At 38.3% G+C, this 144,179-nt stretch overlaps 1 protein-coding gene across 1 annotated transcript; it reads left to right on the forward strand.

Annotated features, from left to right (window-relative positions):
* The first annotated feature begins 27,866 nt into the window (after window positions 1-27,866).
* Window positions 27,867-97,715, forward strand: pcdh1a (protocadherin 1a). The gene is made up of 4 exons (XM_026328801.1): window positions 27,867-28,661; window positions 29,589-31,775; window positions 79,981-80,200; window positions 97,345-97,715. Exons 1-4 carry the CDS (start codon window positions 27,867-27,869, stop codon window positions 97,713-97,715), a joined length of 3,573 nt encoding a protein of 1,190 aa, XP_026184586.1.
* The last annotated feature ends 46,464 nt before the right edge of the window (window positions 97,716-144,179 follow it).

A 144,179-nucleotide genomic window follows, 5' to 3' on the forward strand; every position in this document is an offset into this window, starting at 1 on the left:
AACAGTAAACAGTCAATTGTTCCATAATATGGCCAGAAGATAAAAGAAGTTGTGCTACAGCCTGGTTGGACTGTGACACAGTCTTAATGTGGTGAGAAACATCAGATTGACACTATTAGAGAAAAACAGTTTTTGTGAAAAAGCATGAAGTTGACACTCCAGTGTCATGTAGTAAAAGCAGAAAAATGAAACAACCACAACACCGCACTGTGTTAGGAACAGTCGATAAATTGTAGGTTGAAAATCCAAACCAGAATGTATTTAAATGTCAAACACAAAAGAAAATATTGAAACAAGTTGAAAGATTAATTGAAGGACATGGATTTTTAACTGAAAATTCATATAATTAGTAAGAAAAAAAAAAGAAATAACAAAATAACCACTGAAAAAATCAACTGCATGTTTTCTACTTCTGTTCACAGACACTGAAAAGAAAATACAAACATTATCTAGCTGAAAGAAACATTGTTCAATACTGTCTCCTATAAATCGAGGGATGGAGAATGACCAACAGAGGCACAAATTGTACATGTCTGTTTACTAGATCTGTTCCAACCACAAAACGTTTTTTTTTTTTTTTTTGTTGTGATTGCAACATGTGCTTCACCATTATTGCACTTCACTGTTATTATCATTATCAAAAGTGCCTGTAAAATCCAGGACCTTTTACTACAAACACTATAGTTGGAAATGTGTTTACTGTCCAGCTTATTTTTCCAAAGTAGGGTTCAATTTGAGACCAAAGCACCGCTTAGAGTGTGTTTGTGTATATGCAGTATTTTGTTATATTGATAAAAATAACTCTTTTCTGACTCCTATATTTATTTTCATGTTTTCGCTCTTTTTTCACTTAGTGTAGCAGGACCTATTCACTGTTCCCTGTGTCCTTGTCTTTGTGTAGTCACACTGCTGGCCTGTGGAGGGTATGTGGACAGCCATGTAGGCGTGGAGTCACATCAGCTGGTTCTTTTCATCTGACAGTGAGGACCTTGACTGGGAGGGGATAATCCACGCTTTATCCACCCGAGAAGATTCCACTCTGTTCAACCAGTAGGAGTCAGAAGTGCAGTAAAAAGGATATGACCCCCTCGCCCCTTCCCTCCTGCACACACTGCCATTTGTGTTTGATGGAGCGCGTGGCCATGCCAGAAGTAATCCTGCTGGAGACTGAACCAGGGTGTCCGCAGCAATAGGTGAGTAAGAATGTTTTTAGTTGCTTGTTTTTAGCATGACTCCAGGCATAGCAGTATTTGCTCGATCAGTTCACTGCAGTGGCTAAAACTGCAAAAAAAAAACAAACTACTGGATGGATTGCCTTGAAATTTTGTACAGACATTTGTGGATCTAAATCAATGAAACCTACATAATCTGCTTTTGATCTAGTGCCACATGAGGTTCACATTTATGGTCTTATATGAAATGTCTCAACAACTCTTTGGAAGGATCCTCACTTCCCACAGTGCACAATATTTATAAGCACATACTGTATACTCTGTATGTATCCTACATGTGTAGGATACATACCTTATCCTACATGTGTAGGATACATACCTTATCCTACATGTGTAGGATACATACCTTATCCTACACATGTAGGATACATACCTTATCCTACACATGTGGCTAGAGGTCATGGCATAACGTTAACATGCGAATATAGGAAACTAATATGGCGAACATGCACATCACACCTGTTAACCATCCTCAGCATTGCCACAGTGAACATGTTGGCATTCTGATGTCTGCATGTAGCCGAAAGCACCGCTGTGCTAAGTGTGCCATGTACAGCCTCACAGATCCGCTAGCATGGCTGTAGGGTGATTGTTATTGCTCATGTTACATATTCATGAGCACAAAAACTTCATAGAGATATTTTTTTTGTAGTTTAAAAAAGATGGAATAGGTGCACGGTGTGTGTTTCTTGAATACATGTTAAAATGGTTGTTTCTTTTCAGAATAATTAAAACAATGACCACCATGATGAGTTAGTATCATATGAGGTTTACGTTTAACAGAGTCCTTGTGAAAAGCTTAACACGATACCTTTGACTTCCAACTAGAGCAAGTTCATCAGAAAAAATGAACTTTACAGATCAAAGATCAACTTTACACAACAGGCCACGTTTGTTTACATTTAAAGACCCTGATCTAAGCTTCAGTGATATGGGACCAAAAACACATTTCTGATTTCCTGGAAGAATATAAACCCAGCAAGGCTCTTCTTTAGGAAGCAGTCAGTTGGTTGAGCTGCTTTTAGCTGCTATGCCTTAGATAGATGGAACCAGCTTCCCAATTATCTCAAATATTCCTCAGCTTAAGTCACTTTAAAATATAAACTATAGTAGAACTGCTTTTCTCTACCTTGGATTCGTTGGTTTCTTGACTCTGTTTTTGTTTCCACTTTTGCTTTCAGGGTAACTCTGTCACTCTGTTTTTGGTCTACTGTTCTCTAAGTCTAATTATATTTTAATTTTATGGATTTTGTTTTGTTGTACTAATTTTTATCTAAATTAATTTGTCTTAATTGATTTTGTTCTGCTTTTTATATCTTATTGTTTTTAATATCTGTGTTTGTGCAATATAAATAAAACTGCCTTTCATATCTTGAAGGTAACTGAGCATAAAAGAAAGCATTTTCTGCTGATGAACTTGGAATATTTGTTCAGAGAAGACACTCACAGAATTGTAAGCTTGTATTCATTGTGCAAGAAAAAAGCTGGATGTTACACAAAATAATTATGGGAGACCTTTGGGAAAACCTTTAAACTTTTTTTTGACTAAATCATTGCTGTAAACACAAGCAAAAGAATAAGGATCTATTTAATAAGTGATCAAGTGATGTAGTGGTCTAAAATATTTAAGGTTATAAGAAACAGAAAAGTAGTGTAAAAAAGCAAGCAAGCATGTTGCTTTTTGCCTTATTTTGTTACTCTGACCTATGATACTTGCATGCAGTCTCTCGCTCTCTCTCTCTCTCTCTCTCTCTCTCCGTCTCGCTCTTTCACTGCTTCAACCTGACCATAGTGACTCCATGTGTGTGTGCACCTGCACCGTTGTATTGTATTTACACCTGCTTTTCTCTGACGTAAAAGGCCATTTCTTTTGCCGCAGTAGTCACTCTGTGTCAGTGAATCAGATGCAGGAGGTATTTGTACAAATTTCTATTCCCTCCTACAATGTTTTGTGCTTTTTTACCAAAATGGCTTAAAGTACATATTGCATAAGGCCAAACATGCAGTTTTTTTTTGTGTTTTCACCTTTCACCTCACTGGCCCTTGAAAAAAATCAAAAGACACAATTTAAAAACAGGCAAAAAAATAAATAAATAAAGTTTATTAAATGTTCCCACTGGTCTCGATTTAAACTGCTTGTGGGTGGTTCCATTCCAGGATATTACTAGCAACAATTATTAACCTTTAACTTCTGCGTGTAGAGCTGTAATTACAATAAGTTTACCATTTTAAGTTGGATAAAAATATTTCAGCACTACTTTACTATAAAATGTCATTTTTGGCCTCTTTTATGTATGTACATACAAGCTTAATGCTTCTAATTGCAGCAGACTAACCATAATAGCTGTGGAAAGAAATCTTTTAGGATATTAGTGAAGACAGTCACTTTAAAGATGTTTGTTTGCAATGACAATACGTGGCCATCTTGCAATTGATGCTTTAAACTGATCGAAGCATAAAATGGGCAGGTGTGATTCGCTAATGCTGTCAGTTGTGATCGAGGGATGCTGTGGCTTTTGTTGAACAGGCTTTTAGTGTATGTGAGTCTCTTCAAGAAAGGTTCTCATTTTATCAGTCCTTATGAGACTGGTCCTGTTAGGCAAACCTTGCTGCTCTTTCATGCCTCGCTCATATCACCATGGCAACACACCAGCCCCTGCAGGCGTCTGCCAAATTGACAGTGTAAAACAGAGCACACACATCCACCCATTCATCCAACCCCCTCTCTTTCTTCAGCAGAGAGACGTTGGTTTTATAGCTAATTAGTTTATGTATACCTATCATACTAATCATTTATCAGCTGCTATGAAATGTCATATGTTAGCTATAAAATCAATGATTGCTTTGTTCTTTTTTCAAGGGTTAATTTGTTGGAATTCAAGAGAATTAAATTGCAAGAGGTGTTATGACAAAAAGCCTTACAGGTTGAGATAGAATCAGGCGTAGGAGCAGGATCACAGTGTAGGAGGATTTAATAGACCCTTACCTGCAGGGTATACAGGCATTTTCAACAATTGAGCTGTGATGTTAGTAAGCTGCTAGAAAGCTGGAGATGACACACAATGTGACAGTTCACCACAGTCTCTCCAGCCATGTACTTTCAGTACACAACATGCATCAATAGATAAGCTTTTTAGCATGATAAATCTATAGTGTTTGACATTTTGCATTTAGATGAAAGAGCAGAAACCTATGTGGTGATAATTGACATGACTAACATACAAAATTGAATGGAAAAAATACAAAGTACATATCTGAATATGGAGTTTTAGATGGGATTCAGTGAGAACCAAATGAACAACGTGAGTTTGTTTGAAGATATTTTTTTCCAGGGCTGTAGTGTGAACCGATAGCCTGCAGTCTTCAGGTTCTTTTCCCAAAGGAAGGAGAGATTGTAGCAGATGCTCTGAGGCTGTGTGTCAGTCTTGACTTGTTTTCAGTGCAGCAAACATAAATGATTACAATTAAAAAAAAACAAAACAAAAACACTAGCTGTCTTTATTTGAAAAGAAAAGGTTTGGAGCATAACAAAACATGCATAGTTCAAAGCTGTTTTCTCATTTATTGATCTAATATCTATTCCACTGCACACTGAAACTGCTAAATGAATGTAAATAAATGTGTAATCTGAATTTAAATTTGGACTATTAAATGAACTCCCAAATCATTGTAAAGTATCTGATTAAAATAATACTGGCAAAAATAAAAAAGCATGCACAACTAGTCTTCATAAATGTGTTTATGCACATTTATGAAGCAATTCTTAGTAACAACTTCAGGTTTTTAATTTATCAGAAATCAGTGAGTTAACTTTGGTGCATAATATGCCCCAGTAGATAATAACAGATAGATCTGCACACAAAAATAGTTATGCCATATGCTGTATATTATGTAAATATGAACAGAGATGGTCATGAGTGATTGGTGAGGGGCCTGCTAAGTTAAAGATGGAAATGATCTATGCTCATTAACAGTCCCTAGTGCAGCCTAATTAGCATGTAATAGGCCACCAAATCCAGCACAGGAGGCTTGTTATTTAAGGATAAAGCTCATCTCTCATTTGAATGCATTTTTCATAAGCTGCTCTAATTAAGTTTCATTAGCATTATTAATTAAACATGAAAAGCTTCTCATTTCCTTTGTATCATGGCATCTACTTCAGAACAGCTTAGAGTGACAGTTCTCATGGCAAAGGCAATTTCCATCATGGCGTCTCATGCCTTAGAAGATGATGGCCAATTCTTGAACACTTGAGCAGAACAGAGACCTGTTCACAACATGATTTGCTGAATCAATAAAGTTTTTTAAAATGTAATATCCAATATAACTAACTGCATGAACCCCTTGCTCAGTGTGACCCTGTGGAACAGACATTTGCTTTAAAACATCCTGGTACAAAGTGTCACAATAGGTGGTTGAGGGCTCCAGGAGTGGATTACAAAAGCCTGCTGCTTGCTGAACTGCTTATCTGTATACCTTAGGTTCACCCAGCATAGCTCTAAAAGTCACAATTAGTCATTCTTACTCAAAAGCTGAAGTATCATCATCCTTTCCCTTTTAAAGAAAAGCCTCTTGAAACCATCTTAATTCGGTTCCTCTGTCGCCCGCAAATCATGTAGAGCTACAATTTTAGAGGCCATCTGGTATATTGGCAAAAGATGGCCTTGCTTTCAGTGTACACACTTTTTTCTTTGCCACAATAAATAAGACTCATTTCCACATGTAATTTATATGCCAACCAGTATTTTCAATTTTGCTACCGATTTGTCAAAATCACAATAACAAAATATCCAGTATATCTGTGGAAAACCTGTCGTGGCTTATAAACAGAATTCTGATACTACAAACTGTTATGATATTGCATTGCTCCGTTGATTTTTCAAATTAAAATCAAAATGACTATGATATGTGTATACATTAGTATCTGCACGTCGTGTGTGCTCATTACTGTTCCTCTGGTGTCATCATCAGTACAGCATAACATATATTACAAACCTCTGTTTTACTGTTGGTAAAGTCAATATCATTGGGCAGTTTCCATTTTGAGATCAAGTCATCAGTAGCACATTTTTCACTTCCTGATTCATTTTTCAACAAATTCAAAAGGAGGCAAATTTTGGATCCTTCTATCAACAAAGGCTTGTCTGTGCAATACAAATGTATTTGGGATCAGTTTTGCCATAAGAGGAACTGAACTATTGCTTTTCCTGATCTTTATCAAGATTGCTCAGTATATACAAGTCCTCAGTGCACCTGTATGCAAATTTAAAATACTCACAATAGTTCCAATGTCCAGCTAATCTGCAGGTCAATTTTTGGTCTTTAATTTTGTAACTTTGAAAACACATGAACTATACTGCTCAAAAAGTTGGCCCTCGAACAAATTTTTCAAGTTGAAAATCTTCACTAATGTACACTGAATAAATGTGTTCAGCATAAAATGGCATTGTCCTACCCAGGGGCCCACTGCACCAGTGTGAGGTCAGAGAGTCGCTCTGAGGATTTCATCCTGGTACCTCACAGCTGTCAGGATACTGTTGATGACATGGAGGTCTGTACAACCCTCCAAGGATATGCCTCCCCAGACCATCACTGACCCACCATCAAACCAGTTATGCTCAGTGATGTTCCCACCAGTTCCCAAACTGTTTCACACCTGTCACGTGCTCAGTGTGAACCTGCTCTCATCTGTAAAGAGAGTGGGGCACTAATGACAGACCTGCCAATTCAGGTGTTCCCTGGCGAATATCAATCGGCCTGCATGGTGCTGGTAGTTGAGCACAGGTCATATTAGAGGACATTAAGCCCTCACACCACACTCATGGACTTTGTTTTTGACAGTTTTGCCAGAATCATGCATACCAGTAGCCTGCCTGAGGTCATTTTTGTAGGACTCTCAGTGCTCCTTCTGTTCCTCTGAGCTAATACCAGTCCTGCTGCTGTGTTGTCCTTCTGCGGCCCTGTCCAGCTGTCCTAGTGTAGCAGCTGGTCTCCTAGGAGACACAGCAAACCTTAATGTAACTTCATGTATGGATGGCCACTTTGTAGTTACTGGACTTACCTGTGTTACCTGATTAGGTGGCTGGTACTGCCTCCTGCTGTGTTCCCCTAATTTTTTCAGAAGTTCCTTATAGCTTTATAAAGAATAATGTGGGTAACATATTAGCAAGCAGCTCAGTCGTGTGTCTGGCAGCCTAATAAACGTAAGTCCGTTAGTCACTCTTCTTCTAGCTCTGGATGGGTCTTCACCAACTCCTCCGAAATCCACCTGCTCCTAGCTCACTTTTCACTTTGTCTGCTATCGGGTGCTGCAAAGGTAGTGTACAGTGGGTTTGTCAGAGCTTCTTCATTGAAATCGGCTGGAAAATTGCTACCCGCTGGGATCAACATTGACGAGATCCATGAGACTGAACCCAAAAGTTCATTTGAGGGCGAGGAAACCAAAGCAATGATCTTCAGCGGGTTATAAATCTCTCTCAATCTGAGAGGAATTGAGGGAATGAGAATAATTCTTTTGTTTTGTCACTGACAGTGACCACTTTAACATTAAATGTAGTTGAACACTAACATTGACATTCACATTACACTAGCTTTATACCACAGCAAAAAAAAAAAAGGCCCTTGAAATCTTCTTGTGAGGACAGGCATGCATCACAGGATTTTATAGTTTGTTGTCATGCTGAAAGCAATGCAGGCTGCATAGCAGAAAAAAAAGACTACTGATTTAGTGTTGTGTTCACAACAGTGTCAGACAAAGATGTAGGCACATTGTCCAAAGAGCCTTTTGCACAGCGTTTGCACTTAAGAAAATTGGTAAGACATAAAGGAAATGCATAAAAGTGACATCAAAACCAAAAAGGGTCTGCATTGAATTTGTGGAGGCAAATAATGGACAAGCAAGAAAATAGCAAATTACAAGGAAAAATGAGCAAGGTGCTTGGAAACTTCTCTAAAGTACCATGAGATGCCTAGTTGCATACAAATTAATAGATTGACGTACTAGTACTTGAATGTGAATGTTTCTGTTACATTTGATTTCTTATGCTGTGCTTAATGCCTTTTATGAGAAATGCATAGAAACAGTTTGAAACAAACAAAAATGTACTGCACACATCAAAAAAGTTAAATGAGAGTACTGAACTAAAAGCTTTAAGCATAATTACCTTACTTCATTTATTCTGACCGTAGGAGTCATTCTTTTTGGTGAAATCTTTGGCTCATCAGTATAAACATACAAACGCCTAAATAATTGTCTCTTACAAATACTGTCATACTCCTCTCCTTATGTCTGCTAATATGGAGCTGTCATATTTTATTCTGAAATATCTTCTCAAGTGCTCCTCTGGGTACGATCCTAATTACACAAATATTAACACAAATATATGATTTAATGTTTGAGTTGCATTCAGAAATTCATTAAAAGGCCTAAATATTTTTTCATTAAATGTAAGTTGACAGGAACAATTAATGATTTGTGAAAACAAGTTCATCATTCACTTTCCACTGCAATATCAGAATTATGAGTGTTAGGTACAGCTCCCATAAATAATAGCTCATGATTATGTCATAAAGCTATTTTCTTCATTTTGGAGGACTTATATACTTTCTGTATACTAGAAATCATTAAAAGTCTCATTTCAAAATGGTCTGTGGCAGTTAACATATTCATTCATCTTTTATTGATATTATGCATCTCAGAATTAAGAAGTTACACAGAAATCTAAACAAGTGCATCACACACTTTACTCAAACACCAGAGTGAGTTAGATTTTATTGTGTTTTACTCTGTGTCACCTTTTCAAAGTAATGCACTTCTCTTCAGGTTCTGCTGAGTATTGCAGATCACACACATGTGCCCATACCACCTCTGTTTTACAGTAGCTTCTCTGGGCAGTCGTGGAGAGAGACTTGGACTTGTAACCCGAAAGTTATGGGTTCAAGTCTCAGGTCCGGCAGGAATTGTCGGCGGGGTGGAGTGAGTGGAGTGTCCACCTTCAATACCACGACTGAGGCACCAGCAAGGCGAGGCACCGGACCCCCAACTGCTCCCCAGGCGCCGCAGCAATGGCTGCCCACTGCTCCGGGTGTGTGTTCACTGCTGCGTGTGTGCACTTTGGGATGGGTTAAATGCAGAGCACAAATTCCGAGTCTGGAGTATGGGACACCATACTTGGCCACAAAAGTCACTTTCACTGGGCTGGATGTCCATGGTTTCTCTGTTGGAGTTAGTGATTTTAGGTTGAAGTGATTCCTTTAATACATGAGTGACTATATAACATGAAAACGCCAGGACCATCTGGCCATTCTGCGTTGTCTAGACTAAAGACCAAATGCAATTTCAGGCCCTCAGGCTTTGAGAACATCCTGTTCGAACTGGTGCAGTCAGTGCGCTTCATGGTTTTTTCATTAGTTGTCTATGAACAGAGAAAAGTTTTATAAAATCATCGCTATTTATTGTCTGTAATCATGGCATCCTAGTTTGGCGTTTTATTTAAAATAGGTTGTATTTATTTAAGAAATAAGAGCATATGCCCAGTTCTGTATAAAATCAACAACTTACTGCTCTCTCTAATCATTCCATATGCCAAATTATAAGAGTGTACTTTGAGACAAAAGCCTCAAAGAAAGAAGCATATTATCAAAATTTATTCAAAAAGGAAATATTTAACAAACCAAAGATGAAACTCATTAATTGACAAAATCTTTTAATTAAGATCAACAGGCTCTTTAGAAAAGGGTATGTGCCAGTTCAATGTCAGTTCAATGAACATTTACAAAAAAAACACATTTTCAACCAGAAATCATTTATTAAAATGTTCAGATTAGAACTATGACTCATAGCTGTTGTGTACTTTTTTTCATTTTTCACAAGAGAATAAATTGTACATACTTGTAGGAACAGTGTCTAAGCTTCAGGCTTCTGGGAGGACAATTCCCGTGGCAGCAGCTGACTGACATCTGAGAGCTTATGTTGCTGAGAGACACGCTGTCAACCTCTGTGATCCGCCACTGACTCGAGCACATCGTAGCCGTGTATAGCTTACAAACACTGATGCGTAACACTTTTTCAACCCTTCAGCATAGCATTGGTGTCATATTATTTAAAATGTAATGCTGCTTTACAACACTTAGCTGTGAATTATGTCACGGCATAGATTATCACAGGGAGGGCTCACATCACATTAAGCACCAGCTAGCCATGTTAGTGCCTCAACTGATTATCATTCTGAACCAACAATTCATGCACTTTGGAGAACACAGTGCCCAGTATCCCTGCAGACACATTAATAGAACTTTATGTGTGTGTCTTTTTGTTGCTATTACAGTTTTGATCAAATAGGTATACAGGTCAAAACACCAAGTATACATCCTGCTATTTTAATAAATGTTCACTTACAACCCATTTTTGATACATTCATGGTTCACAGTCCTAATGAGTGCTATAAACACACTTGCATAATCAGTTATTTAAACCTCAACTCTTTAGTAGGCTACATCACAAGGGGACAGGGGAACTCAGTTTTAACTGTGTCCAAGCTTAAATCAGCAAAAATTGGACTTTGCACTAGTGAGCTGCATATCATAATATGAATAATAGAAAATTAACCACATACTTTTCTGTAAAAATAACGCTTTGTCCAGTCTAAAAAGACGCTGTACAGTACTGACCTAGAGATTTTTCCAAAGAATGCTTGGACAAGGATCAGTGCTTCAGATTTTGAACACATTTAAAGCAGTGAAGCAGCAGTGTGTGATATGAACCCACTCTAGGGTATTTTTTATTGATAATGGTGCAATTTCTGCTTCACTGCCAGTTGCACTTCAGTTGAACTAGACTAATCTAAGCCTATAAAATCTCAAATCTAACAAATTAACTGACAAAATAACTTTGCTTGTTTACAGTGTAACTACAGACATCATGATAATGCCCCAAGTCAAGTTTTAGGCTTTGGACTCCAATCTTTTCGACTGAAATCTTTAAGAACTGCGGTTCAAGATTCCTCTTGTCAGTCAAATGTAAATATAAGTTATAAATTAACATGTGTTCCTGCTTAAGTATTCTACTTTAAATCAATAGTTTATATAATTTATTATTTTATTTCATATCATGTTGTCAAGTATTCCTTAAGGAAATGAAATACCCAAGTATGTAAAATGAAAGAAATCCCAATGGTAAGTCTAATTAAAATTTGAAGGCCAGATGTTTTGCCTTCTCTCTTTTCCCTAAAGTATTCTATTGGCAGCCTCCAGCCTCTGTATTTTTCAAGAAGCTATTTGGATGCACAATAAAGCACGAAAAAATTCTTTCATTTCTAGCCAGTGGATATTCTTATATAGCTGTCATTTCATCAGTGTTTTTCATTCAAAATGCCCTCTAACGCCACAGGGAGATATGCTGTTACAGGCCTCTTTTTGCGTTATTACCAACACGGTCAACATGAATACTGGATTTTATTTGGATATCTGTCAGATTGGTTCCTATTAAGAAGCGGAAAACAATAATTCCCTTTAATGATATGTCTATTACTGACACCAGGTAGCACTCCAAGGCTTTTGTTTTTGAGCTGTGGAATTTAGTCCTCAAAGCTGAACATAAAAATTGTTCCTTCTTTAGACTCTGAACATTAACTCAAATAATGACATCAGAATGAATTTCCAGGTTTTTACTGGCCAGACTCAAACTGTATAACCCTCTCTTCTACCACAGGGTTGTCTTACCTCCCTGATGCAATCATGTTTCCTAAATATTACATTCATATTCAAGTGAACCGTTTTCTCAAATAACATCGTGGTGGCAACATGATCGCTGGCTGGATTATGTTCAGACACAAAGGGATTGTTTTTTGGACAAATTAAACGCTACATTTACTAACAGCGGCATCTCTGGGAGGTGGGTGGGGTGTATTGTGATTGTACAAAATCTAAATTCACTGTTACCTTTTTCTATATTAAACCTGACCAAAATGTTGTCACTCAGTTGGGAAACATTTTACCAATACATTCAGTATCAACCATAGACTATATATATATGTAGATGGAAGACAGAACAACACCAAAGAAGTGAAGCCAGTGCAATTCATATGACCTAGTGCCAAAGTTACTGTTACTTCTGTAATTGGGTGGTTGTGCTCTTAAAGGTAAATATTTTCAAGGTTCACAGTGGTTATCGACAGGTAAAAAAAAAGACCTAATTAAGTAATAAAGAAACATTCAATTTTATTCTCCACCTGAAATAACATAAAGGTGATGTGATAGGTCAACATTCCTTTCCGGTTTCTCAAAACCTGAAAAAAAAATATATATATATATTGTGTCGCCTTTACCTGGCACTATGTTTGAATGCAGTTGCGTGGGTGAGCTTCTGCAGTGATAGGATAATTTATTCTTCAGCCAATATCTACAGTTAGCTAAGGTGATTAGTGGATGTAGCATTTGTTAAACCATTTAACTATTGAATAGGTCAACTCCTTTCATTGGTTGGTGGGCGAGTGAGGGCTAAAGACTGGCGTTCCTAAGGAAACATTTCATCTATTACTCTTTTATGTATGCAGCAGGGTTTGTGTGACAGGCTGACTCACGCACAGGCACTGCCATTTTGTTATTATGCATCCAAATGGGAAAACATTTTTTTTTTTGTTATTATCTGATATGTATTATTGTGTTCATTAAGTCAACTTTAATAATTTGAAAATGATAAAAAAAAGTGATTTCCTGCTACCCTTGACTAAATTTCTTTAGAGGCCTGAATCAGATTTTGAACATTATTAAAGTTATGGAAATCACATCCCATTTTTACCAACATCTAATAATGAAAATAACAATGCATTTAATACAGGGGCATTTCATCTGTCCAACAAAGTGTTTCTCCTTGTAACCCATATATTTTATATGGAATAATAAAGTGTACCACATGGAACTTTTAGCCATGATAAGATTCCCAGTGTTATATTGGATTAGGTGCCAGGACAAAAATCATGATATTCATAAAAATTTATTAAAAATGCAAAGCTTTGCATCTAAAAATGCAAGGGCAAAAGCCTTGAAGGACAGGTTATAGTATGGAAAGGACTGCATTTAGTTTGCACATAATAGCTGTTCTTGAGCTATAACTAATGTAATACTGTGTATTTGATATGACAAAATTAAATATGGCTTTGTAGAAAATAGTGAGCAAGTCTTATGATTAACACTGTAGCTCAGCTTCTGCAAAACAAACATTGATAAATCCTGTCTCATGCCACCTGGTCTTTGCCATAATGCACAGGACAAATATTAATCCAGATGATATATACTTTTTTTTTTTTTATTCAGTCACTCTTTTAGGCTCTGCAGATGTTACCTAATGAGAATTCAGCAAAGTGGATTATACTGATACCTAAACTAAAGCTCAGAGCTGAGAGCTTAGAGAATGCTGTTATTTTCCTGCTGTTACACCAAGTATGGGATAAAAATGTTGAAACCTTCTGACTGCCATTAGAGAGTCTGTAATTAGGTGAATGGTTTGGCGCGATACACATTAGATAAAAAAAAAATATAGAAGTTTAGAAAATAAGATAAAATAACTGAAGCAACAATTCAATTAGTCGAGTTTCAGACTGCATAACTGGAAAAATGCCACCATTTGTGAAGCCATTTAAATCTATAGCATTTACTTATGGCTTTACACATAATTTAATCTTTTTAAAAAGCAAGACCAAAATGCTAAGTAGTTTAATTTGCTCTCCTTCTCAGTCTCTTTCTCATTCATTATTTTTTCAGGATGGAGTGCTGTACAGCAAATGACTTCAGGAGTGTTTAAAGCCCTCTGTTTCACTATCGCAAATGTTATTGTTGCAGCTATTGCATGCCTGACTGTCAGGATCATGTAGATATAATACTAAACCAGAGGCAAACATAAACAATGAGCAAGAAAAGCTAATGCAAACTACAGTAGCCCCTGGCATGGTTAAACACACTCCAGTCCTCCAACCCCTATGAGCTAAATACTGACATCCAGCACTGCTCCACAGAACCTTGAAAAAATGCAGCGAATACGATAAGGATGCGTGAGTATAAGCCGCAGAGACATGTTTATATGACTCACCCTTAAGAGTGCAGTATACTCATCACATACCGTTATGTGTTAGGTTATTAATTTTAAAAATATATTTATTGTAGATTCTTGTTTGATGTTCAGATGAAAATACTGCATTCAGATATTGCATTTTCTGCAAGAGGGAAGAGCGGTGTGGGTTATCCTACATCTTCATACTGTCTGCTTGATAGAAAGCCCATTATGTTAAGTAACCAAACCACATGGGGCTAAACTTATGTTCAAATACTTGTTTTGATTTAAGTTCACTATATTATTCCAGTGAATAAGGGCTAGAAGTAGTGGTTGTACAGAGACATTTATATGAATTTATACTTGTATATGGGAAGCTGTAAGGAAGGTGAGGGTCAGACCTAGAGTAAGAAAGAGTAAATGTGCCGTTATACAGCAAGTATGGCCTTAACTTATGACCATAATCACCTTCGTCTTCCTACGCATGACGACTTTTGGTCATCTTCTCAATCTGTGTTTATCCACACAGATGGCCGGCCACCACTCTGTCTAATAGCCAAGCTCCACATCTGCTTCCTTTATGATATTGTTTGGAAAACAAACTGAACTGACAGCTACTAGTGGAAACTTTTAGTGGGTAAATTGCCCAGCCTTTATGGCTGCCAATCAGAAAGTATACACATACACCCACCAAGCTCAATCATGACAGGCATGAGCTGTTCATGTGGTACTGACAGTTTTGTAAACACACCTCTTTTAAATCTCATCAGATGCGAGCGGGCCATTAGGAAATCAGTCATCTATTAACACATTTCAATTGTTAGATCGTGTCAGCTTGGAGAGTCTGACAGCTTTTTTTTTTTTCGCTTTTTTTTTCTTTTCTCTATGTCATATTGACATGAAAAAGATTTAAATTACCGGGTCGTGCTGTGGAGAGAGTTTTTTGACATTATATACAAAATTAAACTAGAAACACAAAATAAAATGCAACCACATGAGTGTAAAAGTCGGTGTTTGGAGTCTAGCACCTGCTGTCTTTAAAATAACATGTCATATGTATTGTATGTTTATAGTGGCATTCTAGAAAGATCCAGCAGCATATTTGTTAAGAAGGTGTAGAAAGATACTTGCACCAAGTTCACCAAGTGGACTTTAAAGGAGTGTAATGAATTAATGATACTACAATAAAAATCTTGCTATGACATCATAAAAAGCATTTGCTCAGCTGAGAAAAACAACACTTTGGATCAGACCATGCACACTTGCATTATAAACACCAATTATACAATGGAATACATACAGTAAATAAGCAGAAATTACTCATATGGAGATTTTGAAATTAAATAGGGTACAAGAAAGAGTTGATTTTTATGATCCAACTGTTACTTAAGGTAAAATCTCAACAAATGCTAATAAATGCTCATCTCAATTAAAGCTATAGGAATTAAAACTTAGATGGATGAATAAATGTGCACACATCTGAATTCACCATTTCTCTAAAGCAGTGGTTCTAAACCATTTTTGTCAGATTAATTGACAAACTCCATAATCAACCACAATACGAACTGATTTCAAACCTGATGTTATTCAGTTGTAGAAGTGAATGTTATTTTCAGCCTCATTTAAACTGCTAGTGCCAAATTTCGACATAGCTTTAGGTATGTACGCACTGCTTCTAGTTAATTGTTAATCTCACTGCTGCTTACTAACTAGTTTTGACACATTTGCAACATTTGGTGTTCAGATATTAAAGCTGACTTTATATTATGAAATTTTTTATTATAACAAAAATTTTTTTATTGTATTTTTTACATTTTTTATGCTCTAACCACTTGGACTGTGGAAAAATTAGAAACTGAGCAACTAGAGAAGTACCACATGGGGTGCACCTCTCATTAGGAATCACAGCTTGACAGTCTAAAATTAATAAACTACTTGTACTGTGCTTTGATATATAAATTCTGCTACTTTTGGTCAAAAGTTTTTTGGGTTTTTTTTTTTAGGGGGGGGTGAAATTACTACTGTTCATGGATACACCTGTTGAGTTTGCTGTACTCCCCCACTGCCATTTTTGGAAATACTGTACTTGAACTCCCTATTTGCTTTCTGTGACTAGATCTCAGTGTCTCAGTTAAGAGGCACTCTATAATCTTGACATAATAAATCAAGGCTCAACTTTGGTGGTGAAAACTATATATAAATCAGATTTATATCAGAATATTGGCATTTCTTCCTAAACTGACAACTGCATTTGGGGATTTGACTTTGTCCTTAATAGTTAATAATAAAATTTCCTTTTTGTGTCACTGCTTCTTCTGTCCATTGGTTGGTACCTGCTCCTGCTGCACACGTAGATGTTCTGCAAATCTGAATGCAGAATATTCTTAAACTCAGTCTTGTGCCCGAGAAAAGCCAGGGGATGTGAGGGATGTGAAGAATCTTTTTATACATGGCTGCGGATGAACTATCCTAGATTGTGTTTTTACTGTTTTGCCAATGATTAAATCCACACCAAATCAAATATTGCAGAAAACTGCTGCTGCACTGATGTCTTTCGGCTAAAAGTTCCATGCCTGTCCACACCCCACGGTGTCACAGTGGGTGTTGTCAATTAGGTGTCAAAGGCAAAAGAGCTGCTGTGACATCGCTGACTGGGATGTGACCAGAGGTACAATATCCTTGAACATTTTACCTTCAGAGCACCGATCTGTTGCCCATTCTCATCCAGTGAGGTTTCACTCTTCAAACTGTAGACTTGTCAGTTGACAAGTCTACCTTTTAACATTTTTTTGTGACATTTTTCTCTTTAGATGTATTTACCATATGTGTTATATGTGTATGTGTGTACGCTTCCATCGATGTGTTGTAGTGTGTTACTATTTACCTTCTGTTTATGTGTGTTTATTGGGGTGAGGAAGGTGCTCCAGGTGTGATATTTGATAAGAGAATAGATGGAAATGCATACAGATCACATTCGCTCAGTGTTGCTGTGTGCCGCAACAGCAAACAAACCATGAGCAGAGAATTATAACATTTAGTCTGCATGCAGAGTATTCCGACATTGGTTGACGTAAATGGAGGCAGGTCTCAAAAACCATTCTTGGAAAAAAAAAAAAAAAAAAAAAAAAGCTGTCCAGATACAGTAATTGATGCTTGTTGAATGTGTTTATGCGATCAGACAGATTAGAAAAAAAATAACAGACAGAGCCAAGGTATGAGGCTGTAATGTTCAGGGCACTGGCCAAAGAAAATGTGCTGGCCAGCTACCTCACAGCAGGCAGACTCTTTTGGGGATTTTGCAAGAGTTTGAGGGCATTCTCTGTCTTTGTACTGATGCACCGATTACCCTTGCCTTGTCCTTGTTTTGCCTCTTTCATATTCAAATACGACCACCAGGAAAAGGTGAATGGGAATCAAACAGACCAGTGCTCTTTAAACTGACTTATAAAGACATCAAATAAAGGAGTATTTTAGCCTACGCTCAATGCCTGAGAAGGAATAATGCAACTGTTGAACTCTGGTTGCAGTCAGTCTGCTGTTTAGTTTAAGAAATACATGAAGTCCAAAACACACAATCCATCGAGTTAATTTAAATGTAATTATCTTAAAACAGTCTTAAATTCTTATTTTCACCAGCTTGAGAGAAAACACTCATTTAAACACCAAAAGATAATCAAACGACAAGAAACATGCATTTAAATTGTTTGCAATCAGAAAATGAAGCCTTGAAATATTTAAAATGAGACGTCATTTGAGTCGATTGATTGGTCACTGACCATTGCAACACTCACCTGCTGACAATTCCCTAATTGTATCATTTTGCCTTTTATTGATATACAACCATCCATCCATCCATTATCTATACCTGTTTATTCCTATTTGGGGTCACAGGGATCAGCTGGAGCCTATCCCAGCTCTCTTTGGGTGAAAGGCAGGGGTACACCCTGGACAGGTCACCAGTCCATCACAGATTAATATACATATAAATCTTAATTTCTGTTCCTCGAATATGTTTTTCCCTCTCTCTTTCTACCAGCTCTCCTCTCAGATGACTTATGGGCTACCTGTGATAATAGTTAAATGTTAGTATGGCTGGTGAAGTGCAGCATAGCAGTAACAGTGCGTGGGCGGGAGCTGTAATATGATTGGCTCAGGGACACTGTAAGCCTGAGTGGCAGCCCTTAATGGGAGCCCTGGAGAGGTAACCAACAGCTGTGTGTTTGCAGCTAATGAGAGATGGGGGAGGAGTAAAGGATCACAGACTGGAAATACTCTGATAAACTCTTGCTTCAGAATGGTTGGGGGAAGATAGGAAGTCAAGTTTTCTCCAGAGGACATTGCTTAAGGCTTTCCTTTGTGACAAAACCCGTGTTTGACTCATTGCTCCTGGTCCATTGCTTATGCTTAAGCGGTTATGATCACAGGCATCAGTATTTAGAAAAGAAAAGAAGAGAGGAACTGTGGTGAAGGATGGATTTTGCTCCCTGCTGAGCCATGCTGATTTATAGCCCAGAGCAAAAGCATTGTTTTTTTTTTTTTAATTACACTGCTGCAGTTTTAATAAATGATAGTCAGACATAACTACTTCAGTCCAATGCACACCAGTAGCATTTCCTTTCTTCTGTGTAATTGATAATCATTGACTTTACTGGCAAGAAAGCAACATTATAAGGTCTAATACTCCAACATCATGTAACGTTAACATTCAGGTTCAGTCATTTCCTCAGCATATGTACAGGACTGTAGCCCATCACAACCCTCCCTTATTATATCCGCCTGAGGGTGGCGCCAAAGGAATGAATAGTGGCCAAGCAGCTTCCATTTTAGGCCACTCATTTTGCTACATGGACTGCATATCAACAAGTAAAGTCAGTGCAGCCTACCTGTTACATCAGAATGTTGACACGCTGTACCAACAGGGCATTTTTAAAACCTGTCAGTGGACGCACCGATCGTTTTGCAGGAAGATTAAAGCAGGCACAGTGAATGGCGAGCTCATTTAAGAAGGTGCGTCCCCCTCTGTTTGGTGGTGACCCAGTTTGGTGAGATCTTCTTAGACTGTAGGAATCGCAGAGTTTTCTGGGATTCAGCCCAGCCATAATGTGATGTTGAGTGTGAAGTTACTGTGTGCTGCGGTGGATGGGAGCCCCACCTCCTCCCACGCTCTGATGAGTGGAGAGAGAAAGAGAGAGGGTGAGAGAGGAGCAACTGCACTATCTCACCACTTGCTCTCTGGAAATGCCTCAGATGGGCTTCTTGTTTAGGACCGCTTAGCTAATCCGTTTTACGTTGCACAAAAAAAAAAAAAATTAATAATAAATACTTGCTGTCGTTAGACATCCAGTGCGTCCTTACGGTGCGCTTTAGGCTACTTGGTATCTAGGGGAGCACTGGACAAACTTGGACTAAAGGGATGCGCCAACGAGTGCATATCTTGGCAGGGATCAGTTATTGAGGATTGAAAATGGCACACAGTGGGCTTTCCCTGTGGAGTGAGACTCTTCATTTTCCAGCTGTAGCATAAAACAATCTAACACAGACCGCTGATAATTTAAAATATTCCTACGGACAGAAAGCCACGTCTGTTCTGAGAAAAAAAAAACTGCCGGACGAGGGACACAGGATCCTGAATTTCTGAAACGGAAAGTTATAAATGATATGCGTGGATTTGGTGGCTGCTGAAGTTATTGTGCCGGAGGTTTGAGGGTGCCTGTGGGAACACCGGCGGACATATCAGCTGCGGACGAATTGGCTACGCGACAAGCGCTTATAGAGAAGTCTCTGGCTCAGGTACCGAAATGAATGGAGAATTAACTAAGGAAGTTGCATTGATTATTGATCATTATTGGCGATTTGTGTGTTGCGATGTGAACCAAGTTTCTTTTAAAGATATTTCTGACTTTGAAGTGATGTTTGATAGCGCAGGCCGTTGTCCAAATGACAACAAGTTGTCCGCGGTGCACTTTGGAACAGACCAGCCCATAGAGCAGGCTGCTCGGTGATACAGGTTGATAGGACGATGTGATCCAAAGACGGCATTCGAGATGTGTCGGGCCACAGTAATGATGCGCTGCATGATTGATAAGACGCCGCGTTGCAATTAAAACACAGCGGAGCAGACTTGAGATCTAGCCTGTGTGTAGTAACGGCATCAAGTCATTAAGTCTGCATATCATTGCACTTGACTTACAATACCACTGCATGCACTTCAGTCTGATCAGTACAGGCGATCCGCTAATTGCGTTTTATTAAAACCATTAGGATCCTGTGAAGCAGAAAATGATCCATTTGTATCATCCCTGTCTGGACATTGCTTTTATTCTAGATGCAAACATCACACTGATTGACTTGATATGAAGATCATTATTTAGAGCTCATGAGTAATTTCTGCGCATTCAGTTCTGACATATAGATTGCAATGTTATTAAATAATCAGCAGCTTCCTATGGAGACATCCGTGCATATAACTGGAGGAAGAAAAAAACAACAAAAAAAAACAATCTTTGATCAGCGCATCCTCACGGGTAATCTCCTCTGCTCCACAGTGGCAGTCCTGGGTGTTGTTTTTGGCCCCTCCACCGACCACCAGGCACATTTTAATAGTCTGCTCTACATAGTGATGTGGGAAGTTTCCACACATACTAGCGGCTACAAGTCAAAACAGACCAGATCAAAACAGGCCTGTAACCCAGTTTTACCCATCTGACAAACTGTCTCCAACACATAAACCAGATGAATGTGATGATCTCAGTCTGTCGATTATGAAGCAGTAGCTTGTGAATGGAGTTTGGTCAAATACTTCTTTTGTTCTGCCAGTAATTCCTGTGATCAAGTCTTACCTGTCTGTGTCTGTCTGTAAATTGGTGCATAAGTGGGAAAACGCAGCTAAATTTCTGCTATATATAAACAAGTAACCTAACACATTTCCTCTGGTATATAATGACATGCAATGTGTCATGTAGTGGAGTTGCTGAAGGAAGGCTAACTGCTTGCCATTTGGTAAACATATCACATGTAGAAAGGGTGCAAATGCGTTTGGTGACTGCTCAGACAGCTACTTGAGAGAGAGAGAACAGTAAAATAACCCTGTACGGAAACCTTACTAAACTCTGCTTTCACTCGCACTCACAGGCCGACAAGAAATAAAGCGTAACACTGGTCAGTATGTGCCCCCTTTATACTTGGGCAATGTCCGAAAGCAGCCTCTGTGATCTTAGTGTATATAATGTGTTTTTGTGCGATAGGAGGGACCCTTCATCTGTGTTTTTTGTGGATGAATAGCTAAATCGAATGCACATGCCCCTAGAAAGTGTTTCTAACCAAAGGGCAGTGCTTCCTCATTACCAGTGGCCAGGGTTTACAGTCACTAGAAGTGTCTAGAGTATCATTTTGCAGTAAATTCTATTGGTAGATCAGCTGTAAGGCGACCCACAGCTGTGATAGTACCCATCATAAATCATGCTGGTGGGATGGTAATGGATTTTACCTGTTATACTAGCTAAAGGCGCAGAGTCAGCCAATATATCAAATCACATCAGTCGGGAAAATCATTAAATCATCTGTTATCTTTCCACACTGCTAGAGTGTGGAAATATACTCTGTAGCAGTGAGGGAAGATAAGCAAAGCAGGGAAGAGCACATCCTCCAGTAGAAATTCCTGATGTTCATTTGCAGCAGGTAACAGGTGAAAATTCAGATTCTGCGTAGGGACAAGAGAACTGGTGGTCTGTTGATTTATAACCTTCTTTTGTGTTACTGCACATCAAGCATTTAGCACAAAGTAATCTTATTTATCTTATTCCCCTAGACAAATTATTTATTTCATTACACAACCCTAACCCTTTGACATATTAGTAATTTTACAATTATGCCTCAGTTAATTCTGGGCTTGAGTCATTTCTGCTGGACCTGTAGAGCAGCCAACTTAAGGAAATGTCACCTAGTCAGTCACTGAGTTGACTCAGTAGATAGTCTGTCTCTATGGTAACCAGGACAGGAGCACATGCTCTGCAATACAATCATATTGCTCATTTTTTAAAATACCTTATGTATTAGGACAGCGCTGACATGTATGCGGCCATGGCACAGTTTTTCTCTGTGCCAGCAACTGGTATTTTGAGCAGTACTTTTTAATGTGATCTCCTTTATTCCCTGTAAGATGATACCACAAATAATGCCCCTTTACAAATACATGGAAGAATGGCCATGCCACATACAGGAAATAGGTGATAGATGGCAATGATGGATTGTTGATGTTTTTCACTTTATTCCTGATGTGTAACTGAACTATATGATGCTTTTTTTTTTCTTATATTTTCATATATTTTTCAAATATATCTCCTATTCAGTCCTTTTAGCTCTGCATTTTTCACCCTAATTTATTTTAAAAAATTGTTAACTTTATACAACCAATATTATTTAACTTTTTAAATAATTACACAGCTATTAAGATTTTAGTAATATAAGAGCTTTGTGCCCAAGAAATTGCTGTTGCTTTGTTGCAACACTTCCGGTATAGTGCACCAATTAACCTTATGTTTTTCTTGTCTCCCGTCTATAAAATGTCAACATTCTTGGACAGTTTGACAACTGCCTGTGGAGGAAAAATATTTATTTATTTTTGTTAAAAAACACACACAGTTTTAGCAGTTGGTGTGAATAAACAGGCTCTCTGTAGGGGCCAAGGTGATAGAGACTTGGTACCCTTGGCATCATTAAGGCAGGGAATTATGTGTCTCTTCAGAGTGAGACCAACTGTGCACAGTTGACACAAAAAGAGATGTTGATTGTAAACATGTAGAAGTTGAAGTGTTCTCTTGAACAGTGGGGTCATTCGGGTGGTACACTGTGTTGAGGGCTCCAGGTGAGACTCAATCAGACCTTGCAGTTTGACTGATGTTTAGCTGTCAATGGAGTCTTTCACCTTCTCCTCTGTGAGGAGCAGAGCAGCAGCACTGGTGTTGGCACTGAGCCTTCAGGGAGAAATGCAGGGATAGAGGATTGTAGGCAGTTGCTGGGAGAAATTTGGGGGTTCACTGTCATTCAAAATGGCAGCGGTGGAAATGAGTACATTAGTGAAGTAAGGGAGAGATCAGCAGAGATAGAAAGAGAGCCACAGTGTGAGACCTCCCTATATCCTGCATCTATTGTGAAAGTGAGGTCTTTTGTCTGTCCCTTTTGAAGTTGTTTCAACTGTTCCACTATTCTGATTGTGAATACAATAGCTTTGTTTTTCCTCTTTTCCATATTTGTTTTCTAACAAATCCCTCTTTTCTTTAATTATTAAAAGACCATATTATCATATAAACAAACATGTCCCCATACTTTGGTACTTTTAAAGTGCTTTGTGTATTTGTAGTGAAAAATGGTGTTGACAACTGACAGAACTAACATCTTTCATTTCCATTTTTTTTACCGTTACATAGAATATATACATGTAGTCAGAGCTCAACTTAAGCCTCAGACAACTCAAGACAACAGACTCCCAGGTGACAGAGTGGCCAGGAGTGAGAAGCACTTTCCCTCCTCCCCTCGAACCACTTGTATCTGAGGAGGTCATTGGCAGGTGAAGGGTTATGCTTCAGTGAGCTTCTCCTGCAGCTTGTGAGTCTGTGGAGTGATGGCCATGCTGAGCATGAGTCAAGAAACACTGACTCTCTGGTTCAGTCTTGTAGTTAGATTTTACACCCCTGATGGTCATAATAAGTTGGGTTTTGTCCAAGCAGGGCTCTTGCCACGTAGAAAACCTACTCTACGATGTTTCTCAGGGTCTTCAACTCCATTGGCCAACAATTTTGCGGTCCCTGTTGCCAAAACATCTTCACAGGAGATGCATCAAATAGGTGGCCGATCAGGCAGTTTGAGACTGTGTCTGAAGGTCCACCTCCATACTGTGGTACAGGCTGCGTTCATGTTTTTGTCTGTATGTTGGAACCATCTGGACCATTACATGGTCACAGCATGAGCCTATATGTGCTAAATACTGCTTCACTGAGAGTTAACGTTGTCTCCTTGGTTGGATAGTGGATGCTTAGATTTTATTTGGAAAGATATTTCTTCAGAATATTTGTTGCTCCAGAGCACCTCCGCAAGTGTCTGGCTCAGCCTGTTTGTTGGTTTGTCTTTTAGAGCAGGATGTTTTTGCAGCATACAGTGCTTAAGGGAATTACAGCATGAGCCCTTTAGGCTCTGTAGAGCCCTAATAGCTCTGCATAAAGGAAGTGCAGTGTATACTGCTCTCATACAACTTGTAGTACAGTAGAGGCCACCCAAACATTAGCAAGATCTAGATTTTCCTATGGTGGAGCTACTATATCACAAAGTAGCTCTGAGCCCTTCTTGTTTTAATGGTAAAATCAGTGCACAAATGAACAAATGTTCAACAGCGATTCTCACAGTGAATTATCACAATGCTCCCACAGTGCTTGAATGTTGAGAGGATGAGTTTTAATAGTCAAAAGGATTTCACTTACTCAACTTCCTGAAGATTCTAGTGTTTCACTACCTGATCTAGTTGTAATATCTGCCCTATTTGTTGGCATGCTTATTACAGAATTCAGTCCTTACAGAAAAAACCTTAATCCTGAAAACTATTTGATTTTGGACTAGTTGACCGGGACTCTAGTTTGACACTTTTGAACACACTGAAAATCTAACCTCTTGTTCTTCTGTCTGATTTTATGCTGAGTTGTGTATCACGAGCTGCCTGAATCAGCTTGTAGTCTTGTGGGTCTACCACACCATCTGTGATGGCAGATTGCAACCAAGTTTTTTAGAGAAAAAGGGCTGAGATGCAGGAAATATCACTAACAGTTGAGTTCAGCAGTTGTAATTTTTCCATTTTGCTGCCCAGGTGGTGAACTTTGTTGAGACATGCAGCAAGAAATCTCACATCCTACAATAGTGTAAAAAGTTTCCCTTTGCCGCCAGCTTAGAGTGCTTCAAAAAAATGGATCCTAAATTTTGATAAAATATTTGTGAGACAGCTGAGAACTGTGAGATAAAAACTTGAGGTCATGATGTGAATATTTAGCTGATAAGAAATTCTCACCGAGAGATGGCAGAACCTGTACTTCATGAACAACATGAATTTTAATGTAAATGTAAACAAAGAAAAAAAAAAAAACACCAATTCACTATGGCTACCAGGCACAGTGCCATCTGGAAGACAGGCATGAGGCCAACTGGAAGACATTAAGTCATGAGTGTCATCAACCATAACAATCATGTCACTATCAAAGCATGACTATTCATTCTGGAAGTGGCCCTAATGGCAGGGGGACATTTACAGCTTAACAAAACATTATGAATTTAATGATGGTTTCTATTATGAAATGGTCATTTTGTAAAAACAATTTTGCAAACTTGAACAGACAACATTGAAGAGATGAGGAGAATGATCAGATTGTTCAGATCACAATGCAGTAAATTGCTTTTGTCACTTTGAGCGAGTCCACATTTAAATTTATTCATTTAAAATACCATCTTACAAGCTCATGTGCTAAATGTAAGTGGGGACATTGATATTAAACATTTACAATCAGATGTACAGTTTCATTCAATTGCTGCTTTACGTGCATCATAAATGATGATGTTTAAATGTTAACTGTCTAGTTACAGATATATAAGAAATGAGTTTTGGGGTGGATCTCATTTTTGCTTTGGCCTCCTTTTTTATTTACTCTACATATGTACATATAGAAAGGGCACTCACTAGTCCCACTACATTGACAAAAGACTCCCCCTGCAAACGTAAAAAGGGCCACATCGATAACCGAGCAATTAGTGCGTCAATAACGTGCACATTCAATTTTAATGTATTCAAAATGAATTGGATTTTTCATTGGATTTCTGTATATTTGTGTTTTGCTGTCTAGCTTAATACACATTTGTTCTGCTCCTCTCTGGAACATTGTTTCATGTGAGGAGATGCAGAATGTACTCATTTGAGCACAGAATAACACTGTTCATATTCATGTACTGTATATTTCCATCTCTTTCACACCCACACAAAGTAAGGCTGCGCTGATCCCACTTGTTTTTCTCCAATTCCTAAACTCAGGATATTGGCCAATATTAGATTCACCACTGGTGCTCATTTGTATTTTTCAATTTAAATTTCTGTGGAAGTGACTGGAGCCACTGTTGTATGTGCAATGTAACATGCTGTTTGCACATTACAGTATGTTTCTTTAGCACCACACTTTAAATAACATAGTACACAAATATTCTTTAAAGGTTGGTGAAAATGCATATGATTCAGAAAATTGTATAAAACTACACTCCGGTAACGATGTGGAATAAAATAGCATATGGTCAGCATATTGGACTGGTGCATCACTAAAACAAACATTACATTGCAGTAGACGCTGTATGCCACAGGCTGCACTCAAAGCACACATAGGAATGAACACTACATGATTACTGACTAGACACTCACAAAACTGGTGAAATGTCGCCACTACTAAGTTTCCCAGAGCACAGGACCTTGATACTTACCCTCAATGTTTGCTCTCATTTCAATTACCAATAGAGCACAACACATGCGGACACACACATAGGAAATAATTTCAGTTTAAAATCATTGCATCATGAAATAAAAAAATTCTATAGCTGCAGGGACTACAGTTCAATGAAGACACTGAAATAATGGGTCACAATTAGACTTGAAAGGTTCAAAATAAAACATAATGATCACACTGTTTGAGCTAGCTAGTAGAATTGGGGTGTGGATGGGAAATTCTGCATCATGCATTGTGGAAAGCTGCATGCAGTAATAATAGCCAAATTACAAAATCTGCTAAAGGAGAAATTGCTTCTATGACCCTAAGTATGCAAGCCTTGTTAAATGCCTCTCTGGCAATGAAATACATGAAACAGTTTAGCTCTGTCAATAGGCAACATCTTGGCAGGTTCAAAAGGATTTATTTCTGAGGGTATGTTTATACCATAGGTTATTTTTGAACTACATTGCTTCACCACTCAATGTCTAGTAGTGTAATACTTAAATAATGAGTCTCTTAGGCTATGCTGAATCTCTACGATTTTGTATTTCATTTTTATTTGATTACACAGCTGAAACAATTCACACCGGCCCTCAAGTTTGTTTTGTGTCTAAGCTCACAAGATATAATTTCTTGTTTCTACTTTAATTTCTAAATGAAATTTATAAAGCTGAGACATTCATTGAAGTAGTTGAAGCTCTGGGACAGAAAAGAAACCATGCTGGGATATAGTTATGATTGGATTTAGAAAATGCCTCTTTTGCCTTTGTTGTTATTGTTGTCTAATTATTATACTATGCTTACAAGCCTACCGTTGGTCTTTGTGCATCTTGTTGACAAAATAACAGAACAAAGAACAGAAATAATTTTTTCCTGGTAACTAAATCACTGTGGTTTTTGTGACTTTATGCGGCTTCTGTGATTTTCCTTACAAATAAAAAGGGAAATTATTAAAATAATTAGATAAATAAAGTAATTCTTTCCTATAGACCTTGTTAAAGCTACCAAGCATCTCATAGCTACATCTTGATGCGTTACTGACACAGATTCATTTTGTCTTTTACAGGCAGCTCTTCTGATGACCTAATGGAACTGAATTCACAAGTAGTGCTGTTTTGGATCCTGGTGCTGCACTGTGGCTCTGCTCAAGGCAGTATCCTGTACCGGGTCCAGGAGGAGCAGCCTCCCAACACTCTCATTGGTAGCCTGGCAGCAGACCAGGGACTGCCAGACTCGGGTCACCTCTACAAATTGGAGGTGGGTGCCCCTTACCTTCGTGTTGATGGGAAAACAGGAGACATTTTCACAACAGAGATTCCCATAGACAGGGAGACCCTGAGGGACTGCCGATCCCTGGCTAAGGGTAAAACCTGCTACCTGGAATTTGAAGTATCGGTGACAGATCTGATACAAAATCAGAGCCCACGACTCATTGAAGGACGCATTGAGGTACAGGACATTAATGACAACACCCCGCAGTTTCCCTCGTCTGTGCTCACCATCTCTGTTCCTGAGAACACAATCATGGGGACACTTTTCTCCATACCTCAAGCTATGGACAGGGACTCAGACAGGAATGGTGTGGCTGACTATGCCTTGACTGCAGGGCCAGATGCAGCAACCCTGTTTGGTTTACAAGTGGCAGATGATAGGGGAGGGAAGCTCCCACAGCTCATTGTGCTTGGCAATCTTGATCGTGAATTAAAGGATTCCTATGACCTGACCATCAAGGCAGTGGATGGAGGAAATCCTCAGCGCTACAACAGTGCTTTGCTGAGAGTGGTTGTCACCGATGCTAATGATAACGCACCGAAGTTTGAGAAGTCCATGTATGAGGCAGAAGTGCTGGAAAATAGTCCAGTGGGCCACTCTGTATTGCAGGTAAGACTATAAAGCAATTTTTCTATTAAAAAATTAAATAAACTTATTAAACTGCATTCTGGAAAACATTTCAGTTGCCACCAAAATGGTTCATGCAGCTTGATGTATTGTTTTGAAATCCATGTTAAGCAGCTAAAAAGCACAGGGATTCTCAACCAACTTATCAAGATACAAAAAAAAAAAAAACTTGTATCATATAGTGTTTTTTGATGAGATACAGTTATGTGTAAAACCAAATCAAAAAGGGATATTTACTTTGTTGTAGTAGTTTAAAATATTTAAAGCAGTGTTAAAATTCTAAATGTTAAAAATTTAACTTGCAAAGCAGATTTCTTGGGGAAACCAAGGCCACACTTAATTCTTGTTGAATCACATATCTTCTTAAATGCAAATTTTATTCACTCATATTGCTCTAATGTTCATTTTTAAGTAATAGACAAGTAGAAGTACTAGAGACTAGAAGTATTAGAGCATTAGCACATTATGTTTGTACAGGTAATTAAGCTGCTTATTGCTTTTGTTGTGCTATTATACTTGCAGAAATAGAGTTAGAGCTACACAATGTCAGAGTGTAGGAGTGTGATGCTCTCTGTAGGATTTTCTCTGCATACCACTGTGAAATTGCCCTGACTGTCATGAAAGAAAGAGCAGATTTTTTACCATATGTTTTCATGGTATCATTTTCTCCAGCCCATTTTTATAATAAAGGAAAGGAGGGAAAGCAGTGAAGGAGGGCAATAATAAAAAAAAAAAAAAAAAACATGCTGTGGTTTTATGTGATTAGACCTCTATTGATTTTTTTTTTAAATTCATTTATTAATTAACTAATGATTAGTAGAGAAAATCCTACATTGGGTAACTTTAAATCTGCCCTCAAAATATTGTACCTAATTCACACCTTTAACCATGTAATTCCTTCTGTTGTAGGTCAAAGCAAATGACTCTGACATGGGCCCTAATGGAGAAATTGAGTACACTCTTCACCAAGCAGCCGACCCAGTCCCTAAACTCTTACGAATCGATCGGTCCACTGGTATTATCTATGTCAAAGGACTACTGGACAGGGAGGAAATCAGCAGTCTGTCTTTCTATGTGGTGGCGAGGGATAAGGGTCCTCAACCTAAGAGCTCTAAGACATTTGTAACTATTGAGGTGACTGACCAAAATGACAATGCCCCAGCTGTGGAAATTCGTGGGATTGGTCTTGTGACACACAGTGAAGGAATCGCTAACATTTCAGAGGACATGCCAGTGGGAACAGCCGTTGCTTTGGTGCAAGTCTCGGACAAGGATGAGGGAGAGAATGCTGTGGTCACTTGTGTGGTTGCAGGAGATGTGCCCTTCCAGCTCCGCCCTACCAGTGACTCATCTAGTGACAACAAGAGGAAGTATTTCCTACAGACCACTACTCCTCTTGACTATGAGAGGGTGAGGGATTACAGAGTAGAAATTGTGGCAGTGGATTCTGGAAATCCAGCACTATCAAGTACAAACTCTTTGAAGGTGCAGGTGACTGATGTGAATGATAACTCTCCAATATTCTCCCCAGCCTTGTTTGAGGTTGATTTTGCTGAAGAAAACCAACCTGGGGAAAAAGTTCTGGATGTTACAGCTTCTGATGCTGACAGTGGTACTAATGCAGAACTCCTCTATAATATTGTGGCAGACTCATCCATTAAAGGTCTGTTTGAGATTGACCCAAACACGGGTGAAGTAAGAGCCAGAAGCCCACTTGATCGTGAGCACAAAGAACGATATGAGTTCCGGGTCACCGCAGCAGATAAAGGGTCACCTGTTCATAAAGGAACGGCAACAGTTGTAATAAAAGTCCTTGACCGCAATGATAATGATCCGAAATTCATGCTTAGTGGCTACAGCTTTTCAGTTTTGGAAAACATGCCTCCCCTCAGTCCAGTTGGTATGGTGACAGTCCTGGATGTGGACAAAGGTGAGAATGCTCGTGTTCACCTCTCTGTAGAGCCTGATGGAGGGAAGTTTGTTGTTCAAAATGGAACAGGCACCATTCTCTCAAGCATCTCTTTTGATAGGGAGAAAGAAAGTAGCTACACTTTCCGTCTGAAAGCAGTGGATGGAGGAGAACCACCCAGATCTTCATATGTGGGTGTTACCATCAATGTATTGGATGAAAATGACAATGACCCTGTGGTCACCAAGCCTGCCAATTCTTCCTTCAGGCGTTTATCACCTTTAGCTTCCCCAGATAGCCATGTGGAATTAGTGGAAGCTGAAGACCTGGACAGTGGGCCTAACGCAGAGCTGGTCTTCAGTATAGCTGGCGGAAACCCTTATCAGTTATTTCGCATTTCCCCTTCCAGTGGGGAGATCACCTTAGCAAAGGAGATTACCCGAAAACATGGTGGACTACATCGCCTAGTGGTACGAGTGAGTGACAGAGGGAAGCCTGCACGTCATGCCACTGCCCTGGTCCACATCTATGTCAATGAAACCATTTCAAATGTCAGCTTAGTAGAAGCCCTAGTTGGACACAGTCTTTACACTCCATTGGACAGGGACATTGCCGGTGATCCTGACAACGGTTTTGCTGCACAGCGTAGTAACATTTTGTTTGGAAGCCTCGCCGGTGTGGCAGGTGTTGTAATGTTGATCTTGGTGGTGGTATTTATTCGACACCGCATTCAGAGAGAAACTAAGAGTGGGTATCAGGCTGGTAAAAAGGAAACAAAGGACTTATATGCACCCAAACAGGCACCAAAAAATGCTAAAGGCAAACGAGGAAGAAAAGGCAAACCTCAGAAGTCCCCAAAACCACTTGGGGAAGAGGAGGAGGTCAGCCTTCAAAAAAGTCTCAAGTTCAACCTTGATGGAGTCAATGATAGCCCCAGGATACACCTGCCCTTAACATATTCACCAGGAAGCCCTGATATAGGCAGGCACTACCGCTCCAACTCCCCCTTACCCTCCATCCAGCTGCAAGCCCAATCCCCCTCAGCCTCACAGAAGCATCAGGCCGTCCAGGACCTGCCCGCTGCCAACACCTTTGTGGGAACAGGAGGAGATGACAACTCTACCGGCTCAGACCAGTACTCAGATTACAGCTACAAGACCAGCCAGCCAAAGTACAACAATAAACAGGTAAAATCATGCCTTATAAAATAATGTAACTACTGCCTAGGAGTAGATGGTTGTGTCACATAGTCTTAGAGAATTATTCTACTGTGTGCAACACTTAAAAAAATCTTATTTAATGACGACCTCTCATGTACCATATGATATTGTTGTCAGCTACAGTAATACTGTATGTCATGATATACTTCAAAGAAAATAACACAATACCAATTAAATTTGCATTTTCATATTTTTTAGGCTGTAGTTGTAGATAATATATTGTCATCAATTACTTATCGTAATATTAACTACAGTGTCATGCTGACTTCTATTCTATTAGTTTCACCTCCTCGTAACTGGATTCACAGATAAAGTTGCTGCAGCAATGATTAACTTGAGGTATGTGTTCAAGTGTTGCACTCCTAGCAAACATAGATAGTCCTTTATTCTTTATTTCATCAGACTGGCAGTTGAGCTAAGCAAGAAAGGTCCATTTCTGAGTGACTTACTTCTGCTCTTCTGTCTGACCTCTAGTGCTCTGATCTCTGCAGGTCACTTGCTCTTATCTCCCTGGTCCTTATGCTCTTATCTCCTCTTATCTGTACAACATTTGGCAAGGTTCAAATTGCCATGGAAACAGAAATATTAATAGACCCAAGGGATTACAAGCAAAAAATTGTAGAATCTAGGGATAGAAAGCTAGTGTGTCTCTAGGTTTCTGTGTCATCTGCAAGTGTGTGAATGTGTGTCTTGGACAAGGCAAGTGTAGATGTGTATTTGTGTGTGTGCACAGGGGGGATAAGGCAGACTACCATAATCCTTAAATGGTGTAACAATCTGTATAGTGCAGCAAAATGTCCAGATGTCCTGATTCCTTCAGTTTATTAGAAGAGTTATACACCTGCTACTGAAATGGGTTTCTCTTTTTCAAGTAATTACTGTACTGAATTCTGATTCGACATGAAAAAAAGCACCCAGTGTCAGCAGGAGGTACAAACAGTATTATATAACTGCAACAACCCCCAACACGGCATTCCCTCTCTAACAAACGCAGTGCATCTGTGATCAGAACTTGACATGACTGATACTGTTGAACTTTGCTGTTATCATTTGTGAATCGCACAGATAACTAGCTCAACAATGCCATTTTCACATTGTTGCAGTGGCAATCGAAACATGGCCAACATTTTGTGCTGAAAATATTTGACATTGATGTCTGTAATTTATTTCCTCCAAGACAAGTTGACATGGGCTTCCATATATTGCATCGCATGTGTCATACATACAAAACAGTTTGACATTCTCCAAGGCTTTACAGATAAAGTTTGCCACATAAAAACAAGCAAAAATAGAAGTGGAAAATATGCCACAGAGTTCTGAACATGTGTAGGTGACACATTTTCTGTGGAGCTATCTTCAGAGCTAGTCTCACAGTTGACTGGTTGGTAGTTTCAGCAGATGCTAGCTGACAGCTTAGGTGATCACAAGCCTTTGTGGGTGGAGTCAGTTTAGAGAACAGTCGCCACTGTCTCCTTGATGGACAACATAAGGGACCAAAATGACTACAAGCCACAGGGTGTGTCTGGGTATTTGTCTGTAGTGCCAATCTCTGTGTTTGTGTGTAGATTGGCTACTTAGTAAAAGTGTGTTAATTGTAACTGTGGCACAGATGTACACTCTCAGCGCTTGACAGTGTTTGTGGTTTCTCAATATGATAACATAAATGTGGATGAGATATAAGTGATTGACGGGCTATGTAAAAACATGGACAGATGTTGAAACTCATGTGACATACCTCAACAGATGTTGTCTCATGTATGGCATCCCCTTTCACATCAGGAAGAACAGATTGACCAAAATATATAATTAAAGTAACTGCCAAGTGATGTGACAGATGTAGAGTGGTGCCCTTGCTTTAATTAACTGTGCTACTCTCAACAATAGCATTTCATCGTGGTGTCTGGTTTTGTATTAAAGTTTTGTTATTATGTCTGAAAGTTACATTAATACAAAACCAGACACCATGATGAAATGCTATTGTTGAGAGTAGCAGTTTTGTTATTATGTCTGAAAGTTACACTGTAAATGGATTATGACCACGTAAAATGCAATAAGCATTTATTTTAGCAAAATATTCGCCACTACTTTTTATTTTAAATAGATTTCAACAGTTGTGCCATCGACACAATTTAGTGTTGTAACTATTTGCAGTATTATCATTCCTTCCTTCGACTCTCTCAGGCATTAATCATAGTAGTAAAGGCAGGAATAGGGTGGCAGTTTACTGCTAATGGGTGAACCCTCAGTCAGTGTTTAACAAACTAAAGCATTTCAATTTGGAAATCGTAAAATACATGTGTGCGACTGTGTTCTTGCATGTGTACTTAAACTGCTTTTGTGTGTGTGATCTCCAGGTTGAGTTTTAGCCATCGATAGTGAGGGCATTTTAAAAACATAATGATATTTTGTTCTGAGTCCACTTCTTTGAAGGACTTCTTTATTGGGGTTAAGTTTAGTTAAACATGTTCACATGAAAGCTCAGGTTAAGACTAGGGACTAGGGAATGGGTCATGTCACTTTAACCATGTATATAGATATTCACAACAAATGCACATAGAATAATAATAGAGACGTATTAGATTAGACTGTATTGTGTGGGTGTTTCACTACTATTGTCATATCTGTTATCTGCTATATTGTAACAGATTAAATCACTATTACTATATCTACCTAACTCTAGATTTATTTTTCTGATTTGAATTGATTTGTACATTAGATTAATATTGTATGCTCATGAATGGCTTGTTGAGGGTGCCAGAACCCCAGCAGATGTTTAAGATGTCCTAATTAGATCAGAGCATTAAGCATGTGCCAGCTATATGTGCAAAGCCATATTTGTTTTGCTTCATGCTGCAGGAGATAGTGCTGCTATTGGTTCAAACACATTTTCATTTTCCCAAGAGTCTGTAGAGACTTTTTCAGTCCTCTAATTGCTTTAGATTAACCCATTTTGGCACAGAATTCCTGAAATGCAGTTTTTGGGATATACTACATTCCAAGGGATATACGGCTTCTAAATATAGCTGAAGGTAATTGGGGAAAAAAACATCCGTTGCCTCACAGAAGATTAAAAACAAAATTCCAGGAATCGACTTAGACATTTGAAACCCTTAACCACAGTTGAAACCAATGGTTGTTCATCTTTATGTGTCTAGAACCAATGATATTCAGAACCATGGACAGCGCTTTTTGATGCAAACTGTTCCAAAGCTTCTGTGCAGATGCAGAGTCAAGTGGAGAGAAAACCGAGAGCGCCGTGTGAGGCTGATATAGATGGACTGCTGTCCTCTGTGGTCCTCTGTCAGCACCCATTAGTATTATACCACACATTGATTAAAAGTTTGAAATGCTAAATTAAAAAGGAGCCATATTTCACTGGAAAGTTTTAAAAGCACATAAACACCTGGAAAATCAAAGAACGCCCAAGCCATTTTCTCTGCTATTTCTGATAAGACACAAGCTTAACAAGTGCAAATGTACCATCAAACAACTCAAAATATTTCCTGTCTAGAATTTAAACAAACTAGATGAGCTCTCTCTCTGTGTGAGGGTGCTATAGCGTCCCTGTGCTGAATACAGGACCTTACATCTGCTTTCATATGGTTTGCACTTGTGTGGGTAACATTGTAATTAAAGAAGGGACACTGGGAATTTTCCTCAGGGCCTTGGCACGTTAAACCATTCTCAGGTGTACTTTATGTCACAACTTTTACGAGTAGTCATGTCCATACCAAAAAGTATGGAATAAAAATTGGTGTGGCAATATCATGTACTGGTACAATGCAAGATGTACATGTCATTTACAGTGTAGACCATAAATTTTGTATATGTTTGAACTGTATGCTATGAGTGATTTGTTAAATTAAATTCATACAGTACATTGAGTTAAATTAAATTTACATTCCTAGATATTATTGTCAATATGTTACTTCACAGTTGTATCTACAAATGACATGGTACGGTTTCTTAAACAAACAGCTGGAGATATATACTATATACTGTACAACTGTCTTTGTAGTTTTTAAGCCCCCCCTCAACAACAACCCCCCCCCCCCCCCCCCCCCCCCCAATTTCACATTTGAATGTGTGATATTGCATGATGGTTGCTAGAGAGACCAGTGACTCATATTAGCCATTACAGCTGATAATTAGCCCTGTTGGGTCCAAGAGCTGGCACCTTTTTTCACACTTCACTTAATGAGAATCCTACATCTGAACACAACACAGTGTGAGAGGTACGGAACACTGACAATCCTGTGTTCATGATTCCTTGAAAAGCTGTAAATTCATTCCTTACAGACAAGCGCGCTTTAAAAATGTATCCAGAATGTTGTCACCTTGTGGCCCATTTGTTCATCTTCTTTCCTGTCTGCAGTAACCTCAAGCCAATTCAATGGATTCTTCAAGCAGGAAAGGGGTAGACTGAGCCAGTGTGAGCCTTAATTAACCTGCTTCTTTGTTAAGCAGGGCCCACACTTTGTGAACTTTAGGCATCCCTTAGAGCTAGGATTAGCCCAATTTAGCCCAATGCTGCTGTTTGAACTCAGCAGAGGTGTATTACAGACAAGGCCGGAGGCAAAGTCTGCACTTGTTCTACAAGACTGTGACATATTATTCTCTCTTACTAGTACTCAAGACCAGTGAAACCTAGAAATCACTGAAAATATATCATCTGCATTTTAGTGAATAGTTGGTGAATGCAGTGAGTGCAGCTGACTTATTTTCCCTATCTTTTCCTATCTCAGGTTCCAATCTTCCTTCCAGTATTTCTCAAACAGGCACAACACAGAAATACACACATGCACACAGACACCCACACACAAATGGCTCTTTGCACACCACATATTTGCCCTGGCTGATTACCCAGAAAAAGAAGGCTGGAAGGAAAGTGAGGTAAAAAGCATTGTAGATGCTGGAATAATTCAGCCAGCCTTTACTGCATGTTTTTTTTTTTTTTTTTTTTTTTTTTTTTTTTTACTGTTTTATAGCATAAACGCATGATTCAATGTATTGCCCCTGCACTGTACTGATAATACTGTATATACTTTTTAGTGACCAATACTGCTGGAGTTTGACTTGTTAACAAAACCACTGGTTTACCAAACCTATTTAATAAAAGTGACCTTAGTTCATAATATGGTATACCTTTTAATAATTGAAACAGAGTACCTGTGAGAAATGCTGATAGTACAATTATTCTCAGTTTCTAAAAGTATTTTAGAACCACTGTAGCAGGTTACATTCAGGAAATCTAAAAGTATGCATTTAGTAAATAAAATGTTGATACTGTAATACGAATTAAGTTACAGTATCCTAATTACTTTTGAAACTTCTACCTGAAAACAAGAAAATTATATATTTTTTTCAGATATGGTGACATTACTGACATGGAAACAAACACTAAAGGCTGTTTTTGGAGCAGAAGCTGGTAATCTATGTACAGTACTTTGATCCAGCCTTGATGGGGCCCAGGCATGGTTGGATCAAACATACTCATAAAGACGACAGGAGCAGATTCTCAAGAGGATGCTTTCATAGGTCTTAGTAAATTTAATTGGAAATCTTGCTCTATTTGAGAAACACATAATATGAGGGTGCAAAATAATGTCCACAGTGGACTTGTTTGTTGTGGCAGGCACTATAACAGACATTGAACAAGAAGAACTACTGGAATACTAAACCAGAAAAATAATGTGCCCTAGCAGGGTGAAAAATCCAACAAATACTGGAACTAATTGCTGATGAGGAGTAGCGTGGTAGACAGTCGATAAGGTCTGGTGATCTACACTGGAGAAAAACGGTGGGCAGAGGATGATTGACAGACACAGGAAAATTGCTGAAAACACAGACTACAGAGAGACGGAGTGGGGGTCTAAATGTTTCTGTCTAAAGTTGAAGAGGAAGGAGAGGGAGATGATGCAGAAGGCAATGTGACTCTTGCTAGACGTAATACCATGGCTGTGTATGAATAGCTGAGCTGTGATTGCAGGCAGCATTCGAATAAAAAAATGCAAGTGATTCATCAGTGACAGCACTGGACTACATTGGACAAATACAAAAACATATTTGTGCATGTAGGGCTTATAGGTCATATACTCAAGTTTCCTTTTTTACATTTTACAAGGAATGGATGAATGTCTGGAATTGATGCTAAAATGTTTCCAATAGATTGCCAGTATCCAGTACAACAATATACATCCACAAGTTGCCTGTAAGAAAGCAGAATGCCTTGTATTACAATGTGGAGTAACACAGGCTTTCTGCATTATTAGTGTTTGATCTTCTCCCAGCCAGACCTCCTTTCTTTTCCTTTAGAAAATGAAACCAAAGACTCCTTATCCTTTTCATTATTTTCTGCTGAAGCATTGCCTTTAAATACTGTGTGCTTCTAATTTCATTTTGTTTAGGATGACTGAACACGAAGACAGAACTGGCAACTTCCCCTTGGGACAGTAATTAAATTAAAGCATAATAAAACATGCTTCTCACATCCTGAAATGATGTGAGCTAATCTGCACACATCAAGTTCTAGAAAATGTAGAAATGATTGTACAATATATCGTTGAGAATCTTAGAGATACCTTCTGGTGTTGTGTTTCATGGGATCAAATTGGTACTAAATTTGGGCATTATTGGCAGGCATTCATTCCTAGCCACTAGCAATCAGACATAAAGTGAATATTTACTCTAAAAAAAAAATGCAGTCAATTGATCACACCTATGATTAGGGCTATTGGTGATATATCTTACTTCTCCTGCACTTTTCAAATCATGCCACACAGTTCTGTTATTTATTATATACTTGTTTAAACTCCTTTTGTTTATGTAAGCTGAAAAATCCCTCTCCTATTGCCCAGTTGGTAAGCCATGCTCAGCAAGATACAGTAATCTACAGTATGACAACATTTATATAGGATGTCAAGGAAATTTTATTCGGTTCATTTTCTAACTCAGATTCTTCAGTTGTTCAAGTGTTTGTGTCTGACCTGCCTGTTGGAACTGCTGCCATAGCTCCAGCAGCAAACCATGTGTAACTGCATTACAGACAGGCAGGCATCTTTATAGACATTTGGCTCATTGGCAGTAATAGCTAGCCAACAACACCAGAAGCAGCATTAGAAACAAATCCCATTCAAAATCTGGATGTATTGATTTTTTGCAGACACATCAGTACCAATTGGAAAAGAAACTGCCCTTTAAAATATATGGAGAAAAATAGCAAGCTTGTTTTTTGGGATGCTTTAGGCATGGGAAAGTCTAGGTGTGTATGACTTCAAATAAGCCTCTTCAGTTCTGCACAAAGTACATGTCAGTGAATGACCAAATTCTAACTAAAAATAAACTAAAACAGCCAGGACAAGATGTGCCACCTTGCATATTATTTGAGTACTGGTCTAGTGGGATAACACTTAAAATACATAAACCCCACTTCTTCATATCTTCTTTGGCATGTCTGCTCATTGCTATTAAAAGCTGTGTTAGGCAGGTGGAGAAGGAGGCCAAAAATATTCATATAACATCCTTAGTCATCCTTTGAAGTATCTTGCCAGGGTAGAGAGGGTGTGTGTTACCTTGACTTACAGTAGACAGAGATAGATGTCAGCTGTGTGATCTGGCTGTGCACAATATAAAAGATGGCACAGCTCAATAATCAAGGCTTATGTGGAAATGCTGGCTGCACACACTGCCTGCTATACTCAGCACATTTACAGTTTCCTGGCACCCTCCCTGTACCCTTCTGATGCTGTTATGTTTCATGTTCACTTAAAGACTGGAGTGCCTAAATATCAGGATACATCTAAATTATTCACAGGCCAGTCAACTGTCAAAACTTGAAGGGACACAGTTTCTTTAAGTCCTTGTGATTTAACAAGTCAAATCCTATTTGATTCATGTGTTGCTCATTAGCAGGTGGATTTCTGGCTTTATACCAGCAGACTGATGGAGGTGCTGGAATTATTGGCGAGTTCCAGGTAGTTGGGGAGAGAAGATTAAAAATTGACTTAACGGAAAATGCGAAACCATGGATCATGATGGACAAGTTGGACACACCTATTTTTATATATTCAGCAGCTTTATGTGCATACCTGGCAGCAGGCTGCTTAACATGGGGCTCAAGTGAAAACTGCAAATTGGGTTTGTATTGCAAAATGTAACCAATTCATACATAAGATACTAATTACTGAGTTTTACTAATTTACTGAGTATTTCTCTCCCATGAATTGTTTAATGTTGACCTAATGTACTGTACCTCACTCCATGTTACACAGCATCACTTAATCTGTTTGACTCTCTGTGTATGAGAACATGTAATGGGCTAATTGACACATAGTAACATAGTAGTAAATAGCAGAATAGCAGAGTAGTAGTAGTTTCCACTACTCTAAGTAACAGGGAAAGTATTATTTAAAATTCCCCCAATAAGAAACCCGTAATCTAGAGGGATGATCAACATGATGAGGATAACAAAGGCAGTAGACTTTCAATTAGTTTGTCCTAATGAGAGTACTCTTTGAATTATAGGGATTGATTTTATTTGCACCTCACTCTTGGACTGAATGATCATAATTAGCCAACTGAGCTTGTTTGGCAGATCTAGACAATGAAGACAGGAATAGTACGAATTTTTTTCAGTATGTAAAGTTTAATTAAAACATTTGTCTCCTCCTATGTGGAAAACCCGTTTCAAGCAGTAACCTGAAAATTGTAACTTTAACATAACAACATATTGCAGAGGCAGGGGTCTTTTTTTAAGCCAGACATTACAAAACTTGGAAAGTGTACCAACAATGTGTGATACTACTGGCATTATGCTGTTGCTTTTGCTGCATAAAAATACTAACATAGTGTGAAACTTGTTACTTCCAGTTTGCCTGTTGTTTCAGACAGATTTTATTAGTGTTTTACGCCAGGACCGGTGCAACATGGCTCATGATTAACATTTCAGCAGCAGGCTGTAGAGCGTGTTTCCAACCCAAGATTTTTAACAATTAATGGCACTTTGAACACACCATAAATACTGTTTCATGCATCGTGCCAGGTTTAATGCATTAATTTTGCTTTAAATATTTTTAATAACTGTGTCTTGATTTAAGAACAGAAGGACAAAAGTCAATGACAAAAGTCTTCCTGATGAATGGCAAATGTGACTGAACCTTCTGTGGAGTTGGCCCTGACTGCCAGCCATCAGACCTCTTGATGTGATCAAAATGCCCAGCAATGCTGACTTGCTCTTTGATGTAGAGGGAAAATAATTAAAGTGTTGCTAGTGATCTATATACGTATTAAAAAGTGATGGTCTCTTTTTATTGATCAAGTCTGATGAAATGTCTGATGAAAAGCCATGCTCTCCTTTTTCCTGCAGCTCATGCTGTATGTATGCCTTCTGCCAGTGGCCTATGGTCAGATTCCATCTTCTATGTAAAAAATAAAGTAAAATGAGTAAGTCCTTTAGGTAAAGCTGTGTGGAAGCTCAGTTCCCTGATGGCATTGCCTTTAGCTGAGATATTATATCACCGCACATCCCAGCCTCCTTACCTTCTGCCAGGCAGATTAGTGCTTTTATCAATAAGCAGCTTAGCACCAAAGTGTCCCTCAATAATATGCCATGGAATATTTTTTTTTCTCCCACTGCTTTAACTCTTAGGCTTCTCTTTTTGTGTCTTTTCATCTTACACATTCTCATAACCTCAATTTCCCTGTTTTCAGCCCCTAAAATTCTCCACTTTCTTTAATGCTCAGTATTAACCTCTGACTTAGAGAAGCAGTGATACATTATGTATTCTCTTCAGGTCACATTAGGAACCTAGACAGGGCCCAGGAGGGCCAGAGAGCAGCAGCCCCATCAGACATACTACCCCATTAGAAGGCTGCAGCTCACCATAAAACCCATTAAGGTCCATTAGGGAAGTTCTCTGGTCCACAGACACCTTTAAGAACATCAGCCACAAAGGTGCACAATTTCAGATGGTGTAAAACATATTTGATCGCTCATTGCATTGCAATGTTTTCCTTACTTATTTACTCAGATCCATGTATTAGATGTTGTTACACAAAAAGCAATTGTTAATTTGTCAAACATTTTTGCTAACAATACACGGTTGTCTCATGGTTTCAAAGAATTTATTTAGGGCAGTCATTTATGGCAGTAAGTCATAATCATCCATGAATTCAGGAATGTTTGGTGACAGCTGTTTTAACTATACAGTTATCCCATTACTTTTCTATATAGCAGGCCAGGACACAATGCATTATCACAATAAATGTAAATTAGCATGAGCATTATTGAGTTTAAAACAGATCCCAACTGAGATTTCACTCAGTATTTTGTAACTGCCTGAGCACGCTCTTCAGCAAGTGGCAGCTCATTCACCCTCCTTCGACTGGAACAATTGCATACAGCTGTGAGGCTTCAGCATAGTGCCTCTCATGTGATTAGAGTACTGCTTATTATATTTGATGAGTCTGACCCAAATCTTGCAGAGGCAAATGCATTTTTCATAGCAAGTTAGAAATTCTAAATCCTAGATCAAGTCAAAGGTGAATCACTGACTTGGCTATAAATTGCTATTTCTGTGGGAAAGTCTACCATTTGGTCTTTGGAAAGATTTTCATGACATTTAATAAACACCATGAAAACACCCACAAATGTTTTTACCAATTGTGACAGCAATGTGATGTGTTACATCCACATACTTCAGCTAAACCCAAAGTTTGCCACACATGGTTCTGGAACACACCTAATGAATGGTGCCTAATTAGCTTTTAGGGAAACATTTCTCTTTGTGACAAACTGTTGTGGGATTATGATTAATTTTATGTTCCACACTTTTTTTTATGATAGCAGGAAGTGAGGGAGTTTTATTTCTACAGCCTAACACACAAACATATTTTTTTTTTTTTAGTTTAAAAAGCGCTGATGTTAAATGAAAATTAAAAAGAAAAAAAATCATATAAAAAAATCAAATTATTTTTAAAAAGATATTTTCTATTTTATATAAACTGTCCCAGAGGATTACATGGCACAAATGTCAATTCATAACGAACTAATATTAACAATCATATATTTGATATATTTCAAAATCCAAATACTTACTGGTATTTATATGAACATAATTACAGTGTTAGAAAAATTGAGATGAACTTCAGAAGAAAGGAAACCACTTGAAACAAATTGCCTGAAGTGTTCCATGGTACAAATTTCCCGTCAGAAATTAGGAATCTATGCTGTTTTCATTCCTCTGGTACTTTGCATTATAATATCATCCTCCCCTTTTTACACCCATAATGTCTCTTAGCATGTCATTTGCAGACAAATTGTAACTCATCAACCTTGTATTCAATATAATTTTATGTAAAATAAATCATGTACATTCAAATTACTATGAATCTGCAATATTGCACTTACAGCATTTGGTCATCTTTGTAACATAATAGATAGTTGGTCCTGGGAGATAACTCTTGAGTTAGTGATCAGACAGTCAACAAGGATGTGTTAGGTCTTGGCAATTGAAGTATGAAGTAGAAACTGTTCTTTAAAAAGGATGATGACAGGTTTTAATTAATTTCAACACATAATAAAAAAATGAGTACTGGTCCTTTGGAGTTATCAATAAGATGTTGAAATGCATTGTAGGGAGAGGAAGCCAAATGAATGGGTCTACAGTAATGTGACTATTCCATTTACATTTCTGATTAGAGACCTTGCTGATTAAATGCTTTTTAACTAAAGGGTGACAAGACAGAGGAAGAAAAGAAACTTGTCCAAGAGAAATAATCTCATTCATTTTGAGGCGCTCAACATTTTAAGTGATTCGGTACATCAGAGTGGTTACGTCCAAATTTCTCACAAAGGTTTTACTGTAATAGTGGAACAGCAAAGATTTTCATTAACCTTTGTTACATCGCAAGACAATTATGTCAAATTTTCATTTACCTGCAGATTGTTTTGACACATCTAACACTTATGACAGCTATTAAGCAATTAAGCCTTGTTCATTTTACATTTAGATACAAGTCCAGTCTTCTTGACTAAATTGTTTTTTCTGTTTAACTTGTAAAGGCTGCCAGATCAGCTCCTGTGAACGTTTTACACCATCTCACTTCTATAAACCTTAAAGGAATACTTAGATATTTTAGGATGTTTTTTATTAGCTGTTTTCTCAAGACTTAGATGACAAGAAAAGTGTCACATCTGTTTGTTCTTGATAGAGGAGGCTCTGTGATGTGTTACTGTAGCTTAACACAATGATTAGAAGCAGGGGAGACAGTTCACATGGCTATATTAAAGCCCATCTTGTTTACTCATTGTTTATATGTGTCTAACCTGGAGAAATAGCGATAGTAGTAGGAGGTATTACCTCTGGAACACAATGGAACTATGTCTAGACAACAAGAGCTGGGTTTACAAATAACACCTCTTATGTCTTGTCATCAAATGTGTAGCTGTCACATTTGATGACAAATGTGAACCAAACCATTGTGTGAGTATTTAAAGCATAGTAAACTTTAGGTGACTAGCTTAAGTCTACTTGGATGTATCGAAACAGTCTCCAGGATAATGAAATTTTGACATAATTGTCTTACTATGTAACAAAGGTTAATTACAATCTTGGCTGTTCCAGAGAAAGTTGGATGTAACCACTCTGATGAACTGTATCACCTAAAATGTTGAGTACATCAAAAAGTCTCCCATGCTAGGATGAGCTGAGAAATTAGAAAATGAAATTTACCTTCAACCTAATGGGCCTGCATCCTCAGAGCCTGGCTGTATGTATTGCAATTAAACATGGGAGGATGTACCTGTCTGTTCCCTTTGAGTGTATTTTGCCTCTACTGCCTGGGGTCAATAGTCTTGGCTCAACCAGTGGCTGCAGACCTCTTTGTCACCCACACGACACAACATGATAGTATCCTGCCGGCTTGTAGGCCTCGTCTGCCTGGGCTGCCTGTTCTTCTCAGTGTTGGCAGTTCAGGCTCCTTTGTATGGAACTATTCACCCCTGTGGGATTTTCTTGGCATAACAACTGAACACCTGCACTGTTTCCCCTCTGGCGACTCCAAGGTGTGTTGCATCAGTATTTCAGCCGGTTTTGCCCCTTCAGTCTTTTACCTGCAGTCACCTATCTAGTCTACTAACCTTAAAGTCCCCAAAACAGGCCACATATACAACACTCCACTGTAAAGCTCAATAATATGAGCTTATGAATTGATTGTGAAATGAATGCACTATAATGTGCCGTTAAAATAAGAAAACTAGTGTCCATGGTAGTTACACACTTTTTTATTAATGACAGAACAGTGCAGTTCATAGATACAAAATTGACCATAGAGCCACTCTACACAGGGTGCTCAAGTTAGAGTAAAATAACTGAGTGACTACTAAGGATGTTATAAAGATTAGCCTGTGAAGGGAGTGATTTCAGACACTTATCAAGACCAATCACAACATTGTCTCAATATTAATCACACACAGGATAAAATCATATCCTGGAATCGAGCTCTTGTTTAGTAAGCAGATGTCTAAAATGTTTCATATTGTTTTAAATGCTAATTTCACAGTAATTTCAACAATCATTTGGTCTAATCAGAAATGTTAAAATATACATGTGGTTTGAGTAGAAAATTAAAGATAAAGAGAGATGAATGAATCATCCATCATAGATATTAATGTACTGTTTTGGATGAATGATGAAGGAGAAATCAAAGTAACAAATACATGAAATGGGCTGATGATATGCAGCATGGAAAGAAAAGAATGAATAGATTAGCTATTGTAAGGCAGAGAGGGCGGGCAGGAAACTGCCCCGGTAAAATAAACGAAAGACTCTAAAGTAAAGATATAGTATCCTTATGGAAACAGAAATTGAACTGCTTGTCAGATAACTGCATGAGCAGCAGAAACATCTCACAGCTCAGTGCAGTAATTACAGACTTACCTACACACTACAGACAATTCAGGTTAATTACACCTGGTGAAGGATGTGTAGACACATTACCCACCAGGGACTGAACATGCAATATGATTGCCAACTACTCCACATTTCCTCAGCCAAAGAAAGTTGTTTTTTTTTTCTTTCTTGTTTTTTTTTTTTTTTTTTTTTACATCCAATTGAGTGATTTTTAGTGAGCAGGTACCACCACAGTGCTCATTACGTGGCCCAGGTTGGAATAGACACTCAGCCAATAAAAGTTTGTCGTCGAATTCTGCCTGTGATGCATCCAGGATTGCTATATCAGCAAGCTGCCTCCTCTTCATTGCAGGAGGCACATAAAGAGTACAAACAACGTCCACGGTCAAACTGAGCTATAAGCAGCTGTTGTGCTATTTGTATAATACTCAGTTTAAGACAAAACATTGACCCTCTATAGAATGTGAGCGCAGTAAAAGATGTTTGTTACATGGATATGCCTCATTACTTATAAATTTAGATGCTGAAAGAAATGCTAATATGATGCAGACATGCCTTTGTGATGATTTCACTCCAGGCTATAGGTTGCTGTTGTTACTGGGACCTACATTATATAAGCTCAGTGAGCATGTCCACACAAGCAGACAAAATTGTGCGTGTACAGAGTGTACTGTAGCATGGGCTACATCCTTTTCTCTAGTGGTAGCAAAGAGGGCAGGTGCTGGCAGAGGTTGGAGGATAGATGTTGATGGGTGGTTGGCTTAAGAACAGGGAGGATCAGGGGCTGGGTTGTGGGCCAGATCTCGTCCTTGCAGTTATGAAGGAGAAACAAACTGATCTGACAGTGACAAATGAACCATCTCCTCTTCCCCAACTGCCAGTTTCATGCCTCTCAAACTCCTTTCTCACCCTTAGTGTCTTTGCTTTCCTCCAACCATTTTCTTAATGAGCACCCTCAACCCAATCTTCTTCTTTCTCCCTGCAAAACTCTTTTTCAGCTTCAGTCTCCCCATCCTGCTTTTTTTTTTTTGTTCTCCCTTGTGATACTCTTTCATTTCTCTGCCTCCCACTATTACCTTCTCCTATTCTCCTTTTAGCTCTGTTTCTGATATCACTTATTTAGTTCATCTGTTGGCTTATTTAGTCCATTTAACCACTTACCATTCCTGTGAAATTAGACTAAAAATGCCTTTTCGAGTCATACCCAAAGTAAATGAATAGTTTTGGTCTCTTTTCAAAGGTCACGCTGTAAAGTTTATTCCCCCGCAGTCAGGATCATTTTAAGTGCTACTGGCATTTAGTAATAGAAGTTTGAACACACTAACATAGAAGGTCTTTTTTCCCAACCGTTTTGGAAAACAGACACCTGCAGATGACCAGGATTTATTACTTTACACTGTATGGGTCCATAGCTTGAAGCCCTAAATAGTCAGAGTTCAAATTTGAAAGCAATACCACAAAAAATGCATATTTTAAAAAAAGTCAGATTTCAGCCACCATTTTGATATAAGGATATAGCTAATGTTTATACAAGCTCTCAAGTTGGCGGTTAACTCTTGCATCAACTCATTCTACCATACAATAATTACTTCCCTGCTTCTGTTTCATGTCACCAATACAACTAACATGGCATTTAAATACTAGAAATTGCCGTGCATGTATCAAAATTTGATTGCTTTTGAGTGGAACTGTCATAGCTGGGTACCATTAAGCAGGAGACACTGAAGTAGCACAAAGGATGAAGGCATAGCTCAGCAGTGATTATTGTTGAAGTTTAATGACTGTCTTGCTCCTGTAATAGACCTTCTGGGGTGCTGAAATGAGATGCCAAGCAGAGAAGACAATTAATTGCTTGGCTTCTTTTTGTCCCCGCCTTCATCCCCCTGTGTATTGGACTGAAACCTGATAAGATAAAGGCTCAGGGCCACCCTAATGCCTTAAGAGACTCGTCCGATTATCTTACATTTATTGCACTGAGTTAAGTTACCTTCCTTTTGTAATTGACAGATGCACTTTTTATTGATAACAAGTAGAAAAATGTAAAAATGAAATGAAATATATCGGATAGTGTATTCATACTATTATGTGAAGATGTCATTTATACAACCCTTATTTTCACAATACTTATATTGAGTTACAGTACCACTTGCTGTTTTTTTAGATAGACTTGGGAAAAGACAGATATTGAATGTATTGTATATAGCAGGATATTGTGAGTTTGCAAAATCCCATAACAATACAGTTAGAATATGTTTTGCTGCTCAAAAATTTGCTTTGAATAGGAAGTAGCACACAGATTGGTACCAGGATACTGTCTCTCTTTGTGCAAGCTTCAGAAATTTAATAATATGTAACTAATCAAGCAAGAAGCATAGCACCCCTTTTGGGCCAAACTGTGTACATCTAAAATGGTTCAAACACAGTGTTGAAATCCAGCATTTCCCTAAGTTCTGTAAAAATTCAGTCAGTGATATCTGAGATATTGTGTGTGACATTTGAAGGAGTGACTGAGTGCTGTAGCGCTCCCTGTGAGCTCATCAGTATAATTTTAAAACCCAGCAGTGACATGCATAATTACCTCAAGTTTTGTCAAAAGCCGATCAGTATCAAATCATCAGGTCTCCTATACTATAAGAGACACACACTCATAATAAGAAATTTCACCTAAAGCCAAGCTCATATCACAGTTGGCTCATAGCTATGACAGCAGTCAGTCTAACTTTAAGCTGCAGCTCAGCTCACCACTAATTCTAGTCATATATCTGTCCTTGTGTTTCTGCTAAGACACGTTTTCATTACGATTATTCCTATGCAAAAGCCACAGCAATTTTACACCATAGATTTTTTTTTTTTTTTTTTTTTGAAATGCCACAACCATATATACAGTTAAATGGTGGAGTAAACATATTCTATGAAAAAAGCCACAGCACACACTCTTATTTATGAGCATTAAAAATGCATTGGTGTTCTAAATCATTATAATGCAAATTCTGAGTCTGTTAAGCAGCAGTGCACTGCACACATTAGATGAGTGCAAATCCATCAAGCACGGCTAAAAAAATACTGTGTACAAAATGTAATTGGAGTAACAAATAGTAGGCTATATTATTCAACATATGGTCAATACCACACGGCTTGGAGTCAGAGTTAAAAAAAAAAAAAAAGAAAACAGCAAAATGTGCATGTTTGCCATAACATTTCCTTTGGGCAGGCACAATGTGCAGTGCCATTAACAGAACAGCTCGCCACGGGTAATGGAAAGTGTGGTGAATAATACAACCTCAAATAAATACTGTCAATCAGTTAGAGGTAAAGATTAATAGCAAACATTGCAGCGCTTAATGCTTTCCCACAATTTCAATATTTTGTTTACATATTTATTGAATATTTTGCATATTTTACTCAAGAATATCCGGCAAACAGCATCGATTTAAAAATCTGATATCTGTCTCTTCCTGCTTTCTGGTAAGTGTCAGTACAAACAGAGCACTTAGAATGAAGACTACAGCATTGCAGTGTGGAATTTCAGCTCTCAAAATAATGACTCACAGAGGCTGCGGCCGCTCATACGGGCAAGGATTGTTTCTGGTTTGCAGTCACATGAAATGTCATCTGGAATTTGACAAGATATGAAGAAGCAATCCCCTTTGAGAGCTCCACTGAACCGCACATTTTCTTATATTGTTCTCGTGTTATAATCAAGCCCTTACGGGTGACCCATGTCATTGTGTGATAAAACTAATTATTTGCCACAAGAATTATTGTGGGCTCTGCTGTCTGGAGGTCAGAATAACTGGCAGCCTTCTTATACTATTAAACTGATTGTACTGTGTTACCGGCCAAGACTTCGCACACTGTTGTAACAGAGTTGATATCACATAGCCGAACAGATGTCGTGCTTGTCTTTTAGTAACTCTACATAGTTATGGTAAGATATTAACAATCATTTTATTGTGTATTTTTGTAATTCTCCTTTGATGTGATTATTAATACACTGCCAAGAAGGAATTAACAAGATTATTTTTAAGATGTTCACAGAAAGGCAATTGACTAAACTGTTATTTTAATCCATGAAAAAAAAAACAAAAAAAAAAAAACATGAATTAAAAGCTTAAAAAAAAAACTCTAGTTTCCCTTTTATATTCATTTTAGCTGCAGTGTTTCAGAGAGTCTGTCAACCCTGTTTCAAGAGAAAAAAAGATCAGTAGCCTTCGCTTGTCCACTTGTATTTCTGACTTTATTATCCCCTTTGGTACTGCAGGTTAGCTACAGTACTTTGATCTAATTAGAGTTAGCTAGCAACCAGAATGGTTAAACATTCATTTTTTCCCCCCTTTGAAGTCTTGCTCACACTTGTACTTTACATTTGAGTATGAAAAAAGTGCCATAATCACAGGACCCTGATCAGATCGTGGCATTAATTGGTTACTGCTCTAATAAACATATCTGCATACTTTTTAATTCACAGACTGAAGATCAGTAGTTGTCAGTGTGCAAACTCAAGCCTTTCTGTGTGTCTTTTATGTAATTTATAATTCATGCATTCATGGCTCTGTGTTAGAAAACCCTGTACTTATACAGCAGTGGATTTGTAATGAAACAGGCTTGCCAAGGCTCAAGTGCTTGGTTCCAGCTGCTGAGAGGTTCGGTGGCACAGCTGGAGTAGGTTTGCATGTAAGACTTCTTTTGCTCAGCACATTGATATTTTTTATGGCTGTACAGTTTGAGCTTCAGGGCATCCTACAGTAGGCCAATAGCCCAGCTTCCACTTCTGTTCAAATATGCATCCACTGCAGCTGCATTCACTGTTGCATAGTGAGAGACACATTTGTGAATATATGCACAGAAGTATGCATCTCATATAGTCACAATGAGATTCTCCTCACATATTAAGACCACTATTGTGTGTCTGTGTGTGCCTGTCAAACAGCGAACAGAGTAAGCGTGCCTTTAATGTTTCTTTAACTTCAGAACTCAAGCAGGGTCACAAGGTTTTCTACATTCCCAAACTTCATGTTAAAGGAAGACTCAGCAGGAGAAATGAATTCTACCACAGAACAGGTTTCTACACAGCAGTTTTCTGCTTCTTTCTTAATGTGCTGCAGAAAAGATTTCTTTAAACCTGTGTCATTCACAAAGTAAAGTGAACTGAAATACCTACCACATTTCAGCTAATGTTTAAAAGCTCGTATTGAGAAAAAATAGCTACAATAACTACATTTTGGGAAATATCTACGTATTACCTTAACATTGTGACAGTAGCTTTGGCACGTTGCGTTCAGATGTATTACAGTGTTACAATACACTGCATTTGATTTTGTTGACTGACAGACCTTTTAGAACAGGCATTTTCTGCGATGTCTAACACAATGTCTGCCAACATAAAGACTGCATGTTAGCATTAAAAAGTTTAATTTTCTTTCCTATTTATTGCAGTACACTCATGGGATTGTCTCACCCTGAACTTGGCCTCCAGACAGTCTTTACTTTTCATTTTGCATAAGCTTACAGGGAATATGTGCTGCTACATAGCAACAAGGTTTCGTACCATTAATGTAGCCCCAAAGCGAAGCAAATACTGAGGATGTATCTAGTGAGATGAAAATAGAAACATTATTGATGCATTTTTCTTACTTAAATACACATAATCCCCTTTTTAGGGGGTCACATCAGCATGCAGAAGCTCATGTAGTAATATGGACCTTTCACATGGCAATGGAATTTGCCCTATAAGTCTCTATTTCCACAAGCAGGAGCTGTGCCACTACGCTGTACATCAATTGAGATTATAAAAAAATAAGTCAAAACATATTTGGTTAGCAGGAAGGTTCCAGGTTTGAATCCCATTTTAAACTGTGTGGCTTGTGTGGCGTTTGCATGTTCTCCCTGTGCCTGCCAGGAGTTTCTCCAGTTACTCCAGTTTCCCCCCACAGGCCAAAGACATGCAGATTGGGGTCAGGCTAATTGGTTACTCTAAATTGCCCGTAGGTGTGAATGTGAGCACAAATGTTTGTCTGTCTCTCTGTATCAGCCCTGCTTTAGACTGATAATCTGTCCAGGGTGTACCCCAACTTTCGCTAAATGTCAGCTGGGATTGGCTCCAGCTCCCCCATGACACAGAATATAAAGAATGGGTGGATGGATGAAAAACATGTCTACGTGGATCACAATTCAAATCACCAAACTCCATTATTATGATACATTTTTGTATTTTAACTCCTTAATTTGAGAGTTAGATCGGTCCAAAGGAGACCTATGGTGCTAACTTTGTGAGTCATTTTACAGGAAATATAGTGTAGCCAGTATTTTCTGATTTAAGGTATGCAATCCGCTTGAGTACACATATAAATTTAGATAAGAATAAATACATTTTCATACAAGACATCATATTGTCTCCTTTGTCCCCTTTAAAAGTGCCTCTGAAATAATGACATATTGACATTGACATTTCTGGACATACCAAGTGCTTGCAGTCATGGTTTTCATTTATAATGATTCACTCGTATGTGGCATCGCAGCTCAGGTGGTAGAGCAACAACTTGCATGGCAGCTCCAGTACCACTGCATGAATATTTGCATGTGACTGCTTGAATGTAATGTAGAGCAAAGCAGTGTAGGCCAGTTAAAGGTGCTACATATATAAATGAATTCCTTATACAGCTACAATATGTTTGGTGTTTAATTTAATTTAATTCATTATTTATAGTATTTGTACATTATTGATAACAGCAAGGAAAACGAACAGTTAATGCAGTTAGAATAACAGCCATTCTTTGTGTTGTTCATGCCTGCTGCAGGTCAGCTTGTGCAGTTAATAATAATGATCCACTGGAACTTGACACAAATTTTGAGAGAGAGATAATCCTCCCATGGTAAAGATGTAACCCTATACCTTTGAAAATTAGCAGAGATTGAACAACAAGGCATGACATGAGTATTTTTAGAAGCATTAAAAAAAAACAAAAATAACCATGCACTACATTAATACAAGATAGTTACAGGAGAAAGCACAAGCAAGAACTGCCATAGTTTGTTGGAGCCAGAAATCCTTACCTACAGTGAAATATGAAGTGAGCGATCTCCTTTTGAGCTAGTGGTGAATAAAATAAATAAAACAAATCCATGTTTACTTGATTTTTACAGGTGATATGCTCAATATCACAAATACACACCACAGTATATTGGTTATCTGACAGAAGCGCCTCATATCCTGATATCCTCAGTTGTGTGCTTCCTTTGACCATTTCCATCTTGTTAATTGAGGAGCAGGCAGTGGATTGCATGGATAAGCTCAAATACAGTATATCAGAAACCTGAACATTTCACAGCCTGTTTGTGAAAGTCCCAACCCAGAAATATGGTAGAAAGAGCCTATGCATTTCATAGTGTTTCTGTGCGTATTTGATAAGCATACGTCTTACATCAATGTGCTGCAAGTGTGCGATAAGCCTTACGTTTGACTGTAGCCCTCTGTAAGGCCTGTGCCTTTGATTTTACATTATTCACCGTATATTGTTATCCTAACACTATGTAAATGTATTTAAGCTTATAGATTATTGTTAGTCATTTTGTTTGTACTGAATGGGGGCTTTGATGCGCTTTTAACCCTTTAGAGAAGTGAATATGTGCTGCCTGTGGTATATTAACTGACCGTGATTATGAATGTGAGGTTGTTCTGTTGAAGCAGGGATAAACTGCACCTGTACACACACTGTGAGACACCAGCAATGCCTTAGTAATGAGCCATCTTTAATTGAAAATATGTTTTCTCATTTGAGCTGTGCTCGTAGCTCAGCATTGTGAACTGTAAATTTTATTCTGTCCAGGGAAGAGCAAGTATTAACTTTCCTTTTATCAGTTTTGCTGTATTTATGTCTAGTAAAGCCAAAATGTCAAATTGCTGCACAGGTGTACAAGATGTCTGGTTGTGATAATTTTATCTATTGTGATGTCATTTGGTTTATGGTTTGATAAAGATCTATCTGATAAAGTCTAGAGCTCAGTATGTTTTTAATTCTATCAGAGTATGTATTTGATTATAGCCATTTGAAGTTTGCTTGATTCTGTGAATTTGTGCATGTATCTCTCCAGCTGGGAGCTTGTTTGTGTATTTCAGCTTGTCTGCCTCACTGTCGGAAATAGTCATTGACTCAGAAACAATTACCCTCATGACTTGAATATAATTCAATTAATTTCCTTCATTTCACAAGTAATAATGCATAGCAGATTTCATTTTCTTCATTCCTATGAAAGGCATAAGGTTTTCATAAGAAAAAACCATTACTGTTGGCTTCTATTTCTCTGCTTTCTTGGAACCACAGTTTCTTTAAATGTCTAATCTTCTTCGCTCTTTTGGGATGATTTATGAATTTGTAGTGAGACTTTACTTTGTTTTTCAAATGTCCAGTGGACAGCAGAATGACAAAGTAAGCAGACTCTGAATATTTGTGTGTGCGTTCATCCTTTTCTTGCATCTTCCTCTGTGTTTTTCTCCTGCCTGTCACAGCCCTGATGATTGAATAGGTTGGGATAGAGAAAGCATCTCACACATTTAGTTTAAATTTGACATGTATTCTATAATATGCCGCAACCCAATGGTAGACAGCTTGACACCTCTAATCTACATCTTGATGACATTTGCAACGATGTCAAGAATCTCATAGAATCTCTCATCCAATGGAATATTTTCAAAGTGTCTATAAAAACGATGTGATTCAGGGCTTTGTGACAGTATTTGATGAAATGCAGAAATTTCATTGGCACAGTGCGCCTTGAAATCAGCTTCTTCTTATGAAAAGGTCCTTTGGTACATTATTTTCTCCAGGATAAGATAAGATGTTAGATGATGTCAAAGTAATGCCCTCCAGTTTTTGCAGTTTTCCTTACTGCAACGAATCCAGCAAAGGAATCTGGTCTTAATTGTTCCCCTACCTTGAGCATTTCAGGACTGATTTCAGTACGTCCTTGGGCTTGGCTTTTTCTCTGATAATTAAGGGTTCCTGTAATGTTTTTGGCTGTTAGGTCAGAGCTTATACCTGTAGCTTCAGGAGATGAAGGAATCTCACAGAAACATATGGATCAAGAAGGAATTACCTGAAAGATGATCTCTCTCTTTTATTTTGGCTGTAGGGCAGTATGTGGCAGCAACGCATTAAACGTGTCTGACATTTTGAAGCATGCATGTCTAAGTCTGGGCTTACGTGACGCTCATTTCAGAGAGGCAATATGCTGCTGCAACCATATTTCCCACTGTTTATATATGATGATCGCTATATGTAAAACGAGTAAAATATAATACTAATGAGGTAGCACAGTTCCTTGAGCATTCGAGACAAAGATTAGCTTCTCACGTCTCTGGTAAACATTTGGAGCCAGAGTGTCAGTGTACACAACATGTAAACTATAAATTTTAAGTGTAGATCTCTGTTAGATAGAGATTTGTGTTTATCATTTTATATATTGATCTGCAGAGTAAAGGTACATGAATGAGTGGGTTGTGGAGAAGGTGATAAAATCTCTTGAAGGAGATCAACGGTAGCTGCTGCTCACCTGGGGGACTGGGTGCAGACTAAGACCAGGGAGAAGTACAGTATGTTTGATTTATGTATTGGAGGCCATGTGAATGTTCCTGTGTCCTTTTGAAATGAAGGGATATGAGGAATATGAGGAAAGTGATCAGATGCTCTTAGAGAGCACATGCAATTTGTCAACTAGATTTGGCATTAAGACAATTAGAGCCAATGATGATTCCTTCTTTAAGAGAAAATTACTGTGTTAGCAATTTAGTGACCCACTGCAAAATCAGCAGTTTACCACTCTAACGTACTGTATATTGCAAAGCCCTGCAACTTTGACCATTCCCACATTTTTCACACAGAAATCCCCCTTTCGACTGTTGCCAACAACTTTTAAACTGCAATACTTGTAGGTACATGATAGAGATGGCAAATGTAACTTTGTAACCCAGGGTGTCTAACTGAAATAAATATGTGGCTTTCTCTTGCCCTCCGAAGATACAAATCTGACAAAGCAGAACACTCTGCAAAGTGTCAAAAGGAGAAATCACTACACACAACCTTATCAGCTCTGTGTATGCATAATTTAAAGGGGAGATGTTCAGTAATTGGCAAGGTTTAAATATCTTGAGCTATGGTAATTGAATAGTCTCCCCACTAATGGAAATGTGTCAGACATGCTCTTACACCAAGCAGACCGCAGACAGTGAGTGACGGAGCACCAGGGGCAGGAAAGTGAGACATGGAAAGAGGAAGAAGAAAAGAAATTCTGTCTTATTATTTGTTTCACAGCAGAAAAGAAGATGTCATGATGAAAAAGATTGGCTGGGTCATGTTGTCTTGCTGCCATCAACCTGCTTGGAAATATTTCATCTCTTCCTTCTAATATTTAGCTTATGATTAGCTCCAGGGTGATCCAAGCCCTGTTGGTTTGGTTCTTGTCATAACCCTTTTGGCTATTTAGTTAGGTCTGACTCCAGACTGAGGCACGTCATTATACCTTCCAGTGGGACTTAAAATGAAAAATAAATTTTAGTCATACTTGGCTAGTCTAAAATTCATTTTAGCAAAACTACAGTATCTGTATCTGAGACTGTTTTTGGAAAGCACAGCACAGTGTTATAACAGGAAAGCAAAGTCAAATGCTTCGACTTGACCCCAGTTAGACTGATTCCCTCTGGCTCCTTATTGCAGCTATATATAATATCATATTCATGAATGTGTTTAGGGCTAGAGACTTGCATATCTGTTAGAATCCCTGCAAAAATAATCATTTTGTCATATAATAACATATATGGCATTCTAGTGACAATGTGACACAGCCATTTTCTGCTACATCACAGCCACTAATCATTCGTCACAATAGTCATTTCTCATGAAAGAAATAAACGTTTGAAAGTGACGTTGCATTTTTGCACTTTCTTGTTCTCTTGGTCTGTGAGAATTATTGTCATTTTATGCATTTATTGAATTAAGTCCAGACACAGCTGTTTTTCCTCTGTTTTCACAGTGAAAATTAAAGCTGTCCTGTCAATCTTTCCGCAATGACAAAACTATCACCAGGTCAAGTGGTACATAATGATCCCTAAGAAGTATTTCTGCTATATGGGAAACCATAGCGTGACATACCATGAATATATTTAATAGTACATCAAGCCAGGATTAGAATGTAATGGATCTGTATAGCATCTCTTTGTCACAGATCAGAAATACACTGTGGCACAAAATGCATTTTTGTAGATTTGCTCAAAGGTTCTCTCCAGCCATTTTGTACAACCCTTAGTAATTGCTAAGTTCAATGCTTCTTATTCTTTATAAATCAAATTAACACATTGATCAGGTGGAAAGCTGTCTGATAAGAACACTGAGTTTGCCTCCAGAAAATAGCATCATCAGTCTTTGCAGCATTTGCTTCTTTTCCATAGTTAATATATATAAATTTGGGGCTCTTAAGAGATCTTGTGTGCCTATAGGGCTTATTGTTTGAATCCAGCGTAGCATGTTGTCTAATAGGTACCTGTATGCACACCTGTAGCAAAATTCAGGCCAACGTAATCATGTTTGTACCACTGTGTATGATTTGCCTTACAAATAGATGAAGTGGCACTACACAGACCCACTGTATTTTCAAAATAGGTCAAAATTCCCATTATTTGGAAGATATACTATAGGAGCAATTGTCATTCTGATTCTGAATATCCTAAGCTGACTACTGTGAGCCAGTAATAAAGGAATTCTAGACAGAGGTCTTTGTGGAACAATTTGTCTGTGGAGAGGTGAAATGCAAAATGTCAGCAATCTCTCCTGTCAGACAGCAGGAGTTGCTTCACAATCAATGTCGTGAGCACGGTTCAAACTATTTCTGTTGTGATTGACTGGCATGTCAGCAGCTAAGCAACCATCAACAGCTGCTGTAAGAACCCCATATGGGGTTATAGCTGTTTGTTTTATGGTTTGATTTTAGTGGGTCAGGATGCAGAAGGAACATTACTTAGAAAGGAATATTTAACAATCTGCCAAAAACTGAATATCTAGGGACACTTACTGTTGAAACCAGGACATATTCGTCTATTTCAAAGTTTCCCCTGGACGCCTAGTGTGTCACTGAAACTAGAGACATGGGCTACATTTCAAGTTAACTGTCTACCTTTTCCAACTGTTGACAGGATGTGGCATGGTTTTTGTCATTTAAGCCAATCAAACAAATGGGCATTCCCGACTTAATGACAGTGCATTTTGGTGAGAAAGATAATGCCCAGATCCTGCTTTAGCCAGGACATAATTGAGCTTAGCTGCATTAGCACTGCCAGATATACTGTTTCATTCTCTCTTTGAACCCATGATTTCATCACTCCTTTGGATAATAGGCCCGCTGTGCAAATAATGAAACCCAAACTAGAATTTGACTAGTGAAGTCTAAATCATGACCACCACCAACAACATAATATACAGTATACAGTACTACAGTCTATCAGAGGATTGCTCTATCGTGGTATTTAGAGCATTTGTCAGACAGTGGACAAATAATTGTGCTTCACACTATTAAACTAAGAAATGGGAAAGTCATTGTAGATAGAGAGCAAAAGAGAGATGGATTTGATGGGGGTTGGGAATAACAGTCTGACACGAAAGAAATTAATCCTCAATATCCACTGCTCCCAATGCACCTCCACAATTGCAGGCTCAGGCTGTCTAGTCCATTCATGAATCACTGGGCCTAGGAGACACGCAGGAGAAAACCACCAGCTCTCATAAATAAAGCAGGAACCTACTACTGTAGTGCCAATGAGTCATCCAGGCTTGTTCTCGTTCAGTATTTGGAAAAGGGGAGAAGTATGACAAACCACTTCCAACACTGGTAAAGTCCTGCCACCACTGTATTTACTCTAAAAACTAACCTCCCTGCTTCCATCAGCCCAGGAGCCACCATTACAATGTGAAAGCATGCTTTACTTATGAAAGAAATGCTATGAAGATTAGATAAAGAACACACATTTAATTTCCTCGTATTGATTCAAGGTGGTCATCTGGATTTTGGACTCATCGATCTGAGGTAGATAATACAAGGTGCTTATCGCGCAAGGAAGATTTTTTATTTGAACATACATACTAGATTTCTGCCCAACTCACCAGAGACGCTTCACATCAAAATGTCACTAAAATGCCACCAGGGAAATAGAGCTATTTTTTTCTCATATGCCTCTAATGTCTGAAGAAAGAGAAAACATAGCTGAATTCCTGGAGTGGTTGTTCATTATCTCCATCAAGTGACACCGTTTCAACCCAGATGTGATCTGATGATCCACAGCGTTTGCGTTTTAATGCTGGTAAATCAGTTCAGATGTAAAATAAAATAAATGTAGCTTTATTTTTAGTGTTAATAAAAATTTCTATCACTACAATATGCATCTTTTGCAGCATGATTTGAAAACTCATTTCAAGTGTTAACACAAATCTAATGCAAGCCAAATATCTTGGTCCTACAGTGTATTAATTAATACTAGTATCATGCATTTAATTTTTAGCATTAAGTTGATGTGGAAGTTCACTGTTATAATTTCATTTTATTTTAAGCACCTACCATAGCAATCAAGAATCTAAAAAGATTATGTATATCAGCATGAACTTGTAATTCCCATGTTGTCATAGTATTAACTATGACAACAGCATTGACTTTGCAATGCTAAACTAATTGTATCTGTAAATGTTCTTATGGTTGCTCCATGTGCTCAGTGATATGGTGATACCTCTCAGGGTTTCTGGCTCAGTTACTCGGGGAATTTTCTCTGTTCATGAGATCAATATGCGGAGCTCAAAAAGCCCCACACAGGGACCATTTTAAAGCTAAGTTGAAACTGCTTTGAAAGCGTGATCAGGAAGCTTTCCTGAATTTATTAGTTTTTTTTTTTTTTAACTTTAATTTTCATTTCTATTTATCATTTGTTTTTTACACGCAGATATGTGTTTTCTATTGTACTGTAGAATGGCAAACTATAGTTTTTAAAAGTTACATTGTGTGACATTACTCTGTCAGTGAATTTTATGTTGTCTGTCACATAATCAGATGTCAGCTCATGTACTGTATGATGTTTTCCCAACCTAATTAAATTATTTAACTCCCCCCTGACTAGCTAATGTGGATCTCTGAAATGAACTTTTAGGAGCTGCATCCCCACATACATTACACTGCATGAAAAGATATTCAAAGTATGTCATGCATTCAAGCCAGATAATTTTATTTTTAAAGGTGCTTAAAGTTATCACATGCATTTTGTTTCTGCTGTTTTTTGTTAAATTCAGATCAATTCTTATGTGTGATGAACGGGTATGCAGTTAGGAGTCACAGAGTGTTTCTTTCCCTAAGATTTTGGGGATAATAAAATATTTCCAATCAGTGCAACTTCAAGGCTGATAAAACACAAACTCAACCTTAAAAAATAATACTTCCATAACCATTAATTAGATTTATTCCATCTTTAAGGGTGTTTTCTATCCAAGAAAACCGAAAGCAACTCTGAGAAATCCCTCTGTAGGGATTATCCTTTTTTCCAGGTATTATTAAACACATTATTTTTCTGTGGAAAGAAAGAAATTGGTATCTTGTCTGTAATATTAACTAAAAGGCCATTTATGAGAAATATAGACTAATTAAAGGTCACGGGTTTCATATTATTTTAAGAATGTTTTGGGCACATACTGTACTTATGTGTTTTGGCATTAACTATATGCCTATATAGATGGGAAACTCCCGTAATCTTGTGAAGTTACTTTCTTTTCAAGTGGCACTGAAAATGTCTAGCAGATGGTGATCAGTATTGACATTTAAGGTTGTTGTTGAATGTTAGGGTAGAACAATATGGCATGCTGACTTTTAGGAAGCCCATTGATCTCCTTGGCACACAACATATTTCACATCGAGCTCTGCATTCTGGCTTTTCAAAACACAACTCCGAGAGCTAAAATCAAGACCACAATTTTCATTTACTGGATCAACTGAAAGGTCAAATAACTGAACCAGATTCTGGACAATTCCAGAGTCATAGTTGATTTGCCCTCAGCTGTTCGCTAGGTCTCATCAACTGGTGCTATTATTTAGAGTTACTGAAGTGCAGCCCCTGTGTCTGAGTGACAAAGGCTGGTTTGTGACTCTGTAGTGCCATGAGCCTTTCAATGTGCTGATGGACAGGGTCAAATACCATGATCTGTATTTATCAGCAGGATGCTGCTCCTGTGCTGTAAATGTGATTTTAAAACCTCTTTATCCTCTTTTTGAGGATTTGCAGTATAGCAGATCACATGTGAGTCTCCCTGCACTTAAGCCACACTAGCAGGAGCCCAGTACACTATGCATAACGCACACAACCTCTTTTCATTTTGTTTTTGTATTTATCGAGGAGCTATACTCACTGGATTCCATTCAAAATCATGAAGCAATCTGCTAAGTGCTTTAACGTTACTACTTTAAGCCAATGAAAGTATTGTGGAAAAATATCAGTGCCTCATCTGTCTTTGCTGCCTAAGAAGCTCATTCCTAAATCACATGTTCACTCAAAAATAAGATTACATAACCATAGATACCACACCAGTGTACAGATAACAGCATGGTGTAGTTTGTATTGGAATAAGGTAAATATTGGGCTTTAAATTGCTTATCTTTTTGAGGGAGGTTTAAACCACTATAGTGTTTGTGATAACACAGTGAAGTGATAACAGATGGAGACTGGGGGGAACGGCATGTTTATTCATTTGATGTTGAAAGCATCACAACTGATGGTTTGTCAATAGTATTGGGGAAGATATACTAAGACTAATACTTCCTTTGTGGTTGAGCTTCATTACAGGAAAGTTAGAGAATCGTGTTTACTAATTTATGGAAAGACTACAGCTGGGATCTCTAAAATCAAGCTCAAATCAATATCCCGCTGAAGCACTGTACAATGAAATGGAGATCATATGCATGGTTGCATTGTAAGGATACAGGCCTTTCATGGTAATTACAAAGCACTTTATGCTAAATATATACTAATGAATGGCCATTTTATTAGACCATGACCAATAAGCCACCTGCTGTCTTCATTCACTGAGGATTCATTGATATTAAAGTATGTAAGGCAAAAAAAAAAAAAAACATTGATATTTGTGGTTAGAAATAACATTGATTTCAGCAGAATATGGAGATCTTATGAAATAAAGAGGGTGTTGGTCAGGGCTTCCAGACTGTAAACCTCCTCAGCAGTGTCATTTTATTGTAGAGATGGCTTTCAAACATGACATTATACAAGCTTACAAAAAGCAAAGGTAATATTTAAGTGAATCTATTTTGGCAGCATGTTCTGTAACCACCCAAACAGACTTCATAGGGAATAAAGAAAGTGGGGAAGCTCGAGGGGGAAGCAGCCAGCAAGGAATCATGGGCTGTCAGAACCATGTCTGTCTAAGCTTCAGGAATCCAGGAAGCTAATGCTGTTTGATGTATTAACCATGATGGAGGGGGCAGTGCCTGTGTGTTCATGCGCAGTCCTGTAAGGATTTGGGTACATTGTGTATGTGGGTGTGTGTATGGGCGCTCATTGACAGAGTAGAAGAGGAAGGAGAATTGATGTTGTTTGATGTATTAATCATGCATATGTGAGATTGAGAAGAGCTATGATGGGTTGCTTGGGCATGGATTCTATCTTCAATCAAGGCTCATTTGGGTCCCTTTGTGTAAATGCTTAACATTGTTTAGCAGAAAATAAGCTGTCTGCTTATGAAACAGTTTATTTGTGTGTGTGTGTGTGTGTGAGGCATTTGAGACAGAGAGGCGGAGCGATAGGGGGGCAGCAAGAGTGGTTCTCAGATTTTTCATCTTGTCCTTACATGAAGCATATTAGAAGCATTGTTTTCCATGAACCCATTTTTGATGTGGTATTTATCAAACAGGTTTTAGTTGCCAATATGAACAGGAAATGTGTTTTCAAATAGCAGCTCTGTATATGACTTAATCAATAATTCAGAGGAAAAAGGTATGACACTGATCTATATGCTATCATGATTTATCAGCTTCATGTCCACCCATGTGATATTTCATAGATTCCAGCTGTGGACAAACTCAGAGATGCATCCATTAAGACAGCCCATTTTAAAACCACACAGTTAATTAGTTGTGCTTATTTTGTGCTCATTCAACCATTCATATTCAGGTACAAGCCAGTGTTCTGAAAGTTATTAAGGCCCAGAAAATGATTTGCTTTTTTCCAATCCATTTTGCCCACCTTAGCTATTGAAATCTTGTCCAAGAGGCACTCCTACTGTCTAAAATTTAATCCATGTTGCCTTTGGATTACAAATGTATTTCATTTGACACTTTAATTCACTGCAGAGTTCTAGTTCTGTTGCCAGGCAACTCTGTTAAGGTGCTCACAAAGGATCATTATAGATTTCTTGGTTGCAACTTTTAACTCGCACTTTAAAAAGATATTCTACCATTCTGTATCCAGATAAGGTTCTTGTTTGCTGTATTTTACTCTGATTCCAGTGTCTCTATCCTTCATGCATTCCATTTAATATAGAGGAATATATTTTTTATTCAAATAAATATAGCTCCTTGCAAAATCTTTTCTGCCAGTAAATTTGCCAACTTTCAGCCCATGCTTCTCTGCAGCACAATGAATGAATCCAGTTGAGTGGCTCTTCTTATGCATCTATCAGACATATGTTACTAACAGGAGATGACAGCATGGCCCACAGTATTTAAATGGTTCATGGTGCTTGTACTCTGATGGTTACGATATGACATGATGAGCCATAAATATGTCAGTTATGAGTCAAATGAGCTTTGAAAGGATATGGCAATGGAATATTCATACTAGATATTCTACTTTGGGGTGCTAAAGCTCATTGTGGAGCACTCCACCAGAATTTCATCAGTAGATTAATCAAATCTGTCATCGATATCATTCCATATCTGTATCAACAATGTCTAGTGTATTACCCCAACAGCATTACCCAAGCTGCAGAGCAATAGTGCCAGACACAAATATGCTCATATTTTTCAATATTTTAAAACTTTAGTCAAGGCAGTAAATAGTGATACACATGTATTTATAAATGTGTAAAGGTTTTGGTAATATGTGCTGCAGATATATGGATCTATGTACTTTGAAAATTTGTCAACAATTATGTATTTCCATTGTGGTAGCTCAGTACAGCATGTTCTGGCTTCATCAGCAGGGAATTTGGTTGGTTTTTGTTTTGTTTTTTTCTGAATGGAAGTTTTAAGTCATCTTTTATGTGAAGCCTGCGAGAAAATCATTGCTCAGTTGCAGAAAGGCGAGAACAGGGTAGTGATGCAAAAGGAGAAGCTACTGGAGGTATGACCTAAGAATGAGAAATATAGTAGGATTACATGTGTATGTTTGGCAAATGGGCGATGAGACAGAGGGCAGGGATTTGATACTTGTGTGTGAGTTTGTTTGCACTGTGATTGAGATGCAGTAGGTGGATTACAGGGCTCTTCTCACAAAAACAGGCTAACTCCTAACGGCCTCAACACACAGAGCAGCTCACTCAAACAAAGTAATCTCTTCATCTGATGATTTTTGATATGTTGTTTTTCTGCCTCGTTTCTCTGCGCCAGGCTTTTCTGAATCCCCGGGTCTGCAGAAAGATCAATGTTGAGAACACATCCTGCTTCGGCTGTGACTGGGCGTTTGTAGCCAGAGATGAAAAAGGTCACTATGAATCTAATTAAGTATGATTTTTCACTTTTTTGATAAAATGGAGGAGCGTGAGAGTTCCCCATCCAGTTGCGTGGAGAAGATTACTTTGGATGCAAGAATGAGATGCAGAGACACTTCTGAAATGGATCTGCTCTTGGAATGCATCGCCAATCGGGACATCTTGGATGCAGAATAACAAATTAAGACAAGCGCGACCATGAGAGATCCTATTAATAGCAATGCATACATGTGCATGCCCACACACACACACAGGAACACAGTACTAAACACTTCCATGCACATATTAGAGGATGCCTGGAAAAAAAAAAAATTAAGTATGGTTGAAGGCTTTTTTGTCGCTCTCCCCAATCCAATTATGCTCCAGTTCAAACAAATGGAAGTATATGCATGCTTCTCAGCCAGATGCCGCAGCAATAGAGATATTAACTCTGAAGATGGGAAGTTTGAGAGGCAATAAGGTACCCAGCAGGGAGTGGATATTGAGGATTAATTTCTCTCATGTCTGATTCTTTACTTCCCCCATCAGCCCATCTTCTTCTCTGTCTATCTTTCCCTTCTGGTGTTATTAACTCCTGAAATGTCTTTCAGAGAGGCAGTTTGAAAGATGCTTATTTTATGTTATAGGAAATGAAGAAAGGAGATAAATAAAAGAAAGCTAACTGACACTCTGATTCAAGTATACAATTTAAGAAATATCAGAACATTAAATGGGTATTTGATGTAAACCTGGTTCAACTGAGGTTGCATTCTTTGCTGACTTAAGTACACTGACAAAGTGTATAGTGGTCCACAGACAGCTATTAAGGTGTGGTGACTGTGCAACTTCTGCTCTGGGCTTAAAAACAGTAAATATTGATTGGTTTCACAGAACTTGAAGCAACTGCTTGCAAGCTAAAACAACTACACAATGTATTATAAACTGCAAATATTAGCCATAATGCATGTCAGACAAGGCTGTGGATTGATGCCAGTGAAGCCCTGCCTTTAGGTAAAAAATGATTTCAGTAGCACAACATCAACAACACTCTAGATTAGTGTGTTTCTGTAACTTTCTCCTTTCCATCAGCATGTTGGGAAGTCAGCCCAATGACTTCATTCCTTTTCATGTTGTTCTGTTAAAGCATTGCCTTTAAATTCTGTTTACCTTTAATTCAGTTTTGGTTAGTACCACGGTGATTGGAGAATGAATTGGAAACTTGCCCTTGGCACATTATTTAGATAAAAAAAAAAAAATCGCTTCAAGTGACCATTAGGCAGCTCTGAAACCATAGGCCACATACTGATATTGCAGTTTGCAAAGCTGCCATAGCGTCTGCTCAGCAACATTACAGAGCATGACCAGATGTGATCTGACAAACTTTGGGACCAGTTTCCGACATTTATGTGAAATTTGATTTCTCTAACTTTTGCCATAGAAAATCCTACTTAAAGCTTTGAGTACAGATCCTGGCTCACATTAACAGTGTTGTATCATCTGGGTCTGAGCAAAAGATTTTTACTTGCAGTGCAGTAAGAGAGGACTGATACAGATAAATGACAGCTTACAATTTATCAGCTGTTCCCATTAAAAGCATAGTACTCTACTGTGTGCAGGATTGTCTGTATCTCATCAAAGAAGCTTGACTAAAGAGAGGAGTGATATTCTTGCACAACCGCAGAGTGCAAATATATGCCACCTGAAATATCCTGCTGAGGTCAGAAATGTCAGTTTTCAAATTTCTGGAAATATTAAAATCACTGTCGCTACTTTTTCATGTGCAGTGATGTGAATTCATAGCAGCGGTGGGAGACGATAGGCCTCATGCAAGAACATTCACTTATTCTTCCTCCACATTTCTCTTACTTTTATATGCAAGGCCCTTTTCTATGTGTTTTTTTAAGTCAACTTCACCAAGTTCTGTTAGCAGGGAAAACCTAATAGAAATTGTTCATTTCATAACCAATGAACAACACCTGTTCATGAGGAGGAGGAAATTCATGAGATTTGATCATTAGCATAATCACTGTCTCTACAATTACCAGACAACTCTGCCTGTTCCAATTGTGGGAAAGTTTCATTCAACAAAATGTCATGGAAGTATAAAATAATAATAATAATAATATTAGTAATAATTTAACAGCTTTCTGTTTGTTGTCAGAAGTTATCAAATTAAAACATAATAAAATTTAACGATCAGTAATCATATTAGATGAGCCAAAGAAATAGAAAATGGTGACAGTACATCTGTCAACGACATGTGATTAGGACAGCAGTGTACTGTGAAAGAAATAAAGGTCAGGCTACATGAAGTTTGATGCTACAAAATAGCCAAGCTGTACATCACTAATATAGGAGGCGGTCAAAGGGACAACTATCAGATACATTAGAGATATATTAGAGAATAGTACAGTGGTACAGTCTACAGTGGGTGATGTGACACTGTTGGGTAAAGACCCAGAGGCAGCCACAGAGTGAAAACTTTTCTACTGTCCTTCCTACTAAACTCCTGAAAACTAGAAGCTGCTATACACAATATGGTAATAAAACCAATTCTTAGAAAACTGGTAGGTCATGATGATGGCATGGTGAAAAGAAAATTAATTTTGCACTATGTGTGCTTTGTGTTATGTTTAACCTCAAAATTTGTTTAGATGAAGTAACCATAATTCGCAATCATAATCAGTGTTTTGTTTTGCACAGTTTAAATAGTCTGTCTGATTGTGGCTTGTACATCAGGTCTAGACCATTTCACTGAATAAAAATTCAAAGCACAATAACACTGATGAATGTCAGGGATTCTCTTAAATCTTTTGCATTTGCCACCTCAACATCACATACCGTGTACTCCGCACTATTGTTTCTGTTGTGAAAGTCTGAAGTGTAGATGAAGGTTATGTTGCATATAATATACCATATAAAATTAAATAAATAGGAGACTGTTGCCTGAAATATTCAATAGTTAGGGTGTCACTGCAGCCAAAGATTAGCCTTTTTTAGTAAATAGTACAGGGTTGTAATCATCTGTCTCCTTCCTAGAGCTTTTTCTGCTTCTCATTTACCCTGCACTATGCTGGCCTGACTCCAAGGTACAATGTAGTCACTCTAATTTGTAGCAGTTCTCTTCTAAAGGCAACTGTTGTTGCGATTGCTGGAAATTATTTAGGCTGCAAGTATACATCAGCCTCTGAGGGAGTGTTAATGTCTGGGTCTACGGAGCAGCTATAATGAACTATGAGTTTTATAGAGCTTAGTCACTCAAAGAGAATGAATGAGTGAATCAACCTGAATGTCAGTCCTTTTCATTTGGGAAAAAAAGAGTACATTCATCTACATATTCTCAATATCATGTATATTATGTCACAGTCCCAAAATATTAAAATGCAACAATAGCTCAAATAGCTCAACAACTAACTATTCACAACCTTATGGGAAATGGATGCTGAATAAAAAGTTGTGTAATGTTTAAAACCCAATGTGAATGTGATAACACATTATGATGTATGCAGGGGTAAAAAGCTCTCTCTTAAAAGTGGGAAAAAAAAAAGATCTTGATTTCTAGCAGACTGGCCCAGAGTAGCATCCATAAAGCTATTCAACATAAAAAATATCTGTCATAATAATATCAATGTTTTTGTTTTTTTCTCTAGAAATTTTGCTGTCTTTCTATTTTCAGTTATTTATCTGGGCATCTTCATAACCTTTACAACATCACTCTTCATTGGTAAAATCTTCTCAGTCTTGGCAAGCTGTCGTCCTCGCTTTCTCTTGTTTTGTGTGTCTGTGCTTATGCAGCTCCTTTCTCTCGTTATGTTCTCTCATTTCTTCTTTTTTCTGTATATAATGTGTCCTCCGCTCCTCTTGTCTATGTACTTCCTGTGTCCCCTGTTACAGTCTCTTCTCTTCTCTCCATAGTGTCAAGCAGCAGTTTGTATGCAAAACCCCAACTGTACTGCGTTGAGTCTATAAGATTTCTTTTGGCCCTGTGAGCTAACATTAGCATATTTAGTCCCCACAGTTTAAGACAATGAGCATGTCGGCAGAAAGACATCACCATCTAAACCCTAAACCAATGAAAATTTTAATCCTGTGCCCTTTCCAATTAAGTTTTACCACTGATCCCAAAGCTCATCCATTCCCCTCAAATCTCTCTTGATGCCAAAGAATATTACATTTGTGTTTCTCTATGCCATCATCTTATTTCATTATGTCAGAGAAATACCAATTAACCAAAGCATATTATGTATTGTTAATCACTTCTAACTTACTATGGATATTAACTTCACACCCACACAAACGCAGGAAAGTATTTTCTTTATTGATGAGTATGAATCGATCAGTAGTGAAAACAACTGAAGTACAAACAAAATAATATATGTTTATTAGATAATGACTGAACACCGTGTTAAAATAACACTGTCCCCAACGCATTAACTACGCAATGAATGATGTATTTTATATATATGTATGTACTTTATAACTTCATTACACACCTAACTGTGGATCAGTCACAGCAGCCAGAGTCCCATTTTTTATTTTTTATTTTTTGCATTTATGCTTTTGAGTTTTGTGGTTTGTGGCCTTTGCTGAGTGTTGCCGTTCAAATAGCCCAGAACATCTGCACATGTGGTCTGTGTAGGCAGAGGCGCAAATGTAATTTCTGATAAGAGTTCAACAATTTGTGCTGCGTAGACACATCTCTTCACTGCCTGTGTCAGAACAAATGAACTCATGGCATGCCCCAAAATTGGCAAATGGGTGCAGGCAGTGGGAACACTCATGTTCGTGCTCAAGTATCCATCTTTCACAAGAAGCTTTGTGCAGAGTGGAGAAGATTACTTTTTGGACTTTGATTTATTTTTGACATTACACTTTTGACATTTACACTTTCATCAGACACTAAATGAGCCTAATTTAGTTGAAACCAGTTCAGTAAAGGTTTTTGTGTGGTAGCGGCGGCACAGGGGCAGGATCATTGCTGGATGAAGCCTCGCAGTTGACAGCAGTGAACCGACCAGAATCAGTTTCATACACTCTTGAAATGTGCTTTATAGTGAGAAGCGTACTTGTTATGGGAAAAAAGAAACATCCATAGCTCATTGTGGGACAGAGGGGCTGACGGAGAGCTTTTTGTCGAGGGGTGATACATTCACACCAGCACTCCCACATCCTGTCAGATGGAATGCCGTGAACACTCAGATTTGTCATTAGATGTGGCAGCTATATTCACACATGGTGGGTCCTGCTGCAGTAATGCTTGGTTTTACTGTGACAACGTTATGGTATTTCAAGGCCAGCGTTCTCATTGAAATGAAATTTCTGTGCAGCAAAAAAAAAAAAAAAGAGTCCACAATAGGTGGCTCGCACAGACAGTGAAAAATGCGAATTCAGTCTTGCCTATCAAGACCATTGAGGTCCATGTGATTGTTTTTTAATGCATCCACTCCAGCTGTTTTTTCTCTCCATTTACAGTATGTGAACAAAGGGACTCCTGGTCTTTATCCACCCCTCACCCCTACCCCTCCCCTGTCTGATCACTTTATCCTCCACCCAAACCCATTCTGACTCCTCTGCACTGTTTCCCCCTCCCCGCCTCTCGCTTATGTTCTTCCCTCCCCCTCTCCAGCGTGTCCCCTAGTTTTCTGGTAGCTGTGTCTCTTTGATAATCCAAGACTCTTTGAAGACTCCAATTCCATGCTGCTTGCCTTGGAGCTATTGCACCTACGAAAACAACTGTGTGTGTGGGGGTATGTGTGCGTGTGTGTGCGTGCATGTGTGCGTGCGTTTGCATGTGTGTGCGTGCAGAGACAGAGAGCAAGAGAAAAGAGAGAGAGCAGTAGATGAGATGAGAATGGAGGACATAATGGTGGAATGGAAAATAAAAACAGTTCCATATGCATTTCCTTTGCAACTGCTTTAGTCTTTATAGGTTTATGCTTGCTGCATACACTGAGAGGTGCACTTCTTCATTGTCATATTTGTTGGTGCAGCTCATTTTTTCTGTGCCTTCAGAGGCAGCAGCTCATTGATTCCTGCATACCCGCCCAAAATGCCAGAGCCAGGATGTACTCGCAAACACTGTAACTAAATGGAAATTCTAGGTCTCACACTCAGGGAACTCTCACAGGCTATCAAAATTGCACATTTTATAACTAATCCTTACACTTAGGATAACAGAAGATGCACATACTGTAGTTTTTCTATACACCTGCTTCACAAAAATTTGCATTTTACATTGCAACAAAAAATATTGCCTCTGCTTGTCAGACACTGCGGAGAGGTGATCAAAGAAAATTAGTTGGCTATACTTAAAATGCCACAGTGATCAAAATTAATCATTACTAAATCATTTTTCTTCTCTACACTTCCCCTCTACCTTGTATCACTGTCTCCTCCTCTTACCTTGCAGTAGGTCTGGCTGCTCTCTGTGACTCTGTGTCTCTATTCTTATAGTCTCAATATTTTGTCCCTCTTCTTCCATCTTAGTCACTGCCCTGCTCTTTTTGTCTCTGTCATTTTGCCTCTCTTTGGCAGAGGAGCTTGCCATTGGGATTTAGAAGAAATTGAATTGAATTATGAAGGAATTTCTCTGCAGTACGATTGGCATCATTTCCTCCACACAATAGAACATCATTCTCATATCTCTCAGTGTGGGGGAATGAAAATAGGCCGTGCACCATTCTTTCTCTCATCCTTTTAAATTGAATTTTTCATATCACAGGGGCACTGAGACATCAGCCGTTTCCTTTAACATGGGCAGAAAACCCATTTCATAATATCTGAGAGACACATCACTATGATTCAATAGGAAAAGTCTGACTTCCAGCTCCAGTACACATACGATATACCTCAACTCTGGATTGATAAACAGGGCCACATAGGTTTCGTGCAGCTTTAAAAGTTGAGGGCATTCCGGTAGAGTATGCGAGAACTGTCTGACTTCACAACTGGTTAAACGCACTCCATAATGGAGCGCCCTGATAGCTGAGTGGTTACGCCGGCACACTGGATACACAAGCACAGGGCGCACGCAACATCAACAATTCGATTCGGACCGCTGACATTTCTTGCAGAGCTCCTCCCCTGTCTATCTTCATTTTCTTTAAGCCTTTCTGCAACCCTCCAAAAAAATAAAGGCAAAAGTCCAAAAAATTGTATCCATTTTAAACTAAATTAAATGTAGCTTGTGTTCAAATCACCATAGATTCTCTCTACCTTTCTCTGTGTGAAGTATATAGACCACATCCTTTCCCTTCTGAAGCCTCCCACTTTACCAGTTTTCTTTTACTACCAGAAAAGATACTGCACCAACTCTCTTTGAAGCTTTATTTTCCTCTGGCAAATTGGAGCCAAGTTCCTGTACAACATAGCAATGATTGTGTTTTGCTGATTATTATCCCCATTCATGTGTCATCTTTACAGTTATGAAAGTCTTGCTTCTCTGTTGTTTAATGTGCTTTGCTCTGCCAACAGAAATTCTGAATATTCAGCATCTTTCACTGACCACAGTGACTCAGCTTAAACAATACCTCTGTGTAATAAAATATTTAAGCAAAAACATTTGGCAACAAACTAAGTGTGACAAATACATTGTTACCCATTGTAAATGGAAATCGACAAGAAATTTTACTTAACTAAATGCAATGCTGGGGTACCCTGTGCTCTGTTGCTGATTTCTTCAGCTTCTGGAAAAATAACATTTTCTCCACATTAACAATGAAATTTTGAGTGCCAAAATTAGATTAGTTTTATGAGTAGCATATCGTCTGTTTTTACTGCTCACTACCAATCATGTTGTTATCTGTCACTGAATGAAACTGGCTGACCATATTTATTAAAAGTGGTTATTATTATGATTAATTCATAAAAATGATGCAATGTTTGACTTTGATCCAACCAGGCCGTAGCATTAATGGAGATTCTATTTGAGTGGCATAAATGGGGTACCAACTACTTTGGCTTAAAATTCTGAAGTTAATGCTCCAAAGATTATATGATATTAAAAGATATACTGTTATTAAAATGAATATCAAGATAGGACATTTGTGTAGAAGAACCACCAGACCACTATTCTACTATAATAAAATTCAATATATATGTATCATATTTATTATAGCAATTTTATTATTAAGTTCATAGTCTACACTATTTGTTGATTCTTCTGTCTGCTTCCACTATATGTATAATCAACCACTATGCTGCTGCTCCCTTCAGAAATACACTCAAAACAAAAATACACTCAAACTCACACCATAAATTGCTACTATAGATACTATAACAACTATATGCTTGGTTGTGACAAACTGTACAAAGCTTGCATTACATTAGCTGACTAACGAGTTCTTGCTCTCCGGTACCACTGCAGTAGCATAGTGTCAAGTGACAAGGTGGACCATTTAGTGATTTATGATACAGTTTATTACATATAGCTAACACTGTTTGCAGAGGATGTATTTACTTTGTTATATCTTTTTATTTTTATTTTATTTTTATTAAGAAATTAGGTTTATTAACTTATTAACTGCAAAGTGTACTACTGGAAAGTGTGTGTTGTGTTTATTTTCAAAGTCACAGTGACTTGAGCAAGCCCACCGAGGGGCCGTCTAACCTCCGGCTGCTGAGAGGTGGCTGGTTGTTTAAAACAACTAATAGATGTTTGGAAAATGCTTCTTTTAACCTTTGCTAGGTGGCAGGAGGGGTAATTTACGAACAGTACCATGACAACACAAGGCAGAGAAGCTGGAATAACAACAGAAGCGAGGCAGGGAGAGTGTCATTCAAGGGGGCACTATAGCTGTGAAACACCACATCCTGTCCCATTTCCACTTTATCAGGCAATATGTAAAATCTCAGAATGCAGCTGTCAGCTTGACCACCAAATGTTAATATGCACACAAAAAGCTGTTTTTAGTAGTAGAGTATATCTGCATTCACATATTAATGGCTCAATTTTCTTTGCAATGAAGTTATATCGCCAGGGCCAAATATATTAAATCATAGCAGAATTCAAATTTATTGTAGTTTATTGAATGTTGCATGTTGGATTTTATTTCTAAAATAAATGTTTACGTTTATTTCAGTTAGATTGCATTTGTTTTACATAATAAAATAAATGTCACAGCCTGTTCTTCAGGCATAAACATAATTTTGGTAGTAGACAAATAAAAGAAGTTTTTATTCTGATGTTTTTGGGAACAGCACAGTAACATTTAACCCAAACAATCTCTATCACATCAGCTACTGACTCCTTAGAAAAGCTGTGTTTTTTATTTATTTATTAGCACAGAGTTTACTACTGTGCCTAATTTCCCTTCATGGTTGCAAAGAGAATGACTTCAGTAAAGGCCAATACTACCAACTGACATGGATTATAGAATTGGCAAAAATCACGCATTAATTTTTATTCTGTGGATCTGGCATTATTGCTGTAATTGGAATACAACTATTTTGTTGTGTGTATGATCACATCAGATGTTTGGGCATTATAGAATAAAAGCAGAAAGGTGAACTAAACAGCAATGCAGAGCTTTGTGTGATTTCAGAGAGATTTGTGTGACTTCACTAAATCGAGTGACCTGAGTTCTTGACCTGCTCAGAACAGTCAGGCAGCAAGTAACACAGTCTTGGCACCAAGATTGCAATACACCACTGGACTGGCATCACACACTTTGTGTTAAAGAAATAACTTCAGTGTGCAGCTAAGCAGCAACAATGCTAATTGTACAATGAGCAGTCAAAACACAAATGCAAACTTGACATCATGAGGCAGAGATTCAAACAATGAACCAGGTCACCTGTGTCCCTGTTGGAAGTCTGCACAAAAAGTGGCAGAAGAAATAGAAAAGCTTTTCCATCTGCATAAGTACCAGCAGCCCTGTGCTCTAGCAATCAGTGAGGCTTGGCTGGGTGACAGGGCACCTGATGGCAGAGTGGTGTCAGGTAGCTCCAAGGCATTTTTGATGGGCTGAAAACTCAGTTCTATGGGAAAGCACAACAGCAGTGTGGTCTGCTGTACTATCAGGAATCAGTGGTGCAAATCAGCAATGGCAATAGAGACACTCCACAGTCACCAAAATGCTATCCTCGTTGCATAGACACAGCCATTTGCCCTAGGATTCCCTTTTCATTCTTTCCTTCAAGCTGCAGGCAAATACATTATTTTTTAAATCCAATCTTTAGGACAGACCAGGCAGACTGTTCTTCAGAAGTGATTATATATACCCATCAACAATAACCCATCTGCGTCAGTCACTATAGGGACAACATATTCGCATTTTCCTGGGCAAACACAAAAGAGCAAGCCATGGGCAAAAAGAATAATGGCAAAATATCCTCTTACTCTTCATACAAGAGCAATATTTGGTCCCAGTGCAGAAGTCCTCCATCACACCAGCACATGAATGAAATATCTATCTATCTATCTATCTATCTATCTATCTATCTATCTATCTATCTATCTATCTATCTATCTATCTATCTATCTATCTATCTATCTATCTATCTATCTATCTATCTATCCGTCTATCTGTCTATCTATCTATCTATCTATCTATCTATCTGTCTATCTACACATACACATGCACACACACACATATATAACATATATATATATATGGGCACGCTGAGACGTACAAATGAATATTGATCAAACTAGATTTGATATATACATACATGAATGAATATTGTTAAAATCTAGTTTGATCAATATTCATTTGTATGTCTCAGTGTGCCACAAATCTGATAACTCACTTTCTGTTCTATCATTCAGACTATTTAATTAAATATAAGCATACTCATAGCAATAAAGCCAATACCTATATTTTATGTACCTTATTGTCACTTTTTTTAAAATAATGACCTGTTATTTTTTTGACAAAAATATTTTTTTACCTAAGTCAGCTCTTCATGATGCTGGCCACATCTGGTAAAACTGCCTACATCCTTAACTGGACAGATCATGCAATTGTAACCCTGTAGTATAATGGCCTGTGTCTTAGTGTCTGTGACTTAGGCTGTTTTATAAGCTTTTCAAGAGGGTGGCCACTTAAAAAAGAAAGAAATTCCAGCTAGGTAGTGAAGTCATTGCCATAATACAGGACTCATTCCCTGTTGTTGTGCTCCACCAACATTTTTGTAGCTTATACTTCCCCCATGGTCTGTCACAGTAGTAGAAAAAAAAAAGTGCACTGAAGTCTTCCAGAAGTAATGTGGCCCAAGTCAGGTTCAAAATTGTATAAGTCACAAACGCAGGTTGTTAAATTGGCTTAAGTCATCTAATCATAATCATAATAATCCTCTTATGTTATATAATTGACTGGCAGCATTATGTGTATGTCAAAAGTCATCTGTTGATATAACCATTTTGTGTGAAATGTTTAATAAATGTATATTTAATTCATTCTTTTCTTTTTTTTTTTGAAAAACTTGAAAATATGACTAAGGCCATTATTTTAAGAAGGTGATGTTATGTTGTCTTGAGGAAATCAACTGAAGCATGAGGGTGTGAAAAGGTTTAATGCTAATGAAGTCAAATATTTTTTATACGCATTTTTTTATATTACACCAATGACTGTGTTAATTAAGCATACCCTCAATTTACATAACAACCTTTTTAGGCTAGAGTGTGTTTTTTATTTTGTCATCTAAAAATCTAAATCCCCCTCACCCCCATCCCACCCTAGTCTGCCATTGGATGACATTATTTAGGCTATTACATGTTGCGCTGTCCAGGAAGGAATCATAATCAGCATACTGTATTGCTTTCTTTGTGTGAAGTATACTTTTTTTTAAGTTACAAAAGCTTTTATTGTATAAAAAATTAAACACTTAGAAAAAGATTTAATGGTGGGGTTGCAGACATTTTTCTTCTGAAGTGTAAGAAATGAGCTGAACCGGTATCAAGGCTATTGTGCACAAGCCTCTCATATAAATGTGGTTCATAACAAGCAGCTGATTTGTTCATTCAGCGTTGACAAGTTCAGCTACTAACCCAGGATTTTAAAATACCACTATTATGTACCAGTGAGGGTGCAGACAGGAAATGAGGGCACAGATTGTTATTTGGTGTAGGTGTAGAGTGTGTTGGTTTTTTTTTAGGTGCATTATGTTTAAGGCAGCACAGCAATGCAATCTCAGCCCTAAGAGATAGGGTAATTGGGGTGTTGATAAGTGGACATTGCAACTGTTTTCATTTTATTTTATTTGTGTAAACGTAATGCGGTGAAAGATAGCTGGTCTTCCATTGTATAAAGTGGAAATTTTGCTAATTTACTGTATATAACATTGTACTTGACAGGTTTTCATTTTTTGCTTACCTTGTCTTAGCATGCATATAGTAATGATTTGAAGAAATAACCATTATTATCCAACTGCCTGTTTCTCTTTCTGGCTTTCTTCCATATGAGTATATCAATGGAAATATTCAGCTGTAACCATGTGAGATTTGAAATTGTTCTGAGGCAGTGGGTTGTATGTAATATTTCTGGCAGTGCAACAGAAAAAATGGCCTCCAAAGAGCTATGGGAGTTCTAGGTAGGCAGTGGATGATTTTTGTTTATTACAATGTTAAAATGTTTCTTGGTCCCCTTGTAAAGACAGAATCCTGCTGTATCTTTCCATCTACGTTGGGATTGTAATATAAGCCTCATCAACAAGGCCATTTTAGCCCACAGTAAATGGGGTTATGAATTCAGATGTCATCGTAAATGTCTCCTCTTTCATTCTTAGCCCTGTAGCTTCTTACTCTTACCACAATGCCCAAACAATCTTGCTCTCCCGCCTCCAGTCTCTCAGAATCTAATCCTTCTGCTTGTCCCCTCCAGCCAAAGCGCTGTGCGTGTCTGCCTGACCAACTCCCCGTTCCTGCTCAGCCTCCCCTTCCATCCTTCCGTCTTGCCGCATCTCTGCAGCCCCCAAGGCCTGGCAAAGGATTTGTGCTCAGACTAAAAGGAGAATCTATTTCCCATCTCTGCAGCCCTAGCTAGTTATCATACCCAGGAAACATGCTGACTCTCTGGAGTGATGCCTTGAGGAGAGGTTTAAGCAAGAATCCATATTTAAACAACTAAGTGCCTCCTTACCTTTAAACAGTCATGGAGCCTCTGAGACCTCCAATCATATTGTAAGAATACACCATAGAAATATATATTTCGTCTGTTCCATCTACATGAATCAAAGTTTATTGCGGTGTCAGAGACACAATGGTGGAATAAGTAGTTAGTGTCTACTGTGATGGAGGATTTCAGTATTGACTGGCTGTTAAGTATGGTCTGTTCTCACACTTTGTACTGTAGTATTTTTAGAAATGAAATTAATATGTGATTTAAAGTTTCCTTAAGTACTGTTTAACATACGGTTATTATTTTCAGCTGTCTATATGCACCGATCAAAGAGCATGTTTAATGGAAAGAAAACAAATGTCATATTTCTATACCGCAGGACCTCCCATTGCCCTCATTTTCACAGCAAGCATAAACATTACTATCACAAACACACCGAAGACTGTTGTTTTGATGTTCCAAGGAGCTTTCATTTATGCTTGAAGTTTTAGCCTAAGTGTCACTAAATGTTACATGTACTGTATCTGAGAAGCCCAAAACAGCTTTCTTACTGCTTCCTGTGTATGATTTATTGATGTAGTGATGTAGAACTACTGCTGGTAGAAAAATCAACGATGCAGCCCAGATCTCAAGTAATCATTATTTAAACGAAAGACCAAGAGATGCATCTGTGCAGTGAGAAAAATGTGGCTGAGATGATGGGGAGATGAACATGTTTCTGGAAACATTTTGAAGCCTGCTAACAGAATTAAGAACACAGTGTTGATTGTGCTTACTGAGGCTCTAAAAGCACTTCTGAATATCTGTTTTTTGTGTACTAAAAGGCTGATGCTTTGAATGATTTCTGGCATGGATTTGTTTGCCAGAAAAGTGGTTGAATGGTAGAAAGCACAGAGCTGTGGTATTGATCTGGGCTGACTCGTGCAGCAGAGGCAGGTCTGTTCTGCTGTATCAGTGCATTCCTGTGTTTTACGAGACATGCTCATATGTGGAGGTGGGGGGACGTTTGCGATTTCATGCGCGCTACAAGGAGTCATCTTTCTGTTGTGGATCGGTGCTAAGTAGCCATTAGTAAACTGATCTTTGGAAGAGGAAATTTAATGGTCTTCTAACTGTATTTACAAGCCATTGCATTTGATATAGAGTGTGAGCTTGAATGATTTATTATAATGCCGTTGTGCTCCACTTCATGCTATCAAATTCAAGATTTCATCAGTGTTTTTATTCGTTCGTTCATTTACTCTTTCATCAGATCTCATCAGCATAAAACAATGAAAGCAGATCTAATTATATATTCCAATGCTGGCAAAATAGTGTCTGACTCAAAGTGTGTTTCCAATGTTGTGTTTTGTTAGTTTTATTTAGCTCTTCTAGGGTTTCCTTTTTTGTTAAATTGCACAAATATTGTCTAGCTTTCCACATGGTTGAACATCAAAAGCCATGGAAAAGGGAAATATTAAAATATGGAGATGGGGAGTAGCTCACTGGGGCTACTGATTAGTGTACCAATCATTGTCATCAGAATTCATTTGACAGTGGCAGATTTGGAAAATGAAACTTTTGTCTGGCTAATAATGATAATAACCATAATAATAGTGCTTTTCACATTCTCCATGTCTATGATACCTGTTTATAATGTTTGCTTTCATGTCCATACAAAAGTAAAGACATTGTCCATGTCTCCATGCATAGAAATCTTTATATTCTGTATACTGTATCTACATGCAGAGTCTGCTTCTATTGTTATTGTTCAATACATAACTACCATCTGGTACTTGCGATAACATGGAAAATGAATATATAATATATATAGACACAATTACAGTCTGTACCCTGGATATACAGTATACCTGCTATTTTATTATCTTAGATAAGTGGACAACACACTAATGTTCTTGCTGTAGAAATATAGGATTTGTTGGCAGTTAAATGCAAGTTTTTGACTTTGACTTTGACCAATATTACATCCTCTTATTTATTATTTTCATTATACATTGCATAATAAATAGATCTGAATCACTCCTGACGTACAGTGGGCAGCATCCTATATAGAATATTTAAACACAAGCTCCATGGCAGGTTTTTTTTTTTTTTTGGTCTAGATATAGAGATTTTTCATAATGTATATACATGTATGTATTTCTGGTCTCATTTTATTCTGTTTCTGCTAGTGCTAATTTGCACATTCGTGTTATTGAAGTTCAGGACCTCACTCGGTTCATATATTTCTACCTTATATAATCTTCAGAATAATAAAGGTGCAAAAGACTATTTAATATTTAAGGGTGTTTAATATTTAATGCTATTTTCAGACTTTTGAAGAGTGAACTTTATGAGGTCAGCAAAATTCAGACAGTAGTCTTAAATGGTGTCTGTAACTGTGACCATTCCATCTTAAAAAGAAAAAAAAAGAAAGGACCAAAGAAAAGTATGGTTGAAAAATACTTTCCTTGTTCTGAAGGAATTAATTTCTTGTCTCTGTGTTTTTCAGCATCCCCATCGGCGAGTGACCTTCTCCACCACCAACCCTGTGCAGGACCTGCAGGATGCCTCTCAGCACAGTTACTATGACAGCGGTTTGGAGGAATCTGAGACTCCCAGCAGTAAGTCATCGTCTGGTCCTCGCATCGGACCCCTGACCCTGCCAGAGGACCACTATGAGAGAACCACTCCAGATGGCAGCATTGGAGAGAACGAACACCCTGAAAATGGTGTGATGATAATCCTTTCTCTTCTGTCATGGTCTCTATGAATATGTATTTAAATGTAAATGGATTTATTAGGCTGTCTTTGAGTGTGTGTGTGTGTGTGTGCGCGCGTATCTGTGAGTGTGTGTTGTTGGCAAGGGAGACATTTGTGTAAGATCTGTTTGTGCTCTGCAACCATTTTAGAGTGGAAATGTTGTGGCACCCATGCCATTTACTTGCTGTTTGTCGATGACTGTGTGAAGTGTTATTGGTTTATAAGCAGATTTGTGCTTGTGTAGGTGTTTGCGTGGGCATGTGCGTAGGTGTGTGCATGTGTTTGTGTATGGTGTCAGGGCCAAGAGTTAGCAGTGTCTCCATCCTCCTCATCAGCAGGTCCTCCGTCAGACATCCTTAATGACCCTCTCTCACAAGTGTGCTAATTAAAAGGCCCAACTAATGGAGCATTTGCCCTCTAAATAAATCTGAACCATGACATCTGTGCAGACAACACTATGTTTACTCTAAGCATTTCCTTGCTTCCAGCTGAACCTGAGTTACACTGCAGCTTAGGTGTGCAGGAGCCATAATTTCTAGGCACAGCAATCAATCCACTGACTGAGCATTGATGGTCTCAGCATAGGCCTATCCTAGAAAAAAAGTCATAGCCAAAGCTGTAACTGCCATTCTGAGAACTGTGCATCATAATAACAATTTTGCTGCCTTAAGCTGGCAAACTGAATACATTACCTGTCTTGTAACTCACTTTGATTAATAATTCACATGGTACATTTCCAGTTTTTCTAATATTTTGCATTGCACCACTCTGGATTAGACACTTTTATGCTGATGTTTTGAAACATCTTGTAACATCTTTTTTCTATATTTGTATATTATTAGTGGGTAGCATTAACTTATTGTTTTCTTTCAAAAGCATGCACAGATCTGCATTTCGTGCACAGGGTATGGATTTTAAGGGTAACTAATAAGGGTTTCACTTCCCTATACAAAATGGGCCAGGCATCAGAAAGCACCTTATAGAACCAGTGCTCATCATTGACAGTGTGAGGAAAAATGACATCCCTAATGCAGCCGCGGCTTTTCTAAGTGTATAGAAAAAAGCAATTTAAATCTCAAACACTCCCAGTTCCAAAAAACTGCAGGATCAAAGGCTAAAATGTGTCAGTCTCATACCAAAACAGCACATTATTAGTATAGTATCTTTGAGTAGCATTGCATAGTAGCATTGTGATGCATTGCCTAGACAATCATGTTTGATATTATTAGCTATCTTATTCATTCAAGTGTATGTATGTATTCAAGTGTGTTTATTTGTTTATGTCAATTAGTGACACCATATTTCAAGGATAGCAGGGGGTGGTGGGTGTGTAGCAAAGGATAAGTCCTGACAATATCGCAGTTCCCTCTGGCCCTATAGAGGCCAGGATTGCTTGACATCCCATTTAATAAATAGTTTTAATCTCTCTATATACAGACTATCTGTTGATAGCCAAAGAACCAACAGCTGACAGTGTTTCCATTTGCTCCCTGCATTTAGTATGTGTAATATAAACATCTTTGTTTCCTTTTTTTTTTTTTTTTTGTTGTTGCTATAACAGTTTATTGTGTTTTCCCATCTGCAAAACACAGGTGTTTGTCAGGCAGGGCACTCTTTGTTGTCAGCAGCAGGAGAACAAGATTGTGTGTGGAGATGGAGCAGTTAAAGAATGAAAAGATGGCACAAGATGGGGGAGATGTTAGATTGTGACAGAGAGCGGGGACTAGTGTCTGACAACGAAGCAAAGCCCATAGGATGAGCATATAGGACAGAGAGATGTGAAGATGAACTGCTAACTGAGGATAGACCTAATTAAAATGTAATTCCCACTGCAGGGAGATAACAGGGAGCTCACGTAAAATCAAGGATCAGATGGAAAAATCAAACAAGACAGAGGAGTTCCTCCCCACCTCCACCTGAATAGTGACGTGAAGTCTTTTTTTTTTTTTTTTTAAAGCATTTGAGTGGCAGAGTGACAGGTTGTACTGGTACGGAGCTTTATTCATTGTGCTAGAGATGACTGACAGGCAAAAAATGGGGAGGTGAGCATGATGTGTCATTCCATTTAAGTTGGATAAAACAAATATATGAACCCCAGACTGTCAGCCTTTGCATCACGGGTACCGGGAAATATCGACATGGATATGTGTTTTGTTATACAACATGAACTTTGACAGTGGCTGATCTACGTGTCAGTGGCCTACAGTGGAGAGGGATGTGGTTCGTGATGAGTTTTAGTTTAACTGTTTGTTGAAGTTACGGTGTCAGTCAGTCCATTAATTTTTTAGAACGGTATATAGACAGCTGCTTAAGTCCGGACACAGTGTGCATCCCAGTGTAGATGCATTCTACTGTGTGTGATCATTTTAATTAGCGGATTTTATTCTATGTTTGCTGACTTTTGAACATTCATACAGACTGAAGTGATAAAGGTTTATTAAACTGGGTGGCAGAGAGGAAAGACATCGACATACTCCCTTATGGTGCTTGTTTTTGGAATTAAGAGTAGACTCAAAGTACAGTATTAAAATTTCTGATATATGACGTATGCTGTCTGATCTGCAGGAATTAATTTCTGGAGTTCCTTTTTCATATGCCTGAGCAGCTGCTCCCTCCTCCCACTTTTTTGTAATTCTTGTCTGCAGGCAGTGTTAGAGTGCTCTCCGTTTCAGTTTCCCCCTGCGTATTTCTCACTCTTATGTTCACTCATGTAGCATGCACATTTCTCAACTGTTTGTTAATCTCATCAGAAATGTTTATCTAACAAATGCACATTTGAGCACGTGTGCACCTGCATGCATGCATGGATTTCACATTGGTGGGTTTTGCAACACACCCCAAATCATTTTGATTACAGCGTTATTTTACTTTAATAGGCTCTCATCATAATCACTGAGCTCTGTAATTCTCTTTAAATTGATTGCTTCCGACAGCATGAAAACTGCTTATAGTGTATGTCTGGTTGCTGTCAAGATGCATGATTTGTCCTGCACAGTGAAATCAGAGGAAGCTCAAGGACTGGCCTGTCCCATCTGTCTGTCCACTGTATCGCAGACACTGCTTTTGAGCAATGGTCAAACCTAAGTGATTTACATTATTTACCACCACTGATGGGTTCAAAGCGAGAGTGCATTGCTTCGAATGTGGGGTTGGATTCAGAGATGTGTATGAATCTGAGCCAAAAGGAAAGAAAACATCAATTATTTTTCATACCAAAGAAAACTAATGATAGCTGTTAAAAAAAAAAAAAAACTCATCCCTAGGGTCGTGCTGCCCTAGAACCCTGGGTGAGAATTATCTGGGACTAGTGATAAATTTGACCAGCAGTCCCATAATGTCCGGACCAACCCAGACAATAATCACTCTTCTGTGGTTCAGTGGTTAGGCATCTTGGCCGTGATATGAGGGCTAGCACTAACAGGACGCAGGTGGATAGAAACCAGGTATCAGCGTGCACACACACACATACGCACACAACAACTCAACTGACCACAGAGGAATTTAGAGTGGCCGGCTGCCCAGTGTGAGGTCTCCCTGTGTCTTCCTCTGTGCAGACTCACTGCCATATGGGCTATTGAGAAGGGTGAGATAAAATGGAATAAATGGCATTTGCATGATAATGAGGTTCTTTAGTAATGCTGTCTGATTTTCCTCCCTTAGATCTGTCAGATGATGCATGTAGCATTGTATATTTGTTCTTTTTGAACTCCTGTCAGAGGGATTTTCCTCTACTTTTAATGCTTGCTGTATCAGTATCATACAGGGTGCCAACATATTAGCCCTTACTGGTTTAATATCATGAGTTCCTTGTGAGAAACATTTTAAACAAAGAAAAATGTGAATGAAGATGTTGTGCAGACAGAAAGCCAGAGCATTGGCCTAATGGAGCTTGTTTGTCCTATGAGTGCCAGTTTGGGCCCCTGCCCAGGTGCCAATATAGTGTGCTGATGCTGGGGGGTGGGTCTCCTCAAGCAGATGTCCTTGTGCCTTGTCAGAGTCCCTGCCTGTTAGTACTATTGAGCAGAGTGGACTATGCCAGCTTGTATCAGCACTGTGGCCTATGCCAGCCACTGCTGAAAGTGCTGCCACCCAAGAAGGGACAGGTCATGAGACTGGCAGTGGAGGCTTCTGTGGAAAAATGTCCTTACAAGTGGTCCCCTGAGGCAAGTTGTCATGAGTAATACTACTATAATCCTGAGCTTGTTCTAGCACACGCATTATGCTCTGCTCAGATCAGCCACTGATGTTTGTTACCCCCACCCCAAATGTTTGTAATTTTATTTCAGAGCAAATAGGTCACTGGAAGAGCCTAACTGGAGCAGAATTAAACTCTCTAACCTGAATTAAGCTTTGACACCATTGACAATGGTTTCCTATAGCAATAACTTCATGGGACAGTGCAGCTGAATTCAAAATGGAACTGATGATGTGTCAGCTCATCGCAGTTTTGAATGTGTCTCAATTTCTCTTCGGCCAGTTTGAATCTGAAAATGTGCTTTCGCTTGTGTGGTCACTAACACTGTGACCTACACAGTCATCCCTCATCCCACTGTATAGCCCCACACATTACAGTGTTTGTCAAATGACTTCAGACAGGCTAGAACTTTGAACAGGGCTGTGTGAGAGAAAATACATGGTTTCACATCTCAGACCATTAACTGCAGCAAAGTTTGGAATTGGCTTATTGTCTTTTAGAGTGAACTGACTTATTACTGTGTGGCAAAGATTGCAGCCACATGTGAAATCTAGATGGAACCAGAATAGAAGCCCCATTATCACAATAAATCTACCCCTACCTTCTGTAAAACATAAAAGTGATTTCTCTCTAATTTCATCATTGTGTCCAGCTGGCAGACTTTGGTAACATGTAATACTGATAACAGCATGTTTTTCTCAGAATCTGAATTTAATTGAGTTCGAGAACTTAGTAGTAGTAGTAGTAGTAGTAGTAGTAGTAGTAGTATTTTTAATTCAAATTTTTATTTTTTTTATTCGTTTTTTTTTATTAACTAGTCTTTGTATTTAGTAATTGGCTAGCATGATGTATAAAAAAAGAGAAAATAATAATAATCACAACATATATATCACAAAAAATAAATAATTGCCAAAATAATAAAAAGAGAAATGCAAAAAAATTATAAGCATTTTTAGGGTGGATTTCCAGTCCTCTTCATTTAAACTGAGGTCTACAGAAGCTACTCAGCTCTTATCCACATCCATATAACGTGGATCAAAACCCAGATGAGTGTTCCGAATTATGAGCAGAAAGAACAGTACATGCATATAAGCACACATTAGGTTCCATAAATAGGGCTTTTAACACCATGCTGCCACAGAAAATGTCTGGTTTTAGCACTAAGCTTGTAAAATGAATGAGTGAGCCAGTGTGCCTAAGCCAGTATCCCTAAGCTTTAGATGTACTCATCTATTACTCTTACAAAACTGGATGGCTCTCTACACTTTGGCAAAAATTGGACAGCACACTGCCTGCTCTTGCCATGCTAGTGAGTCTGGGCAATGGCATGCTGAAGCAGCAGGTTTGGAGGTGGTTATGTGTGTGGAAACGTGGGCTTGGCAATTCAAGTTTATAAAGAGACATGGAGTAAATTTTCTTAATTAGGCTGGTGCTGCTCGTGGCAGTAAGAGATGCTCCTTGTAGCCCAGTGTCCACTGGCATGTACATGGGAACCTGAGTTAAAACTTCTATGGATAATTATGAATTCAGAAATAGAAAGCGGTGGAGGAGAGCCGTTGCTCTCAGTGGGTCTTACCCAGTCTCACCCCAGACATGATTCGTAGAACAGGTAGAGCACTGTGCATAGGGGAGCGGATGCTGGCTATAGGCCAGATCCACTTCAACCTCAGTTGGTCGTGCAGCTCAATCCAGCGTCAGAGAAAGGCTCCCGGGGGTCATCTCTCCATCATAGTGACGATGGGGACCACAAGCCGCTGAACCTCCCCCTAACTAGTGTTTTGCCCTTCTATGATGGATGGTACTTGAGGGACTAGAATTGTACTGTATGGGTCTGACATGCATTTCCTTATTTCCAGTGAGTCACAGAGGAATGGAGCCACTCAAGCTTTAAGGCTTTATCACAGTCAGTTGAGGATATCTAAGAATTCACAGCAGTTAAAAGACTTTACAAACTCAGTGAAGACATGAAGACAGCATCCTGTAAAACTGAAAATGGCCTCTCTTCACTAAATCGAAATCAGCAAATCTGTTTGTTGGTTTGTTGTTTTAAAACTGGAAATATCCTCATGGTGAAGGAATCAATTATTAATTTGCAGTTGTGTGTTTTGTTCAGTCGATATCCTACAGGCCTTAAGCTAAATAAAAATGATTTGAATTTGTTTTGCTTGACCTCATGGCCAAGCATGTCACAGTGTGCATTTACGGTGACATATCTAAGATTTTACTGCCCTATTACACAAAATTATCGGAATATTCTCACAGAGACTTGGCAGGATTTTCATCAGTGACACATCTGAAGTGATGTTTTTACCACTTCTGAAAATGTCTGACTTTCTGAACTCACTTTAAATCTTTGTGGTGTGAAAAGAGCCTTTTGTTCTCAACCAAGAGTAATACAAGACAGAATAGTGCATGGCCATGTTTGTTTCTATACAGTCCTGTTGGATATCTGCTCTAATTAGAGAGTACCTGACTTCATTGTAAAAGGTTGATAGATTTTGCTAGAGTCAAACTACAGAGCTGTAATGAAGACTTTGATTGTCATGCAAGTCTTTTTTACTTAAAGCAACTACATGGATATTTTTTTCACTTTACCTTTGGCGAACTCCTTCAGATGGTCATGTTGTGAGCCCCAACATGTTGTCAGTCATTTTGATGGGCTGTCTCCTTTGAAATGCTATCTAGCCAGGAGATACAAACACTCAGCCACCACTGGCACTGAAAAAGCAGATGGCGAGAGCAGCCACTTTAATAAAAAAAAAAAAAAAGACAGTGATATTTACCCTTGTTGCTATATGTTGTTTTTTTTTTCTATCTCTTGCCACTTTCATGCTTTGTTGGTGTTATTGCTGTCACTCTCTTGCACTTGATTGCTCTAATTTAGCTCAGCACTAGCCACATTCACAGGGAACAAAACCATGGTACACTTAAAAGATCTCATTGAAGAGTCTCCACATTTCAGCCAAACACTGATATTGAACTGCGCATAATATTCAGGGTCACAGAGAGATCAGGACTACTGTACTGTGTATGTGACCTCATTTACCCATCAGTTCATTAAATTTTCATTTTATTGTCCCATAATGTAGTGCTTGTCCTGTCCATTTATATTATTTCAGTGTGATAAAACATTTATATTGCTTTTTTTAATGCCCCTTTAATACACAAGACAGCACTAAAGTGCAGGTGTGGTCTTCATTCAATTAACCAAAATCAGTATTCCTACCTCTCCCTCACATTTTCTCCCATATCTGAGCAAATATTCGGCCAAAGGAGTTATCATGCTAGATTATCATTTTGTGTTGGAGGGTTTCACCATCATCAGGAAACATTAATGTTGACCCTCCTTCTGCCAAAGCTTATAAAAGTCCGTCAAAAAGCTGAAAGCAATACATCAGTGAGGCTCTGAGTCATGCCGGCCTCCAAAGTCGACATAATGGACCCCTGTTGGTTTCTGTGTTTTGCGTTTCTCTTTAAGTCTATATTTAACGATGGAAATCTGCAGTTTTCTTTAATAACTAAATATTCAATCATGTCCTTGATTCCATGTGATATTTGTTCTCCATCCATAAATCAAAGCCTTGTCACAAAAGCTATTGCCTGGCAGAGGGTATAGGCAGCTATGGCTCTTGCCTGGTAGAGGGTGTAATATAGAGCAGCATTGGGATATTGCTGTAGTCTTTTTTTTTTCCTGTTGTCTCTCTGCTACACAAAAGGCAATTTTCATATTTCATCATGTTATAAATTTGAATTGTCCTGTTCCAAAGGCGCAGCTGTATTCAGAGTATTGTGAGAACAGAGCTTGACTGCGTTAGTATGCTGACTTTTTTAGTGAATTGTCAGTCATGCAGGAATTCTCTATCTACAGTAAATGGTCAGATAAAGCTTTGCCTCCCCAGGGTCACTGTTTTCGCCTGCCTACATGATTCTAAAGAGCAGATTGTGTTGATGTTTGTCTGTACATGGCATGAAAATGATGCACCTCCTGCTGATAATTCTTGTTAACATAGCTGTCAAATGATAAATGTTTTCCAATAAGTGTAGCCCAGAAGACATGTAACCTATTAAGAATACGTCACTACAGAGTAGAAAACATCTCTGAAGCTGTTTTCATCATTTCTGTTCACACTATGCAGGTGTAGGACAATTAGCAGCTAATGTTAGCTCCCCCAAGTTAACCATGTCTCACACTGCTGACCGTGGAGATCAAAGGCAGAATTACCAAAGAGATAACATCTTGATCTAAAAGGGAGGAAGAACAACAAATGGTTCACGGAAGGTATTTATTCTAAAGGTCAATAAGATCAATGAGTGAAAGATAGTGAGGATGAAAGTGGTGAATTAACTCCAGGAGAAAACCCTAACATGAGAAAAATTCCTTTGTTGATAATTAGAGCTATAGATTTCATATAAAAGATACTTTTACTCTTATTGATGAAAACATTACACATTATCGGTGCTATTTGAACATATAATCAGTAATATCTTTTCTGTATATTACGTACACTTAAAATGACATTTTTTTCACCCTCTGGTGTAAAAACAAAAGGAAAAAACATTATGTCGTTTAATCAAGAAGATTTGTTCAGTAAAAGCAGTAACTTATTGCAACCTGAATAGAAAAATCCATTTCTATAAGTGTTAGGAAACCTAGAAAAATTGGACTGAGGAAATAAACAGGTTGAATGCAATTTAAAGGTGAGACTGAATGTTTCCTCTTATGCACAGAAGGAAACATTTTCTACCTGCTTATGTTGCACTAGGCCATGGAGCACTGCCACTGTGGCAGAAAGGGCCACAGAGTGCAAATGTGAAAGCCTAAAGCAGGAAGAAAGCTTCAAAGGCAGTGACCAAGAAAGAGACATTCAGACAAGAGAAGAAAGAAGGTTTGGGTGTGAGACAGGAATAGACAAGTAACTCTTCAAGTAAATGTCACACAGTAATCAGACAAGGGTTGGGTGATAAAATGGTCTAATTATCATGTCAATATTGCCTATTTAATCAGTCAAAAAAAGTAGTTTTGTTCTTAATTTTCTCAGCTCCATTTTCACTTCCAACCTCCAGATGTCCTTAATTATTAGGAAAAATAAAGTCTTGAGTTTGTGGAGTTGGAGAAGGCATTCGACCGGGTCCCTCGTGACATCGTGTGGGAGGTGCTCCATGAATATGGCATCCGGAGCCCTTTGTTAAGGGCTATCCGGTCTCTGTACAAACGGAGCAGGAGGTTGGTTCGCATTGCCGGCAGTAAATCAGACCTGTTCCCAGTGCATGTTGGACTCCGGCAGGAGGTGACTCCCTTTGTCAATGGTTCTGTTCATTATTTTTATGGACAGAATTTCTAGGCACAGCCAGGGGCTGGAGGGAGTCCAGTTCGGGGACCACAGGTGATGTTGTCCTGTTGGCTCCATCGAGCCTGAACCTCCAGCGTGCGTTGGGGCAGTTTGCAACTGAGTGTGAAGCGGATGGGTGAGAATCAGCACCTCCAAGTCCGAGGCCATGGTTCTCAATCGGAAAAAGGGTGGTTTGCCATCTCCAGGCCAGGGGAGAGATCCTGCCTCAGGTGGAGGAGTTTAAGTATCTTGGGATCTTGTTCACGAGTGAGGGAAGGGTGGAACACGAGATTGACAAACGGATCGGGGCATCGGCAGCAGTAATGCGGTTGGTGTACTGGTCCGTCGTGGTGAAGAAGGAGCTGAGCCAAAAGGGGAAGCTCTCGATTTACAGGTCAATCTACGTTCCTACTCTCACCTATGGTCATGAGCTCTGGGTCATGACCGAAAAGACAAGGTCTCGGATACAAGTGGCTGAAATGAGCTTCCTCTGCAGGGTGGCCGGGCGCTCCCTTAGAGATAGGGTGAGAAGCTCAGTCACCCGGGAGGAGCTCGGAGTAGAGCCGCTGCTCCTCCACATCGAGAGGAGTCAGTTGAGGTGGCTCGGGCATCTGTTCCGGATGCAACCTGGGCGTCTCCTTGGAGAGGTGTTCCGGGCAAGTCCCACCGAGAGGAGGGCCCGGGGAAGACCCAGGACATGCTGGAGGGACTATGTCTCTTGGCTGGCCTGGGAACGCCTCGGTGTCCCCATGAAAGAGCTGGAGGAAGTGTCCAGGGAAAAGGAAGTCTGGGTATCCCTGCTTAGGCTACTGCCCCCACGACCCAGCCCCGGATAAGTGGAAGAAGATGGATGGATGGATAAAGATAGAGTTTTTTTTTTAATTATTACTTTTAGTACCTAATTTTCATCAGAAGCAGACTTCTGCTGTTTGTCATCAGTCAAGTTGTCCAGCTAGAAATGTATTCTTAACATTTTCTAACCAAGTTTGTTTCGGACTGATGAATACCATGCATTGTCTTCCTTGGCCTGTGCTGAATCTGTAATGGAGTTATACTTTGTGGCCAAAAGGAGAGTAAAAAAAAAAATCTGGCTATTGAGCGTCCAGTCACAACCCCACACCCCAGGGATTTAGTCTACATTTCTTAGAGTTTTTCTAATTAAATTACACACAAAACCGAATGGGAAATGCAAGGTTTCCTATTTCTAGAGTAAGAGAAACACGGTGAAGAAGGAGTAGAGTGAGCATAAATGCAATTATGCAACCAGGTTATCACAGAGCTGCCATACTGTACATCTAAGGTTACAGAAATGGTTTGCTGGTAAACCTCTGAAGCTAAAATGTATATGCCTTAATTTTCTGTTCTTGTTTATAGTGTAAATTATGAAACTATTATTACATTGCCCATGACAAATTCTGTCTAGTCTCTATGTAAGCTATGCTATGTTCATAAGTATTCACATGATATTAGACACATACATATATAAAGAGGTAGGTCCTTTTACTAATACTGTAATATAGTTTTCTCAGTATTACACCTTACATCAAACAACAATAATAAAATGCCTGTGCCGGCCAAAAGAGGGCAACATAGTGGCTGAGTGTTTAGCCTCACAGCTAGAAGGTTCCTGATTAAAAACCCAGCAGGGGTCTTTCTGTGTGGAGTTTGCATGTTCCCCCTGTGCTTGTGTGGGTTTTCTCCAGGTACTCTGGTTTCCTCCCACAGTCCAAAAACATGTATGTCAGGTTGATTGGTGACTCTAAATTGCCCATAGGAGTGAGTGTGAGTGTGTGAGGTTGTTTGTCTCTATGTGGCCCTGTGATGGACTGGTGACCTGTCCAGGGTGTACCCCTGCCTTTCACCCAAAGAGAGCTGGGATAGGCTCCAGCAGATCCCTGTGACCCTAAATAGGACTAGGTGGGTATAGATAATGGATGGGCAAAAGAACAAAGGCAAATTTATAAATCTAGGCACATCTGATTAATGATTTTCAAACACATCTTGTGAGACAAGGCTAGCATGTTATTTATTATCCAAACTGATGACTCTAATGGACAAAACGATTTGGGCAGCTTTTCCTTTCAAGTTAAACTTAACTTTAATGACAGGTGGATGCTCAGGACATAGTGGGCTGTGTAATGTGTTCATGCAGATGGTAAGTAGGTTATCTGGAAACCCATTTTGTATGTATTTGGTGTTACCTTGCAGTCTGATTTATTGATTGCACCAACAAAAATAATAATAATATTGCTTGAACTAAGTGCATCAAGGAACAACTGGGAACTGGAGTTAGCCGATAATCATAAACCAAAATCTCTTAAGTTCATGATAAATAATTTTTTTTTTTTTTTTTTTTTTTTTTTTTTGCATTGGCAGCTGCTGCAGATCAATATTTTGTTGTCAAGGTTCAGAATGCAATTTCCAGTCTGTAATTGGCCAGCAAGCCAAACATATTGTTGTGGGCAGAGGCATGAAGCTGTTCTCTGTGCAAGCATTTCACAGTAACCTCGGTGCACCAACTGAGAAACAATTATATTACTTACAAAAGCAACTATATTATCCTTTAGCACTGTTGCCTTTCCCATATCATATCTAAAGATGCTTTATGTGGGTCACAGTTTACAAAGCTTTAGTATTCATTGACATATCACACAGCATATCAGCTTCTCAATTGGAGGAGTTGGTGCATAGTGTGATCTGTCAGCAGGTGCTAAGGCTTTGTCAAATGCAGTGATATAAAAGGCGGTCTTCAAAGAGAGTAAGTCTTTGACAAAATGGTGGATGGTGAGAGAACTGACAGGAGATGTACCATCACCTACTGAACCATCTACAGTGGCTTTTCCTGACGTGCCTTGGGCTGAAATGTCCATGCATCAACCTTTGTCAGCAAGAGGCTCGACAGCTCAGGAAGCTGGGAGTTCAGAATTTATTGAAACTTTGCCTTGGAAATAGGCATTAAAACTTAAAAGTGATGGTCTGCATGTGAATTATTGTACATAAAGTACAATGTACATCAGCACATCAATACCCAAACCAAAAATAATTCAGTTACAGGTTTTACTCACGTCTCATTTTTTATACAGGTAAGATGACAAAGCTTACACATTGATTCTCTTTTTTGCTCATGAGATGTGAAAGTGTACATCTACGGTTACAAACATTGTTCTTTTGTGTTCCATTACAGTGAGCAAGGAAAGTGTGCATGTCAACACCGTGTTTGTGTGCTTGTGGCAAGTTTTCCTCATATAAAACTGCTCCCCTCTGGAGAAAAAATACTGTTTTTGGTGGCTTCTGCTTACTGTGAGAAAGTGTTCTGAGAACTTGAATAACAAGACTTGACATGTCATAGCTACAAATAAAAAAACAAAAAAACAAGAAACCAAAGTTTTCTTTTTTTGTTTGTTTTTTTCACGACAACCAAAAAATACATTCACACCCAGTTATTATAGTGATAGCCAGTACCAGACACTAATGTCTGCTCCGAAGTAGAATGTGTCTTCTTTTCCCTTTTATTTCTTGGAGCTTTTTAGTCATTTACCACACAAACTGTTTGCAGGGACCACAAATATACCATTAATATCACTCACACACTCCCAAACGATAGTAGCTGTTTTTCCCCGTTATCCCTCCATGAGCTGTGGGTCTCTCATATTTGTTCACCATCGATCATAGCAGTGTGGCACACACGCTGGAAAGCAGCCAGTGGGGAGAGGCAGCATTTGCAATCAAACAGAGAGAAGCAGTGTGAAATCTCAGGAAGAGGCAGCTTCCCCCATGCCCGTGGGCAGGGGATCAGACGATGAGGAAGCCTGCCTCAGACACTCCACACCTCCCACTGGCACCCTGATGCAAGCGGCATGCAAACCCACCCCTCACATGTATCTGTCAGCCAGGGGGTTAAGCTCTGTGTGTACCCCCACTCTGTAACTGCACTGTGAAGTGCAGGTTATGCTGCTGCATTGGAGGTGATTTTAGAAGCATTGCTAAGGTTGACTGAGAGTCGCTGATGTGCTGCTGAAGGTGGTAGAAGGTGGAAATTACTGTTTTTCTTTTTTTTTTTTTCGTGATATTGCTTCCAGAAAGCAGATGGGACTGACCCATTATGAAAGGAGAAAGCTGCAGGTGCAATCTATCTCCAAGACTAGAGGAAAAGAATTCTGCTGTGCAGAAAGTAAGGAATGTCATTGAGTCACTGCGCTTCAAAACCAAATCACAAGCTCCCTAAATCCAGTCAGCCTGTTCCAGCCACTGGCATAATAGTGCTGTGGTTTGTCCATCTGTTCTCCATTGTCCACCTTGGCTCTCCATCCATGACATACAAGACTATAAACTCTAAAGGGTTTGTTCCAGACTGTGAGCAGATTTATTTCAGGTGTAGGTACAGTAGAAAACAGGTTTGAGTGGGTGAGAAATTTTTCCCGCCGTGCCTTTGACTGCTCCTTCACCCAGTGGTTGACTCATTTGCTTCGCCGTGTCCACCGAACATTCAAACAATGATCACTGCGCCTACGTGTGGGTGTGTGTTTTGATGTGCAGAGCTGACAGTACAGTATTGTATCACATTGTTAGGGGTACTACAGCTACAGATGGTTAATGGCCATAGCAAAAGGCAGACACAAAAGTATAATTATCAGTATTGATTTTTTTGTAAAGATGGAGTGTCACGGAAAGGTCAGTGCCAGCAAATGTAAAAACTTGTGTTTTCACCAATGATACCCTATCATAACATGCTGTCATAACCACCGATAACCAATTTATTATTATTACATGTTGAAGAAGTGTTGTGAGTTGACATGTGTGACTGGAAATTATATGCCCAGTGGAACGCTAATCACAGCATGGAGCAACAATTACTCCATCATGACAGGCTGCAGTTGAATATACTGTCTCGTTTGTTAAATTGTCTGGTAAGAACAGAGAATATGTCGAAGCCACTTTAAAAATAAAACCATGTAAAAATTTAGATGAAACAGTAACAGACAAGGTAATGTCCTACTAAAATAGCTGGCATTAAGAGCATCTATGTTCTCTCCTGATGACGTACAATATGTGCTTTGGCAGCGTTAGAAGAAAATGGCAGACGTTGGCAGGCTAGATGGTTTATTTAACTGTCATTGCTGATTTTCTGGTCCTAGATGATGATGTGCATGGTTCAGAATGTGCTTTAATGCCCGTCAATGGTTCGTGGTATCACTTTACATTATGTGTAAGACCAAATTATATTTTCTAACAACACAGTCGACCTAGTCAGTAACCAACCTCGTTGTCAGTAAAAATGGCACACTTAGTGTTAACCTTTATATCCTTTCTGTTTTCTTTTGAAGTTAAAGCACAAGTTATATATGTAATATGCAAATATGGACATTTGTGCATTTCTGGGGTTACCTGTGACTTCCCATAGCATGTATTAATGCCATAACCTGCGATACAAACATGCAATTTCAAATTTTCCAGGCCCATCTGCGGCATCATGTTTTAGAAAACCTCTGTACAGTAATTGTACCTTTTTTCTTTCCAAACACTGATTTTTAGTTGTGGAGCTATGCCAAATTTTACAGGAGGCTGCTTAGTGTGGCGTAAACCTCCTGGAAGCTGTGGAGAGGTTTTAATCAAGTGTGAAATCCGTTTGGAGTAGATGCCTACACGACTGTGCTTGTGCTTAGAACCGTACACCTCAACCCTCTCCCCGACTCTCTTCCCATGAACATCTTTTGTAGCAAGAGTCCATTTCACTGCAGTGATGCATACAGACAATGCCCGTAGCGGAGCTGAGAAAATGAAACTCCAATCATCATGCATCAGGCAGTGTGCGCACACACTCTTGCCTTGGTTGCCTGTCTTTTCTTAAAGCTCCAAATTCACTTTCTTTTTTCTTAATCAGGCATAAAAGTGTAGTTCATTCATTTGAAAAGCGTCTTAGTTCATTGACATTGGCCTAGTAAATAGAGAGAAGAATTTGCCACTTAAGCATAATGATATAATTAAGCATGAATAAGGCAGAACATTGCTCAATTGTGAAGTAAATGTATTAAATAGCCTAAACATCTAGCTATTTAGGATTACAGGAACAATGAGATTAACTGCAACAGTAGATCAAGCTATGCATTTGTCTTGTTCAATTGTTATTATTTTAATAAACAATAGGACAATTGTAAATGGATTACCCATGAGCAATGAATATTTTAGGCATAAATGAGAAATGCAAACAAATAACTCCCATAAATTTTTATTAAGCAGTTTAAAATCTTACATCATGCCCAGTCAGCACACATGTTGTCTCACTTTGGCTTTTTGATTGATCGAAGCCTTGGTGGGACATATGCAGTTTTTCTCAGCCTCAAAGGTCTGACATTTTGCAGGATAATTATCCTGCCACTACTCATGAGTGCAATACTGATGGTGCGTCTCTTAGCCTTACTATCAAGCTGGCATCTTCTCCATTACCTCTGAGACGTCATATCTTATGGTTGCGTCATTCACATGCAGCAGCGTCTTTCTGTTTGTTGTGTGCAGCACTGAGCTCTCCACTTTCTCCATGAATACATTCACTCACTTTCACACGCTGTCCAGCAGCCACAGAACAAGGAAAAGCATCAAATTCTTTCTTGGTGTGAAAAGCACTGGGCATTACAGTAATGCATTTATCACAGCAGTCAGATCTTTACATGCGGGTGACATCATCACAGACACAGATTTTAGTTGTCTGCTCCTCTCTTCACAGACATTGATTTGGCTGTTCTAGTGAGTCTTAAGGGATAGCAAAGATAAACGGAGTGGTTTTTCCATTTAATCTGGGATGTATGTTTAGATTGTCAACAGGTGGGCTGTTTAGCAAGTCTATTGTTTGCCAGCTGCACATTTCTAAAACATGGGTTCCTCAGCGCAGTTTAGTGATACTCCTGAGTGGTAGCTGAAGCAAACTTATTTTGAAGCTTTCACAGCTTGTACATTAAAATGAGGTCACTGGGTCATGGACCCATTTATTTAATTAGGAACAGCTGAATAAAAAATGGGATAATCGAGGTCAGGGAACTCATTTCAGCACAGTCAATCTATTCTCATTTGACTCATTTGACAATAGCTTTGCCCATAGGAATCCAGTCATTCAATTTATAGCCAAACACTGTATGTCTACAGTATTAGTGTATCTCTTGTATTTTGTCTGTTCTTGTTGTCTTTATTTTCTGTTGACACATATTTGGAGCACCACAAATCATGAATACTAAAATCAATACATGCTTTACGCATTAATAATACAGTGATGTATTACAAATATACCAGACAAACTTCTGGTGGATACTTCTAAATGACATAGACACAGCACGCCATCTCGTGAATGTATCACATCAGCTAGTGGACTCAGCTAGTAGTGCTCATTACACAGTGCATAGCAACAGCTACATAGCAACTGCTGCTGACTGCTTAGCAACAGCTGCAAAGAGCTCAAGGAGGGGAATGGGTTTCATGGGGTGTTTCAGATGACACCATTTCTGCTCACAAATTCCTTTTTATGACTTTTTTTTCTTTTATAAATATTGTTTCAGTGTATCGCTATGACAGATCTCTGATTTCTCTCTCCTGCCCACAGATATCCGTTCCCTCCCTGATGTGGCAATGACCGGAAACTGTACAACCGAGTGCAGCGAATTGGGCCACTCAGATGCCTGCTGGATGCCTGGGCATCCCTCCCCCGTACGCAAGACCAGGAACCCCCCGAAACTCTCCACCTTCGTGCCTTACCAGGAGAGAGGGAGCCTGGGACGCCTGGCAAACGGGAGTGCCAGGCTGGTTGGCGAGGAGCACCAGTCGCGCCTTCCGCCCTCCCGTAGTGCCTATTCCAGCAGTGGTCATGATTCCAGTCAGGACTGCCCCTTAGAGGAGATGCCCCTGAGCGTAGCCTCCGAATTCCCACCCACCTCCCCTTCTGCCCACACTCCAAAAAGAGAAATTTACCTGTGAGAATCTGCACAATTGAGGAAATGATACACCCACTTCAGCAGGAAAACAGGCTGTCCACACACTAAAGCCAGTGTCAATTTTGTAGGTAAAATAGGCTGTGACTCATGTAACACTGGCATGAACACTTGTTTTGTCATTTCCTCCTTAAATGATTAATTTATTAGCATATTTATTAAATATTCCACAAAGATAATTGATTCACTCACTCATTTATTTATACAAAATCTTGAAGGATACAATTCAAACAGATCAAAAGGAAATGCAAATGGTAATTGCTACTCTAGTGGTAAGAAATTATTGTCGTCTCATTCTGTGAAGTGATCTCTTGAATTTGAAAGTTGTGATCAGTGCCATTATTAGATATAGTTTAATAAACAGCCAGTAAGGACCTATTAGAAGGCATAACACCTTTGACTAACAATCAAATGAAATGGTCTATCTTAATGTACAGTGCTGTAAATACATTTGAATGGTGTGTTCTACATATATTTTTGTCCGGCATAATCTGAAAAAAAAAATTGCCTCAGAATTTTAGCACATTTAAGCTTTTCTTTGCTGCTGCTGTTTAAACTTGATTGAAACATCACTAGAAGTGGAGCTCGATATTGCGGGAAGGCATTTATCCCTTCCACGCAGTCATTCACACCTTTGACCCTAATCATAGTAGAATGGCCTTTACCTCTGCTCCCCATTGAGCGCTGCCACTGGTGGCAAAAGCTGGGTGGCAACATTTAAACTGACATTATGTTCCACTGACTCTCAGCACTGTGACCTGTTGTTCATCATTAAAATGGGTGACTTGGCCACAGTACCCCAGAGTCACAGTGACCAAACGCAGTCCTGACTAGACACATTCTGATTGGCTTCTCTTATGAAACCTCTCATACCACTGTATCAGTTTGAGAAGCTCTTCTCTGTCGTGACAATCAGATGGGCTCTCTGTGTAACTCAATCCTCTCCTCTAAAACTCACAGTCCTTTCCCCTTATGATCCATAAGAACTTGTTGATCTACCGAATGCATAAGGAGTTATTTACATGAAAGGGGCACTTGAGTGTTGAGAACCACAGGAGAGACAGAGCACTTTTGAAAGTTAATATCACACTGGCATAAATTAAATGAGGACTCTACAGTGACAGTATTTTCTTTGTTTTTTAAAATATCAGTTCTCACTAGATTCTTCAGAGATGAATCCAATATACAGTGCACCCACAGAGATCATTGAACCATGGACCATGAAGTCTAATAAATAGATGGACTTGATCAAATCATCAGAATTATTGTCAACAACATGATGGATTTCAAAATAAATATTTGTTTCAATACCTGCAAATGCAGGAAATTCTTGAGCCCAGACATAGACTTAAATAGTCAGAGTCAGGCTCAATTTACTGGAACTCCTGTTAATTGTGATTTTTCCTTGTATTGAGGACAACATGCTTAATACGTTATTAGGCATTTTTCCTCCACTGGCTATTGAACAGAGAATAAAAAAATAGGGCATGCCCGTGGGCTTCATTTATCTTTACAAAGATTTTCCAAGTAAATCTGAAGGATACGTTTGAAGGACACTCTGTATTAGTCAGTACTTGGCTGTTAATGGTGACTACACTAGCCGGCCTTACAACATCGTAGAGCTGTCCACTGTCTTTGATTTAAAAATTGATTAGACTAGATTTGTAGATACCTTTCGCCTCTGCAGAGTATTTCCATAGTGAGATTGTGTCTCTGAGTAAGGGTGGAAGAGCCTAAAATGGACATTTGCTAATTAGGGTGAGTAATGAGTCCTGAGCTAGGGCATGTGTGAGCACACCCCCAGGAAAATGCACCCACCAGATAATGCAAATCCACCTGCAGAGCTACAATCAGTCAAAATGGGTATTTTTATCAGCAATTACCTCATCATGCTGCCATTGAAAACTACATTTAGAATAATTAAACTGAAAACATATGGAAATTACTGGACATGGCCATGATTAAATAAGGTGGGTGATTAGCTTGCCTTGAGGGGGAGAAAGCACATTATGCCGTTTTCAAAGCCATTTAGCAACTGAAATAAAATTAAAACAACAGCCATGATACACTGTGATTAAACCCCCCCCCCCTCCGGCTCCCTGAAGCGCCCCACTCAGAGCTGTGGATTGTTTCATATACTGAAAGCAGCGGGTAAGATCACTGACCTGGAATTAATGATAAGTGAGAAATATAGCAATGAGTGATAAAACCAGTGTCACATAGCCTCAATCACAACTTTATCTATTTAAATGCTTTGACTCAATTCTGATTCACATCTGCATGACATCCAGATTTATCTCTAGGTTTAAATCTTAACTCGACACTTGTCGCTTATAAAAATCTGGAATGTATCTTCAGATTTGTCTCTTTGATCAACAATACATGAAATAAACGGGGTTACTCTTAGCAGATAAGTCAAGATCATTGGCTGTTGCTCCGCATGGAATGACAGGAGTTTGATTTAAGCCCTCTGGAAAACAAAAACAAGCCTGGGCCTACTTTAGCCTTGTCTCGATGAGTTGGACTTGTTCACCCCAGCCAATAATGGCCTCCTGCTACTCACCCCGGAACAATATATCACCAGGTTTGACCTTTCTTTTGAACTCATGCTGAATGAACTGTGTTTACTTCTCTCTCAAACACAGAACGGTTCTCCTTGATCGAAGTAAGAGGACATCATGAAGCACCTAAATACACTCAAAATATGTTGAACAATGTTTAATTTGTACTTAACATTGATTTAATGTTGAATTCACTTGAGTATCTTTTGCCTCTCTGTAGTGTGTATTGTATGGTGAACATTTCTGTGGACAGATGGACAAATTGCTGTAATTCATGAATTTGGCAAGGGATTTTTCTTTCTCACTGATCAAAGACTCTTAGCAAACTGGTTGTGTGAAAATATAAAAAATCTGTTGGTGGTGTAGTGTACATAGATCTCCACAACCCTGCGTCCGCTGTCAAGCAGGCAATGATTTTAGCATGAATTCCAAAGATAATTGGTAGAAACTGTTTACTCTTCTTTCTTTTATTTTACTTTCTGAAATGTCAGTGATGGTTCATATTAAAAGGCCCTCTCCCAAACGAACCGACAAATAAACTGAACATTTCATCTTTTTTCACAGTTCATCTAGAACAAAGACAATTGCCTTGATAATATGTCTTTGCAAGAGAGAATCTAGTTGTTATTCTAATTGTTGGTATATTTATATAGGATAAAATGCTTGTGATGCCATGTTTTTGTACAGTTTTATGTACATACAAGTGAAGCTTTCTAAAAGTTCTGAGAAAAGCCAGTGGCATATAAAAATTGTAACGTGTTTTCTTGAGATGTGCACATCTTGCCTTGGTTGGATTGACCTTTGCTGAGTCAGTGTGAATGTGGCTGTTTTATGCCTGCACTGTAGTCATTCACCAGCTCCCACCTCCTGAGGACTTAATCAGTTTTTATGTTTATTGTGAACAGTGGATTGTCCTATCTTACCAGTTTGTTAAACTCCTGTGTTCTGCTTTGTTCTGTTTTTCCGCATGTTGACAAATTCTCTTGTAATACTGTAAGTCCTCATGAACTTTGTAATAAAATCACTTCAGGGAAAAATATATGCTGTCACTGTTTTCTATTATTATTCATAACATTTGAGTGTCAAACAAGGGTTTTGTTGTTACATTTTTATAAGAGGCTTTGCAGCCTTGGAGCTACATTGTGTTAAATGTGTCCCACTCTAGGACCCAGGCTCATTAAGAAGAACTAGTATTCTTGTCATGCAGGGACTAGTGTCTCATTTCTAAGTCAGGAAGCTTCAGAATGTTGAGGGGGAAGCATTTCAGGGCTTGAAGTAGGAGAGTCCCAGGACCTGTGTTCACCACTTCAACTAGACAAAAAAAATGTGTCAGGAATACACTGCCCCCATCATGCACTTAGCTTAATACAGAACATTTCTTTAAAGCATTGATGAGCTGCCTATTACTACACAGTTAGTGCATAACTTGCAAGGACTGCTATCTTGTGATGTTAATTTTGAGCATTCAATGCACTCTCACTTAAAGTCTGTGAATGTATATGTTTTTTTTTCTTTCTGTCTGGATTTGTATTTGATTATTAGCACATTATCTTTAAACTTAAGTGACTTCACCACTGTTGTACAGATACCATATTATTTAATGTGTGAAATACAGTTATGTTAAATAAGTCATGAGTTTTCAGCCTGTTTCACAACGCTATTGCTACTTAGTGATGTATGCAGCTCTAAGTATTTTATTGGTGCTTTTCAGTTGTGCACAACTGGTTTATCAGAATATGTAACTTGCATACAGTGAACGCTCTATATTAATATTGTAGGCTACATAAAATCAAATAAAATGCAAATGAGTAAAATGGGAATTTTTCATCAGAAAAGAAATTAAAAAATAATTGTATATCCTGCCAACAATGTCTTGGATATTTAGTCCTTCCAGATATCTGGAGCCGATCCCAGCTAACACTGTAAAATTTGCAGGTACACCCTGGACAGATCACCAGTCCATCACAGTGCTGCCACATAAAAACATACATTCACAATTACACCTATGGGCAATTTAGAGTCACCAATTAACCTAACCCCATAACTGCATGTCTTGGACTGTAGGAATAAACCGGAGCACCCAGAGAAAACCCACACAAACACATGCAAAACATGCAAAATCCGTATGGAAAGGCCACGGGTTAAGGACTCAAAACACAAACCTTCTTGCTGTGAGTCAGCAGTGCCTGGATATGTAGTATTTGTTGAAATTATGTATTTCTTACATCCAACATTATATGTAAAACTCTATTAAGGCAGCAATTTTACAACTCAATAACAAAAAAATTAGACTTTTTTCAATAATTACCAAGTGCATCTTAAAAATTTTCGAAATGGTAGTGTTAAAATCTACATTCAATGAAGAATTTGGGAATAAAAATCCACATTTTGAATGTAACCATAATCATATACTATAAATAGATTCCTGGCATTTGTAACAAACCAGTTTTAGTTTTACTGTAGTCAGATTAATTAAGGACCTCCACATTTTTGCTGGATCCCATGCAGTATGCCTACTTGGCAAACAGGTCAGCAGATGATGCTGTCAACATGGCATTACATTCTGTATCATGGCCTAGGAACGAACACGAGGATCCTGTTTGTGGACTTCAGCTGAGCGTTCATCACCATCATCATCCCTGAAAACCTCCACCAGAAGCTGACCCAGCTCACCTGACACAGCTTCCTGGAGACCCTTCTGTGAAGCTCCTAAAGTATGCGGATGACACTACAGTCATTTCCAAAGACATTAGGACAGATGCTCTTTTTTTCTGCTGAACACGTGAGTAAATTGTTTGTTGTGTTTAACATCAACTTGTTACTCACTCTGTTGTAGTTAAGTTGGATAATGTTTGTGTTATTGTTGCATGTTAGCAAATTAACAGCTGGTTTGCTAAGTCATGCTAACTAACCTGCAGTATAACGTTATGACATTTGCTAAATGACTTTCCCACGGACATGCGGCTAAGTGGCTAAGTGCCTAGCTAGTTTGCAGGTGCTGCAGTTGTTGTGACGTTAGTTAACAGCTGGGGTTTGTTGTCAGAGAGTAATAATAGAAACGTCAGTAGAGGGTTTGCCCCACGTCGTGCCCCACGTCTTTGCCCTTGTAATGCGCCTTCATGAACCCTGAGTGAAGGGGAGGTGTGGATTTGTTTAGGTGTCACAATAAACAATCTGTCGCGAGAATTATGCACCATGCTGTTTATTATGCTGCTGCACCAGGGGATCATCAACCTTTGCAAAGACTGTGAAATCAAATTCCATACTTGTTTGAGACCCACAGGAGTCAGTCCTCTGGTAAAACTGAGGGCGTCATCATCAAAGTCATTACTTTCTGGAAACCAACACATCATGTCTTAACAATCCATGACCATGTGAAAGTTTATGAGATGTTTCAGCTGGGAACTAAATGGCGGACTGTCCAACTGACATTGCCCTTTGCACAATCATGCCACTTATTTAACAGGGCAGAACTTTGACCATTTTGGCTTATGAAAGTGCCTTCGACTACCCTGTAACCAGCCTACTGTACCTGTTTTATGCAGTATTTGTTTCGGATATCAAAGTTATCCTAAGGACAGACTGAGACTGCTGTGCAGATGCACAGACCTGTAGGTATTAACTTTTGGAAAAAGATAAAGGCAACAGTCTCCCTTGCATAATCCTGTTAATATATACGCTCCATGTCATCCTCAGTCATAGCTGCCAGTGAGCATTATGACATTGGCTGCACTCAGTGTATAGTTTGTTATATAAAGACCTCTGCGTAGTCAATTGTATGCTTGCTTTTCACATATTATCTCAGTGAACATTGGCAGAAACTGAATTTGACTATAAATGGTTACACAGAAATGGTTCATCACATTTAATTGAATCTTACAGGTGTTAGGGATCACTGCTTTTTGTCAGAAAATGAATATGTTCCAAATACAGTCTCACATGCAGTTCTACATTAGCTCCAGTCTTGTATAGGCAGAGGCGGTCAACTGTACACATCACTTCTTTGCTTCCATCACATCACACCTTTGTTGTCTTTGACTGCAAAGATAGCTATCTGTATTAGGCATTTATCTGTCAAGATGCATATCTGACTGCTGTCTGTCTAACTGTGCACTGTAAATTGTGAGAATATTTCACACTGTTGACACCTCTACCAGGGCTTTGAAGGCTTGAATACTCATTTACACACATATTAACACAGGCCGTCACATGCCTAGGTCTCTGGAGAATGCATTGTAGGTTCATTATGGATACTGCACATAGCCTTTTGCTCACACTATTCTTACTAGTGGTGCTTGGCTCAGGGTGAGACAGAGGCATGTGCATTGATCAGGCAACTGTGCTCTGGAAAATTTGACAAAGTAGTGGAGAACAGATACCACTCATAGATCACTTACTTTGGAGTTCTAACAAGACCTTTAGAGAGCCAGAAACACCTAGTATCACCATATATAAGGAGGGAGACAACCACAATCTAGGCATGTGAAATGCCCTGCCCCTTAACTAGCCCCCCTGATAGCGGCCATCAGACAATGCGCTGCTGTGTGTCGTAGTACATCTGCTTGTTGGACATTATGCACTGTGGCAAGCACGTGGCATAATTGCAATGCATATTTATCGCCCTGTGATGGAGGATGAAAAGCTGGTCCAAGCTGGAACTGAGATAAATGCCCATGCTTTTAGGTTAAGAAGGATGGGTTCTGCCCAAGCATGGTACAGCCCCGGTCCAGTCTGATAAATTTGTGACTTGGATGGACCAGGAAAGTGAAGGTCTTTTACCTTCTTAACAGCTGCAGTAGCCGTGTATTAATAGATAACAGCTTGTGAAGGATTTAGGTCATGGGTTCTGAAGACGCACTGTTGTGAGCGCCTTGAGGACCACTGCCGGAACATGTCCATTTAAGACATTTTTCCACCCCACACAGGATATCTGGACACACATGTTTTGCAGTAGGTGATTACAATTAAGGACTTAACAGTATCTTTTTTTTAATGCTGTCAATTATTGCCTAAAGAAATAAATCTCCCCAGGGCCAATGTACTATGTTACATTAGACTACACAGGTGTACTTAAAATACTGCTACTCCATAAGTCTCTTGTGCTACTCACAAAAAATACTTTTAATCTAAAAAGTCAGCAAAACTGTGGAGCAACCTAAAACTTATATATTAAGTTCATCTGATCAGTTTCTCCCACTCCAGCCATTGGGGTTGCAAGAGGTTGAAGAGACACAGCTGAATGCCTTGAGTTCTTCTTCAGATACACTTCTTGCGAGCAAAACTGGCTCAGCTCTGGTGCCATGCTTAACCTGCTGCTAATTTTAGCCTACACTGGTTCTTAGAGAGCAAGACGAAGCCAGTATTACCAGTGAACATGCAACCTTAAAGACGGACATGGGTCAGCTAGTTTGCTGTACATAGAACATCATCCAATCCAATGGTAGAAACAAAGTTTAAGCTTTTGATATTAAATGATCTGAACTACAATCCAGTGGTGTAAATGTAAGAGATGTATTTTATAAAGTGATAATGTCCAAGTTAGGAAAGAGGCTGAAATGAATGGATTTGTCAGAAAATACAGGACTTTCCCATAGAAAACCAGTGTTCAATTCTTTTGTAAAGCAATCTGTATTTTATCCATGACCATTCCACAGCTTTAACTGCACGTTTACTGTCATAGCAAGACAAAATACAAAGATTATTTTACCACAAACCACAGTCATTTTCTAAACCTGTCCATGTAGTGTTTGTGCCATAAACCTAATTCCATAGTTGTAACTGTGTGTTTATGATTGTTTCCAAGGAATGGTTGTTATATTTGCCGATTGAACGGTCATACGACCATTCTACAGCTTTAACAGCATGTGTGATGTTCATACTATAATGACAGACGGGTCTATGGGTCCTATTCTAAGGTATGGACAAAGGACGTATATTGTCATTTAGGTTAGAGGACTTGTTAAATTGTTGCTGAGGCATTACTGCATTCCTACTCCCCACTGAATTTTAACTAAGGGTAAGGGGCTCCATTTTGTAATTTAATAGTCTATTAGATTTGCTCTGCATTTCACTTCACTGTTGTAGTGAAAGATGACATAACTGGCACCTTCAAGACCTATTTGCTGTTGGAAATTTCTCCTGTGGCAGGCACTGGGCTTCTCAGAATTACTGTGTAGTGCTCCCTTTCTATCTATCAATAATTAATGTGCCTATGTTCTGCTGGATACCCTCTTACTTGAGGGATGTGCTGTCTCAGTATTATGGTTATTATCAGCCTTTTGACTCATGGAAGTGTTTTGCTATTCACGAGAGTCACCTAGAATTGGGTAAGAGAGACCCAAGACCATGCGGTAATTGACAACACAATAAAGATGAGGCCAGGAAGATGATAAATTGAAGATGTTAAATTGAATCAATAACTCCATACATATCTCACGAGCAGCCTGCCTTACAATTCAGTTTTACAGATTGTGTTCTTTTTATACTTAAGGAGGCTGGCATTAACTTTGGTAACGTGAGCCTGTTTTAAAATTAACAAGTGTGAATATCAAATGGAAGCGGTTCAAAAAATCTAAAAAGAGAATTATTTTGCAGAATAGCGGGTTGAACAGACATAGAACCAAAGCCTGAAACGGGTCCAAATATATGTCACAATAAACTGCTTGCACAGATGACCTCTATGGTCATTATTTAGTAGAGGACAGTTCCTGTTTTAGTGACAAATAAAAAATCTCCTACCACTAATTTTTAATAACCAAAATATACCTCACATAGTCACTTGTTTATATTATCCAACTACCAATTCCTCTTGGACTGTGTGACATGTACTATTAAAATAACACAAGTTGCAGCTCGATGTGACATGACATTATAATGGATGAGTGGTGGACAAGTGTACAAAGGGTTTCATTCATCATTCCCTAAGCAGTTTAAAATACCCCTTTACATCAGATCACAGCAATGTTCATGTCACCAACAAAAACTATCCTTGAAAATATTCACGGACTGGGTAACAGATCCCCCCCCCCCACAACAAAAATTACAACTAAATAAACCAAAAACATAATCAGATTTGAAGAATTAAACATTGGCATTGAAACATTTGTCCTTCAAAGAAAAAATGGCTTTGTGAAAAGAATTAATACTGAAAATAATTACAGTATTCAGTTTTTGTTGTTGTTTTTTTTTTTTCAGTGCCAAAGTTATTTTTTTCAGTGACAATCTTTGGATTTTCAGTTGATGTCTGTTTTTCAATGCCAAAGTTGTTTTTTTTTTTTTAGTGTCAGATTTCTGTTACTGTTTCGTTGTAGAGGGGGAGGGCTCTGAGGGCCGGGGCTAAGAAGAGCATGATTACTGCATACTCAGCAGCATCTGCACAACAAGGAGAGACATCTGGCTCCACACTGCTGTCCAGTCTGACAGCTCTCTCATGACCGTAGACCTCCTATTCAACATTACTAGTAGAAACTGTATTTGACAATGTTTACACATAATAGTTAAAGTGAACGGCAAGGCATGAGCTGTGTGTTCCTCAATATGCATAATATGGAGAACATGTAGGAACCACATACCTGCCCCTCAGAGCACCCTCCTGCAAAACAGTGACAGAAATTTGACACTGGGGAAAAAAATACCCAAAAACTGTGGCATTGAAAAACTGAAAATTAGAAGATTGTCACTGAAAAAAACTGGCATTTTTAACAAAATATACAACAGATTGTAATTATTTTTAGTAATAATGCCTGTTTCAATGCCAATGTTTTGTTTTTCAGCATAAATGTTTCAAGCCAATGTTTTATTTTTCAGTTCTGATTGTTTTATTTTTTATTTATTTATGGTTTAAACTTAACTCACACTCAGTAGCCTAGTTAGTAAGAGCATCCCCTGCCTCCCAAAAAATATCTGTTGAAAGAGACGTGTACACCCTGGTCTGGTCACCAGTCTGTCACAGGGCTGACATTCACATTTACACATATGGGCAAGTCACCAGATAAACTAACCTACATGTGTTTGGACTATGGGAGGAAGCACCTGGAGAAAACCTGTGCAGGCAAAGGAACCAGTCTTGCTGTGAAGCACCATTGCTATCCACTACGGCACCATGCCACCCTGTTATGTACAATTCATTGAGCATCAAAAATTCAGCATCAAAAATTATGTTCCAAAATTAACTGCATCCTTAAACATACCAGTGAATCTTATTTAATTATTCAAAAGTACTGTACATTACAAATCTGCAAACTACCGATCTCAATTGAGGCTGCCAAGAATGTATACAGTTTAAGTAGTACAATGGTTACTGGAGTAATACTGTTTTGTATCACTATGCACTGTATTCATTGTACGTGGTTGAAATGGCAATAAAAAGCTCCTTGACTTGACTGTGGCAGAATTCTCACATTTTTCATAGTGTACTTTGACATTCAGCAACACACTACCACTTATTGATGGTTGGGGGGGACTAAGTCTATATCAAGCCTCCATATTGCCTTTTCCCAATACTTTACTAGGACCCAGCTTGTTTAAACTCTGAGTGATTTCCCTAGCCGAATTTGACAGTTATGTTTACACACGTAATCTTGGATGATGCAAGATCATAATGTTCCTACAGCAAGAAATCTTTCCCCTAATCTCTCGGGATTTCAAGATGCTCCCTTTAGCAAGTTTTTGCTTTATTTTATCCATTACTGTTTGGCTAATGCACCACTTCAGGTGTTTCCTGCTGGGCATAGGATGTTCTACTTGAAACCTGATACACATGGATACAGACCATTGGCGGGAAGAAAGAGCCATTTCTTTATTAATAATAGTTGAGCTTGAAATGTTACAACCCCCCAACCCCTCAGCATGACACCTGATACTTTAAGGCCAACTGGCTAAAGTCATTTTCCTGCACTGTGGTGCACTAGTAGGGGTGAAACACTGCGGCATTTCTAGTTGAAACAGTAGAAATGGACGCCTTTTGGATTCCAACATGCATTGATTTATGTATATCTGTAAGATAAGCAGGACAAAAAAATTACTAGGCTTTTTCTGTTATCAAATCTGAAGACAGATTTGACAGATTTTCAAAGCATTCAAAGCTCTCTCCCTGCAGACTTACTTTTAAGCTGATGTACTATTGTACATCAGAAGTGGCCTACACAAGTCTAATCCTGAGATTTGGAGGAAAATGTATTCTCAGGTGGATTGTCAAGGCCTTACTCTAGAGGCTTGCATCCAATCTTCAGCTGTGCAATGTTTCTACGAATATATCTATTATTGTATAGATATTCATTATAGAGCTGCAGGAAGCACTGCAGGGAAACACTGCTCTCCTGTAGCCTTTTCCTCAAGATGAAAACACTGCTCGGCTACCAGTGCTGTTGCCGTGGAAACCTGGTCACTCTCACTCTTTTACCCACACTCTTCACCACTCGCTTCATTAAGTGCGTTGCTGCTGGCAATTAGAATAAAACAAGCGGCAGGGCTGGCTGTCTTGAAATGTAGTCTCCAATTAAATACTTTCAAATAGCAATGTTTCTCCAAACTACATATGCTCTCTATATAATATATGATGCACCTGGGAGCTGTGCTTCTAAAAGCCTGCAACTGTAGTCGCTATATATGAATGACTTCAGAAATTTGTCTTTTAGTACCGTGAATGCAAATGTAACATGGATCAGACACTGCCTTGTTACTAGTGATTCTGTTTCAAGCGAGCTTTGCACTCAAATAATCAAAACAATATACCAGACGTTGCAACAGGAGGAAAAAAATGCGTCATGAATCCAGATTAGTTCAGATCTGGATTCTTGTGTGTGTGCACTACTATTTCAAGTACTTGAGAGAGATACAGAAAAGTTTTTGTGCTCATCAATTCAAGTCCATTTGTGTATAAATGATTAATAACAGAAATATAAGTGGAACAAATGATTACAGTTGTTTAAGTCCGACCACACTCAGCAATTTATTTTACTTTAATTTATTTTTAAGCGTTTTTACTTTGATTAACCAAGGAGGTTATTACTGCATTAAATCTGATGAAGTAAATTTAAGTGAATTATCATGACAGGACATTTGCTTTAAGCGAATGAGTACTCTTGAGGAATGCACTTGGTATTTTTCCTATGTAGCGTCATCATTAATGTAATTTCATCCATCAGTTGCGCTCACACACACTAAAAAACAGGGACAAACAGTAATGTTTGTATCAGCCAACACTGAAAGCAGTCAGTGCAACCTCTCCCTACTCAGCCTGTGAAGCTATGCATCACTAATTTAACACTCTATTACCTCCCACCTGAGCACACTCAGTCATTACTGCATTACCTACAAGCTATCCATTTGCATTGACAGACCTTTTTTAATTGAGCGGCAAGCCCTCAAACAGACTCGGGTCAAACATAATTGCTGATTTCAGAACATTTTAAGGTGTATGCAGTCTCGACCATAAAACATGTCTCTTGAAGACAATTTATTCTTTTTGTTATTTTGAGCATTGTGACCAGTTGTAGCTCAGGATAATCTGAAATAATCCATCATAAAATAGAAGACAGGTTTACTTTCTGCCAAATCTACTTTACCAATGTGAACTCTTTAACAGTCCACAGAATCATCACACTTAGCTGTCACTCTCAGTTCCTCTATAAAAATATCAAAAATACATTTTGGAGTTGATGACTTCACTTCAATAAATCATCTTCTACATAGAGCCACCGTCTGGGAGTTTTTGAACATTAACTCAAACGATGAGGCGCACTGACACAAAGATCAAGGACTTGTTATGATGCCACAACACTGATTGAATTTGAGTTTGGCGTAATGATTTGTTTTAATGGGAAAAGACAAAATGAGCACAAGGTTAAAGGATAGAGGGCTTACTTTACCCAACAATATCTGTATTAAAAAAAAAAATCAATGTGGCACACACTTGGCCACATTTAATTATGTCAAAAATAACCGCTCAGATAAAAGGTCAGAAATCTTCCCGTGCACTACTTAGCTGTGCAACCAACCATCCTAATTTCATCCAAGGTTTGTTGCTTCTCACAGAACTCCAGTGGGAACTGATCTTTGACTTCTCCTCCATGTTACTTGAAGATGGATGGGAGAGCTGGCTGCTCATTTTGAAGAGTTTATTCTTTACAAAACAGTCCTATTAATGCTAAAGGCTATCAAAAACCAAACATATAAACAAACTTCTATTACTGGGAACTTTATTATGATAAAATTATTATTATTACAACAAAAGCCACAAATTCCAATTCATGAATGGATTATAACTTTAATGCAAAATTCACATACTGCACATATTGTACATCATTCATCAAAGCTGGAATAATAACTGCTCCCTTTTTAAAATTTTCCTTCATTCATCCATTCTCCATTCATCACTGGTGATTTCAGATGATCGCATAAAAAGGACAAAAATCTACAATACAGTAAATTAATAAAACAACTTTTCTTTCCTTTGACATGAGCCAAGCCTTGTCAGTGGGTACCAGTGAGCCCCCGCGTCTTTCCCTCATGCACCTGCTGGCTCTCAGGGTCGGGGGCTGATGAGTTAATGCGGCTCAGGTGTTGTAATTGAAGATTGCCACCAGCTGGTTGTGGTGCAGCTTGGCAGGGCACAGCAGAGCTGAGTTGGGCTGAACAGGTGAGCAATGCTTTGACGCTGCTGGCCTCTGTTCACAACAAGCCCCCTTGTTCATGGAGAGGCACTTGTGTCTCCAGGCCTCACATGCACATAATGGCTTTAACTGTGAAATAAAAAGGAAAGAACAAGCTCTTCATTGAATATTAATTTGAATGTGAAAATACTCTAAAATTAAAACCAGCTAACCTCATTAGCATCATTCCACTGAACAAAAGTAAAGACAATAGAGCCAAAATATCAAACAGTATTGCATTGTCCAAATACTTTCAGGGCTGATTGTAGCACCAAATATTTGCTTAGTTAAATGTAAACCACCCACACGCTCAAAGCCATGTGGACCAGTAAGGATCAGTATTGGAATAAATCAGCCAAAATTTGTGTTCCAAACCTTACACAAACTGTTAACCAGGGAGACCTTGCGCACCACCTCTATGTATTCATGAAGGATACATTTAATTCTTTCCATTTACATCTCTAAACCTAATAAACATGACATTTAGGCACTAATCTAATAAGCGACCACTACAGACCCAAATGGAATTAGTCCAGTTTGCATTTGCAAAGATGTATTCAGTATATACACGGATGTCTTCAGATGTCTAAATTACATCAGCAGTTTCTCCCTTCTCTCATTTCCATTAACAGCTTAAGCTGTGCATTTACAATATCTACTGCTCGCTACAAAAATTAATAAAGGCTCTCAACATCAGAGGTCATAGCAGGATATTCAGTTTTTCCTCAAGTGCCCACTTCAATTTCAGTGTGATCTACTGTTAGAACTGCAGCCAAATCTTTTGCTAATATACACATATAATTATAAAATCATGGTGTTTCATTAAAACAAGTTTTTTTTTTCTCTAATATGAATAAGTGAAAACTAACCACAAATTATCCAAAAACAATAATAAGCATATCAATTATGAGCCTTATGCAACTAGACTAATCTGGAGTAGGCAGGCACAGGACATGCTTGAAATTTCTATTTCTTCATCTTTATATTAAGCCTTTTACAGCTACTGCAGCCAGAGGGACATAGAATATGTGAGCAAAGAGAGCAAATAGTATCTGCAGGGAAATGCTGCAGGGAGAGGAGTTTACATTCTGTGGTTATGGGACAGTTTGTGTAACCAGTGGCATTCCCTGCAGCTCTCAACAAATTTGAAATCGATCATTGCATTTACACACTGAGGCACCTGGGTGGGTATGGGTGCAAGCCAACACCTTATGCCTCTCAAACAACTACAATGGCAGTGCAGCACTCTGCAGACAGACGAGTCAATAAACAGTTACTCGGGCCAGCGGGTTGTTTGTCAAGTGCAATTACAGGAAAAAACATTTTTGAGACTGATGTTACCCAGTTCAAACCAGGTAGAGATTCGAATGGAAAGCAAAGCCAAGTGATCGGAGGATGGATTGTAAGAGATATTATATATGTGGCATTTAATACTCTGAGTAATGCAACTGCTGTAAATAAAGACAAAATAAAATACTAAATAATAAAAACACCCGAAGAAAAGGGCCATATAAGCATGCTTGTCCTGAAGTAGGTATAATACATACATGAGTAAATATTATCTATTTAATATGCTAAAGAAAGCACAATTTCTCATTGCTCAAAAAAAGCACAAAGAGGTCACGGCAACAGCATATGCTCATTACTATTCAGGCTTTACCAAAAAAGTGAAATATAATACATCCCAAATTATCTGTAAGAACACAGGAAATCTCACAGCAAATGAAATGTTAAACAAAAACTATGTGTAGAACATTGTAATAGCCTCAGGCATTACAGTCTGTTGGTCGGAAGATAGTCTTGGCTTGTTACATTTTACAGGCCATGAGTTGTAATTAAATATTAAGTATAATTAGTAGATGCTATGAATTTCTTTATGAGTAATTTATAGCATTGGAGTAACTTTCCGTAACTTTAATTAGTGTGACTCTATAGCAAACAATCTTAAACGCATTTTGAAATAAAAGTATAGCAGTAGTTCTGGTTTTACAGTATGACTTATTCTGCTCACAGTCTCTATCGCCATGTCTGGTGCATTGGCTTTAATGTAAAAGGATTTCTAGGTATTTGAGAGAGTAAGCTGTTTCAACATTTCAAGTGTTTCATTTTGTTTAACCAACAAAGTAAGTGAAAGCTTGTTAGGGAGTTTTTCCACAGAAATATTAGCTTTCCTTCCATTAGTCCTTGTAGTAGTTCTCAAAGTGCAGAGTTCACAGCCCAATCATCTGACACTTAAAACTAATCACCTACCTCATACAATCTGTCAACCTTTTATAAAAGCCTCTAGGTGATAGAATAATTGGTTGTGGTTCACTTTCTTCTAGCAGTTTTCTATTTTATGCAAAAATAGAAGCACCCAGTGACATTGTGCATGCAGCGTGTTAACTTTGTGCGAGCCAACTGTCACTTTAGCAGATCCAAGTAAGTGATTGGCTTATTATCCTAATGCCATATTTTCTCTGTGTGAGACTTTATGTCGTTTGGTTGCAGCAACTCATTATTTCACCAGGGGATGTAATGCCGAATTAATTTGTGGGTGCTTACCAATATCATAACTAACCATAGTGCACTGTTTGAACATAGCCGATTTTATTCGTAATCCAATACATTTAAAAGAGCCTGTTAAATCAAGGATCCAAATGTGAACCATTAAACAGTGGTTATTTGGGCTGGATAAACGCTCAAACAGGCTCTGGATTCTTACAGTTTCTAACATTTTACCAACCACAATCCAACATTTATCGACAGGCATTATCGACCAGGACTGTGCTGAGATACTGTCAGTGAGGTTCAATATTAGATAGTAACAAGTGCATCCTATTGGTTTATGCAGACCCTTTGCTGAATCTGTTTGATCACTTATTGCAGTGCAGTTATATCCTAAAGAAAAATATTGATGTGGTTTCTATGTTCATTATACTGTCATCATTCTGTAGCATGTAAATGATCCCACCAGCAGAGCTCCCTATACAAGCCTTTTATTGCCACATTAATCTCCACACACATACCTACTGTAAAGTAATCACCGGCTGACTGTAATCGTAACAGCTGACCCCCTTCCCTGAAGCAACAGACTGTAACCTTTAGGAAAGAACTGACCCATCTCCTCAGGGACAGCCAGCGCAGACAGCAAATTCACAGCGACCAAGTCTTTTAAGAGGCAGCCAAAAGGACACCGGCTTGTTGGGTGGGGTAGGGGGATACGCACACAGCTCACGGATGTCAAACCCTTGGAGCCTTGCCTGTTCACCGCTTGATAATTGGTCATCTATCTACTCTCCTGTGATCACCAGTTTAGTTCCAGATCTGTGGTTCGCTCATTTATTTCTGGTCTCATTACTGCCTGTTTGTTTCCAGTTGTGTAGTCAGCTGTTTACTTCTGGTTCTATGATCAGAAATTTATTTCTGGTGCTGCAGTCAGTAGTTTACGACTGGTTTCAAGGACATTGCGGTGGATATGTGCTGCTGCAGCTATTTTCTGCCTGATTTTATTAATTGACTTTGGACATATTTAATGCAATGGAAACATTGTGTTTTGGTCATAAATACTGAACAGAGAGTGATACAGAGAGAGAGAAGCAGTGTTTATGTCATATATTTGGGTGATATTTTAGCGTGTAAATGGACATCTGTGTGTGTCATTTCTTGCCAGAAAAATGTGCACGTCTGTGCCCTCCCTTAAAAGTGTGAAACCCTTCAAGTGCCTGAGCAGTTGAGACTGTGAAATGCAAATAGAAAAGTAGAGTGTATAGAGAAGTTTTGTTGCAGTGAGTGAACTGTGGTTGTGAAATGAGGTTGAGTGGGACACCCTCATGCACATTATTGAATCGAGCCATGGGAGAAGAGTGGGTTCATAGCTGGATGAGTCAGCTCTGTACACAGAAAGAGAAGAGAGATGTATCTGGTGTAAGAAAAAAAAAAAAAAAAAAAAAAAGAAGAGAAGTCTCTATGGCAGCAGTACCTTGGGGCCGTTTGAGAAACTCTGTCAAGAATACAAACTGCTGCTTAATCACTGATGGTGGGATCTCCAAATTTTCCAATCTGAAATACATTTGGGATAAATGTTCTGTGCCTGCATGGGGGGAAAAAAAGGGGCCAGCTGGTATGTAGATATTACTCTATTAAGCAAGCAGTAAGCAAGTTATTTAAACCAACTACTTTAAAGTCACTATGTCGAAAGATCTTTTTCATTTACAGATAATGACTGGTTCAACTTGTAAGAATTTCAAAATGGAGATAATCTCCACAGGAAGCTTAGAACTACTTTAATTCACGGTTGAGACTGCACTGGGCAATAATTTAAAATGCTTATAATCAATATATATATATGTTTTTTGTAACTATAAGTTTTGGGAGGACGGGGTCTCATGGCAATGACCTCATAAGGAATAGCTCTAGATTGCAGTTATCTTTTCAGCATCTTTCATCTCACTTTTTCTGGTGCATAACTTAATCATTTTGCTTCACTCTCAATGCTCTGAGTGTCATTTTGTATGCAGCACAAAGCTGTTTTAGTGAAAAAACTCTGAAAACCCACTGTATACTATGTAGTCTGCACCAAACAGAACACAGATGAAGTTATTGATTAGTGAGTGAACATAATGGAGCATTTAGCAGCTAAAGAGCAAAATATGTCCTTGTGGAGTTGGTGGAGACTGGGAACAGAGCTGATAAGAAGGTTAAATATTGGATTTATAATCATCAGTTGGCTAGAAAGAAATTCCAAATCAAGTTGCTTCGTATCTGCTAACAAAATCACCAAATCAACTTAAAAGGTAATATGTCAGTTCTGAGTTCAGTGTGGCCCAGAAAATCATTTAGAGTAGATTTAAAAGGTGTAAATAACCTCAAGTGCGTTGCATCAGCTTTAAAGCACTGCACTACAAGGCGTGGTACTTGCATAGTTTCTAACAGCCTAGCAGTGAATATTTTTAGGAGATTACACAACACTAATTTTACAAACTGAAAACATTTCAATGTATAAGGCAGCTACTTGGAATTCTTTTTAAAGAAATATGTTTAATTGATTTTGTCATCTGTGTTGTCTGAAGCTAATGAAACAGTACAAAATGGCAGCCACTGTGCTAAGAGAGTGGTGGACAGCATAATGTTCCATGCCAAATTGCCCGATTTGTACTGACATTTCCCTTTAGTGTGCTCCCCCTCACATTCCGTTAGTGCTGATGTCATGGAGAACCATAAAATTACCAAAGGGAAGGGAAAATACCTGCCTGTGCCCAATGAGACTGTCACTTTACAAGGTCATTGAGCTTGATCTGCTCTGGAAGAAAATTAGGGCTCTTGGTATCATGAAAATTAAATTGACAGGAAATTCATTCACTAATGAAACAGACAGAAGAATTAATCACTTGTTATCTAAAATGTCACCCATAGTGATTTAAAAATACACCGTCTATCTCTTGCTTTCTTGGCTTCGTACCAGTTATAATGAAGTCTCTCTTTCAGTTGAGGGATTTCACTTTCAAAAGTATTTTTTTCAAACGTACCTAATTAGACTTCACAACCTCTGACTGTCGATCTTGTCTAATTAAAGGTCTCTCATTCTTCCCCTCACCTTGTGTGTCTGGGGCTCATCAAATAAAGGTCTCACACTCTCACTTTTCCTTCTGCTCCCAAATAAATAAACCTACTTCCTCTTCTTTCCCCCTTTCGCATTCACATCTTTAGTAAATTAGAAAGTCCGTAATTGAATATCACTGTCTACCCCCTCAGGCTTTCAGCATTCTGTCTGCTCTTTCAACATACCTCTCACCTAGATTCACAGCCAATAGGGTTTTCTTGCTTGTTTACTTCCTCTCTGCAACTCTAAAGCTCTTTTTAGAATCGAGCCTATTCCTTCAGATGTTTAAGATCTCAACCTCTCGTCTGCTTCCTGCATCACTGCTGAAGGTTCGGGTTGCCTCTCAGGAGATCTCTCTTTTGTTGGCCTACACATATGGGGCGCAAATCCGTTCAAGAGAAGGGAAGCTCAAGCATCACATCTTGCAGCGTCTTCCCAATATTCTTTCCCCATTGCATAGCCTGTACAACAAGAGTGAATGTAAATTTTTTTTTTCTATTACATAACCTTAAATTATCTGTAAATCTGTACTTATACATGTCATGAGATGGCATTGGGATTTTCATAAATGCTGTTTTTGTGAAGTTGGTACTAGATTTGGGTTTGCAATTGTGCAATTATCGAAAGCATACGCATTATTCAAATTATTAGGTCACAAGAGATTTAAGACTGTTATTTGCATTAAAGAAGTCATATTTTAGGTGGTGCTGCAAATGCATTCATGCCTCTGATCAAGCTTCAAATCCAATATAAAGCTTTCACCGTGGCTTTTACCTTTAGTTGTTTATTTGGGAGATGACAGCAGTGCCTTGAGGTTTGCACATCGCACTGTGCAGGTGTAGGGGGCATGGAAGGTGGTGGCTGTGGCTAGGGATCAGGATGTAATGTTGGGCTGCAGCACCTGCTCACGTCTTCTAGCCTGACTGTTTATCTCCTGCTGAGCAGCAAGCATCTCCGGAAAGTGATGTAGTCTATCTGCCTGCCAAGTGCAAAGTTTAACTTTACGTTTCCTCCCAATGGCATTATTAAAGATTGAAGATGGCTCGATTCTGTGGGCTGCTTTCTGCTTATGTATTTGTGCTTCCTATTTCACCCTGGTGACTTGGCATGTGATAGAAATATCTTAAGAACATATGGATTTTTCTTGCATGTCTAAAGAAAGAAGAAGAAAACAAGAATCAGCAATATGAATTATAGTTCTGAATGATGGAACAGTTGGGGAACCTGCTTGCCAAACAGCGAATGGCAGCAGCTAATCAGTGAAATCATATAAAATCAGGACTCTCTGTAAAAGCAGACCAGAATTTTGAAGTTGTGTGTGCTTAGGCAACAGCATAATCCAATGATGATAACTCATTACACAGTATTTAAGGAAATCATAAATCAGCAATGAAATATGAGTTTAGATAGAGATTTCAACACAATACCTGGTATTGTTTACTGGGATTAAAGCCTGTTGCTTGGATTCACTTGTCTCCTTTTCAAGCATGAAAGTTTGTTGAATGAGCAAAATGTCTTTAAAAGCAAATACATGTTCTGTACACGGAGAATGAATGAAAAGTGCTTTGTTTTACCAAATAGAGACATTATTATAGAGAAGACATAAACCGAAATTGGATTTAAAGTCACTTCCATATTTGTGAATCTGCCATGCTTGACCTGTAAACACTGGGACTTTATAGGAATTTTATATGAGTATTATATTTATTTTTATCGTAACTGTGGTGTAGTAAGATTTCTCCTCTACACTTATTTTTATTGGCAGAAACTCCAGTGTTTCGGGATATATTTCAGTCTATATACACTGTATTGTACATCAGGACAAATAGCATTTATTTAGAAAGAAACCTGGTCCATACCAACACTTGCACTGCATGCTACAGTACTACATTCTGTAGCATTCAGTGCATTGTGTATTGTGTGATTGTGATTTTTTTTTTTTAAATTACTAAAAAAAATCCTTGCATGCCAAATGCTACTGATTTTATTTTATTTTGCGCTACACCTCAGATTTGTTGCATAGAAACCTAATATTGAACTCCTGCCACTCTAAAACCTTGCTTTCCACCTTAGGGGATTTAGATTTGTTTGTAGGTTTTTTCCTTCTAACCATCATCCTGCTGAAAGTAGCCTACTGCAGGTTATTTTTATACAGAACTCGTACTCACTCATGGTCTTAACTCAAACCAGCGCTTACACTGATTTTAAAGTTGGCACACCATAAATCAAATATCATTACATGCACACCACATGACAGGCTGCCCCCAGGTACTAGTAACTTCCTTATAATTTAAAACATCACTTTTCCTATGTGACGTACTCTAATCAAGAGCAATAACAGGTGTTTAGATCAGTCAATGTTGCAAATGTTAAATCTTTCACTACCTAAAAATTTTATAGTTTATATCAGTCATGATGATGAGTTGGAAAGTGAGTGTGCAGACGTGCATTCTGCAATTCTTCTTGGTTAGCCTAATCAGTGATTTAGAAAGTTCACAATTGATTAACAATGTAGTGAACTGAAAAATTGAATTTTAAAAATGTCAGTTTGAAAGCTGCCACTTTTGTAGTTAAGTGTGAAAGAAAGTCTTTCACACTTGACCAATCCTGTATTTCCCTCTACACTTACGAGATGGAGGCCATTTTTGCCGTCTTTGGCCATCACAGTAACAGTCAAGAAGATTTGACAAGCATGGCAGGTTTCTCCTCCTAGAAATAGAGAAGTAAGTTGCAACTTCTGAAGCCAATTACTTAAGTTGTGCCTGTTTTCTTTCATTCCTCTCTCATGATGAATGTTTGAATGAAAACTTTCTACATTCCTCTTATCATATGGTAATAATGTACCATGACCTGCATGTTTCTATGTGTCAAGTCATCTTCAGATCATTTATTTTCTTTATTTTGAAGTGCAATGTAATCTCCCTTCTTAAGAAAAGGTACTTAGAAGATCTTTTTTGCAGAATAGTTGGTTTCTGTGCTGCTGAAGTGTGCCAATGGGGAACATTTACTCAGATTCTTCACAGTGTTTAGATAAGACTTTGGATGCTGGTGACAAATCAAATGCATGTCTGTGGGAGTGTGCGAGGACAACAATACAGCCAATCATGCAAAGCTGTGCTGCCTCTCTGCCAAAATGAGATTCATATCAGGAGTGAATAGCTGTTTTATGAAAAAGCAGCACTGACTATCACAAAAATATCCAGTAAAATGTTAAAGAACATATACTTGTGCCAAATAACTGTGATCACACTAAAACAGAGAGAAGAAATAAGAAAAAAAGATCTACCATTTAGCTGGGAAAAGTGACACCTACTCCTGCAACACCCACTGCATCATTTATATTTTAAAAATACTTTGGACAAAATATGCACGTCTGCTCATTTATTTTACTATCAAATTGTATTGTGAGTTATTACGCTGCAAGTGCAATGTGTTGGGATTTATTTAACTGTTCAAAATTTTTTACTTGTTTGAAATAGAAATATGTTTGTAGCTTCATGATGAAATGTTCTACCTCGAGGTATGTGAGTCTGTCAGAGGGCTAAAGTTAAAATGGGCCCTTTCCCATTCTTGCTTGTTGGTGTGTTGTTTGAGTAGCCAGAGGGGATGCAGTGAACAAATGGAAGAGGCAGAGCAGGTTGCGTATCATCTGTCTGTGTCTTCCAGCATTGTAACAAACAGTCTCTCATGGTTCTGTGAGAGTAGTTAAGAAAATTATAGTTGTGCCTCAAAGAAATTACTTATGTCAAAATGCTCCCAAGATAAAACTCTATTAGGGAATTGTATTCTGTTCAGCATGAAGTACACAATGATCATAAGAACAGAAATGCTGTTACGAAAACATTTTTTTCTGCATTTAGTAGCTAGATCATGATGACTGAGCAGCAAATAAATAGAGAACTTGTATTTTGCAGATAATATATTTTATATGACTATTCATATTATCTTTATATGAGATCGATTTAGTATGTTGTTTAATGAAGACTGAAGCTTAGATCCTTATTTAAACAAGACTACTGAACACTTTCATTTCATGGCATTGCTTTTTCCTTCATCTATATAGAAATAGCTATCTATGTATGTATCTCTGTATCTGTCCGTCAGTCTATCCATCCATCGATCTATCTATGTATCTATCTATTTATCTATCTATCTACAAACACAGAAGAGGAGGTGGTAACAGGTCTCAGAGGGACAGACCTTACTGAAAAAAGAAGAAAAAAAAAAACCAAACAAAAAACACAGATGCCCCAACAGAAAAAAAAAATCAATAGCATATAACACGAGAGAAAATAAACAGGACAAAAGTCACACATCAAGTGTGTTGCATTATTTTCTCAATTGATTATATTGCTTACAAGTCTATTTTTTTTGGTATTCCAATTTTCCCTTTGCCTCTCATTGTCTGCATTAAACTTCAGAAACTCTAATTATAAGTACCAGGTGGGTTCTTTCTATCCCGAGACAAGTGAGCTGACATCCATCAGCCATAATGGCTTATAGAACATGTTCTCTGTTCGTGTTTTGGTCCATAGCACTCACACTTGAGAAGTCCATCATGGCCAGCTACACACATTCTCGTCTGGACGAACAATGTGTGGCATTTAAAATTTCATTGCCTACTTCTTTTTATATTTAAGAGTATTTTTTGATTGTCTCTTTCACGTTCTGTTTTTGCTATTCTTCAAGTATATATGAAATCTGAAACTATCTCAGAAAAGTTAGACATACTGGCAGTTACACTACTAATAAATAATGTAGGCTAGGGCATAATCTCCGTTGGGGGACATGCCCCACCCAAACGCCTCCAAACACACGTGTGGCAGTGTTCACTAAACTCCTCCTGGTTCCTTTTGGTTTAGTCTACATATCAACAAGCAACAATAAACACATCACCTGTGCGTGGGACTTGTGACCAGGCAGCATGTGCCAGAGATTTTGTCCATCCCGTACCCTGATCACTCACAGGGCCACAGGTAAAGCAGTCTTTTTCAATCACAGCATCACTTAACATTAAATATAACACAGTAGGACTCATAGTCTGTTTCTGCTGCTGATCGCTGCATCTGATGTTTGGGATGCAAAGATCATCTGGGACACTAAATGTGTTGTAGGGAACCATCCGCTTTTTTAATGTGTTGTTGGACTAAATGCACAAACACTCACGGGTGGAAATTCTGTCCAGCAGAGCGCACATTGTGTGTGGCGCACAGTATCAGAGGAAGAGAGATAGAGAAACAGCTTTCTGCTAATTACAGTGGTGTTTGATATTTTTCACAAACATGCTCAGGTGTGAGCACATTTGGATGCAAGCTGGAGGCTACTGCCTATTGAGTGTTCTTTTTTAAGATGCTGATGCCCTTGGCTTAAAGGACAATAGGTCAGAGCCAACACTGGATAAATACAGAATAGAATAATGCACAGAAGCCTATATGTTTATGTGTTGGCCTTAAGCAAGTGCTAGAATTTTGGATGTTTGCCAACAATAAGTCTGATTCAATAGTTGTCTGCCTGCAGTAAATGTTAAGTAAATGTGTATCTGAGACATTGAAATAACAACTGGAAGCTCTCTTACTTAATCTGCCACATCAAGTTTTTCAGAAGCTACTTGATCGAAATACTGGAGGTCACCAGCTGTTAAATTATTCATATGATATGAATGAAAGAATAACTGAGAGAATGCAACTAGAGTGAATGCATAGCCTGTTAAACACCCGAAAACAATTTAAAAAATAATGTGTATGAATCTCACGGAAAGTACAAGTTGCCTCAGCTTTCATCCTCAAGCTCCATAACAACAGTTCAGATTTGGCTCCCCTCCTAACATACACACACATAGATGTAAGCGTAACATGTACCTGAAATACTTCTTGAAGTATTTGGCTTCTGCTAATAAAAGAATTTGCAAGAAAAACATGCAAATGAACAGAAACCACACAGGATGTGGAGTAGAACTGAAGTATGTTGTAATAGTCCAAAGATGTTCAAAACAAATGTACAACTCATGCGTTATTCAGCAGCTCACCAGTATATAGTATAGGTTGTAGTATAACTTATATATAGCATATGTTGTTTGATTGCAAGATGTAAAAGATGGCCAAAGACAAATGCCAAATTAACTTTTAATACAAATATGTGTATGTGTTATACTATACTATAAAGGCTGAAAAGCTGTTATTCCATTTTATTCCACAACTTAAGCTGACCATGTCTGGATGCTATAAAAATGTCACGTTCATGCCTAACTTAGGCAATGTGGCTCCTAAAATAAAAAAAAAAAAAAAAAACATATGTCGTAAGTTTTGTTGCCTACCCTCAGTTCTTAATTTGCATCCCTTACCTACTGAGACAGAAACGAGTGCCCCGTACATGAGGACGTCCAGCTGGGTGTAGTCTGATGATTCGTCTAATGAACTGTCTGCTCTCTTATAAAGATGTCTGTAAAACTTTGCTCAGATTGACTGATGCGTGGCACTGATGGAGTTACAGTCTATTCTCTTTTCGATCCGACTGTCACGTAACTTGTCGTAATTTTTGATTGTCCCCACTGGCCTGTCAAAGTTATGATGCTGTTGCAAAGTCTTCCATTTAAAAAGTGATCCTTGAATTTTTTTTTGTAAATTTCAATATGCTTTGTCTCAGTAGGTAAGAGCTTTGTCTCTTAAGATCACAACTGATGAATTAATCATTTTGAAAACTGTCAAGAACGTTGACCAGGACTGTCTATCAAACTTATTGCTTATGGTAAACACTTTAATTTATTTGTTTTGTAACTGTAACTTGTTTGACCAGGATATCGTAGAGAATAGTTAGTTAAATATCCATTCAGATTCCTAACTCTCATTAATTTGTTTTCACACTGACTGTATTTTATGTTAACGAACTGAAATGATCTGAATGGTGAGAACAGTATATTCACTGCTTGTTCCTGCTGCTCCAAAATAATGGTTTGTGAATTTGAAAGTGAAATCACAAAAGTGATTTGTCAAGTCAACTGACATTTTTTTCTTCCCACACTTATTTTATGACTCACACACAGACTTTCTTCACCTGCTGCTCACATAAAAATAGGCTTTTTTTTTTCTGTTTGACATGTGCTTGGTCCTTGTCATTATCTTCTTGTTGCTGTGCTTGTTTGTTGCATGTGTTGCATGTCAGTTTCTGTTATTCTGAATATTCTAAATATTTTTGTCAGACTTGATTTTGGCACCCCAGACACACTGACACATTCTGAGTATTTACTGTCAATTTAATGTGAAAAAATTGATATTCAACAACGGAAACTGTACGGTATATTTAATATTTACAGTGTGCACATTTTCAAAGTCAATGCGTAGTAAACCTTCTTTGTGGCATTTCCAGTCATTTTGTTATGAACTGACAGCCAGTAACTACTTTGACACAGTCACTAACCTTTTGTCGAACATATAGACCCAAATCATGTTTTTGACCTTTCCCTCATTTCCCACATTCTGACAGTCTGGGCTTCATGCTGTCAATATTTAGTTTCATTTGGATGATTTTGTGTCTTCTTTTTCAAATGAAGACACAGAAGACGGCCTTTCTGTGCTGTATTATTTTTTTCAGCATTCATTTAATGAAACTAATGTAATTTCCTACTATTTTTGTGTTTGAAACTACTCACTGTGCATCTGCTGCTTTTCTAGTTTGATTGTGCAGACTAGACTGTGATCACTTATTTGAAAACAAAAGCAGTGAAAGCTGTTACTGAAATAATACAATGTAGGCAGACACCTTTGGAAAAAAACAGATACCTCTCCTTGTCTGTCAGGCAGACCTGTAAGACGATTGTTAAACCTCATCACGGAGAACATTTGTTTACACAAATAAATGCTTCCAAACATTCTCGGCACACAGGCAGCCTCAAGGCGGAGTTGTGGCATCGTGTCTGAGATGAAAGGGGCAAACTCTTTTGCCTCAAGAGATTCAAACTTGGCCCTCAGTAGACTGTTCCACTGTAATTAATTCAGCTCTATGTCTCAGTATTTTGGAAAACTCTCCACATCAACTGCAAATGGATTTGTTAAACTTTCAAAAACTCTATTTATGTGCATGAAGGTTTGGAAAGCTCTTCCTAAATTTGTACTTTTCCTGTTGCATTTTGGCTCTCATAGTGAACGCACTTTGTTAGAATTGCCTTTTACTGCAACTTGCATATTCATGAATGGGTGGTTTGTGTCCTTCCAGTTTCACATTCAGGCGTTCGGACCAGTGAAATATTCCATTACATCACACAGAAAAGACGGGTTGCTTCGGCTTTCATCCTCAAGCTCCATAACAACAATTCTCCTTCTGGCTGTGAAACTGGTTATTTCCTCACCCATCTTCTCGGGCCTGCTTTTAGCAAATACAACTTGCTGTCTTACACATCTGATGCACCTTTCCATTTATAAGTCATTAGCACCAACTGTCTTTTTTTTCTTTACTTTGTTTAGGTGAGATATATAGCTATATTTTTAGTATATTCTCTCTAACCAATGCACTTCAAGGCTTTGAAATGGTAGTGGAGTGAACAGGTGGCACAGAGACACTTGCCACCACTGCAAAAAGCCAGGCTTGAGCCCTGCTCTTGATACCTCTGGCTTGGTTGTGCAAATAGAACACACACAGTGGGCTGTGTTCACTGATGGGAAACCAATGAGGGATTGTCTGTTTGTTGTTGCGATCTTGGGGGGAAGCAGCATATTAACTTTCATGCAAGTTAGAGCTGCTTGCTGGAAGGTGCAAAGAGCAGCCCTGTGTATATCAGAATACATGTGGCTGTCTACACTATCTTGAGGCCAGCAGTGGAGTTAATAGAGTCAAGCACTGCTGGGAACAAGCTATACCAAACAGGGAAGCAAAAACAAGAGGGAAAATGAATAAAGTGCCCTGGTCGCTATGACAGCTCTGTCTGGTCTGTGTGCACTGTGCAGTTATGTATTATGTGTGGCAACTGGGACATGTATTCCAAGTAGATGGGAAGAATGAAGTGACAACAACAGATTCATGCTCTGTGTATGCCAAATCAGAATTTGTTGAGTTGGATTCCACCTGTCTCTCCAGTCCAGCATGCTCTGAATAATCAGTCAAGGTTGATAGTGATGATAATTATGCTACCAAAATAATGAAATCACTACTTTGATTACCGTATCTAGTAAGAAAAAAAGTTAAAAGTCAGGGGCTGTGTTTTTGTTGTTTAATGTTTTGGCTGGTGGTACGACCATGTACAACTATAAAATTTTATGAATTGAATCACTAATTTCTATTGGCCTTCCCTTTAAAGATAAAGCTGTAACTACTGCAGTGCTGTGGTCTGATGTGAGTGAGGGTAAGTGGGGTAAACGGGGTCTCATGGGAGTGGGGTAATCTAATACAAATGTGTATGCCTTGCTGGCAGGCAAGCAGGCTCTTCTAATAGCCCTGCAGTGTTGATTTTGGCACAGCAGCACTACAAACATGTTGCTGTGGAAGGGGCTACTTCCACTGTAATGTATTTACTGTCTAATTTGTGTCTCAGTGAGAGACCATATATCCTGTTTAGGGAGCGACACCTCTCCTCCTCCACTTTATGGAGCGGTGCAGGCATTTGATGGGGACGTGAACATGCTGTGTTGATGGATGGGCTTGTCAACGCAACCCTATGATGCTCTGCTCCCCACAGAATGCACGTGGCTGGAGAAACTCAATCATTTAGAAAGACATCACTCGAAACATAGTTAATAACTCATTCACAACACCTGAAAATAATCTTCTTAATAGTATATGCTTCACTCGTGAGGATCAGTTTATAGTGGTTTAGGGTGGCAGCTTTTATGCTATAGTAAAAAAACATGACATTTGGCAAAACATGCTAATTTACCATGTCGTGACAACTTGTGTTTTTGCCCGAATATGCCTAAGGTTGACACTGTAGAGATGTCAACAACCTGCTTCTTTTTTTTTTTTTTTTTTTTAAATCATACTGTTTGTTGCTCACACTGTTTGTTGCTCACACTTCACGAGTCTGCCTCAGCTGCAAGTGTACAATGCTGAACACTGTGCCTCTAATGTCAGGAATTCAGCTTGAGACTCGGAGTTTGATTCCCCGAGGCAGAAGTTCTGAATCGCTGACAGGTGTTTCAAAGTGTTCAATTTGTGGATGTTCTAAAACAAATTCTTGAAACATTGTGCTTTAATACATCCCTTTGAGTGACTTTCGGCACTATTTTTGTGCCTCTATTTTTGCTCTCTGTTTTTTTTTTTTTTTTTTTTTCTTATGTGAAAAATTCCAATCAACAGCAGTCTTAAGTAAAGCCTAAAGCTGTTCTTTGGGGCTGAATAACTGACAAGTAGCATTTCAAATTAAGATAATTATAGCTACAAACTATTACAGGGCTTGTATTGGCATTGGATATATTTGAATACATGTTACTATAGGGGATTTAAGGCAACGGGCGTCAGTGTAACTGAGTGCTGATGTAAATGTTACCTGCATGAGCAATCAACCTGAGGCAAGCTAGCAACAGAGGCAGCACAACACTGGCCTGTAATTCTTCCCAGTTGACTGCAGTAGCTGAAGCAATAAGGTTTTTCATTTACAAAGACTTACACTCGTATAGTGGTGTTGAAAACAGATAGACGACAACCCTGGAACTGAGGTAAACAAATGCAAGATCTTTGGGGACTGTGTAAAAAAGTGGCTTCCCATTATTTCCTGTTGTTGGTGGATTGTGGGTAATGTTTTTAGTCACTTCCAGTTAAATTCAAGTATAATTTAAATTGATCTGCATTGAAACTATATCACAGTATTAAAAAAATCTTATCACAGTATATTGAATATTTATAAATTGGTCTACATTGTTTTCATATTGGGCCCACAGCTATGATTTATTACAATGTACAGAAGCCACATTGTCTCTGCACTACTTGGTCATTGTTTAATGTTGATTAAGTTACTACAGCTACAGCTTAAATGTCCTGTAAGCACATTTCTACTATTTACATCCTTCAATATGTATGGAGGAAGATGCATAATATTGTTTCAAGACGGAAGAAGTGTGTGTGTGTGTGTGTGTGGTGCAAGCGTGCGCATAAAAGCACAATATTCTGTCGTTGCATTGGATTGCTGCAGTTCATACATATGAGTCACTGTAAAATTTTGCATATAGGCAAAACCTTATTTCATATTCACACAATGACTATAAATAGAAGTCAGCACACAGTATCCCAGTGAACGTCTGGGTCTGGATGTTACGTCTGGGTGTGGGTACGTCCCGTAATGCTGCCATAAAACAGCTTTTGTGTTGCTATTCACAATCACTATACACTCTAATTTAAAGCCATAACCGCCTGTTGATAGATGGCACACAATCTAAGGTTTATAATGCCTTACTCTCACATTATCTGTGCAGTTTATGTGACAATATGTAAACCTGTGTCAGAATATCAAAACATAATGCCTGTTGAAAGAGAGTTTAATGTGTATTTTTTTATATTTATCTCAGGTTATAGTGTTAAAAAGATTAGGCCTGCAAATAAAATGTCAGACAGTTCTGTGTGCAAAGTGGCACATGCATGTGTACAGGCAGCCCCTGATGTCTACTAAAGCTCTGACAGCTGACAGGTAAATTGTGAAATATTTCATGGTTCTGTCAAACAGCTTATACCCAGCTTATACTCTCTCTCCTGTCGTCGTGGAGAGAGGAGGTGTGGTGTGTGGTTTCCTCAGCAAACAGGAACTGTCTTAAAGACGCAAAGCAGAGTGAGCAACAATACATATCATATTTGCTTTTCATAATGAGGAACATTAAGGCTTTGTAAAGAACTGCATACAGCACTGATTACCAAAGCTGTCTAAGAGACAGTCTCCAGTTTTATTTAACCATTTCATAAGGAAACAATTTCATTAACAGTTGATATATTCTGGTTGGAAATGTTGTAGTGACAGATGAAAAAAAAAAATCTAATCAAATCAAATCATAACAAAACCTGCATACTGATTTTTGAGCCTTACACACAGTGATATGCATGCAATGCCAGTCTTCTGCCAGACAACAGTTGTCACTGAAAAACATCCTCTCAATGATGCTTTTACAGATGCATCACTCAGTGCTATTTGAAAGGGTAAGATTAATTTCAGGACAAGTGAGGTTTATAGCAGAAATCTATGTCTGAAAAAATATTTAGATTGCATGTCACATACAAGCACTGCATCCATCAAATTCATAGTGGCACTGCATTTCCCCCTCTTGCATGACTTCTCCTAAAAATACATCCACAATATTTCTGTGGCTGTGTGACCCTGAGAGTATGTCTGGGAGATTTTATGACACTCACAAAAAGATTTTCCAGTTTTGCTGACTGCATGTCTTACACTGTCAGTGGTGCATAACGGATTTCCCCATTCAAGACGGCTAATATATACTGTCTCTACACACACTCTTCTAGCACACCCTATTGCAAACAAACTCAGAAAACAAGTGTATGGTAGCAGGAAAAACATGCTGGTACAGAATCAAGTTAGACAACATCCAAGACAAACATATATGTTCTGATTGATTTATGTGTCCTGACATGGCTGGGAATGTGTCCTTTTTCACTGTGGAGTTTTACTATTGCAGTGCACGTGACCAGATAATAAAGTATAGAGCTGTCAGACAAATGATAACTCTTTTAAAAACAGGGTATTTGGTGCTTTTAGCATTAGACAGATAATTGGTCCCCACTTGGCTTGGTGCCATCATCTATATTATTATTGATTAACAACAACAGCAACAACAGTTTGAGTTTAGTGCACAATACACTTTGCTGTGTTCCGTTGTATGGCTGCAAAATACAGCTTCATTGTTACTCAAGCAATAGCGTAATCAAGTCAGCCGGAGTAATAGAGTTATCTCAGTCTTGCTGAAACACAATTGCCTTGATTTTAGAAATTTTAAAAATTGTTCTTAAGCTGATGAAACTGAGATTTTTCATATCACATTCACATATAAACAGCCCTCAGGTGTGCACATCATTCAAATTGAGTCTTTAAATCAAACCATTAATCTTTATTAAATTAAACATATCTAGCAATTCAGTTTCATTTCCATAAATTCTGGTCTTATCATTTATACCGTTATCGTCTCACTGCTTGTATACAGTACACTTTGATATACAGTACACAACACAGCCTTATCACATCCAGAGTCAGATTCACTTGTCAGTGCCTGATATCTTCAGTGTGGTGAGGGCAGTTGTAAAGTACAGTGACTTCCCTGTCATAGGAGCCCCTCATCTCTTTAAAAAGCAAACTGTGAACCACACAGAACAGAGGCAGCTCACAAGAAGAGTAACAAGTATATTTAGCTGCAGTGAAGCCACAGAGAATTGTTTTTTATCTGTTTCAAACTCTGAAATGTAAGAAATGGCACAGACTTTTGCACCTTTCTCTGAGTACTGACTCACTTCACTTCAGTGCAGGCAAAATAGTTCAGCGTAAATTCTGATTGATTATAGAGTACTGTAACCATTCCTAAATATATTCCAGTCACCAGAGATTACTCTAGTAAATCAGAAATATATACATATATGTGTGTGTTATATAAAACATGGATGAGATATCTGAGTTAAGTAATTAAAGAGCCAAATTCAGTGTGTTGAGTCCTCCAAACAAGGACTCCAAGCAGCACTGGAAGGCCCTCAAAATGTGAAAGCCCCTGACATTGCACATCTGTGTCACATCCAAATAAAATGAGCACATCTACAAATTAAGGAAATTGAATAATTAAAACCATGGCAGTGGATTTGGGATCACTATATTTCTTACAGTGCAAAATTCCAACTAATGGTAATATCATTCCCCATTTTCCCAGTTCACTCTGAGGCAAACTTTCTACACAGAGTATTTGTATGCTTGGATGGAGATGTCAAAAATGACAAAATGTTGTGCATCAGTTTCAATATATGACAACAAAAAAGGTACATCACTCAGTCAAATGAAAGACTGGCAATCATGACCTGCAGGCAGTGAATCTAATACAAAAAAAAACAGCTAATGTGATTACATTTTTTTTTTTTTTTAGAGTAAAATGAGTTTTATGCTGCTCAAATAAAGAATATGGGAACTTTATAAAAAAAAAGTGGGTGATGCAAAAATTCAAGAATGCATATACTTCAACTTCCAATAAAAATACATACATAACATATACATACATCATCTGTAATGAATCAAGTAATCCAAAAATCACCAATCAGCAACAACCAATTAATCAATCAATCAGAACAATTAACCAAAGGTAAACTAATCAAGAAAGAAAATGAATCATACCAAGGATCAATCAACACTGCAATCAATTCAAATCAGGGTGGAGCAATAATCATTTTATATGCCAGATATGAGCAAGTCATAATCAGCAATCAGTCAGCAATCACTGTGGAATTAGCAGCCAATCATGAGCAAACTGAATATGTCAAAGCATCAAACAAATCAAAGCTGACGATAACTGTAACAACTTTTAGAATGGAATATAAAAATAAAGTATTTCTGATCAAATAAATATGTAACCAAAGAAATCAGTCATGGTTAATCAGTGATTTTGCAGAGATTTGGAAGAATCACGTTTTTTCAATATGTAGTAAGAAAATAATATCACATTAAGTCCCTATCACTGCACAGCACTATTCACTAGTCACTAAATCATTATCAAGCAATTAAAGAAAGTATAGTAAAACAAGGAATTGGCAGATAAAGTTCAGTTATCAAATAGCAATAAATGATCTATGAAAATATTTAAGGGTTAAAAGTATGAATTAAGCATAGAGGAAAGCAATAAAAGGCAGACCAATTTTGGAGAGACAAAATTTCTCTTATCAAAATAACCCCAGCTTTCAAAATGTTTGACTTTTTTGCTCTTTTTGGCGTCTGTGTACACTCTGTTTATCTGTGCATCTGTGCCTGTGAACAGGGGAAGCTGGGTTGGTCAAAGGGCCGTCAAAGCTTTTCTCCTTTCTTTTGACTGGCAGTGTTTTGTTTTTTTTTTTCCACGTTGTTCTGCAGCATCACATGTTCTCCTTTAGAAAAGGTTAAAATTGCTTGCGTGCTGATAGTTTTTAGTGTATATGATACATTCTTGCTTGACATATCAACACTCAAATATCGATTCCCACACTTTAACACCCTGGAGGGTTGCGAATGTGTCTGTGCATATCTAACACATGGATATAAACAGGCGTGTTCACACCTATAGTGATACCTGTGCATTGTTTGCAGCCTTCAGGAGTCAGCAGTGATAACCACTGAAAAACTGTGCTGCTAAATATAAACAGATATGTCGACATCCAGCGAAGCAAATCCCCAGTGAATATTTTTCATGGATTTAATTGTAATTGTACAGTACTGTATGTCACACATAATTAAATTTACACACCACCCAAACTTCACTGTTGACCCTTTCACAGTACTGATATGCCTTCCAGTTTCTTTCAGTGTCATTAGCAGCAGAATTCCTCTTTTGTCATTGTTCTCTGTTGCGCGATTATGTCCTCAAAGCATAATTTCATGCTCTTCTCTTCACTTTGCATACCACATTTGTGAGAAGTAAAAATTGCTTCCATTTGTTCCTTTCACCACTGAAATCAGAACACCAGGATCAGGAAACGACCAAGCCCAACTTGTTTTATGATTCATGATACCCATGCAGGAGAGACATGTAATTGGACTATATGAAAAGCAATGGCTCTCTCAACAAAATTTTAGCACTGTTATTGGACTAGTTACCGTTTCCAGTATCACTTCTTCTTTCCCTTTCTACTTGCACATCATACACACATCAAAGTCATATTCCAGCAGTGCAATGCAGTAACGAATGCCCTACATTTCTTCTGCTTAAATTTGATGATGTCCCATTTAAGTCTTTTTCCAGAAGTTTTTTGGTTATGTTCTAATTTCATCTGGTTTCTGATAATAAAAGGTCATTAATGCTGTATTGTAATTAACACAGTTTTGCTGATGTGGAATGTTCTTCTCTTAAGATATAAGCTTTTTAATTTTATAAGGTTTTGCAAGAGAGTGAAAAATATTTACTCGTGGAAATAAGGGTTAAAGTGGTAGCTCAATTGCAGGAGAAAATAATGTTAGCACTTCCGTTATGTTAGGTAGAACTTTCTGTTTACTGGTGAACTACTCACTAGTAAACTCACCTTTACTGTCACTACTTAGGTCACACCTTGCATTTGTATCTTCTGCATTTTTTTCCAGTTTAACATTTCTGTTAATCCATAGAGGTACTCACTGGCTAAACAGCAAAATGTTACATCTAATGTCCTTTTAAGGGACAAGAAATGTGATATTGTATATTTTTATTTTTGTGAAAAAAATCAAATTAAACTAATTAACCCAGTTAGTATCTAATGATGGCAAGAACTGTGTGCAACTAATGCTTATTCCTCTGTGCCATAGACCTGTGTAGTTTATTTTAATCAGTCTCATGTTCACCATCCCGCTGTTGTAAACTCTCACAAGAGCAAGTGTCTATTAATCCATAGCTAAAAATAGTCACAAACAAATGCTCTCTTTACCCCCTTTGAGTAATATTTGCTAAAAACGACATTTCCCAGCTGTTTTAAGAAATTACAGATTTTTTTTTTTTTTTTTTAAGTAACTATTTTTTCTACAGCTAGAAAAACTATTGGGCTTCGGGCTGAGCACCTTTTGTTTGGTAAGGAATACATCGTGGATTTTGATCTATTCAAGGGATTTACTGACAATAAACATATAGAAAACACCAACCTTATCATTTAAAGTCAGTCCTCACTCAAAAATGTGTTTTGCTTTTTGTTTCACCACGGTTTGACCTTCACTGTGCAGAATGATGTATGTGCAGAGGTTGCCACTAGAAGGCTGTTTTCACATTAATCTGCTCAAGATGGGCTTTCACTCTGCTCATTGTAAATCCTAGTTTAATGCATTCACGTACAAGATGATTTTCTAACATCACAACCAGTTTGGAAGTCAACCATAGCCTGATATGATGTGATGTGGAAACTTAAAAAAAGAATCCTCCCGAGAGTAAACATTTCAGTGAAGTGAGGTACATCTTGCATCCAGTATTTAATGTTTTGAAATTAAAAATATTTGCATATTCATAGATTCTGAATTTTACATTGTGGGAGAAGAAGTGGATGTAATTTTAACTTTCTTAACTTGGACATTAAACTTTTTTGTGGAAAGACCAACATCAGAAATTCTTTATTATTCCAAGCCGAGTATCTTCAAACATTTATGGAGCATGAAGTATATTTATTATATAGAACACCTTGCAATATAATGTAGTAATATACTGTATGTAGTATAAATCTTTGATGTTTGATTATATTTATAACAATAAAAATGGAAAGTAATAATTAAAGGTAATTTCTTTGCAGAGATAACTGTAAACAAAAAAGTTTGCCAGAGGTCAATTATAGCCAGCAAATTAAAAAACTTATTAAAATTGGACAGAATAAAACATTGCCAGTACTTAATAATAATAATAATTAATAATAATAATAATTATTATTATTATTGTTATCCCTTGTAACGGGCCACTGGGCAATACAAGTTAAATTAATGTAACCAAGTACATGTTGTGGCCTCAAGATAATTGAACTGTGAACACAATGTTGGCCCATTACTGTATTGTCTTGGTTATGGCGTAGGAATGATCTCTGAGGCAGGTCACTAAAAGGACAAAGGCTGAGGCGATGCTGTGTGGAGTAGAGTGTGACATAAAAACATAATAACTCAGACAGAAGCAACAATTCCTTGAACACAAAGACCTCAGCTAACTAAAAAAAAAAAAACAGCAGTGCAAGAATAAGAAGAAAGAAAGAATAAAAAGAAAGCATAAATATGACTGAAGATCCATAACTGTGGTGCAGTTGCCACCATGGCTTAACTCACCTGTGCTTTCAAACTTTTATTCACTTTACTAGTGCAAGTCTGTTAATTGTTTCAAATTCAGTTTGATTGCCCTATTTATGCAACTACATTTGACTTCCTCATGAAACAGTGAGCATATAATCTTTAGTTGAAACATGTACATGTACAGCTGTTCTCATAGCTGTTCTTTCAGCAATAATCACTTTATGAGCCTGTCATTTCCATTCAGTTACAGCCTGTGTGTCTGGAGGCAGATATATAATATCTCTAAGAGTCATCTGATAAGATCAGAGGTGAAATCAGCCAGTGATCAGTGGTTTGCTTTAAAGCTTATGCTTCACCCAAGAAGTCTGATTGCCACTTAAATGTGGAGAGCCTGGGGTTCCTCTTCTTAGTTCTGGTGCTGGTGCTAAAAAAAAAAATCCATATTTGCTGGGTGAATTGGCATGTGGATATCTCTGGATTAGGGCAGTCTATGTGCCAGTGTCATATTGTGCAACACAGTCCATGCTGTTATTTCATTTAGAAAAATTGTGTGCCTCCTGCTGTGTCTAGATGCTGGCTTCTTCAACCATTGCATTTTATAATGGACTATGTCCACACCATAACCTTACTTTCTCTTTTTTTTCAGGTGGTAAGATCGGCAAATTGAGTCATCAAGTCACGGCATCAGTGAGTAACCCATGTCCCCTAAGGATAGAATTAATGTGATGACAGTTTGACAGCACACAGGTTCAGAGTTGCTAAATGTCAAATCCCATGCTTACAAACAAGACATCAATCTTTGAGTCTTATTCCCTCAGTGTTTGCATACAGCAACACTGACTCATAGAAATTATGGCCATACACGAATACTACTTACAACAGTAAAACCTGGATTAGATTTTTAATCAAAAGAATCAGGAAATATTTTTAATGAAAGTTTCTAAATGGCTATACAGAAGGCACTGGCAAAATATTCATCCCAAACTGCAAGACAAGAGCATTTTTAGCAACTACAGCATGGTTGCTGTTATGTTGAGGTAGCCACAGCACTTGTTTGTTACCAGAACAAATTGGATACTGTAGGAACAGTTTACTTTTTAACCTTAACTAAAGTAATTATGTTACCTCACAGGCTAGATGCAAACCTCTGTCTCCATTTATATGCCTCCTAGCTCTGACTCCCTTCCCACGCTGCGGGTGCGGTACACAAATGAAGCACTTCATGCCTACAAAAATCTTTGCCACTTAGTATAATGCTGGCAATTTTGGTTCCCTCAAAATATATAACACAAAACAAATAGGTAGCATGTAAACATCATTTCTTGGAGACAGGGTTGTATACAGAGTGGAAAGTTGAGTCAAGGAAAAAGCGACAACTTTAAATTTGCGTAATCAATTAAATCAGCAGGATTTAAACAAATCAGGATTTAAAACAAACTGTTAAAAGTTTATTGTATCTGAAGTCCTCACACAGCAAAATATATGTTTTTTAACGGGTGTCTGTATATAGTAACCAACACATGGAGTTTGAAACAGTTGATATCTTACTATGGCATTTTCAGGTTGTTGCATTATGGTGTCAAAATATGACATTACATATGTTAAGGGAATTGTCTTAATGTCTTTTCATCACAGTAAATAGCTGAATAATTCTTATATGTGTAAAGATCAAGAGTCGAGTTGCTATGGGCATGCCTTCTTCTTCACAATAAGGGTTTATTGCTTGTGTATATTTATTTGTAGTTTTACTCTCTGACTAGTATATATTTGGCTGTCATTTCTACCAGCTTTTTTTTTACTTGTATGAGAAGCCATTTTAAGAATACTTTGTAGATTTATTTTTGCAATAACAGCTCCACTCATTACCAAATGATCGCAGTGTTATCCTATACATTTCTGAACTCTTGATATCAGAGAGCAAGTTTCATTCCTCAACTTCAAACTTTTAAATATTGCTACCATATTAAAATGTAAAGATCTGATAAAAAATGCTCACTGTGTGTTTTAGTCACTTAGACCTCATGAAATATTTCCTAGTGTGCAACGAAGCGACCAAATGAACCGAGTGGATGACTTCTTCCAGGCCTGACCACAGCTCTCACATTAGACAGTCCATCAGTAGGCACATTTTCACAGGGAGGGAAACACTAATGGTGTGATTAGGGCGGAGGTGAATCTCAAGGCCTCAGACAGCAGTTTATATCTTGGCATCCAATAACCATGAAAAATAGTGTCAAAAGTAGTATTATGTTATATTAATTTAGCATTTACTACAAACTGCCCAGTTAATATTTAATGGACAAAATGTCTAAAATTACAATAATTATACCAACATTAGAAAACCCAAAATATTTGCATCACAAGACATGAACCTTGAAAGCTGAAAAGAAGGCCACCCGACAAATCTTTTAATCCCACACAATCTGGGTGTCATTGGATCCATCCATCTACGGTAGGTTGAAAGATTTAGGTGTATACAGTAAATTCACAACTTGTGCTTTATATTATGCAAGAAGGATGTAAAAATGATAATGAATGCACTGATATTTTAAAAAGTTACCATAGCTCAGGAAAATAAGCATGTCTTGTCTTTTAGTATTATTACAGGAAGTACATTAGCAGTTTTTATTGTACCAATGCAGCCACTCCAGACTGGCTTTATTAGCAAATATTGCTGAGTGTGCCCTCATTACCATGCAAACAACCTGTACTCAGTGAACTCCCATGCCCTTTGTCAATTTTAGTCATGGTTGTACTGATGTATTTCCCAAATACATTTCAAAATACTAATGGACAGAGGTTATATGTGATTACTGCAACAATGTATACTCTGTATAATGTTAAACCTATAAGTGCCAAAAATATTGTTTTTATATTTCTAATATCATGTTGGACATTTGCCAAGAAAAGTGCCCCAGCATTCACACCAGTTCTAAGGTCAATGTAGACAGAAAAATGTGCCTGGGGGCATTTATATTATTTAGATGATTATTATACAGTATGTACATTGTTGAGTGATAAAAATCAATTTCAAGATCTAATGTTATCTTTGTTTTTTTGCAATTGCTGACATGTAACTTTTAGTGTACAGTCCTCACTATTTTCCTGTGTACAAGGCAGGCATGTTTCCCATTGTTTGAGAATGCACAGTCCAGTGCAAAAGCTGTCGACAGCACTTTCTTACAATAATAGCTGCGAGGAAGAGGAGAAATTGATATGAGGTGCCACACATGCCTTTGTCCATTGTACTCACTTTTCACTCCCCCACAGGCCCTCAACAGTCCCTGCCATGTGGCACACAAAACGCTGGCTGGAGATAGAGCCTAACATGAGGAAAGCACTTTGATGCGAATCCAAATATTCCTAGAGAGGGATCACTTCTTGAATATTGTTTTGCAATCATCTCTTTCATCGCTGAAATGCAATTGGTGATAGAGTGTATACAGAACAAACTGTGTAAAACATCTACTGTAATATCTTTCAGTCATGCGTACTACAAGCTTGTGCGAAGAAATGGTGCTTCTTCAGCAGCAGCAAATCTAGTCAGGGAAAGTGAGAGAGGAGTGACCTCACCTCTGTCATCCACCACAGCTGAAATGCCCCTGAGCGGGGCACTAAACAAGGCATGGAGAAGCTGAAGTAGTAGATCTGCTCTGAGGCCAACAAGACAAGGCTTTAGTGTTTGTACTTGTTAACTCCCAGCTGTGAGTATGGTTACACATAGCCTATAACGTCCCCCCACAGCTACTGATAGATGTATTTTTAGTAAAAGTGCCTTGTTAAATCAGGAATAGGAATTCTAGTTTATTGAACTCCGTCTCTGCAGTGACAATAAAGGCAGTAAAGCAATATAGGATCTTAAAGGTGGATGCCTCTGTGCACTCTAGGCACTATATTTTTCTGTGTATGTAAGGCACAAGTTTAGTCAGCAGTCTTGTAAATTTGGCATAACAGAGTATGTCACCATCCCAACATCTTGTGCTCAGCAGGAAGTAACTTGGCCCCCTGGTGCTGGTCTTGTTTAGTTTCTGTGCTGCTGTACAGTATAATGAATGTGATGTGCTTGTAGCTTTTCTTTATGAGCTAGTACAAATTGCAAGCATGTATTTGTGCAATGAAATACTTCTACAGAGACACTGTGGGAGGAAGAGACTGACAGAGGAAGGGAAGAAGAGGTAATTGTTTGAGAGCTTGTTATGTCATCGCTGAGTAATAATTGCTGTAATTAGTGAGAATGTACATCCATCTCCTTCAGATTGGCTTATGGAAAAGGGATAAATTTGACAATAGGGCAAACAGATTGTTTTGCTGCAAAGATTACTTAGAGTTTAAAATCTTATCAGATGTGGTGCAAATCTCCCCTGTATTCAAGCAGTCGGAGATAAGAGTCTCTGGTGACCCATGATGTTTGTCTGCAGTAATTAACTGGAGGTGAAGATTATAGGAGATTTGTGCTCTAGTGTGTATATGTCATGCAGAACTCATATTTTGATCTAGGCCCACAAGAGCGAGCCACATTTGCAGCTTCTGCTACACCTAATGGAGCATGGGTTTGACAGTGATCAAAACTGCACAGTACAGTCTGGCATTTGGCACTGATGCGTATTAATGGCAACTGCTCTGTACATTTTAATGCACTCTCACAATATATAGTGAATATATAAGAAAAGAATAGGTTTACAGTGTGATGTTATTGCACGAATCGCATTGACAGAAGAATTTTATGATATTCCATCAGTGTTCAGGTAATCATATTATAGCAAGGTATTTTCTATCATTTCTTCACTCAGAAATATGGCTGGGAATTGGCTCTGCTGTCGAATTCTCTTATAGAGATGCATAATGGAAGAGGGGTCTGGTCTCTTTGGGAGGAGAGGGGTAGAACGACATGGGGACCAAATAAAGAGCATGACCTTTAACTGGGCAGATAATTAACCAATTCACACAGATAATGAAGATTAAAGCTTCTAATCCCAATTGTTTTCAATTCTGGTCTGCACTGATCTAAAATCCTAGTCCACATCAAGACATTACAAACTGTAAAATATGATAGCATCATTTTATATGTATGTTTCATTTGATTGCAGATGCAAATCCGATGAATAAATTACCTTTTCTACTATTCTATTATTTTTTTCAATTTCTTTGTGTAATAAAGATTTTGGTGTGTTGTCCCTGATTTTTAAGATAGCATGTTCTGGGTGAATAACTGTTGCTGATGTAGTTTTAAAAACCCAGAGGAGACATTGCATATGATATTGCACCACCCAAAAAAGTGAGATTGAGAAATAATCTTGACAATTTATGTGCCAGGCCGTGAGAGAGGCACTCAGTGCAGGAATGCCATGGTGCTTTTGCCCTTGCATGAATAGCACTTGGATTCAAATATGAAGAGCCAAATTCTTTTGATTACACATTAGCAGCTTCAAGAACAATTGTAAACTGAATGTGCCACTTTTCAGTTAATCCATTATACATCCATTACCCATCTTACAAAAGCCACCTCTTTTGGTCTGTGTGCACAGCCCAAACCATTGAAGGGGTTTGACTGTAGAAGCTCCTGCTATTAACAGAATTAACTCCTGCCAGGAGCACAGCTCAGGGAGAACACACCAATTCCATTATCTCTGCTGGACAGAGGCCATTCTCTTTGTGCCACTCTGCAGCCAAAGTGCTCCAAGCATGGAGTCTACCAAACCCATTGTACAGACACACAACATGCACCAACTCTTAAATGCACTCTATCAAAGCCTTTCTGCTTAAAATATTCATCTAGCTGGAAAACCACATTTGAATGTTTTGAAAAAAAAAAAAAAAAAGTACAAATATTTAATTTGTTTTTTCCTTTTACTGAGTGAGTTAAGTGAACTACAGTGAACCCAGGAATGTTTGGTACACTTTACATAAATACCGTTTCCCAGGATATTTAAAACATTTTTCTCCTCATCTGTTCGTACTGTTGAATAAATATAAAGTAAAGCATAAACACACATTAGTTTATTATATAGAACAAGAAATATGTTGGTAAATAACATTTTTTTATTACAGCTTAGTAGTGACGTAATAATGGAGTGGTAAGGTGGTAATAACCAGATAGCATGCAATGAGATGAGATGAACTATTTTTAAACTATATACTTACTACACTTAATAACAATAAAACATTTTGGTAACTGAAGGTATTATTTTATTGAATAGGTTAGTAATGGGGAGAAACATGATGATAATAATAGAGAAAGCTAAATGGGAAGAACAATAGGTTATTGGTAAAAAGACTTGCTTGATGCTATCCTTTTCTGAAATTGCTCAGGGGAAGATGTGCTACTCAGCTGTGGAGATACTCACAAGCCCCTGGCTGAGCATCACTGTGTTGGTGTTCTGCCTAGAGAGTGACTGGACTGCCTCGATACAACTCAGAGTCTGTGAGAGGAAAGGGCAATAACAGTTTTCTGTGCTTGTGCACCAAACACCAGTTCAGCATGTCCAGTCTGGTTGGGCTTTTGGAAAAGATGCTGCCTTGGAATTCTGTGATTCTGTTGAGGAGCTTCGACACTGATGTGGGAAATAATACCCCTCTTGGGTTAAGAAACAACGTGCCTGATATGAGTTTGAGTGCTGCTTTATTATTAGATTTCTGTGATAGTCATGGATTGGCCAAAACAAACAGGATGTTCAAGGATAGGAAGGATAGGATGGTTCATAAGATTATCAGAACACTTTAGGCTAAGATCAGTGATCATTTTTTTTTTTTTTTTTGCATTCAGTTTGGGATAAAATAACAGCAATAAAAAAGAAAGCAACAAAATTGCCTATTGGTTTAGAATGGGAAACAAACAAGTACCTCTGAACACTTTATTGCCACTACACCTCTTGTCACCCTACACAGACTTAGTCACTTTTACACTTTTACTACACAACATAACCGACATAATTACTACAGCCAATATAAGTCATGGAATTATATCATTTATTGATGATATGCACCTGCTCGTCTACTGGTAGGTGCAGTTTGCCCCTACTGAAGTATAATTACAAGTTTGATAACATTCAGATCAGCTGCTTTTACTCTGTATTTGGTATAAGTATGAAGATCACTGTAGAATAACAAGCAGCCGGACTTTCCATTTGAACTCTGCTAAGGGTGCAGGGTTTGTTTATGCTTCACGGTGACTTTGTCATTCATCAAGTCACAATAGGAAGACAGTTACCGAAGAGTGTAATTATTCTAATTACTGCTTTTGACTAATTGCACAATTCAAAGCATAAGGTAATTCTTAATGAAGCTGTTTGTAATTAACTCTGTCTGGTGTCTACCAAACAGGATTCACAGATAGACTTGGTGCGTGTTTTTATTCAGTGGAAAAACGCTGCAGTTTTCAGAACTGTCCTGTATGTACCATGCATTTATATGAATTACAACAATTAATGGAATGAATTCATTTTGGCTTCACACTGTGTTCGTAGAAACTCATAAATAGTACATTCCCCTGTGTGAAAAAAAAAAAAAAAAAAACCATCTTTAGTTGGGTATGCTCCAACAAATGGATAACTCATATGTTAATCTCCTGCAATTTTCTTGTGACAGTTGAAAAAGTGTCCAACAGCGAGTATGTTCTTGCTCTACTCCTGTGTATGTATATTTATGTATGAGAGTCCATGCAACAAGAGAAACTATACTAATAGTTGCAGATTGTGGGAGGGTTCATACAGCTCTTACAGTGAAGTGGACAGTACAGTAAGTTAATGTATGAAATCTGCTGTTCATATTTTTTAACTTGAAGTTGATTTCCAAATTCTTGAACAGTTTATTCTTATTTATTAGTTATTAGTTTATTTATTTATTAGTTATTAGCTATTAGTTATTTGTCATTGAAAGTTGGACAAAGGGGAATATTTTGTTGTAGTTGGACTCAAGTTGGCACTCTAATAGAAGGGTGTATGCAGAAAGCACCAGTTATTTTGATTTGCTGATGGCTCCATTTGCACAGCTTTTGAGCTGAAGGTGATTTTTGTCATCTGATTGTAAAAAAGTTCATTTTAAGAAGCAACAGTTCTGATATTGTGACAGTGTTTTGCATCCTGCTTTTTATCAATGTCCTTGAATGGTAATGTCACATTTAAAAAGTTAAGCACAATCATTATGGAGCAGAAAATAGGAAAGTAAACGGGTTTGGTGCAGTCTTTCACCATTGGTTATTGCTAATGGAAGTCACCACCCGCCCACTTCTAAAAGTTATTTGTCAGCCAAATAGCTTACATTTGCACTATATATAAACGGCCCATTGTGGCCTTGTAGGTAAGCAACAGTCTATTAGCATACTTTAATAAGTAAAATTTATGTTCAGTTTTAATGTTAAATTCATAACCAATAAAGACTTGTTTGCTTTTCCTCCTGGCTGTTGTTAAAACAGGATCAGATAGAGTTATAATGAATGATAGAGCCTGCAGGCAAGGCACACAGAAAGGAGAGAGGACCAGGTGATGATTACTTTTGGCTCTAATAAAATATTATCACATAGGGCATGTCATTAGTATTTGAGGATTGTTTTACACAAATGTGCCTCCTGGCTATACCAGATTTGCAAAGAATATTTGTGTAGTTTTCTACCTCAACATGGCCTCCTATAACCATTAACCACTTGCAAGAAACAAAACAGTTCGTCTGTTCTTCAGTAGCAAAGTTGAAGAAACGCTGGAATAAAGCCCAGTGTTAATGTTGCACTGTGACTTGCTTATAATATCAAGTCATAAGAATCAAATCTATTACTAATTATTTGACACAAAGCAACTGT

The sequence above is a fragment of the Mastacembelus armatus genome, chromosome 14 (assembly GCF_900324485.2).
Source record: "Mastacembelus armatus chromosome 14, fMasArm1.2, whole genome shotgun sequence".
In the NCBI taxonomy this organism is placed as follows: domain Eukaryota; kingdom Metazoa; phylum Chordata; class Actinopteri; order Synbranchiformes; family Mastacembelidae; genus Mastacembelus; species Mastacembelus armatus.

Bases quoted from the DNA above. Each gene is read 5' to 3' on its own strand.
- pcdh1a (XM_026328801.1), top strand. From the start codon at position 27,867: ATGGAACTGAATTCACAAGTAGTGCTGTTTTGGATCCTGGTGCTGCAC. The intron at 28,662-29,588 runs GTAAGACTATAA...CTTCTGTTGTAG, and splicing joins TGGGCCACTCTGTATTGCAG to GTCAAAGCAAATGACTCTGA. The intron at 31,776-79,980 runs GTAAAATCATGC...TGTGTTTTTCAG, and splicing joins CAAAGTACAACAATAAACAG to CATCCCCATCGGCGAGTGAC.